This window comes from Paroedura picta, chromosome 6 (genome assembly GCF_049243985.1).
Source record: "Paroedura picta isolate Pp20150507F chromosome 6, Ppicta_v3.0, whole genome shotgun sequence".
Taxonomy (NCBI): domain Eukaryota; kingdom Metazoa; phylum Chordata; class Lepidosauria; order Squamata; family Gekkonidae; genus Paroedura; species Paroedura picta.
This window is the reverse complement of record NC_135374.1, coordinates 104,526,220-104,670,398: the sequence shown is the minus strand read 5'-3', so window position 1 is coordinate 104,670,398 and position 144,179 is coordinate 104,526,220.

The window sequence follows — 144,179 nt, the reverse complement described above, 5'->3', positions numbered from 1 at the left end:
CATATGACTTGACTTAAACTCCTGGGATGCAAATATGGTTCCGTGAATCACACAGGAAAATCAGGAACATCAGTCTAAAATCTATCAGGAAAAACAGGAACAGCATCAGGAAAATCGGGAACACCATCAGAAAAATCAGGGACTTCATCAGTTGTCCCTAAGACCGTTTATGCACTGGGAACTTCAGTGCCCCAGCTCCCATGCAGGGGCACAAATCGGGGATGGATGAGGCGCACTAGGCCAAATGCTCCCCCATGTGGGTGCAGGAAGAGGTGGGGCAACCTGCCACGACTAAAACTCCAGCCTGCAGCCCGCCATGAAACCTCCAGTGCACCAATGGTCTAAGAGATTCAGTCTAGCCTCAAATGGAGGACATCAGAGAGATGAGAAGTGCTCCAAGTTGGGAAAGACAGCGCTTAACACACAAACACAGAGATGAACATGTCTACCTGTGTTAGCCCAGCTCCAGGTCACTTCTTAGAACATCTCTGTCTTCAAAGAGAGGATGCACTGCTGTTGCTGTTTTATTGGCCTGTATTCAATGACTTTAAGGTTTCTTGAGAGGGAACAGAGATTTCTGTTGACAATTCACTCCAACTCACGGAGGCGTTTTCTGTTCTGGTCCCGCCTGATGGGATGAGCTCCAAGAGGAGATCGGGGTCCTAATGGAACTAAAACAGTTCTGTAGGGCTTGCAAAAGGGAGCTCCTACACCAGGCATTTGGTTGAGGGCGACCGAAACTAATTAACAGCTACTAGGCCCCGATCCTACCTCTCTCCCAGAACCTATGTGACATATCAGAACAACCGTGGGCCTGTTAGATTGTTAATTATGCTGAATGTTATATCTCTGTTTATTGTAGCTATTACTGTTACCTTTCATTCATTTAAGCATTGAGTTTGATGTACTCTTCTGTTACATTCTATATGAACCACCCTGAACCTTTAGGAGAGGGTGGTAAATAAATGCAATTAATTAATTAATTAATTAAATAAATAAAATGTAGCAGTCAGGATCCTCACTGGAACACATTGGAGGGCCTACATCAAGCCAGTGTTGAGGCAGCTGCATTGGTTGCCAGTTTCAGCCCAGATCAAGTTTTTGGTTTTGACCTTCAAGGCCCTTTGCGGTCTCGGCTCCATATATCTGAGGGACTGCCACCTCCACTCCAACCTCCAGCTCAACCTCCACAATCAGGTGCATCTTCTGGGTAAAGATATGGAGAAATTAAAACTATTTTCTGTAGATGTCAATGGATTAAATGCACCAGTTAAAACATCAAAATTCTTTAATCAGCTCAGAAAACTGCAGGCTGATATCATCTGTTTACAAGCAACATGTGAAAACTTTAGAGTTTAAAGGGTTAGGGAAAGCCTTCATTGCTTCAGCCTTAGTTTTAAAAAGTGGGGCGTTTTTGTTGTTGATAAGTGTGAAGTCGTGTCCGACCCATCGCGAACCCATGAACAATGATCCTCCAGGCCTTCCTGTCCTCTACCGTTCCCCAGAGTCCATTTAAGTTTGCACTGACTGCTTCAGTAACTCCATCCAGCCACCTCATTCTCTGTCATCCCCATCTTCTTTTGCCCTCAATTGCTCCCAGCATTAGGCTCTTCTCCAGAGAGTCCTTCCTTCTCATGAGGTGGCCAAAGTATTTGAGTTTCATCTTCAGGATCTGGTCTTCTAAGGAGCAGTCAGGGCTGATCTCCTCTAGGACTGACCGGTTTGTTCGCCTTGCAGTCCAAGGGACTCGCAAGAGTCTTCTCCAGCACCAGAGTTCAAAAGCCTCAATTCATTGACACTCGGCCTTCCTTATGGTCCAACTTTCACAGCCATACATTGCAACTGGGAAGACCATAACCTTTACTAGATGCACTTCTGTTGGCTGGGTGATATCTCTGCTTTTTAGGATGCTGTCTAGATTTGCCATAGCTTTCCTCCCCAGGAGCAAGCGTCTTTTAATTTCTTTGCTGCACTCCCCATCTGCAGTGATCTTGGAACCCAGGAAAATAAAATCCGTCACTACCTCCATTTCTTCCCCATCTATTTGCCAGGAATAGAGAGGGCCAGATGCCATGATCTTCCTTTTATTGATGTTGAGTTTCAAGCCAACGTTTGCACTCTCCTGCTTCACCCGCATCAAGAGGCTCTTTAGTTCCTCTTCACTTTCTGCCATTAGAGTGGTATCATCTACATATCTGAGGTTGTTGATATTTCTCCCTGCAATCTTGATCCCAATTTGTGACTCATCTAACCCCACCTTTCTCATGATGTGCTCTGCATACAAGTTAATTTCTTCTGCTTCTATGAGGTCCCTACAATTTTGGTCCTTTATCATACCCATCTTTGCATGAAACATTCTCTTCATATCTCCAATTTTCTTGAAGAAATCTCTGGTCCTCCCTATTCTATTGTTTTCTTCTATTTGTTTGCACTGTTCATTTAGGAAGGCATTCTTATCTCTTCTAGCTATTCTCTGGAATTCTGCATTCAATTGGATGTATCTTTCTCTTTCTCCCTTGCCTTTCACTTCTCCTCTCCTCAGCTATTTGTAAAGCTTCCTCAGATAGCCATTTTGCTTTCTTGCATTTCTTTTTATTTGGGATGGTTTTAGTTGCTACCTCTTGTACAATGTTGCAAACCTCTGTCTATAGTTCTTCAGGCACTCTTTTTCAGATCTAATTCCTTAAATCTGTCACCTCTACTGTATATTTGTCAGGGAAATTATTTAGTTCATACCTGAGTGGCCTAGTGCTTTTCCCTACTTTCTTCAATTTAAGCCTAAATTTTGCAACAAGAAGCTGATGGTCGGAACTACAATCGGCTCCTAGTCTTGTTTTTACTGACTGGATAAAACGTCTCCCTCTTTGGCTGCAGAGTACATAGTCAATATGATTTCGGTGTTGACCATCTGGTGATGTCCATGTGTAGAGTCGTCTCTTGGGTTGTTGGAAAAAAGTGTTTGTTATGACCATTGTATTCTCTTGACAAAATTCTACCAGCTTGTGCCCTGCTTCATTTTGTACTCCAAGGCCAAACTTGCCTGTTATCCCGGTTATCTTTTGGCTTCCTACTTTAGCATTCCAATCCCCCATGATGATAAGCACATCATTTTTTGGCGTTGCTTCTAGAAGTTGTTGTAGGGCATCATAGAACTGGTCAACTTCATCCTCTTCAGCAGCAGTGGTTGGGGCATAGACCTGGATTACTGTGATGTTGAATGGTTTGCCTTGGATTTGAACTGAGATCATTCTCACATTTTGGGGATTGTATCCCAATACTGCTTTTCCTACTCTTTTATTGATTATGAAGGCTACTCCATTTCTTCTGCGAGATTCTTGTCCACAGTAGTATACCTGATGGTCATCTGAATTAAATTCACCCATTCCTGTCCATTTGAGTTCACTGATTCCTAAAATGTCGATGTTCAGTCTTGTCATCTCTTGTTTGACCACATCCAGCTTGCCTTGATTCATAGATCTGACGTTCCACATTCCTATGGGAAAAAAGTCTTTACAGCATCAGACTGTCTTTTCGCCACCAGTTCCCTCCACAACTGAGCATCCTTTCACCTTTGGCCCAGTTGCTTCATTCATTCTGGTGCTACATGTACTAGCTGTCTACTCATCCCCAGTAGCATATTGAACACTAGATGAGTCAACAGAATCCCACAAGAACCCAACAAAAATTATGGTAGCAGTGTTAGCTCAGCATGGGGGAAGTGTTTTCAATATCTTTTTGATCCAGCACACTATCCTATTTATAATAGGAAACTATTGATCTGCAACTCCAATTAATATGACAAAAATATTCTACAGGGTTGTCTCAAGAGGGCAATAAATCCTGTTGAAATTGCAAGAAAGAATGATTAGACCTCATGCTCATACCTTAGTTATTTAAAAATATTTACATATCTGCTTTCTTCACAAACTTGGGGCAGCTGCCAAGGCCTAAAACAATATCAAGGCTGTATTTTTAATTAGTTATTAAATCAAATAAAGCTTTAATTGGTCAGGGGAAATTTTAATCATTAGGCTGAAAATTGAGGGCATACGTTTAAAAATACTATTTGGGTTGCTCTGTACTTTCTGGAATAAGAAAAAGAACATATTGAAGGTGTCTTTTCCTTCTGGAAAAAAGATGCTTGTTTTTTTTTTCCTTTTTAAATGGAAAATTATTGCATATTTCCTTCAAAGTCAGACAAATGGTACCAATACTGAGCTTTTGATAATATTTTCAACTAAAGATTCAATCACTGATTGACTGATCTCAGAAAAAGCCGATGATCAATCAATTAAAAATTCTTTAACCTGTGGAATATTTTACCGGGTATAGGGTTGCCAGGCCAAACCTGGCAACTGGTGGGAGGGCTGGGGTAGTGTGGGGTCAGTGTCACAAGCAAGATTATATCATTTCTGGATAGGACCCAGAAGGGACAATAGATGGCTCTAGGAATCAAGAGAAACTCTAGTTTCTGGTAGAGTTTCAGGCAATTCCTAATGTTACTCTTTATCTGTACTGGGTTACACCCAAAAATGGTAACCTCACACTCAGGACACCAGTAAATTATTTTAAATTATTTTTAATTTTATTTTTATATTTAATTAGATTTAATTTTATTTTTCATTGCACTGCAAATCCTAGTGGCGGTGGGCAATGAAAAATCAAGGTGAGGTATCTCCTGCCCCAACCAGAGTTTTTTGGGCAGCCTTAGGAGGGCGCAATCGGCAGGCACAAAGGGCGGCTCTTGAAATTTCCAGTGGCATTCCTACAAGCTTCTTAATATTTGTGCAATATTTCTATGACCTGTTTTTGCTTTCACATAATTGGATAAAGCTTTTCTTCATATAGTATCAAAAGAGTTGGCCAGACAGGGAGAAATCTTGATACAGAACTGGCTGGAGCTCTTTTGGGCAGCCTTGTTTAGACAAGACTGCCCAACAGAGCCCATCAAGGAGCTAATCCTGTGAGGAGAGTTCTGCTGGACAGCTGTTTTTGCCAGTAATTCTCAAATGCATCCTGGCTTTTTTCTTGACTCTCCAAAAAGATCCTGGATAAATTTGGGGAGCCAAAATATACCTGAAAAATACCCAAATATAATTTTGGTTCAGGTAAAACCTAGTTTAGTCTTTGGAGTTAACCAGGAGGTCCCTGTGAATGGAAGAACATGATTATAGAGCATGATTATAACACAAATCTAGAGCTTTGTGATGTTGGGTATGTTAATGTAGTAGGATTCTTTGGCTCCTCCTTGATTTATTACTGAGAGCGCCTGATTAATGATCTGGGGGCTAGATCAAGGGAAAGGCTTGTTTCTCTGTGAGGTTGGCTTTATTCCCAGAGTGTGTGTGAGAGATGAAATTATAGGCATTTGACCTGTTCTTGCTCTGCAGGTTCTAGGCCATTCTACTAGTATGGTGGTGATAGAAAGTTGCAACTTATGGTGTCCTCATAGGGTGGATTTCCTGGGTGGTTTCCCATCCCAGTATTAACCAGGGTTGAGTCTGCTAAGCTTCTGAGATCTGACAAGATCTGGCTCATTTGGACCATTTTGATCAGAGCTCATGATATAGTTGGTGGCCATAAACTTACTTTTGTTCTTAGAACTGGGCAGAGAAGAGTTGACCCTAGTGCCTAGGTGGAAGGAAGAAAAAAGAAAGCAAAAGCATGGAGACCTGATGACAACATAGTCAATGGAGCTGGCTTGCAGGGAAGCTGGAAACAATGATGTCTTTGCTGGTCTCTGAAAGTCCAAAATGAAGGAGCCAAAGAAGCTGTCTGGTGGAGGGACTTCCAAAGTCAGGGGACCACTGCTGGAAAATTCCTTCTCTGCATGTTTACCAGTTCCATTTAAGGTAACAGCACATAGAGAAAGGCAATGGCAGTTGATCATAAGCTGTGGTCAGGTTGTTCTAGGAAAAAGGTGTCTGTCAGATAGGAACCTTGTGAAGTCATAAGAGAACTGAGATTGGGAAAAGAAATCTAGATTCTTCAACAAGCAGGACCAAGCTATTTTCTAAGATATGGGATGCTGTGTCACCTGTGGAATCTTAGTCTAAACCAACCCCACAGATCAAAGGGTCTGAGGTTAAGTATACAAATCTCTGAACAGGCATTCTTAAGCTGTTGTCAATTTATACTAAGAAGTAATTGATTTGACATTTGAATGTGTCTGGATTTTCCATGATTAGATCAGCTCATTTTCTGAAGGTATGAATAAATGTGCATCTTCAAGAACACTTGATCTTGCAAATCTGGTTCTCCTCCCATTCCCCCCCCCTTTTTTTTTGAGATGCAATACGCCCTGATGAGATACAGGACATGCCCTCTTATATTTTATATTCTTTAAATAAAACATGGGAATTTGCCACATTTCACGCTGTGGGGAATGTATCTTATGCATATAATCCCCTCTGGATATGGCACCAAAATGTATAGCACCAGCTAGATAATTCATCGAAATGAAGATGGGGCAAGTTTACACCCCGATGCTGCAGATTCAAGGTATTTAACTGATAAAGAGGTAAGTACAACAATCAATAAAATTAAGACGTAAGATGCAGAAGCCCACCTGTTTGGACTGAAATCAAGATATGCATGCCTCTCTGCTGTCAGCCTGACATGGCTGCAAAAGATTTCAGTGTGCCACTTCACCTCCCTCCTCCCCCATTCCAAAGGGAAGGAAGCCAACTGGCCATCAATTTCACTCCCCCACTTCCCAGAGAGAGGGAGCATAATTGATCACTGAAATGGCTTGCAGCCATTTTGAGCTGACAGCAGGGCATGCATGCTTCTCCCAAGTGGCTGCAAGCTGTTTCACTTCCTACTTTTAAAAGGGAAGACCCAAACTTGCCTGAATTGGACTGGTTTGTTTTGGGGATGTTGGATTGTTTGTGTTGGCTGTTGGGTTTGGGAACACCCTGCCACCGGCAGCACTATACTCAAGAGGGGCAGCCTATAAAAGCAAATATAACAGTTGAACAGTTCTTCTTGTTGTTGTTAATTGGTGCATCTGTCATATGGTTTTCATGTTCTCCGTGAACCACTTTGAACTAGAACGCAAGCAAGGAAGCATCCTCCATACACATGCATGGTCTAGGACAGGGATAGTCAACCTGTGGTCCTCCAGATGTCCATGGACTACAATTCCCATGAGCCCCTGCCAGCAAATGCTGGCAAGGGCTCATGGGAATAGTCCATGGACATCTGGAGGACCACAGGTTGACTACCCCTGGTCTAGAATGTGTTCTCTGATTGCTCTCGAAAGAAATTGTGCTTCCAGCCAGCTTGGTGTCATGATTAAGAATGGCAGCCTCTAATCTGGAGGACAAGGCTGGGTTCCCCACTCTACCTCCACATGCAGCCAGCTGCATGATCTTGGGCCATACACAGCTGTCTCAGAGCTCTCTTAGCCTCACCTATGTTACAAGGTGCCTGTTGTTAGGAGAAGAAAGGGGGGAAATCATAAGCCCATTTGAGATTCCTTCTTGTAGGAAAAAGGGGGATTCAACCTCCCCAGTTCTTCCTAATTCCGACAAAGGATGTTGCTGAGATCTCATGTTACAGGGATACCCTGCAAGGCATTTCCATTCTCTGCTTCTATGGATGGACCTCTGTGTCATGAGCCATGGCTGGCCCATGCCAGCTTCATTGTTTCTTCCATCCTGGAGTTGGACTGGCTTTTCCTAGGCCCTCCCTCTTTGCTTTATACTACAGAGGCACCCCATAGGCTTTTATCTGTGTTCCCCTTTGGTATGCCTAACAATCGTCCAGCAGAGGTGGAACTTGGATGCAAGATTGTTTCCATTTTTGGCAATCTATTAGGTCCAATGTGGTTACTGTGGGAAAGAGGTTTTCCCACCTGAATTTGGGTTTGGGGGGAGTGCAGGCTCCAAGGCTATAACTTGCCAAGCTTTCTTTTGTTCCTCGTCTTCTGTTGATGCTGATTTCCTGTAAATGCTGCCTTGCCTCAATAAAGACTGCATTATGTCATCTCAATGCCTGGGACTCCTGTGTGCTCATCTAGAGGAGCTTTGAGGGCTGCACCCCAGGGTCAGGACACTCTGTTGCTGAGGAAATGCTCTTTATCTGTGGATAGGCATGGACAAAAGCCATCATGGAGGGATATACTAACAAGGATAATTAGTAGACCAAAAAAATCTGTCTATGTTCAATCCAGGACCTATGGAGGGCAGTGTGTGTTCTTCCCTATTTACATTATTGTCACTGAGGTACAATCCTATTAGGTGCCTGAGGATGTTCTGTCCCATTTAAGAGAAAGATGCACATTCCCATTCTTCCCCCCTCCCGTCCTCTCCATATAATCCCCAACTGCTTATTTAAAAGGAGGAAAGCTTTTTTTTTTTTGGGGGGGGGGAGAGAAAACATTTGCATTCCCCCCTATTTGTATTTCTGTCCTTTGTGTTTCTTTATTGCAATTTGAATGTGCGTTATCGCCACTGTGCAGTCAATTTATGTTCCAAGCGTCCGGCGACAATCCTTCCACAAATCAAGCTTAAGCAGCCCTTCCACTTGGCGACGGTTCTCCTCCAATACATTCCAAGTGATTAACACCACCTGTGGCATCCCTAATTCACAGCACCAGACAATTATTTCCCTCGGATACCCATTCCCAGTAATTATTCCCAAGACAGACTATTAGGTATGGGTTGTGAGCATCTCAGCTGTAAACTTTTTTTTTTAAAGCAATTTTATTTTAATTCTGATATTACCACTGAGGAGCATACTGTGGCAAAAGAGAAGAGGGAAATGGCGCTCTAAAGCTATATTTGCACTGGATTTGTTTTAAAAGCCCTGAGTACTGTTTGTTGCTGGAGAGAGACGGGGAGATTCATTATCTAAATGCATGCTCAAAGCAGATTTTTACATATTTGTCGTAACAAGGTTTCTTTTCTTTTTTTTTAAACGAACCGAGGCAAAACAGAAAAGCATGCTATTAACATGACACTGGGGGCTGTTTGGAACTAATTGCCTCTGCTCTTTAAAGGGCCATTTGCTGTCCTTAAAAGAATCTGTTATAGAAAATTCCATGCCTTGCTCTGAATCTATGTGAACATTCTTGGCACTCTAGACTTAATTTAGCTCCCCAAGCTTTATTGATACCCTTCTACTGATCATTAGTCATTTCACTGATAAACAACTTTCTATTTACCCAGAGTTTTACTATTTTTATTTGCATCCTACCCCAGACACAGTAGGCCAAATTCCCTTGGTTTACAGGAGGGATAGATGAATTTCTCCTGTTCTTCCCCTCTGTTTTCGGATTTCATTTTAACCTTCCGGTCCTCTTGAATTCCACACTGCAACTAGTGGACTGTCTAAAATGAATTTCTGAATTGGAGAAGGCAGTTTGCCACAGCTTTGTTTCCTTAGTTCATTTGCATCTGCTTGCTGCATTTCTAACACGGGCATGTTTATAGAGGGCTGTGAAAAGGTGATGGGATTGTTTTGACCCTGGATGCTTTTTGTGCACATTGGTAAAACACCCGACAGAAAGAATCAGGAGACAACCAGGATTTTGGTTATATGTTGGCACCAGCACTGAATACCAGCACCCTTTGCAGGGCTCTCCCGAGTCCTGAACGGGAAATTGGTAGGAAGTGACACCACTTCCTATAACTTTTTGTTTACAAAAAAAAGAAAAAACCTGAACATAACCATGAGAAGGATTGACTGGCAGGAGGGCATTATTGGCTCCAAGAATGACATGCACCACAGTTGTATGGCTTAATCACAGCTTTTATTAACCAAGTGTTGGCACTGCAAAGCAAGGAGCCTGATCCATTGGATAACCATAATTACCCTGGTCCCCAGGGGCTCCGAGGACCCCTTTCTGCTGGGTCCCCCCACGGGGAAGTGTCCACCTGAGACATCTCCCTTAATCCTTCTCAGGCCACCTGGCAGTGCAAGCCTGAAGCCTCCCCAGCTGGGTCAGCCCTTGCTTGCACCCTGTGGCTTCTTTAACAATGCAAACCTAAGAAGAATTAAACCCTTCTAAACCCCATTTGCTTTGGTGCACAGAGACATATAACTGTCTCCTTGTATGCCCCCTAAAGAGTTCTAGGATCCAGTGAGCAAAATTTGCTCACAGTCTCAGGCCCCAAGGAGTTTAGATTGGCTAACCAGGGCCAAGTTGAAATCAGAGTCCTGTGGGACCTTGAATAGTTCTTCAGTGCTTGTAAAATGGAACCATTCCATCAGACCTATGGTTGAGGCCCCAAATGACATTTGAATTACGCTGTCCTCTCTGCCAAGGCTGTAATCTGTATGTTGGCTAGGGCTGGTAAGAGTCTCCCCACCTCCTCTCTCCTCCTTTTCCAGCAAGTAGGAGATCTGGACTGTCAACAACTGCCATTTTTAAAGGTTTTAACTGCATAAATTTAGGAATTTTATATTTTATCTGTACATTTATTGTTATACATGATTTTATTATAATGTCATCCACCCTGAGTCTCAGGAGATGGAGCAGAAAATAAATATTGTTAGAAATTTTTTAAAAAAATTAGTAAGGAACTAATAGTTGGAAGACCTAATAGTTGTGGCAGATTGCAGCATCTGGGCCATTTCCAGAACAATGCAGAGGTCTGTCCCACTTTGAAAACAAGACATTTGAAACTCCATGATCCCCGAAGAAATTTAGGTAATGAGAATTTCTGAAGCATCCAAAGTTTACGGCTGGGGAACAGACATGGAAATGAATTCCCGTTCCAATTGTTAACAGAGGGTAACTTAGCCAAGTTGGTGCTTGCCAAGGTTACTTGTTAGACTTGAGAATTATTTACTTGTGCTGAAAGAATCATACCAGTAGCTACCAGAATGCTAAAGACAATGCTTGCTTATAACTTTTGTACTTCCTACAGATTATTTTAAAGTCATGCCACTCAACCAGAACACTCAACCAGAACAGTGACAGAGATATTACGCAAATACTTTGAAAGCAATAATCTCAGGGACGAAAGGTTGTAACTATATTTTCTGTTTTACTGCTATCTCAATAAACAATGGAGACAATAATCAGGAGGAAGTTCTAGAGTTCAGCAGTTTCACTGACAGATGTCAGAATACTTGTTGACAACACATACTTCTCAGGAAATTTACCCATCTGTTAAGAGCCAGCTTGGTGTAGTGGTAAAGAGCAGTGACCTCTAGTCTGGAGGACTGAGTTTGATTCCCCACTTCTCCACCTGCAGCCAGCTGGGTGACCTTGGGCTAGTCATAGTTCTCTCAGCCTCACTGACCTCACAGAGTGTCTGTTGTGGCCAGAGGAAGGGAAGGTGATTGTAAGCCACTGAGACTCCATTGGGTAGTGAAAAGTGGGGTATAAAAAAATCAGCTCTTGTTTCCAAAAGCATCTGCTTTAATGGGCATGTCAGCAATCTGGTGTGTGTATTAAATCTATTTGAGCTGGTGGATAATCCTAAGTCTTCTTTCTCTTGATCTTTAGAACTAGACTTTCCTATAACTTCAGACGAGCAGCCATGGTGGTCTGAAGCAGCAGAACAAAATTTGGGCACCTTTAAGGCCAACAAAGTTTGATTCAAAGTCTAAGCTTTCATGTGCATGTGTCTGACATGCACATGTAAGCTTGCACATGTAAGCTTAGCCCTTGAATCAAACTTTGTTGGTCTTCAAGGTGCCAATTTATTCAAACTTTGTTCGGCTTTCCTATAGCATAATTGTTGGTTCTTCCATTTGGCTGTAGGATTGACAGGTCCTGCTAGATCAAATCTTGTAGATTTCAGGATGGATCCTGGGGAGGACAGGGACAGGGTATACTGCCACAGATTCTACCTTCAAACGCATTCTTTTTTTCCTAGGGGAATTGATGTCTGCAGTCTGAAGATGAGCTGAAATTCTAGGGAAGCCCAGTTCCCACCTGAAGGCTGGCATCTCTAATGGACTGGGATCTCATGGCTGCATTCCATACATGCTTTCCTTCAGTCACTGCCCAGCTCACTTCCTCTGCTGCTAGTACTTTCTTTTATGCCAAAGGCATTGAAAACCGTTGATCTTGTGCGAATGGGAGGACTGGAAGACAGTGAAAAACGTGTTTGGAACAAGTTTGTAGGGGGCACACCATTGTCTTCACATTTTCAGAGTTCCGCCAGTCCTCCCAATTTCTCCACCATCCGAGGAGAAAGTGCCTTTTCTTAATATAGCCAGATGTGTAGACTTCTTTTGAGTCTTTCTGGCAGCTCGACTCCAGCTACCTGGCAAGTACAATATACCATTCTTCTATAGTGCAAAGTGCCTAGAGCTGGTAATTCATTATTTTCTTCTCCAGAAAAAGGAACAATTTAAAGAAAAAGGTGTGTGTGTGTGTGTGTCTCAGTTAACCCTATTGTGGAGCAGCTGGAGTAATACAAATTCTATTTCACACTCTTCATTCTTTTGCTTACAAAAATTTGAGTTTTTAGTCTTTTAGCTTCATTCCAACTAGCTTTATGGAAAACTGAAATGATATTTATGGCAAGTCATGTCCTTCAAACATTCAAAGGAGTCCCAGTGAAGAGTAGTATGTTTGAACATAAATCTCTGCATTGGAAATAATTCTGGGTTGTTGTTTCTTTTTTAAATGTCAGCTTCTTCTTTTTTTAGAAAAAAAGAAACTAAAGAAAAAAACGACAAAGTAAATTGGAAGTGTCATGTTTGTAATTTCTTTCTGCTAAGGCAGTTTGATCATGGAAGTGCCCCTGGTTTTTTTTTTTTTAAGAATAGTTTAGAACATAAGACTAGCACTGCTGGATCCAACCATCAAGCTGATCTCATGTTTCCAACAATTGATGGCCAAATGCCTCCTGGAAGCTTCTTTGTGGACATAAAGACAACATTCAGAGGTACATTACCTTTGAACACAGAGGTTCCATTTATCTGTCAGGAACTGACGTGTCTATCATTCATGAATTTATTTAATCCCCTTCTAAAGCCATCTGTGATGGTTACTACTGGCAACAATCTTAACAGCCCCCGGCGCCCCTGGCGCCGCAGTCTAAATAAAAGGGTAAGGGCTTGGGAGGCGGGATGTGTCTGGGATGAGGAAGGGTGCCAATTGGCCCCTTCCTCCGGACAGACTGACGGAGGGACCAATTGACAGGCGCTTTGCGCCTGCCGATTGGTCCCTCCGATTCCCCGCCGGAGCAACTGCGCGCGGCTCGAAATTGCTCCTTTGCTGGCGGACTGATGCGTCAGGAGGTGCAAAGCGCTTCCCACCGCATCAGGCCGCCAGCAAGGGAGTCCCTGGCAGCCGGCTGTGCCCGGCTGCTGGGGACTCCCTTGCCTAGCGCAAACAGAGCCCCGCACTGGTCCAGCTGCAGTCCAACATGGCCGCCAACAACAGGAACCCGTTGAGGAGCCGCCGCCCGAAGCCACGGCCTCCCTTCTCCACTCCTTTCCCGGGCCGCCACCGAAACAAGGACGCACCGCCGCTGCTGCCGCCGCCCGCCCTCGACTATGCCTCCACTTTCAGGTGCGCTTCCTTCCCGCACGCTGCTCTCGCCTGTCCATCCCTCTACCCCTGCCTTCTAGCGCCCATTGTATTTTTTATACAATGGGCTTTTCTCCTAGTTCTTTTATAAAAACAAATGCTATCATTTTAATTGTTTAAAATACTATTTTAACAATGAAGAAGAAGAAGAAGAGTTGGTTCTTATATGCCGCTTTTCCCTACCTGAAGGAGGCTCAAAGCGGCTTACAGTCGCCTTCCCATTCCTCTCCCCACAACAGACACCCTGTGGGGTGGGTGAGGCTGAGAGTGCTGATATCACTGCTCGGTCAGAACAGTTTTATCAGTGCCGTGGCGAGCCCAAGGTCATCCAGCTGGTTGCATGTGGGGGAGCGTAGAATCGAACCCGGCATGCCAGATTAGAAGTCCACACTGCTAACCACCACACCAAACTGGCAGTCCTAAGCAGAATTAAACCCTTCTAAAACCACATTTGCTTTGGTGCACCGAGACACATAACCCACCAAATGCAAATCACAAACTAGTCTTCTTACCAAAAACAGAACCAGGGTTCGAGGGAAGCCCTAGAAAAAATAGGAGAAACCAAAATAACTTGAATAGAGCCAACAGGAACACATAGGGAAACAGAACAGTCAAAGCAAAGCCAACAACCAAACATGGATGTCTCACTTACGCCAAGGGGAACTGAGGGAGGAACAACAGGAGACCCAATGGGGTCAGGGATCCCAATAATAAGGGGAAGAGGCAGAGACAGTGATAGGAGGAGATGGGACAAGGTCAATAAACAACAAATCCTCTACCTTGCAAACCTGCTTTTCAGAACATAGCATGGATCTGGCATGTGTGCCAAAAAGTTGACTACTATTTTGGCACCCCTCCTTGAAGGCAGTCAAAGATCAAACTACCCTAAACAATTGGGCCGAACGAGAGCTCTTGGATGTGATGGATGCAGCATAAAACTCACACTTAGCTCCACTAACCAAGCCACACATACAACTAGGAATGGGCATGAACCGCATTTTTGCAATATGGTTCACAAACCACAAACCAGCACCTTGATTTGGAAACCTAACTGGTTTGTAACTCCCTTCTGCTCCCCGCTGCTTTTTTGCCAGATGAAGAACGAAGAAAACTTGTCTGTTTTCAAATAGCAACTGTGAGCAGAAATAGCCCCAAGTCATTGAAACCAAACAGCTGAGAAGTAGGGAGCATTTAACCCCCTGCATTGTGCTCTCCACCACTCAGCTTTCTTTAAATGAAGAGCAGAAAGCAACAGTTTACACAGCTCCAAACCATTTAAACCCCTGCTTTCTGCTCTTCCTGAACTACCACAAAATGCCTTAAAATTCAGGGAATTCATGGCTGTTCTTCAGTTTACAATCACTTTGTGAAAGACAACTAGTCAAAATTTGTGAGGAGCTTTAATTTATGAGCCGGTTTGTGCCCTGCTCAGCATACCACTGGGATGGAACTGTTTCTTAGTTTTCACATAGCCTACTGTGTAGTTCTTTCAAGCTCATAATCCCCTCATAATAGGTTAAGTAAATGCTGAGTGGCAGTCTGAGTCCAGGCATTTACCTCATTGAAGAGTAGCAAGTTAATTAGTGAGGAGTAACAAACAAAGTGGTTCCAAAAGTCGCAGTTAAAATAATAACCATATAAAAATGAGTTTGTAAGGTATGATATTTAAGTCCCTAGTTTCTAGGACTGGAGAAAGGGTATAATGACACCAAGCCATGCAAAAGTTACATATCATCATTAGATGACATATGATTTTCTGGATCCAGGCAAAATATAAGTAATAGGAAGGCTAGGTTGAAGGAATCATCTGGAAGGATCAAGATCTGGAAGAAATGTTGGGGTCAATAATGGATTTGTTCAATTTTTCTGAGTTGGAAGAAAAAAAGCTTGAACAGTATAGATGTTATGAGATAACTTCTACTTAACTGAACACAACTGAAGTAGTAAATGTAAATGGTAAATCCAGATGGTAAATAGTATGTGTGTCCTATGAACAGTATTTTGCACAGCCTCCCCTTATAACGGTGGTGCACTTAAGTGAAACTCCTGCAAGGTCTTTACTTCTCTTCTACCTTTAATATACCTCCAAAGGCCTATATCTGGTTTAATTTGCGTATGGTATACTAAAGCACATGCATACCTTACAATAAGTCTTACAGTATTTGATAGTATACTCTGAAAGGGTTTACAACGTGATTAAAGTAGCTATACTCCCACAGAGCTCAGTTGAATGCAATTCATGTATGCTTACAACTGATGCCTTCATTCATAGCTATAATGTCACAATTTAGACCATAACAGCTAAATAATTGTACCCATTTAACAGGGGACAAAGGGTTCAAAGAGAGAAATTAATGCAGAAAAACTGGAGACAGAAAACATGTCTTATTTTTCTTAAGAATAAGAATGTTTGCCATTTCTTTTCCTGGTGGCTAGTTGCATTTCATTTAGAATACCTGTTGAATATTTTATGGCCCATTATGCACGGCCGCCGAAATGGCGATTTCAGGTCACATGGAAAACGTGGAGGGGGAAGACGTGAAGCAAACCGCTTACACACGGGACGGGACACAACGGCAGCAAAACCCAGAATAACTGATTATGCACGCAGTGACCCCTCCGCCGCTTCCGGTTGCGCCCCGGTCACCCAGAAGCTGCGCTTTCTTCCACATTTCGCTAACGCGGCTTTTTCGGTGGCATGCAGCGAATCTGCGGCCAGTTGCAGCCGCCGCCGTGCATTATCGGTGATTTTAGGTGACGCCATCCCAGCCCGAATGCAGACCTTCCCCTCCGTGCATAATGGGCCTTATGGGATTTTTCTATGAAAAATCATTTGGACTAACATAAGCACAGAATAGCCACCCCTGCTCCCAGTTTTAAATTAAAAGCAGTGCAGGATTATACTACTAAAGGCGAACTTCAAACTCTTTCATTTGTTGCCAGTTTTTGCTAGCGTGCTCTCCAATTCATCCAGGGAAAACCATTTCAGCTTACACTGCTCTTAAGAATCACACAATAGTCAGGTACAGCTTGGATGTGGGGGAAGTGCTTGAAATTACTGCACACGTCAGTTCTCTGACAATGGCCATGTACATCTGTTGTCAATCGCAGGCTTCGTGTTTTGACACCCAGCCCTGCATGCTGTTTTCATTCCCCACTGCAAAGCACAACACTTAAAATAGACTCTCTTGCTTGGTGGTTCAGAGACTCACCTAGAGGAAGGCAAAATGTCGACACACAATGGAATCTTAAACAGCTGCAATGTATTTAAGCCTCCCCTGTACACTGAATAGACATACACTGTGCTAAAATATCTGCCAATTTCTTTTTGAGGCAAAGAAGAAGAAGAAGAAGAAGAAGAAGAAGAAGAAGAAGAAGAAGAAGAAGAAGAAGAAGAAGAGGAGGAGGAGGAGGAGGAGGAGGAGGAGGAGGAAGAGTTGGTTCTTATATGCCGCTTTCCCCTACCTTCCCATTCCTCTCCCCACAACAGACACCCTGTGAGGTGGGTGAGGCTGAGCGCTGATATCACTGTGCTTGAGGCATCTCTGAATCCATGATGTTGCAGGCTAGAGGAATGGAGGAGAAAGAGAAAAAAAAGACTCAGGACACAGGAAGTTACTTTCTAGGGGATAGGTCAATGGGATCAATGTTGAGTGGTCAGTGTTCCTATCTATCTCACTAATTCAATGGTGAAGAACCTGTTTAGAGTCTCAAGACAGGAGACATTGCACAGAGAGCTATTTCCAACAAGAACCTTGAATTAGGTGTTGAAGAAAATAGGGAGCCAGTGTAGATGGAACAACACTGGGATGATATGGTCTGTACAACCTACTCCGGTCAACACTGACTACATCCTTCTGTACCAACTGTAGTTTCCAGACAGTCTTCAAGGGCAGCCCTATGTATAGCACATTGCAGTAATGTAGTCTAGATGCTACAAGGGCATGCAGCACTGGATCCAGAATGATTTTACCCATGAAGGGCTACAGCTGACTCACCAGCCAAAGCAGGTGGAAGTTGCTCCTGTCCATTGGTTCCACTTACTTATCCAACAGGAGTTCCTAGGCCAACTTCTACGACCCAACCAATGACACATATTTTATTTGTCTAGGCTAGGGTCTTATTCCTTCCAATTGCATCACCAAATGGGACTGTGGGATAGCATTCCTCCTGCAGTGAGCTGGAAAGAAAATAGCAAGGCGTAGATGGGTGACCAAGTCCATTCCAGGCTGAAAACTGTAGTCCAGATCCATTCAAAATATGCATGCTTCTGTGTTGCTTCTCATCTTACTTGAAACAGTCTTGCCAAACAAGGGTGACAAAACTCAAGAACTAAAAACTGTGTGCAATGTCTCTGTAGTCTTCAGGACCCATTCGGTGCACAACTGGTATCCCTATCATTTCTGCCCAACAAACAAGCCATTTTGGATTCTGTTCCCATACACTGTTCATGGAGCACATTTGTCCTGATATGAATTATTGATTTTTAACAAGAACAACACTCCAGCTTTGTGTGTAATGGTGTTTTAACATCTTTACATAATGGCAAATGTCTATTATGTTATTAGTTCCCACTCTTCTGAAATAAAGAAAGCTGCCGAAAAGAAATTATCCTTAATATTCCGCAAATCACGAAAGGTATTGAAGTAAATGAAAATGGCATGCCGTCTCTTGTTTACATTTAATAAATTATTCTGAACAGAACAAAATTTGGTTTTAAAGATCAGCCTTTTATTCCCCCATTTCCGAAATACTGTTTCTAATGGTCTGGGTGACAGTCTTTATGTGACTGAGAAATGTGCCCTAAAAGCTATTTTTATGTGCATATATGAACATAAGTATGCAAATTGCCCCCCCCCCCAAAAAAAATTGCAGCCCATGTGACTGGATCTCTTTGAATCCATGATCCCAGGATGCCCTCATGCTGCCGCTGTTTCAACTGCATGATTTCATCTCTGCTCTCTAGAGAGTTTGCAACAGGAAATACTTAGGAAGCACTGCCATAGGGGTTTAATGAATCATCTTAGGTTAAGTCTGCATCACAATTCCATGTCAGGCCACTGGTGAGTCTTACAAAGTGCCTTTTTCATATATCCTCAGGGATGGTTCTTGCATGGGCTGCTCTAGAGAGCCACTTTGGTGTAGTGGTTAGGAGTGTGGCCTTCTAATCTGGCATGCCAGGTTCGATTCTGCGCTCCCCCACATGCAGCCAGCTGGGTGATCTTGGGCTGTTCTGACCGAGCAGTGATATCAGGGCTCTCTCAGCCTCACCCACCGCACAGGGTGTCTGTTGTAGGGAGAGGAATGGGAAGGCAACTGTAAGCCGCTTTGAGCCTCCTTCGAGTAGGGAAAAGCGGCATATAAGAACCAACTCTTCTTCTTCTTCTTCTACTGCACAAACAATGGTTTCCAGCAAATAAAATGCCCCATGGTATGGATTTTTTTTAAAAAGAAGATGATTGTACAGCATATCTAAGCCACGTCAGAAGTTTTAGAATGGCTTTTATTGCTCTGTTTTTCCAGGCTATGCCAACAGCCTCTCTGGAAGGTAGATATGCCCTAATATCCACAGATTGAAGGATATGTGTCCATGAAGAACCAGCTCTATAAGATCTAATTCATTATGTGATTGATTGTCCTCTCTTTCTAGAACCAAGATCCACATTTTGGGGAGAGGTGCTCGGTATGTGTAGCGAGCATACAGAGGATGAAATGTTATCATAGAATCATAGAGTTGGAAGAGGCCATACAGGCCATCTAGTTCAACTTCCGTCTCAGTGCCGGATCAGCCTAAAGCATAATTATGCATGTTGTTCTCAGATGTAGGCCATTATATTACGTACAAAGTAGCCCCATTTGCTTTAGTTGCAAGAAAAATCAGGGGCCGATTTGTCAACCATAGTTTTATTTGACTTGTCCAGGTATAGTTATTCTGTATTAATTATTTCCACACATGTCATTTGTATAGTTTTAAAGTTGCTTAGTGTAAGGCTTGCAAAAGCCATTGGCTTTATGCAATAATCTGAATATGGAGTCGTATTATTTAGACTTGTTAGGCGGCCATTAGAAAATGCAACAAATCGGCTGATATCAGAGTCTTGAAAGCTTCCAGTTTTCTTCAGTCAAATGAACAGTGGCCGTTTCACATGGTCCCTGGCGCAGACCTCTAATCAAGTCAAGACCTCTCATTTAACTCATTCTCTTTTTAACAACCTGCTTTTCCGCCCAACCATTTGATCGGTTAGCACAATCTAAATCGAATGATTAGATTTTAGCTGATCCAGTTCCTTGGAAATAAAGGACATGAAGGGCCAGATTGACTCATGGTCCAGCCTAATAGAAGAACTGGCATGTAGAAGTGTGCAAAAGACTAATCCCTGACTTCATTTGTAACTATTAATGGAAACTAGAGCTCATTGATTAAGTCTATTACTCCAATCCATTCAGTGATAAAAATGGGTAGGTCTGTGGAAGTGGTCCAAGCCAGAGGAGACACTGGAAGATATGTGGTTTGATCTTCCCATACGGGGAGGGGGAGATTTAACCCTTTCCATACCCGGTTCATTCATTCTAGATTAGAAGAAAAGGATATAAAGATGGGGTCTATTTTCCCCTTCCAGGCTTAATAACTCTTTAAACAGGCAATGCTTGATCAAAGAAAGAGATTAAGGCCCTGCAGGAGGCAGCAAGGGGCAATTAGATAAAGTAAAGTCAGCTTCTTCTCTCCAGTTAAGATTCATTCCTTGTCTGTCTCCAGATTGCTACACTTAGGGCAATATCCTACATCTTCTTAAAAATGCCTCAAGTTCCTTTTCTGTTGGTTTGCTAGTGATGTAGCTAGAAATCTATATTTGTCTTTTCTTTTTACTATCAAGTATGTTAGTTCTGGAATACACCTTTTTCTACACTTTAATCAGTTTGTGCACCTCTGTGGTGTTAATTACTCTGACAACAGTAGCTGTTGGGAAAAATCAGGTAAAACCCATTTTCCCCATTGCATTTTGGCCCTGATCCAACTTGGATGAGCCCACAGATGCAATTTACCTTAGAAATGACAACACTCAAAATCTTAAGATTACAGACCTTCTGGTATCTTCTGGACCCATTCACATTTTACCAACTTCTTCTGCCCGGCCTGCTCCCACAGTCCACTGTGTTTCAATCCACTGTGTTTGGGAGTCCCGTGCTTGGAACTCCATTCCCAGGTAAACATGGGCCCAGATTGGATCAAATTGCAGTGTGAGAGGAACGGTGAAGCCTCCCTCTCACACCATTTTCCTGACAACAAATGCCCCCACAGTATGATACTGTTTGTCCCATTGGGGAACGAATGTGAAATCCATCAGAAGACAAGTAGTCTCTGATGGCAATTTCAGGATTAGGGCATGGAAATGGCTTGGGGGGGGGATGTAAATCACTGTTTCATGCACACTGTGGATCTAGTCCAAACTGGTCCACCACAGGCCCAGGAGTTTATAGAGGATAGGCCATCCCAACCACTTCTGATTGCCAGGCCCCAAGATAGACATGAAGGTTTTGACTCTCAGTCTATTTTCATGGCTTCACAAAACCTCTAGAGGGGGAGCATATCTATTGGAAAGTTCACCTAAAGAACAACAGTTAGAGGTCTCTTACAAATAAGAAAACATGTTATGCGATTCAGGAATTTATGTTAACTTTTTAATTATATAACCACATTTGGACATTCCAGCAACCACCGAAATGCCTTGTAATTTTTTAAACATAGTTTATAACAGCAAGTTAACCTGGCAATTAAGCTACAATTATGGAGTGCAAGGGGAACACAAGGTAAATGAGGGCAATAATGACTCCTAATTATAAACAGCTTTTAGTGCTATCAATAAGAGAGAGAGAGAGAGAGAGAGAGAGAGAGAGAGAGAGAGAGAGGGTGATGTGTAATAACCCAACTTCAAAATTTCCAAATGTATAGCGAATTCAGAATGCCTGTATTTTCTGATTGTGCGTTCTTGTGCTTTTTCCCCCCATGAGAAGCCATCAAAATAATAAATTTTGAATGGGGGAAATGATACAGAAAATGTTGACTAATGGAACATGCTGCTAATTATTCAGCAGGTTTCAAGGGCAGTTATTTTTGGGGGATGAGTTTTACTTTTGGTGTGAAGATGATTTACCTGTGAGTGGTCATTTTCTGGCTAGTCTATGGCTGTGGAGGAGAGAGAGAGACCTATGGCTTTAGAATAGGGGTGCCAACTTCCAGGGGGCAGCTGGAGATCTCCTGGAATTACTACTGATATCTAACAGACAGAGATCAGTTCACCTGAACAAAACAGCTTCTTTGGAAGGTGGACTCCATGGCACTATATTCCACAGAAGTCCTCCCTTCTCCAAATCTTGTCCTCCTGAGGCGCCACCTTCCAAATTCTCCAGATATTTCCCAACCTAGAGCTAGCAGTCCCACTTTAGAGCCAAATATGTCTCAGCACAAATCATATATGACTCTTTTAAAAAGGAAATGACAGAGATGCCTGGCTCAAGAGGAGCGGCCTATAAATGTAACGATAAATAAAAATAAATAAATCTTGACATTAAAGTGCAACCTTACTGCTTGTTGATCTCTCTTCCTCTGAATTCTGTCATGGTTTCTTTCATTATAAAAGGTTGTTACTCCCCGCTCTAAAGAGTTTCCTGCATTTACAGACTCATTATGTTCAGCAACACATTGTCTCTCATGGGTGTTCTGGACTGTATGGCCGTGTCTGGTAGTTGTAGTCTGACATTTCAGCGGAACTGTGACTGGCATCTTCAGAGGTTGGGGCCAGCAAGATGAGAATCTCTCCATGCCCAAATGTGCACTTGTTGGCATTTTATTGACTTCTTGGTGGGGTGGGGGAGTTACATCACATTTCTATCTTGTCTGGGAATCTCCCAGGAAATGGACTTAAACTAGGAAGCACTTTTCCTGCCTAGGAATTGTTGACACACCCCACACTTTGGTACAGAGAGATTCTCACCTTGCCATCTTCTGCCTCTGAAGATGTCAGTCAAGGTTCCTGGCAAAAGCCCAGATCAGGACCAGGGCCATCCAAGAGAGGGCTGAAAATGAAGTATCTTGTAGTACAGGTATTCTGATTCATGGCAGCCTGCCCCCTGCCTCACGGGAGCTCCACTTTTCTCCCATATCCTTAGCTTGTATTCTTGTAAAAAAAGCCAATATAACCAAGACCCTCAATATGGCCAGTTGTTCCTCATCCGAAGGAAACCAAACCTAAGAAATGCTACCCTCATCGCTTCTCACTGTTCATAGAAATGTGGAGCACCGGAAATAAATAGCAGAACATGATTTGTTGTGGGAGAGGTGTCCTTGTTTAATTATACAGTATTGAAGGAGATAATTGGCAAAAGAAGATGGCCGGAGGCCAAAATTAAAACAAGAGGAAGGTGAAATAAAAAAGATATATGCTAGCCTGTTGGTTGCTTCTTCTTGGAGATCAATGGAGTAAATTAACAGTGACCCAGCTTTATTATTTTCAGAGTTAGGGGGGATTTGTCATCTGCAGTCCCATTCTGGAAATGAAAGATACCGGCTTGATAGTTTATTATAAAAGGGTACAGTAATGCCTCCGGAGCCAAAGGCCTGTCCGTTATTTACAGTGTTCTCCTGCTATATTTTTAAGGTGTTTATAACTTGTCCATTTCAAATCATACCAAGTTGTCAAGTCGGGAGGTTTATGTTTCCTAAATGTGAAAAACCTGTTTTCTTTCTTCTTGCTTTTTTTAAATCACATTTGCAATCAAGTAGCCTCTTTTTTCTTTTCTTTTTTTTTTGCAGCTTATAAAATAACAAGACGTATCCTTCCCGCTCCCCAAGTAGGCTCTGCCCCCCCCCAGTAAAGTATGTGCAGATGAATTGGTGCTCCCACTATTCAATCATTTGCAGAACCATGTACGATACATCGAAGCTTGGAGCAACACAGCCTTCGTGTTGAACTGTGGGTTGTGGCAAAGTCCTATAAAGCACAGAGGTGATGGCAAAAATGGTATCACATTGCAGTTGACTTGTGCTAACCCCATAGAGTTTTTCAAGAGAAAAGATGAACGGAGATGGCTTGCCATTGCCTACCTCTGCTTTGCAACCCTCAGCTTCCCTGGTCATCTCCCATCCAAGTACTAACTAGGGCTGAACTTGCTTAGCTTTTATAATATGATATTAGGCTAGCCTGGGCCACCCAGGTTAGAGCCTAGCAGAAAAGTTGAGGCATTTAAAGCACAGTATGGGCATGAGCGAAGTTATCCACATGTGTAGTTCTGACCTCCCAACTGATTCTCCGGCCATGGGTTGTTTCTGCACTTGCATCTCACGTAGCTGTTCTGAGGGAGTGTAGACTAGGGAGGAGGACAAACTGTCTCATGAACTAAGTAAAAGGTAAAGGTATCCCCTGTGCAAGCACTGGGTCATGTCTGACCCTTGGGGTGATGCCCTCTAGCGTTTTCATGGCAGACTCAATACGGGGTGGTTTGCCAGTGCCTTCCCCAGTCATTGACGTTTACTTCCCAGCAAGCTGGGTACTCATTTTACCGACCTCGGAAGGATGGAGGGCTGAGTTGATCTTGAGCCGGCTGCTGGGATTGAACTCCCAGCCTCATGGGCAGAGCTTTCAGACTGCATGTCTGCTGCCTTACCACTCTGCGCCACAAGAGGCTCATTCATGAACTAAAGTTTATCACAAATTTTGGCCAGCCAGGGTGCACTGAGGCACAGAAAATGGTCCTAATGTTGGCTGGAACTATACAAATGTTTTGCTTGTTTGTTGACTTCATTACTCTGCTGCATTTCTTCTTATTGGGGACCCAAAGCAGTTTACCTCCTCTCTTCCTTTTCATCCTCACAACAATGATGCGAGGTAAGTTAGCCTAGAGTATAGGGCTGTTCCAAGCTTCCATGATAGAATGGGATTCAGAACTGAGTGTCACAGACCCTAGTTTTCTCCCCACACCCATATAGAGCATGGAGCAGAGTTGTTCTCTCTTGCCCCGGAGGGACGGACCAGAACCAATGGGATGAAATTAATTCAAAAGAAATTCTGTCTAAACATCCAGAAGATGTTCCTGACAGTTAGAGCAGTTTCTCAGTGGAACAGGCTTCCTCGGGAGGTGGTGGGTTCTCCATCTTTGGAAATTTCTAAACAGAGGCTGGATAGCCATCTGACAGAGAGGCTGATTCTGTGAAGGCTTAAGGGGGTGGTAGGTGACAGTGGATGAGCAATAGGGTCCTGCATAGTGCAGGGGGTTGGACTAGATGACCCAGGAGGTACCTTCCAACTCTATTATTCTATGATTCAATGACCTCACAAGGCTAGAGACCAGCGAACTTTCAGACCATTGATCATACTTGTAGGACCACCAGGGAAAAAATAATTGGTCTCTGGGAGTACAAATAGAAGAGGGTTCTTCAGGGAAAAGTTCAGAATCCATACATGGTCCATATCTCGTAACTTCATCCATTCCTCTGCTTTATAGGAAATCAACACAGCCTGTGTCATGGCAGCATAGACCTGCGTGGCTATACCAGTCTGTCCATGAGTCATTTTAGTGTGCAGATTGTTGCTTTCCATCCTCCATATCATTGGCTGTTCTCATCCCCCTCCGTTTTAGTTTGGCCACAGCTCATTTATGCTGCTCGCAAGAGAAATGGAGGGGACGGACGGACATGTAAGCTGTCTGTGTACAACCACTAACAATGGCCTTCAGTAGTCTGCCTAGCCCCAGTCTGTAGTATGTGAGAGGGATCAAGGTTTAGTGAGTACAGTTTATTGAGCCTCTCCCTTTCCAAGAGAAAATCCTCTAGTGATCCTAAGCCTACTATGTTGAAACAAAGTTTGCTGTTAGTTCTTGTTACTTGCCCTTGAAGAAAATGAGTTTATCTTCTGGGTGCCAATGTACTTACTATGCATTGGCCAACTTCAGTGCAAGTAGGGGGGAAATTTATTTTTACTCCCACTGAAATTAATTTGGCATTTGCTATCGATTTCCAAGAGTGTGAGAATGATATGAATTGCTGAAGTCCAGTTCCAACCGGATTTGTTTAATGCCTGTTGTGAACATGCAAACGTTTTAATCAACCAGAGGAAGGGGTGTGCTGAAATTTAGGAGCGCCATAGTGCTTTGCAGGGGTTTAAGCAACTGGATATGCCAACATTGCATGATCTTTTTGTTGGAATAGACAAGATCACCAGTGTGCAGAATTCAGTAGAATATAAAGGGTGTCCTGCAAGGGGCATCAGTGGAGATGTACATTTAGTATAGATAGAATAGGAACTTCCTGATGATTTTCAAACTATCTCCTCCAGAGTCTTGATTGGCACAACAGGAGACTTCCTGTTTATTGAGCACACTTCCTTCCTGCTTGCCTCCAAAACAACTGTTGAACAACAGCAGAATGACTGCAAGACAACAGACTGTAGGTCTCTATCCCTCTATACGTTGCTGTTTCTCTTCTGAATAAAACTATTTTATTCTTTAGTCAGTCTGGTGCTCCACCCTCTCTGCATATTCAAACTCTGCCAACACTGTACCTTTAAAAAAAATAAAAACCTTCAAAGTCAGCAAACTAAGTTGATCCTGGCAGAAAAGCGTGACTTCAGTGAGGCAGCTATTGCCTGTGAAAGCTATGTCTTATTAATAAGCCACTTGAAGGCTAGTTGACATGGACACATTCATCACTCATTGATCAAGGGGTGCTTAGCATGCAGCAGTGATAAATCAGAGATTTGAAAACTCACAGATACAGCTCATATCGCTCAGTGCTGCTTGAAATACAATAGCCAGTATCCTAAATCAGAAATGCTACAGAGCAGTCCTCCAATTTGAAGAGCCACTTCAGTTTGAGGAAGGCTCCTTAGGCTGGAGGAAGGCTTCAGGACCATCACTGTAACCATCAAGTTCTCCTTACCAGTGGTTTAAAGAGTAATGGCCTATATCCAGGTAATGTACTACTGGTCTGAAGGATTTGATGGCCTTCTAACAAAGAGATGGACTTCTACAAAGAGAAGTTTGTGGAGGTGTGATTTGATCCGATTGTTCTATTACCTGATGTGATGCTCAATGAAACTTTCATGGTTTGACCACAGAGTGTGACCTTTGGGCCAGTCACAGCTGTCTTAGAGCTTTTCTAGCAGAGCAGTTATCTTAGCCCTACCTACCTCATAGGGTGTCTGTTGTGGGGAGAGGAAGGGAAAGATGTTTGTAAGCTGCTTTAGGACTACTTTGGGTAGAAGAAGAACTTGAAGAAGAAGAAAAAGAAACATTGGTTTTCATTGCCCGAAGGAGTCTCAAAGTGGCTTACTATCACAGAATCACAGAATCATAGAGTTGGAAGGGGCCATACAGGCCATCTAGTCCAACCCCCTGCTCAATGTAGGATCAGCCCTAAGCATCCTAAAGCGTCCAAGAAAAGTGTGTATCCAACCTTTGCTTGAAGACTGACAGTGAGGGGGAGCTCACCACCTCCTTAGGCAGCCTATTCCACTGCTGAACTATGTTTCCTTTTCTGCCCATTCTCTTCAAAGTTTCCTTCCAAGTCCTCACTCAGTCCTTCATCTGGCCTTCTCTTCCATGATTCCTCCGGATCACTCTCCACTACAAATCTATGTGGCTCACTGGAAAGGGCCCTAGAGACCTGATGCCTCCATGAATCAGTTAGCTCAAAGCATCTTTATATATGATGGTGCTGAGAATGTTTAGATCAAGTTGCCCATTGAACTTAGCTGTGATGGAACTGACTGTTCGCATATGAGATGAGTTCCAGATCAAATCACTTTTAAGTTTTTGTTTGGCGCTCAGATGAAATGCCATGTTCAGCAACTGTGCACCTCCCCAATAGCTGCTAATAACCTTTTCTGTTTAGATTGTTTTGTACAGTACAGGTTCCAGAGCAACATGAACCTTGAAAATAAAACTTGCACCTTATATGTAGCATCAGTTTTTGTTTGTAGGATAGATAGGTCTCTCCCCCCTGCACTGCCTCCCAAAAACAAGTCCTATGAGACACCATAAGAACATGTTCGTTCATTCATTCATTCATTCATTCATTCATTCATTCATTCATTCATTCATTCATTCATTCATTCAACTTCTATGCCTCTCCTCTCAAATGAGTCATCTTGGGGCGGTGTACAGCATTCAGTCTATAGACATCATTGTATCACAATAAAACAGTAAAAAATACATATTCAATAAACTTATTTAAAGAGCACTTTGCTCCACAAGTTCCAGCCAGCTGGTAGTCCCTGGCCCCATGGAAATACATCTGGCCTCAACCTGGTGGAATGAGCTCCCAGAGCAGATCTGGGCTGTAATGGAGCTGGCACAGTTCCACAGGGCCTGCAAGATAGAGCTCTTCCTACAGGCTTATGGTTGGGACCAGTGAAATGCTAATATCTAATGACCTACCCCCGTACTAAAAATACTCCCTGAACATAGTCTAGCTCTGGGAGATCTAATGATGTCCCAAACCGATATCCATGATGTTGGTGCTGTTGTTGATACTAACTTAATTTGACACTTCAATTTAATTTTAAATTTAATTATAATAAAAAAGGTAAAGGTAAAGGTATCCCCTGTGTAAGCACCGAGTCATGTCTTGAAGTGATGCCCTCTAGCGTTTACTTGGCAGACTCAGTAGAGGATGGTTTTGCCATTTCCTTCCCCAGTCATTACCGTTTTACCCCCAGCAAGCTGGGTACTCATTTTTACTGACCTCGGAAGGATGGAAGGCTGAGTCAACCTTGAGCCGGCTGCTGGGATCGAACTCCAAGCTTCATGGTCAGAGCTTCAGACAGCATGTCAGCTGCCTTACCACCTTGCACCACAAGAGGCTCTCTAATAACAATAACCTGTTAATTACTTTATAATATTTATTATGGTACTTTTAACATGATGCACACCACCCAACAGTGGCTTGCTGAGAAGGCAATATGGAAATAAAATAAATACATAAATAAAAAAAATAAAACAACTTAAAAGTATTGCTAATGATGAGCAACTGAACAATGAGAACAAGATGCAATTTAAGGGCAAATGAGAACAAGATGCAATTTAATAAAGATAAGTGTAAAGTTCTGCATCTGGGTCAGAAAAATGAAAAGCATGCCTACTGGATGGGGGATATGCTTCTAGGTAACACTGTGTGTGAACGAGACCTTGGGGTACTTGTGGATTGTAAACTAAACATGAGCAGGCAGTGTGATGCAGCGGTAAAAAAGGCAAATGCCATTTTGGGCTGTATCAACAGGGGCATCACATCAAAATCACAAGATGTCATAGTCCCATTGTATACGGCACTGGTCAGACCACACCTGGAGTACTGTGTGCAGTTCTGGAGGCCTCACTTCAAGAAGGACGTAGATAAAATTGAAAGGGTACAGATGAGAGCGACGAGGATGATCTGGGGCCAAGGGACCAAGCCCTATGAAGATAGGTTGAGGGACTTGGGAATGTTCAGCCTGGAGAAAAGGAGGTCGAGAGGGGACATGATAGCCCTCTTTAAGTATTTGAAAGGTTGTCAGTTGGAGGAGGGCAGGATGCTGTTCCCATTGGCTGCAGAGGAAAGGACACGCAGTAATGGGTTTAAACTTCAAGTACAACAATATAGGCTAGATATCAGGAAAAATTTTTTCGCAGTCAGAGTAGTTCAGCAGTGGAATAGGCTGCCTAAGGAGGTAGTGAGCTCCCCCTCACTGGCAGTCTTCAAGCAAAGGTTGGATACACACTTTTCTTGGATGCTTTAGGATGCCTTGGGCTGATCCTGAGTTGAGCAGGGGCTTGGACTAGATGGCCTGTATGGCCCCTTCCAACTCTATGACTCTATGATTCTGTGTGAGGAAGGAGTTAGTGGTGGAGGTGAGGTGGGCCCAACCAGATGAATTAGGTATATTTCCACTGACCTCACTCATAGGCTTCGCAGAATAGCAGGCCCTGTGGAAGTCAGTGAGCTCTTTCAGAGCCCTGATCTCCTCTGGGAGCTCATTCCACCAAGCAGGAGCCAGGGCTGAGAAAGTGTACTTCCTTGGAGCTGGGGACTGATCACAGTGCTCTCAGGGGACATAATCAAATAGATGATCCCTCAGATATCCCTCAGAGGCCCAGACCTCGTATGGCCTTGAAGGTTAATAACAGGACTTTTAACTGGATCCAGAATTCATCTAGGTGCCAGTGCAGTTGCTGAAAGACTGGCCTTATATGTGAAATATCCTCAATCTGAACAGTTTGGCTTCCTTTTTCATTGACAACTAATCCAGAATCTGGAAGACATTAGGAGCATAAAAATGCCTAACCCATGTACGTTACTGTAAGAGGGTTTTGTGACATTAAGGAATGTACCAATTGCAGAAGGCAGCAGTGATAAGGGGAGAATTTGTAGGAATGCAGACTGCAATTGCATGCACACAACTGGGTTTGGTTGTTTTTAACACCACCCAGAACCTCCAAACTGCTTAAGCCCAAACAAACTGCCTAAGGGAGCTTTGTTGTTCATAACTGGTGACCGGATACAGCACTGACCCAACCAGCAACAGAGCATCCTTGTTGTATGTGTGGCACGCCCGCACACAGAAGGTTTAGTAATTTGCTCTAAACTTTCCCGGGCACTCGGAGAGAGAAACAGTCCCAAGAACTGCTGCCCAATCAAAGAAATAGCATTTTAATCACCATCATCAGGCACCTTCCAAGTTGGCCAAGCATTTCCAGCCAGTGTGTTGGAAAATATGCCTCCCTTTTTATTATTATTAATGCCGCAGCAATCTGTAAAAGGCACAGGAAATAATGGCTGCAAACAGTTGCTGCTGGGGAGGGGGAAGGGGAGCCTCTGCACTGAGCCAAATGCTTATTTTTCTCTGTGGTTGTGTGACTGTTGAGCCAGAGAGACACTGAAGCCACACGGGCACTGTGTATGCATGACGGCGGGTCGGTTCAGAGCACTGCCCTGGTGACTGTCCAAAGGAAAGGCTCCATTTGGCTCCCGTGGTTTGTGGATTCCTGAGGAACACAGGTTACCAACCCAGCAACCCTAATTGCCCCACAGCAAGCAGGAGTATCCTTGTTTCTGTTTGGCCTTTCCACCTCGGCTCTGGCCCGCGACGTTCACAGTGGTGTCTGCTGAAAGCGTCCATGCATTTTATGTTATTGAGGGGGGAGACATCTAATGACTGTTAACCAGAGCGACACACAGCGCTGCATATCTTATCGGTCTCACGTTGTTAACAAACAAATGGGAATGACACTTGGCCCTCGCAACGCGTCCTGCCAACCCAACTGTTCCAACTCACAAATTCACTGTCGTTTTTTAAAAACGTGGACACACAGTGCAATCCTGAGCCAGAATGTGCCCCAGAGGGATTGGCTGATGAAACGATACAGAAGCAACTTGTAAATTCTGCTGCTGCGTACTCGGTTCATGTTCAGGTATTGTGGCTTGTGGTGTACAACCCTGGCAATGACAACAAAAGAGCTTCTTTGTTTAACCAGGGAGTATTTGTTTCCAGACCTCTGTTGTAAGGTCCAGAGGGGAGAAGGGGAAGGGGAAGGGGAAGGGGAAGGGGAAGGGGAAGGGGAAAGGGAAAGGGAAAGGGAAAGGGAAGAAGAAGAAGAAGAAGAAGAAGAAGAAGAAGAAGAAGAAGAAGAAGAAGAAGAAGAAGAGTTGGTTCTTATATGCCACTTTTCTCTACCCGAAGGAGGCTCAAAGCGGCTTATAATCTCCTTCCCATTCCTCTCATCACAACAGACACCCTGTAAGGGAGGTGAGGATGAGAGAGCCCTGATATCACTGCTCGGTCAGAACAGCTTTATCAGTGCCATAGCAAGCCCAAGGTCACCCAGCTGGCTGCATGTGGGGGAGTGCAGAATAGAACCCAGCTCACCAGATTAGAAGTCTGCACTCCTAACCACTACACCAAACTGGCTCTCTCTGGAGAGTTTAGATTGTCACAACAAAATATGCATCGGCGTTAGAGTGGTCAGCTCTGGGTTGAGAAGGGGTGGAGACTGAGGAAGGCAGGATTTGGTCAGCAGAAAGTGGCCCCAGAACACCTAGCCATGGTCATCCATGTGACAATCACTTATAGACTGGATTTCTGTAACTCACTCTATGCAAGCCTGCCCTTAATGTTGCTCCAGAAATTGCAACTGGTTCCACATGCAGTGGCCAGGGTCCTTACAGGAAAACCTAGAGAGCGCACATTTGACCTGTGCTCTGATGGTTACACTGGCTCCCAGGTAAATTCCAAATCAAGTTTAAGGTTATGGAACTTACCCATAAGACCATTTGTGGTTCAGGCCCTGCTTTCCTGAGAGACTGCCTTTCCGTCCATATCCATCAAAGAGCACTTAGCTCTGCTAGCACCAACAAATTAATGGTCCCTGGCCCCAAGAAGGTACATCTGGCCTCAACCAGAGCCAGGACTTTCTGTGTCCTGGCCCTTACCTGGTGGAACGAACTTACAGAACAAATCCGAGCCCTGTCGGAGCTGGGATAGTTCTGCAAGGCCTGCAAGATGGCGCTCTTCTGCCAGGCTTTTGGATGGGGATGGTGATACAAGTGACATCTATTGGGCGCAGCTACCCAGATCGCAGTCTGGAGAATGGGAGAAATCCAGAAATATTGACATTCAATCCAGGTTGTCATCTATCCATTTTAATTTAATTTTAAATCCAAATGTCATGCAGTTTCTTTAACTATCTATGTATCCAAAAGGAAAATTTTAAACAGAGGCTAGATAGCCATCTGACAGAAAGGCTGATTCTGTGAAGGCAAAGGGGTGGCAGGGTACAGTAGATGAGCGACAGGGATGTGAGTGTCCTGCATAGTGTAGGGGGTTGGACTAGATGACCCATGAGGTCCCTTCCAACTCTATTATTCTATGATTCTATGGAATTCCACACACCACCCTGAGCTGGCTAGCTGGGAGGGCAGTAAAAAAATACAACAAAAGAGGCTTCAGTGGTATAATGTCCCAAAGTCCACCCACCAAAGCAGCCCCTTTCTCGAGGGGAATTGACTTCTGTCATTTCTCATTTATACATCAGCACACATGGGGAACAAAGCAACAGCCATGGACAGAATGATGGTTCATAGTTTCCATCTCTGGAGTGAGTGGGCTCCTTGGTAGATGTAAACCTGATCTATAGCTATTCTTTGGAGCTACAGTTTTTTCCCAGTTACTCAGACTCTGCTTGCTTGGCCTGAGAAAGATGGTTTACGTTTTCATGTTTATGTGACTACAATTTAGATCACCGGAGAACGCCCTCTGGACTGAAATGCATTTAGTGCTGTGGTTATTCTATGTGCCTAACCATTATCGGGATCCAGTAGTTACTGTGCTTTAATACAAAGTCCCAGCTAGTCAACACCATTGTCTTCCCCATAACAAGCTATAGATGTGAAAGCTGGACCCTGAAGAAGGAACGCAGGAGGAGAATAGATGCCTTGGAATTATGGTGTTGGAGACAAATGCTGAGAATACCATGGACAGCCAAAGTTACCAACAAGATGTCATTAGAAGGGAAGATATTACAGCTAAGGCTCACTTTGGACACATCATGCGATCAAACTCATTGGAGAAATCATTAATGCTCAGCGTGGTCAGCAGCAAAAGGAAATGTGGTCGCCAAAGGATCCACTGGCTCGACATGATCAAAGCCAATACAGGGATGACAATGAACCAACTAAAAGAAGCAGTCATTGACAGAGATGTCCTATAGAATCACCGAGGGTTAGATATCATCATCAGTTACCGTGCGTGCAACATGCACCCGCCACAGGATACTACGTTCTGAGCTTTTATTTGCATTCTATGTATGTTTGTGCACTAGGGATGTCATACCCCATGGCTGTGTCAGGGGTCCCCCACTTTGGGGCCTTACCTCTCCACCACCAGCCAAGACATTACCCCTCCACCCCAAAAAAACTAGGGAAGACCAGAGACATTAAACGTGTCATGCCTATGTAACCCAGAAGTGATGTAAAACAGGTTTCTACTACAGAGCTTTTGCCCAAATACCAGAGTGTAGCTTGGACTTATGGAGATGACAGCATCACTTCTTATGAGATTTATGAAGAATCACCTTGGCTTTCTGACGATGGGCTCAATGGGAGAGGTGTTTGCTTCCATTGTTATATTAATCAGTTACCACAGCTACCAAAATGGCTAAAGAATAAATAAGAACCAAATTATAACATTAGCACAGATGGTTGCATACTGGGGAGCTTTTCTTACAAGGACCGTTTACGCACTGGGAGCTTCACTGCCCCAGCTCCCATGCAGGAGCACAAATCAGGGATAGATGAGGCACACTGGGCCAAATGCTCCCCCATGTGGGTGCAGGAAGAGGTGGGGCAACCTGCCATGACTAAAACTCCAGCCTGCAGCCCAGCATGAAACCTCCAGTGCGTAAACAGTCATAGTGAAGAAACTCAGGCTCATTTCAGATGAAAAGATCAAGCCTTCCGAAAGGGAGTGTATAATGAAACGAATGAGGTCATTGAGGGAAATTACGTATTTCAATAGATGAGGTTCCTTTAGCAGTGTTAAAGCTATACAAATTAGTCTATTATCAGCTGCATGCTCCATAGTCTCTGCTTGTTTTATTAGACAATAAAACAGAATGTAGGTTTTCTCCTAATGAGTTTGGCTGGACCAACGGACTACAGTGCAGTCCAGTTTCAACATAATCGCGATGCCAAAAAGCCAAAACAAAACCAAGAATCCCTTTTACATTCAGATCATATTAGTCCTTTCAGAAATGTAACTGATATGCAAACAGATTCAAAACTTTCTGAGTTTACTTGTAACTTATTAAAGCAATTGCCTCGTGCACACCGCTGTAGCATGCAGAAACGTCTTGGTCCACGTTTCCACATTAGTCATTTGCCAAATGGTGCCAAGATAATTTAATTATCATTAAAACTTGGAGCGAGGGTATTGGCCAAGCTGAAGGGAAGCGGTAACTTGGTTATTGAGATAATCTGAGTAAGTGGGCATGCCAATGCGCACACAATACATTCTTATCCCCAGCGACCACAAATGGCTAAAGAATAAATAAGAACCAAATCATAACATTAGCACAGATGGTTGCATATTTGGGCTCTATAACTTATCTGTAATATGTATGCTTCCCAGGGAGGAGAGGAAGGATCGTAAGTCTACTTCCATTCATTCCAGAAACAATCAAACTTTGGACCACAAAAGCAGCTACTTAGACTGGCACAATAAATTCATTGTTGTCACAAGAGATTTTTTAAAATTTTATTTTGCAGGGTTGGAGGTCACCAGGCCCTTGTTTAGCAGTCTTATAGAGGGAAAGCACTAAATGGCTTGTGAGTGTGCCATGGGATATACCTTAATGCCTCTGGTGAGAACAAAATGGTTACAAAGGAGGTTGCCTGGTGTTCTCTGCATGATTCACAGATCTGGTTTAGCAATCCTCCTATTCCATTCTGCTGAGGACCGGTTGTTCTGTTCCATCTGTGATCAGACCATCCAACCATTCCTGCTAAAGAGATTTGTTGGAATTACGTGTAATCAGATGAGACAGTGTGATGTATCTCCCCAACCAACTAGATCTCATGTCTCATTTGAATCGAAAAGGGGCCAGGACAACCTCATCCATAGCTTTAAATGCCATTGATGGACGTATTCAGATTTGTCATCCTGTCATGCAGAGAGAGATAAGGATCTGCTTTTTAAATTCTTTGTCTATTAAATGGGGGTGTGAACCTGGCTTGGCTTACCTGAGAAAATAATTGGAAGACCTGGATCTTGAAAAAGAAAAAGTTGGGGCCTGAGAGGCTATAGGTGCTCCTCTCTTACAGAAACTGACCCCAGCTTTGCAATTACATACTAAACAGTAGAAAAGGGAGCATAGCTGAAAGCCAGTCATTCACAGCCTGTATAAAGCTCAAAAGACCTACTTGAAAAAAACTCTGAATAACACCCTGTTTCCCCCCCCCACTCGTTTTATTACAAAAACTTAACTAAAAGTGCTTTCAAATAAACGTTGTTTGAAAAAAAATAAAGCAAATGCATTTGAGAAATCAAAGGAGCAATAGGCTTTTAAGAAATCAAAGCGTGAGGTGTTTCTTTTTTTTAATTTCCTTTTTTATTCTTTAAGAACTCTGCACGTCTGCAAGTATTTTCTAGTGCGCAACAAACCATGGTGTCTTTCTTTTTTTTCTTCTTACTTTGTTAAAAACAACATTAGTGTCACCACTTCACAAATACAGCACTTTATTTCTTCCTGAATTCTGCGAGGGTCAAACCAGTTCCTTTGCTACAGCTTCATTGGCATCAGACAGATCATTTATTGTGATGCTTCTTAAAGGCAGATGAATCGAAGAGACAGAATTCCATTCTCAAGCTCAAATGCCTGGGCCTGCTTTTCAACACACAGTGGTGTGTCTCACATGAGGTGGAGATGAACAGAGCAGTCTGATAACTGGCAGGTTGTTGAAAGCGTGCATAAATTTGCTTCCTTCACTTTTACCTGCACACTGGATGGGAGATACTCTTCTGGGTAGCAGTAGGTGTGAACGTGATCTTGGGGTACTTGTGGACTGTTAGCTATATGTGAGCAGATAGTGTGAGGCAGTGGTAAAGAAGGTGGATGCAGTCTTGGGCTGTTTCAACAGAGGTATCACTCCAAAATCACAAGTAGTCCCACTGTATACTACATTGTTCAGACCACACCTGGAGTACTGTGTGCAGTTCTGGAGGCCTCACTTCAAAAAGGAAATGGACAAAATTGAGAGGGTTCAGAGGAGAGTGACAAGAATGATCTGAAGCCTGGGGACTAAGCCCCTTGAGGAAAGGCTGAGGGACTTGGGAGTGTTCAACCTGGAGAAGAGGTGGTTAAGAGGGGAAATAATTACTGTCTTTAAGGGGCTTTCCGCACCGGGATCCTTGTAGCAAATTGTTTGCTGAACGAAAAATCGCCATTTAAAATAGTGCAATTCGTCATTATGCATACCTGACTTTGTAGTGGAATCCAGTTGCGTTTCTATCGTTTCCCACAAGCTTCCGGTCTCAGCAAAAATCGCTAGACAGGAAGCGCTATTGCCAAGCTCGTCCCGCCCCTGGCCGTCAAGCAGCCAATGTGCAGCTGTTAGCATGCTCCCAAACTGCCCTTTTCCCTTTAAGAAAGGTTTAAAAAAAAAAAAAACACCCATTGCAACGAATATGTGTTGATTCGTTGCAACGGAGAGACCCATCAGCTGGCAGGTGTGTTTGAGCTGTCGTTTCATCGTTGCCACGCTCCCCCCAAGTGAAAAAAAAAATCCCCCCCCCCTCACGGGCCTGATTTTCGGCCGAAAACAGTGTAAAAAATAAAGGGAAAATACATCAGCAAACGGGCTTCTCTGTTGTTTGTGCTTAGTGAATAAACAGCTCTGGGGAGGGACTGAAGCCGGGGAAGCCTCTAAACAGGCTTGCTGGTGGGTTGAACTTCGCTCACTCGGAGAAAAAAAAATGGCGATCGCTTCGCCGGAAGATCAGAGGAGAGAGCCAGGGGGAGGGACTTTGTAGAAACCGCAACAATGGTAACGCACAGAACTTTCTCGCTAGTGTTGCAGATTGGTTGCAAGAGTGTAGCGCTTTCCGGAGGGTGAATCCACTTTTGGGGATTTCCCTGAAAGCGCTACAAGGAAGCGCTTTTTGTGGATCGGTTTCAGGTGTGTGGCAGATTGTCAACGACGTTGTGCATAATGGCAAATCAGTAGCGTTTTCAATTGGCAACCATTGTGCGATTTTGAAGGTGTGCAAAAAGCCCCTAAGTATTTGAAAGGTTGTCACTTAGAGGAGGGCAGGGAAAGGTTCCCATTGGCAGCAGAGGAGAGCATCTGCAGTAATGATGTTCTATACGTAGAACAATAGCAGTTAGATATCGGGGGTGGGGGGGAATTCACAATCAGAGAAGTTCAGCAGCAGAATTGGCTACCTAAGGGGGTGGTGAGCTTCAAGCAGCGGCTGGACAAATATCCTGGATGCTTTGGGCTGATCCTGCATTGAGCAGGGTGTTGGACTAGATGGCCAGTATGGCCCCTTCCAACTCTAGGATTTTACAGTTCCTTGAATGAGCTCAGGGCAAAGCCTGTAGATCTCTTTTCCTTCATTTTATCTTGAAAGTGTTGCCAGCTCTGGGAGAGGAGGATTTGAAGAGGAGGGACTTCAGTGGGGCATAATTCCACCCTTCAAAGCTGCTGTTTTCTCCAGAGGAACTAATTTCTGTCATCTGAAGATAAGTTGTAATTCTGGGAAATCTCCAGGCCCCACCTGGAGGTTGGCAACCCTATGTAGTGAAGGAGTCCGGATGGGCTATGAAGACATTGATAAATCACCATGCTGAGCAGCTGTAATAAAATTGCACAGTGTTGCCCTGAAGCTTTGAGCCATATGTTGGCGGAGGAATGAAGAATCTTAAAGAATAGATAGTTTTGTTGAGAAGAGAAACGACTTTGTAAAGAAGAGAGGTGAGAGATGGTTCTAACTGTCAAGCTGATTAGATGTTCTTCTGGAGGCAATCGAGGAGGAGGAATTGTGCTCAAAGGAACAGGAAGTCTCCAATTGAGCCAATCATGACACAAAAATCCTGCGGAGTTCCTATCTCAATATGCTAGCTACGCATCACATATGCTGCCCCCTGTAGGATATTTTTGATACACAGTTCAATTATGCACACTACGGATCTTGCGTAGGCCAACACCATAAAGCACAACTACCACTGAAAAATGCAGTAAGACTTAACAGTAGCCAGAGTGGGGAAGTGTGTCTGTTATTTATGTTTGCTCTTTATTTACTCTTTATTTAACACCTATTGATGTATACACAGGAGGAGCATCAGAATGACAGCCCACGCTGCATTCTTAAGATTGCTCTTACATGACAAAATAATCCTTCTTACAGAGTTGGTTTTCTTTCCACTGTTCTTGTATCCCCTCCCCCATCTCTCTCTCTCTCTCTCTCTCTCTCTCTCTCTCAATATACCCAGGAGAATATTTTAAATGATGCAGTGATTGACATATTTAAACGCTCTTTCTCTTTTGAGCTAATCTTGCTTCAGATTGTGTATATGAAAATGAGCAATGGCATAGACTGATTTTTGTTTGTTTAAAAAGCATAATTCCATGTGCAGAAAAATGTATGCATAATTTTGTAGTTTATTTTAACTCCTCCATTTAAGAAGCACATACCTGTTTTATAACTTGTGATGGAAGAGCTGCCTGTTAAGCCCTTTTGTATCTCCCCCCCCCGTCCCACAAAATTCCTATCAAAAAACAGATTGACTGGTGTTATAGAACTCAGACGTCTATATTTTATTTGGTTAGGAGCTGGGAGAGGTGATGAAATCCTAACTGTAGGCCACATTTGTCAGACCACCTCTGGAGTCCTGTGTGCAGTTGTGAACACTTCAAAAAGGATGTGGGCAAAATTGAAAGGAGAGCAACGAGGATGATCCAGAGCCTGGGGAAGATACCCTATGAGAAAACACTGTGGGATTTAGGAATATTCAGCCTGGAGAAGAAGCTGAAAGGGATTGTTCTCTTTATGTATTTGAAAGGTTATCACTTGGAGGAGGGCAGGAAATGGTTCCTGTTGTCAGCAGAGGATAAGACCCACAGTAGTGGGCTTAAATAATAGATAGCAGGGAAATTTTTTTTTGTCACAGAGTAGTTCAGCAGTGGAATCAGCTGCCTAAGGAGGTGGTGAGCTCCCCCTCACTGGCTGTCTTCAAGCAGCAGCTAGGCAAATCTTTATCATGGATGCTTTAGGCCAGGGGTAGTCAAACTGCGGCCCTCCTGATGTCCATGGACTACAATTCCCATGAGCCCCTGCCAGCAAATGCAGTTTGACTACCCCTGCTTTAGGCTGATCCTGCATTGAGCATGGGGTTGGACTAGATGGCCTGCATGGTCTCCTCCAACTGTATGATTCTAATATTCCAAACAATTGTCCTTCTAAAATCAACAGGACTTTTTAGGAAACAGAGACTTGGAGGGTGATAGTATTAATCCGTAAATGATCTGGCAAAATTAACCTTTCCCGACTCAGGATTCTGACAGTCATGGAAGAAGAAGAGGAAATACCAGAGTTATGACCTCCCTGATGACAAGGCCAGGAAATGATATCAGACCATGAGAGCTGGAGACTGGGGGGGGGGGGGGAGCACCAAGAAGGAATAAGAAACAACAGGATCTCCTCTGCCACAAGTGACACAAGGCCTATTCATGTGTTACAGAGAACAGCTGGATTTTCAGGTGGAATGATCTCAGCCTTGCCATGGATTCCAAACTGGGCTGTGGCAAATCAATGGAATTAAAAGGCACCACTGTCCGCATGTGACACAACAGGCAATTGTGGATGAAGGCTACAAATGTGCCTTTCATTACCTCATCGGCACACAACTTGACTCTTGTAGTAGATTGGATGCCTGAAAGAAATACAAGCCAATGGTGGCCCATGGAACAACTTCTCTGCTTGAGGAGATGCTTATTTATCACTATCGCCCCAAACAGCCTTGAGATCCCTTTGCTGACTTCCAAGTCCTCCCAGGCCATGTGGTTCTTATAACCTATTGCCAACATAGCGAGGGCTGGCTCCAGGTTTTGAGAGGCCCTGGGGAGACATTGCCCAGGGGCCCTATCTGCCCAGCACTGTGCTCACCTTATGCCTTCGTACCCCCACCTGTGTAACCTCACCTTCTCCCACTCATAAGCCCTCCCACTGTCCATGCTCTGCTGAACACACCTGACCACCTGAACACACTAGCTGGTGTGTGCAATTGTGAATACTACTGCCATGCCCACACTTGTTTTATAATGTTTGAAGAAGGAGCTTGTTATCCATATACTCAAGGATTGACAACAAAAAGTCATTTTCAAAGCTCTTGGTGGCAGCACAAGAGTCAGCGATTTCACACACACTGTCAACATTTCTGGGAAGAAAGGAGGAAAGGATGGCTATTATGGGGTTGCGATAAGGAAGCTAACTGCACACAACGATCCCAGGGGTACCTTTTGAGTGACTGCGAGATAGATTTGTTCGCGGTTTAACAAACACACAGAAGCGAAAAGAATTGACTTCAAAAGCAAAAGCTTACATTGTACAAAACTCACTGTTTAGGAGCTGACGGGTTGAAATTCCATGCCAAATGGAGGTGGGTTAGAATTAAGCAGTGTGGGCCTCAGCATCTCGCTGATTTTTCTTGCCGTGTTTCTTGATGTTTCACCTTAGAAGATGACTCTGTATTGACGAACCTGAATTCGTCTGTGGATTCAAACCCTGACTCTGCTGCAATTTTATTTCATTTCATTTATTGGATTTCTATCCCACCACTCCCAGTGGCTCGTGGCGGGTTACAACAATAACACTTACAATAAAACCCCCAATAAATTACAAAACCTACAATAAAAACCCAATAAAATTACAAACCGAATGCCACACAGTTCCCATGAAGTCCAAGATGGCGGACTAATACCAAACTCACCCACTCTCCACCAGGGGGACAAGGAGTCATTGATCAATATCCCACCTGAGATTGACCCAGGGGGGTCCAGCTCTTCCTAGCACGCTGGCCTCAACCATAAGCCTGGCGGAAGAGCTTGAGATGAGTCTCCATCTATGAGCCACCAATGCTTGAGATGAGTCTATCAACTTTGGAGACCTACCTGTCACAAAAGTTTCTTGCTGGGTTCCCACTAGCCACGGAGGTGGGGGGGGCAGGAGAGTAGGATTGCCAGCTCCTGGTTGGAAAATTCCTGGAGATTTGGAGATAACAGGGACCTCAGTGGGGAACAATACCTAAAGTCCTCCTTCCAATGCATTTGTTTTCTTGATGGAAACTGTGCTCTGTAGTCTGGAGATGAGCTGTAATTCTGGGAGATCTCCAGGATTTGGAGATCTAGCATTTGGAGGCTAGCACCCCTATCAAGTGTGATAATTAATTTTTATGTTCTTAGCTATGAAATACTATCTTTAGTAATATCGGAATGACCAGCTTTCGCTGCCTCTTCAGTATGGCCCCCTAAGGCATTCAGGGACTCTCATGCACCAAGTCTGACCATTGGTTGATCTAGCTCAGTACCTTCTGATTTGAGTGGTGTCAGTGCTCAACATTTACTACTGGAGTTCTTTTAACTGGGGATATCAGGGATTAGAACAAGTGTTTCAGAATGTGAAGCATGTGTTCAATCACCAAGGTTCACAGTTCGATTCAAGCCCCTTAGCATCTTTCAGGCCAACAAGATTTTACAAGAGGTAAAGCTCCCTTTGTCAAATAGTTCGCTCCTCCAAAGGCAGCATGTTAAAGTATGCAATAACTAAAATGTATTATAAACAGAGACCTGTACAGTAGTCTTCTCTGACCATTCTCCTGCTCATGGTTCGCACACCCTGTCCTTGGATTGTTTGGCCACAGTCATCCATGCAGCGGTCACCTCCAGGTTACATTTCTATAACTGGTTGAATGTGGGCCTATCTTTGCCTCTGACCCAGAAACTGCAACTAGTGCAAAATGTGGCTGCTCGGGTCATCATGGGAACATCCTGGAGGGCCCATATCCAGGCAGTGCTGAGGCAGCTACATTGTCTTCTGGTTGTGAAGACTTGTATCCTTGGGTTTTAATGGGGATTTTATGGTTGTAGCCATTTTGTTAGGATTGTTGCTACCAGCCATGAGCCACTATGTGGGAGTGGTAGGATATAAATGTAATTATAAATAAATAAAATCCAGTTTTAGTAATGGAGACTTGGAAGAAGGTTCCCTTCCGTTAGTTTATATTGAGTTTGGAATTATGGGAACCATCAGAATCAACATAAATGGATTCAGGACACGTGTATCTTTCAGAACTGATCACATTGTATCCACTGAAGCATTGGGCACTGCAGACATTTCCATCATCAATCAATGATGCTAACTGCCCCCCCCCCAAAAATTGCATTTTATTGTTTCTGATGATATAAAGTAAATCTTCAAATCCACATGGCTGCATTCTGGACAAACAGCTTATGAAAATTGTTTCACCACAAAAGCTTTATATCTCAGCGAATTAGACTCTGGAAGAAAAAAAAGAATATAATACATGCTAATTTTCAAACCTTAATAGGACTATATGATTATTTTAGCATTGTATTAACCAGTGTCATTTAGTAATGTCATTGAACTGTATGTTTAATAAATTACTTCCAGCAAATAAATTATAGAATCTTGGAATTTGACCCAACATTGATTAGTCATGGGTTGGATCCAGACTAGATTTTCTACTAAAAGTGGTGAGGAGTAATTTCCACCAATCTCCCCTCCCTGCCATAAAGCATAGATATCTCCCTCATGGCATTTGGGGGAGTTGGGTGGGCTGTAGTGTAAGGAGACAAAGCGGGAAAGTTCTGTTCTGCTGATGGAAGTGCCTTTCATTTGTGGATAACTTGGACTGGATCCAGTGCTATGCATTTTTTTTTCTATCTGTGCTGTCAAATCACAGCTGACTTATGGTGACCCCATAGGGTTTTCAAGACAAGAGACACATGCAGCCTCACCATTACCGCTGGCCACTAGATTGCAGTCAAGAAAGTGCGGGAGGCCGGAAGAGGTCATTGAGCTGGCCAGCTGCGGAAGGCCCTTAGTGGGCACCATGCATCCAGCATAGCTGACCCACAAGGGGAGGAACCTGGGAGGGCCGAGCTCATCCCTTCCTCTTTAAGAGTCTGAGCCTGTGTGCTTGCCCTTGTGGCAGCTTGGCAGCACAACTGACTACTGTTCTTGTCAGCACCTACATTCTGGATCACCTGCAGTATCCAAAGCATTTTCAAGGGTAGCCCTATGTAGACTGAGTTACAGTAGTCTAACCTGGAGGTGACTGTTGCAGGGATCAAGGAGGACAAGTCTGACAAATAAGGAGTCAGCTGGCAGGCCTGGTATATGTGAGAAAATGACTGTGCTACCATGGAAACTTGTTTGTCCAATAGTAGCACAGAACTCAACTGCACCCAAGGCTCATTACAGAATCAGCAGCTGTCAGCTCAGGAGTGACCCTCCAACTAGCATCTCAGTCTTTCCCAGCAGCTTGCTCTCCTCCTTGGATGGATTCTGCTTCAGCCAGCTCCCACTTAACCAGTGGACTGCTGCGTCCATTTCTGTGTACATTGTCTCCAAACTCAAATCCCTAGTGCTGCATGTTGCCTTTTGCTGCATAGACTTGTGCTTGCTTCCCCATCTGGGTATCAGAAGCTCAGCCACTTCCCCAGAGACAGGCAGACTCAACAGTTTCCGTATGTGCTAAAGCAAGCAGATTTCTATGAAAAATAAAGTGTAATTAACCTAACACTAAAACAGCCAGTAAATCCCATTGATTTAGAAGTTCCTTAAAGCTCAGGGGAGGCAGGAGCAAAAGTAATTTTCAATTAAGCATTGGCAAATGATAAATTTACTCCAACCATGAAGTCCTGCAGTTTATTACAGCTGGGTTGCTTGTACTTCTACGACGTAATGGATTCACTATTCCCATTTCTGACACGGAACAATTAATTATCAGAATTCACACAACCTTATGCCAATTAGGGCAGTAAATTAATTGATGTAATATTTCAGAAAATGTTTTCTTATAATTGTTGGGGCGGAGGGAGGATGTTTGTCCTGAAATCTCAGTTGGTGACAAGTGGGCATGCAAAATCCTGGAGGCAATGAGTGGATTAATTCTTGGGAAGAAGTTACTATCAAAGAACCAGGCCAGGGATGAAAAGTTGTCATTGTTTTTATCCTAAATCACCTGTTGTATAAGAGGAGGCAGTGATGGCCAAGGATATCCTCCGTCGGTTTCATTTGGTGTGCCCCTCGCAGTCTTTCCTGGGCAAAATCATCATGAACATCATAGTCAACATCATCATCCTCTTACTGCACTGCTGAATGCCCTGCTAACATCGAACTTAGACTACTGCAATGGGCTCTACACAGAGCTGCCCTTGAAGAGTGTTCAGATGCTACATTTGGTGCAGTGTCCTGTGGCCGGGATTCTGGTTGGAGTGCATCATAGGAACCTCTGCACTACAGTTTTGTTCTACTACATTAACTTCCTGTTGGCTTCTTGGATCAGTGCAATGGACCTTTATATGTGTATACTTTAAGGACTACTCACTCTCATAGGGCTGCCAGGTAGAATCAGGCAGGCAGTGGGGAGACTTGGGTCTGTGGTCCAGGAGGTCCCTGGTGTGCTGACATCACACAAAAATTATGCCAGTACATTGGAGACAGTATTCTGACTTTCGGGCAAAATTCTATAAAAGAGTTTAATTGTTCTCGCTTTAAGGTTCCTAACTGGACCAAAAGTTGGCATACATTTTAATTAACTAAGATAACTAACTAAAGAAGACAGCTATGATCTATAGCAGGGGTGGCCAAACTGTGATTCTCCAGATGTCCACAAACTACAATTACCACGAGCCCCTGCCAGCACGACCAATTGCAGGGGCTCATGGCAACTGTAGTCCATGGATATCCAGAGAGTTGCAGATAGGCCCACCTCTGCTCTATAGCTCTCTTTGCTAATTGGCCAAAGCAGCTGAAAATGCCCTGAAGCAGTTCTGAATCTGGCCTGTCGTGGTCCTGATTCTTAAGACCTGGCCTGCTTGTCAGAACTGGCTTTCCTTCTGAAGTTCAACATTCTATTTCGAAAGCCTGCCAAACTTCCAAAGCAGCCCATCTCGAAGAGGTATGTAAATGACGACGAGGATGCGGTAACATAAATAATTTCCTTTGTTTAATCCAGTCTTCCATACACAGTCAGTGTCTTGTCACACTTCCCGCCCTCTGGCTATGTTATTCTAGGAAGCATATTTTTTCCGTGTGTATCTCTCTCTGGAGCACACTGTCTGTGGCTGAGCATGCTGATGTATCCCAGATACTAAGTCTCTTTAAGAAAGCAATTAAGCAGCCCTGTCAGCCTTGTTATCGTTGCCACTTCAAACAGCTTTGTTTTGATATCACACTGTTCTTATTCTGCCCAAGAATAAGGACTTGTGTTAACAGGATGGTGTGTTTGCTCTGATTAGCAGCTTTTAAGTGGGTCCTGGAGTTCTTCCAGAATCACAGCTGATCTCCAGGCCACCAATATGTGTTCCTTTGGAGGAAATATCCCCTTTGGAAGGTAGGCTGCATGGTATCATTTGCCCTCAGATCTCAGGAATCTCCCTAGCTAAATTGATCTGTTTCACCAGAAGGAGAAGGGGGAAAAGGAGGAAAAGGGCCATTCCGCACCGGGATCCATGTTGCAAATTGTTTGCAGGATGAAAAATCGCCATTTTAAATAGTGGAATTCGTCGTTATGCATACCTGCCTTTGTAGTGGAATCCAGTTGCGTTTCTATCGTTTCCCACAGGGTTCCGGTCTCGGCAAAAATCGCTAGCCAGGAAGCGCTATTGCCGAGCTCGTCCCGCCCCTGGCCGTCAAGCAGCCAATGGGCGGCTGTTATCATGCTCCCAAACAGCCCCTTTCCCTTTAAGGAATGTTTAAAAAACACACACACACACACACACAAACGTTGCAACGAATCTGCGTTGATTCGTTGCAACAGAGACTCATCCAGCTAGCAGGTGGTGTTTGAGCTGCCATTTCATCGTTGCCACGCTCCTCCCGAGTGAGAAAAAAAAATCCCCCCCCCCTCAGGGGCGCGATTTTCGGCCGAAAACAGTGTGAAAAATAAAGGGAAAATAAACCAGCAAACGGGCTTCTGTGTTGTTTGTGCTTAGTGACTTTAAACAGAGGGGAAGCCTTGCTGGGTAAACGAAGGCTTGCCGGTGCGTTGATCTCCGCTCGCTCAGAGAAAAAAAAATGACGATCTCTTCACCGGAAGATCAGAGGAGAGAGCCAGGGGGAGGGACTTTGCAGAAACCGCAACAATGGTAACTCACAGAACTTTCCCGCTAGTGTTGCAGATTGGTTGCAGGAGTGTAGCGCTTTCCGGAGGGTGAATCCACTTTTTGGGATTTCCCTGAAAGCGCTACAACGAAGCGCTTTTTGCGGATCGGTTTCAGGAGTGTTGCAGATTGTCAACGACGTTGTGCATAACGGCAAAACTGTAGTGATTTCAATTACTAACCATTGTGCTATTTTGGACGAATGTGGAACGGCCCAGAGTTGGTCTTTATACCTCTCTTTTTCATTACCTGAAGAAGTCTCAAATGGTTTACTATCACCTTCCCTTCATCTCTCCACAACTGACACCCTTTGAGTTATGTGAGGCTGAGAGAGCTCTGAGATGGCCTGGCCCAAGGTCACCAAGCAGACCTGGTGTATCTCAAGGGAGCTTACAATGGGCTTCCTTTCTTCTCCCGACAACAGAAACCCTGGGAGGTGGTTGGGGCTGAGAGAGTCCTGAGAGGACTGTCACTGGCCCAAGATCACTCAGCTGACTGGATGGAGAGGAAGAGTGGGGAATCAAACTCAGTTCTCCTTTTCTTTTAACCACTGCACCAATCTGGAATTACAGCTCATCTCCAGAGATCAGTTCCCCTGGAGAAAACAGAGGCTTTACTCATGATGTTGCTTGGGATAGGAAAAACCACACGGAGTCCATTGCTGTTAAAAAACAAACAAAAAAAAAACCCTGGGTTGCGCAAACAGGGATTGCCATTCAGAATACAATGAACTTCATTTCACTCAAGAGTCTTGCATGAAGGAAAGGACTCCCCGATCACACCAAGTACTTCAGGGATAGTTTCAGTTCGCAAAATTAGCTGTTTCATTTTCTGGGTCCTGTGGACTTAGAAGCACGCATGTGAGCATTTTATTAAAACATTCTCTAAAGAAAAATAAGTGACCAGTGAAAGATATGTAATCTAAATTCCATATCTGAGAAAAACAGCTCTATTGTTCTGGATGACTAATGGTCCTCCAGGACAGAAGCCCACTTGAACTTCCCCTGTGAATGAAAGGGTCAGTCCAGTCTTGTTTATTCTGTCCACGAGTGATGCAAAGTGAGTATTAGGGATGCCAGCTTCTATGTGAGACCTGGAGGTCACCTGGAATTACATCTCCAGACAAGAGAGATCAGTTTCACTGGAGAAAAGGAATGTTTTGGAGGCTGGATTGTATGGCATTTTACCTCACCAAGATCCCGATCCTCTGCAGTCATCATCTCCAAATCTCCAGAAGTTTTCCAAACTGGATCCAGCAGCTGTACCCCCCACCCAATCCTCTGCTGGCAGCTGGGAGAGGGGAGCTACCTGGCAATTTGTGAATGATGGAAATCTTTGTATGTTTTTCTTTCACTTTTGTTCCTCCCGTATATGAAGAAGCGTGTGTGCATACAAACGCTCACACCTTGAATAATCCTTTGTTGATCTTAAAGATGCCCATGGACTCAAGCTTTGTTCTGCTGCTTCAGACCAACATGGCTACCCATCTGAATCTATCTTTTTGTTCATAAGTTGTTCTAGCAAGGACCTGTGGGCTTGCACATTATGACTACTGCTGCAGTGAGATGGGAAGAGTCATTTGGGGTTGCTAGAAAAGAATTGATTGGGCCTTTCCTCCTTAAGTCTTCTCTCTTCCTCTAAATAGTGTTTCTTCAAACCATTTCCCTCTTCTGTCATCATTATTTCATTTATTTGCCTTCACAGTTCTCAGTGGTCTCCAACACTCAGTGAAGATGCTGGGTCCTCATCATAATGTTGACCCAGTCAACATTCTTCAGTCTTGTCCCTCCCTCCTGTCTCAGTTGAGGTTTCACTGATTTTTACCTGGAGACAAGTTCACACATGGACCTGTGAGGGATGAACAGGTGAAAGTCAAGGTTAAACATTCCGTGACTGCCACAGATGTCAGTTGGTTCTAAGAAACAGAAAAAGAAGTGGTCTTGGCCAAGATTGTAGGCACAGCTGGAGAAGGACAGTTTGGCACTTCCACAATCTATTTTCTCTGTGTTTCTTTCCTCCTGTGAAAACATCCCAAGTAACGGCATTTAGAAGGAAGGTCACACCTTCCTCTTTTCCATGGCTGTTGACCTTTCAAGATTTCCTTAAGTTTTGTAGCCATAAGAGACCCTTGGATCATTGCCAGCATCATGGATGGCTTCGACTAAATATGGGAATCAGATTCAAGGCTGCTTACCCTTAAGGACAGGAAACATATTGCCCTCAAGGGCCTTCATCTTGCGTCTTGGTGGGTTGGATTCAACCAGCTTTTGCCAAAGCAATAAGGAAGGAGGTATCATTGTGTGTGTGTTTTGTATTCCATATATTCATCTTAGTAGTAGCCCATTCATTGAGATTTACTTTTTTCTTTACTTTCAGCTTTGGTGAGGGCCAGGAAATGCTGTGAAAACCTACTTCCCATCCCGCTTTTTAAAGGATTAAGTCTCTTGACATTGGATCTGTAACCCAGTCTGTAAGCATTGCAGCAGGTAAATAAAGTTTTACATTAGGCACACCGTGTCTGCCTCTCTTCTTCTCGTCCTGTAAGATTTTGAATGCAGTCCTGGGTCTTTTATGAGCCCAGATAAATTTGTTTACCTCAGACTGCCATTTGTGAATTGCCCCATCTTTAATTGACAAGGGTAATACCTGAAATACAAAAATAAACTTTGGTAAAATGTTTGTTTTAAACATAGCTATATGTGCAAACCAGGAGAGTTTCAGTCTTGTCTTCCTCAACAAATTGTGTTGAATTTTTTTCCAGAGTTTGCCATGAGGTATCATTCTTGACCATTCCCCCCAAACAAAGAAAATGCTATGCTGAGGGCCATGAGTTCAACAGTGTGCCAGTGTGGTGTAGAAATTAAGAATGCTGAATTCTAATCTGGATAACTGGGTTTGATCCTCCTTTCCTCAATATGCACACAACTGGTTGGACTTAGGCTAGTCACAGTTCCCTTAGGGCTGTTCTCACGGCAGATCTAGAAGAAGAAGGAGGAGGTGGTGGTGGTGGTGGTGGAGGAGGAGGAGTTGGGTCTTATATGACTCTTTTTTTCTACCTGAAGGAGTCTCAAAGCAGCTTACATTTGCCTTGCCTTTCCTTTCCCCACAACAGACACCCTGTGAGGTAAGTGTAGCTGAGAGAGCCCTGATATCACTGCTTGGTCAGAACAGCTTTATCTGTGCTGTGGCGAGCCCAACGTCACCCAGCTGGTTGCATGTGGGGGAGTGCAGAATCTAACCCGGCTCGCCAGATTAGAAGTCCGCACTCCTAACCACTACATCAAACTGGCTCTTTCAACCCCACCTACCTCACAGGGTGTCTGTTGTGGGGAGAAGAGAAAGGTGTTTTTAAGTCACTTTGGGACTGTTTTGGGTAGTGAAAAGCAGGGTATAAAAGCCCAGCTCATCTTCTTCAATAGTGGCAAAAATCAGGGCAATTGAATGAGGCTGAGCAAACAACGTCATTGGATGCAACCCTCTATTGTTTCCAATCGAACCCCTGGAAATGGAAAGAAATAGGATCTGGAGGCTCTTTGGGACTATTTTGGGTAGTGAAAAGTGGGGTATAAAAACCCAGATCATCTTCTTCAACAGTGGCAAAAATCAGGAGGTGAATTGAATGAGATTGAGCCAACAAGGTCATTGGATGCAACCCTCTGTTGTTTCCAATCTAACCCCTGGAAATGGAAAGAAACAGGATCTGGTGGTTCATTGCTCCCTGCACATCTTTCTAGACCTCCACCCTCGAAAAGCACACGTGCCCAGCTCTTTAGAGCAGCAAGACACTATTAAACCTCATTGTTCACCTTTAGAATTCGGCTGCCTTCGGTTGACACTGGAACAATATGACCGTAATTGTTTTGCAGTAATACAGCTGTAATTGTTGTTTGTTTGGTATCTGTGATCACGATTGCTCTCTGTAATTGCACCCACTTTCACATGTAAATGAGACTGTCTTTTTAATTCCCCCCCCCTCCCTCGCCCTTCCGTAGCACTCACTCTTATTAAAAATGACTAGTCCCCAACAGGGCTGATCCAGCAGGGTGCTGACACAGGCCTCCTCCTGGGGTGCTCCATTTGAATGCAAGACAAACTTCTGCTTCGGGAAAAATAAATGCTCCTTTGTAGCTAAAGTGTAACTAAGTGAATTTCATTTTTATCTCATTTCCAAGAAGTGCCTTGAAGGACTCTCATGAACAGAATTTAAGGATGTCGAATTAATCCTGTGGCAATAACAGGCGGGTTGCTAGCTCATCTCCCTCGTACCCCAGGTGTCCCACTCCAGGGTTAACACTCTTTTAGTAGAAGAGAAATAGCATGGAAGAACTTGGAGCAAAAGCAAGAGTTCTCGTCTTCTTCTTAGACGTCAACCAAATGCCGGCATCACAGTGAGGATCATGCGTGTCCACAGACAGAGGAGATGCTTTGGCCTTTCTCTGGGTGCATCCAACATTAAATCTATTGCAGATAGGTGTGGTAGGCTTTGGACAGGCTCCATCATCACAAGGTGATATGACAGGCAATAGGCTATAGCAGGGGTGGCCACGTTGTGGCTCTCCAGGTGTTCATGGACTACAGTTCCCATGAGGCCCACAGTTCTGATGCATTCCAGAAGTGTCATTGCAGTATCATCAACGACACAGGCCTAGGCCTAGTTTTCCTGCCAGTATGTCTTCCCAACATCTACCCCCCCCCACACACACACTGCTCATTGCCTTATCCTGTTGGTATAATTGTATCATAAGCTTTATTTTGTTCCCCTTGGGGAGCAAAGCAGCGTTTCTATATACCTAAAATCAAGTCTGTACACCCTGACAAAAAGCTGAAGGTTCTGAAGCCTCCTATTGGTGGGATCTCCTCCCCTCAGGGCCAATAGCTGCTTTTACTTGGGATTCCGCACACTCTCCCTTCCCTTCAGGTCTGCTGTGAAGGGAGCCTCTAACAGCCCCTGACTGAGGGGAGGGAGACATTTCCAAAAGCAACATAGGGGAGTCTGTGGACATGCAAAAGCATTCCTTTTGAGGGGGAAAAGCTTTCCCCTTCTGCCTAACCGCTGGCTGACAGGGAGGCCACAGAAAAGCCCCCTCTCACTTAAACTACTGCTGTGGCCAGCCACACTGCTGGAGGGAAGATGCAGCCAAGCCATACGTGCCTCTTCTCCCCCACTCTCTGAATGTTTGTTGTACAGATGAAACTGAATGCTGTTGTGAGGGTTCTTTTGCCTCCTGTTTCATCTGCACAACAACCCTATGCAGTAGGCCTCAAGTGTTTCTTTTCCACAACCACCTCTCTGGGAGGCCTCAAATGTTTCTTTCACACAACAGCCCTGTCCACTCCCTAAAGTAGCCAATTTTGTCTTTATAGTCTGGAGATGAGCGGTAATTCCAGAAATCTCCAAGTTCCACCTGGACTAGTTCCCTAGCCTGTCAATGAGTCCATTAAGGCACAAGGGGAAGGCTACATTGCCCCTCTGATGCTCATACAAATCCCCAGGTATCTCCAGAGCCCTGGTTGGGAATCCCTGCAATAACATACTAAGATTTTTTGTTGTTGTTGCAACTTCCTTTGGAAAGTTAATATTCCTATTCTCAGTAAAAGGTAACTAATACTATAGGGGGAAAAGGCTGCTATGTAAGACATAATCTGAACATTCTTAATATGGAGAGATGGAGAGGAATGTTGCATTCAATCACTTACAGAACAGGAAATGTTTAAAAGGGAATATATGTGAGGAAAGGACAGCTAAGCTCACTACATCTCTAAATATCCAGCTGCCACCCCCCATCTATTTCAAAGGAGCTTTGCAACCTAATTTTCCTTAACCAGGAAACAATCAAATTAAACCAGAATGGCCAATCTCTATTTGATAGTAAACATCTCCCTCCTCTGGCCACTTTGCGAAATGCACCCTGCGGATCCTACCGCTGCACCGTTTTGTTTGCTGAGCACATAACTTTACCAGATAATTAATTGTTTCGCATCCAGTGTGCCACCTATTTTAGTAATCTCTGAACACTCCCCTGCCACGCTTTCCCCTTAACCTTATTCATCGCTGAGGAAACCGGTTTTCATTGGCAGAGGGTGGGTTATAAATAACCCGGTTCCACAATGCACACACCGTTTTCCGAGGATTTATTTCTTATTACCGAATTATGAATGCTGCACTGCAAATTCCTTGCCCGTGCACCTTTCTAAATAATTAAGCATCCTGTCACTCGGCGAAAACCTGCTTTCCTCTTTTATCAGCCAGCCCCACATAGTTCTAAAACACTTGGTCAAATTTTTTTTTTGTACTTTATTAATACATGGTAAATTAGGCGGAAGAAATTCAGTTAGTAGCTCAAGAATTATTAATTACAAGCTGGCTTTCCATGCTTCTTCTTTTATCCGAGGGAAGGAAGGGGGAAAATACAGCAAATAACTGGCATCTTGGCGGCACACTGCTACGGCACAAAGCAAATAAGAGAATTTGATGAGAGAGGCAAGTGCTGGAAATTTGACTGCATTTCTTTAAGTAAACTTCTATACATTGTCTCCCGGTTGTTGTTGTTTATCCCATTTTTCTCCCCCAAAGGGGACCCAAAGCTACTTAATATACAAAGAGGAAAAAAGAACAACAGAGAATAATACTGCAGAAACAGAGGGGGAGCTTCTGGGTAAAGAAGAGAGAGTTTTTTTCTCTGCTGTCTGGCTCCAGGTGACGACAAAGAGCTAAAAGCCAACTGACCTTTAACACACACCTCTGGGCACACACAGGCCACTGGACCAAGCTGTTCATTAACAGTTTTTAAGCAGCGGGGTCTTGGATCTCTGCACCCAGCTTGGTGTAGTGGTTAGGAGGGTGAACTTCTAACTTGGGGAGCCCGGTTAGATTCCGTACTCCCCCACATCCAACCAGCTGGGTGACCTTGGGCTTGCCACAGCACTGAGAAAGCTGTTCTGACCAAGCAGTAATATCAGGACTCTCTCATCCCCACCTACCTCAAAGGGTGTCTGTTATGGGGAGAGGAAGGGGATTGTAAGCCGCTTTGAGACTCTTTCAGGTAGAGGAAAGTGGCATATAAAAAACAACTCTTCTTCTTCAACTCATGTCCTCCACAGCCAGCTTCTTCAAAATAGGAGGGCCCAAATGGGCTTGGGACAGCCCCACATGAAAACCACCCAGGTGCAGTTTTTTGCTGATTGGCTAAAGAATACCTCCAGATCCAACTCTATAAAAGGGTGATGTGTAGCTCAGCCTTCAAAGACTTGTGAGAGGCTGAGGAGAAACAGAATCGGCCAGATATTATTCCAATGTTGATGCTAACCTTCTCCGATAGTCTTTCTCCCTGAAGAAACAGGGCCCCGCTTTGCAAATTCATCCAAGAGACAAAGGACCATCTCTGGCAAAAACAGGGGTACCCCGTCACCTTACTGGGCAGATAGTCCTGATCAGATCACAGCACCTCTTGACACTGGAAAATTAATATTCATTTCTTTTCAGATCTTTGAAATTGCTTGGGAAATGCAGTGTGGGTGTTAGTGCTCACATACTGCTTTCCCTGCCTGCCTGTCGCTCTTTTCTTTGCTACCTAGTTTGCAGCATTACATTTAAAAGATGGCGAGCTTGTGCTAGCCATACTTCAGTTTACCTGCCTGACTGCATGTTTGTTCGTGGGAGCCCTAATGCATGCATATTTCCAGTATATGAATTTTCCCCCATTGCTTTGCCATGATTGTTCTCCATCCCTTCCTGTCTTCTTGACGCAATCAAGGCAAACAAACAAAAACACACATATGGGGGTTTCAGGCTGCCTTTGTATTACTTTTTATTACTTGTATTACTATTCCTGACTTGTTAAAAAATTTACTTGTTCAGACAAACACGCCTGTGTTGGGTCAGCAAAGTAGGGTTATACCGCAATGGACAAAAACTTCCTTTTTCTGATTTTCACCTTTTCATTGCATTTTGGAATTGCTGTGGCTTGCTGTGTCATATGCCTGAAGCACTTCCTTCAGGGCTGCTCCCCCCTGCCTTTTTCATTCTGCACAATCTTCCTCTGAGGCCAAAGCTTGTGGCAACATCCCAGAAGTCACATGTCAGCAGAAGGGACATCATCCAGACAATCCCGCAAAATGTGACATCACCAGGGCACTCCCACAGCACAGGAAGTGGCAGCACAGAAATATTTTCAGATGATTTGAACAGAAGCATACCTAGCCTCTGGGCTAGCTACCAGTTTGCCCTTCTTCACCAAAAGGAGTCTGCAGTAGGAGCCTGCAGAAACAGGGCTCGGGCAGGCCTATGCCACCCCCATCTCACAATTAAGTTAAAATTACCCCTGTGAACTCCAGTTGCTACTGAATGTGACAAGCCTCAGCCAGCAAAAATTTGTATACCTGGAGCCCTTTCCCTTTCCACCCCCTCCATGCCCATCTTAGGCCATTGGTGGTGGTAGTGGTGGGGGAGGTTGACAACTCCCACCCAAGCCACAAAACCCTTCAGGGAACATTGTGACACCTAAAGGTTTCCATGAACTCAAGGCATCTCAATGGTACTGCTATAGCCAGCTTGGTGAAGTGGTTAGGAGCGTGGATCTCCAATCTGGCGAGCCGGGTTTGATTCCATGCTCCTCCGCATGCAACCAGCTGGGTGACCGTGGGCTCACCACAGCACTCATAAAGCTGTTCTGACAGAGCAGCAATATCCGGGCTCTTTCAGCCTCACCCACCTCACAGGGTGTCTGTTGTGGGGAGAGGAAAGGGAAGGCGAATGATATGCCTTCCTTGAGGCATATAAGAACCAACTCTTCTTCTTCTATAGCGCTAGTTCAGACCAGCGTACTTGTGTCATGCTGTAGTGATTTAGTGCTATAGCACTCAGATCAGAACATAAAAAAAAAATCCAAAGAAGATTGCATGATGAAAAAGGGTGGGATGGAAGCAACACTGTCTGAATTGCTATAACTCTTCACAGACAGCTCATTCACAGAAGGGAACTCACAATTTACTAGAAATTGGGCCAACAATGGATAACATCCAATGTAGTAGTGTGAAAATCTCCCTATGAAGATTTGTTGTCGGCCCTGTTGTCGGCCCTGCTGGCCAGCAGGCGGAGAAGTTACTTGGCATGTCTCTAACTCCCCAGCCTTGCTTCTGTTGCCTGCCTGAAATATTTACACTTCCTCTGTCTCTCTTTGCCCCCTGGGAACTGTAGTTCAGTCCTGTACATTCCGAGCAGGCATCCTCACGATGAATGCCAGCAGCTGATGAATCGCCAGCTGTGCAGACACAAAAATAGCACATTGACCAAGACAACTGATTAGAAATGATGCTGTCAAGTTCGTGGCGACCCAGAGGCGTAGGTCACCCTGGAAGCAATTCACCTGGGCAAATCCCCATGGAAGGGCAAGTGCTCATTCTGGCCAATTGTCATTCTACTTTTTCAGCTCTGATTCCACTCCGGTTGGGATTCTAGGCCCGGGATACTAGGTTTTTAAACAAAAGTCTGAAATGCCAGTGGAGGATGTTACAAGGGGGAGAGGAGGGGGGAATGTTTTATTATTGCATCTTACCATGCTCTGTGCTTTTAGTATTTTAAGCTGCCCCAAACTTTCTGCAAGGAGGCACGGTGTAGAAAATAATTAATAATAATTGGGTCAGCACATGCAGCATCAACAAAAGGTTGTGGGTAAAAACAGAAGACAAATCAGAATGTTAGAGGTAGAAATCTCTGGTTGGGAGAACAGGAGAGCTTGAAATGCATAGGGGTACTTTTCACATGTGAGATGCCAGGAGGCTAGGAAAATGATCATTGGGTATCTTTTGAGATTCCTCCACCCTTTTCAGTTCTCTGTCTTTGTGTGGGCAGAATCTCCCATTGATACTAATGTCTCTGGATTGCACAGTTTGCAGGCTTTGTGATGGAGCCGAGTCTGTTGTGAGCTTTCCTTGCGGCGTGGGGATACATTTAAGTGTTTCCACCTCTTTTGAATCCTGTGAAGGTATCTGCGGGGTGCATTGTATGCAGCCCTTTTATCTCCTTCCTACAGAGTTCAGATATGCCTGCTCATAGAAAATACTCAGCTGTATCTATGGGAAGCTCATTGCAAAAGTTGGCTCTCTGGAGATTCTTGGGTTCAGCTGGCTCGGTAAACATTCAGTGGCACCTTTGACAAGTTTATCTTAGAAGCAGGATCATAGGAGATTCTTGGTCTCCACTGGCAGCTTCAATAATCCTTTTCCGAAAGGAGTGACTTTTAAGTGCTTTTGAGAAAAGTTCTCTGCTGAAATGAGATGGTATCCAGCATTCTCCTCAACTGTTGTGTGTTTTCTTTGCTCTTTGGAGATATAAAGCATCGTTCTTGGCAGGGTTGCGGATCTCCATCTGGGTTCTAGAGATCTCCCAGGATGACAACTCCATACTCCAGAGATGTGCCTCAGGGGAAAATGGCAGACTGTATGACATTGGGAGGGTGGACGGAGTGGCATCAAGGAGACCCCTCCTTTCCCCAAACCTAACAGTCAACAAATCCCTAAATCTCCCAAACACAGCTGGCCAACATCATTACTGGGCCCATTTGAGATTCTTCTTCATTGGAAGTCATTGCATGTGTTAGTCCTATTGATGTTACTATGATCTGCGTTTCTGTAGTTATGCAACTTCAACGCCATTTTGAGGTCCCGTGGTGGGGTTTTGGAGGGAGAGGGGACTAGATTGTGAATCTTTTAAAGCATTTTTACTTAAAACATTTATACATTCACCCATGGGCATCTCAGGACCCAAGGTGGATCTGTGAACATCCTGTACTGAATCAAACAACTGGTCCTACATTATTTACTGGATCAGACCAATGGTCCTTCTTGCTCACTATGGTATACTCTGACATACAGCAGCCCTCTGGATACTATGTTACCATAGAACCTTCAACTGAATATACCAGGGACTCAAAGTGGGATGTGGGATGATCCCCTGAGCCCTGGCTGAGAATCCCTGGTATAAGCTTTGTGTGGAGTCATATACATGCACACCAAGGCTTACACCTTGAAAAAACTCTGTTGGCCTTAAAGGTGCCACTAGACTTGAACATTGTTCTATCTTCCTGAAGTTTGTGTCATCATTTACAAGATGGCTTTCCCACCAAGGGACCATTTACTGAAGGCTTCCTTCCTTACTTTCTCACGTCGGTCTGAGGTGCACAGAGGACATTCAGTGATATTTATTATAGCTGTTAACATTTTGTCACATCTTAAGGACATGAATGTTTCCTATATCAGGAAAACATCTCTGATGGTAGCCCCAAACTTATTTTCGCTTAATCCATGGTTGGGATTATAAATTTTAGGGAGAGGGGGAGGTAAAAAAAAAAAAAAAGCAATAACTCAAAGACATTTTGGTCCGAAGAAAGAGAAGTAGCTTTCCTTTCTGCAGAGAAGCAGAAACCATTTTTCAGCAAGTACCCCTTTATAAACTGTAAAGTAGGAGTCCCTAAAATTGTTGAGCTTGGGGGCTTCGAGGACAGAAAGTGACTACAAAACGGCTTTCTCCAGGGGAATCACAAAATGGCTGCCATGGGGCAGTAGGGCCAATTGCAAAGTTCTCTGGCAGCAAACCAAACATTCTCCTGTGACTGATGCTTTTGAATGGATGCATCTTGCTGACACAAGATTGAGGCCTTTGGCATTATTCTGAAGCACTTCTGCTACCCAAAGTTGCAGGAAATACCAGATTTGTTTTGAATGGGTTTTTTGTTTTTAGAGAAAGATACAAACAAGCACTGGGACACTCACTGGCAAGCATCATAGATCATAGCACACATGGACACTATCGTAGAGTTCCCTGCTCTAAAACAACATAACGTTACCAATCTATCTCAAATTTAGAGCAATACAGTACAATCCTATACTAACGGATTTGGAAGGGAATAACTATGTTTAGGATTACTCTGCTGGAATATGAAAATCCACACCTGTATCATTTATGATGACTCTTTCTGCCTTCTGAGAGCCAGCAAGTTGTAAAGGTTAAGAGTGGTGGACTCTGACCCAGAGAACTGGGATAGATTCCACACTCTTCCACATGCAGCCAGCTGGGTTACCTTGGGCTAGTCACAGTTCTCTTAGGAATGTTCTCTCTGAGCAGTTTGTTACAAGAAATGTATACATACACGTATCCCAAGATACGTTTAGATCTAGCAGTGGGGAACTGGTTGCAAGAGGTTTGGGAACATAGCAAAATGGATCATTTGCCAATGTTTATGAGGTTATTACACCACTTAGAAAAGGCAGACAACAGATAGTTATAGTAAAATAATAACAACCTTTATTGGAAGGAACACAATAAAGGAAATAGGCAAAAATATAGCTAGCACATTAGCAATCGATTGGATAAGCAAATAAAGGGAGAAGAAAGATTGCAATCAGTATATTTACCGGTCCTGTAGAGCAGAGAGCTTAGAGAATGAGTCAACACGGCCAGTGCGTAGGGTGATCTGAATAGATCCTTAATCAGAAGCATCCTTTGGCTTGGCAAAGCCAGGGCTTTTATAGGTTTTTGGGGGAAAGGGGTCATGTTGAGCTTGCGATGGGGGGCGTGATAAGGGCATGGTGGACGCATGATGGAATTTTCCATAGGTTGGAAGTTGGGAAATGGCCTAGCCAGGTCTGGAGATGGATGTTAATGGGTCTATACAAAGGGAGCCATGTAATGGGTTTATTTATGGATGTGGGGGAAGAGGTTTTCCCTGGCAGATTGGCCTAGGGTGAGTCATAGGTATAAGAGAAAGGAGATTACCTAGGAGCCCCTAGGCAAACAGGACATTACCAGCCACTGGATCAGCAATACAGTGGTGGTGGGGGGGGGGGAGATGGAAAAACGTGGATGAATCTGTCATTCCGAACCTGTAGTGAAGGACAGGCTAGAAAGGGGGGATTGCCAAGATAGAGTCTGACCCTTCTGGGTCTTGGCAGACTTTAACAGTGTCTGGCTTTGGCACAAGCCTAGACTATGGGGGAGTGTCACTGGTCGTGGAAGACAGTGAGCCAGTCTGTAGGGCAGCATCCTGCCATACGTAACAAGTACTGTTAGAGTTCTCTCAGCCCCATTCAGTACCTCACAGGGTGTCAATTTGGGGGGAGGAAGGGAGAGATGCTTGTAAGCCATTTTGTGATTCTTTCAGGTAGTGTAACGCAGTAAATAAAAACCCAGATCTCCTGCGTTAAGATGGAATAGTAGGGCATCCTATGAGAAGAATATCATGATCCCATGCATTGGTGTGCTCGTAAATATCGAATAAAGGTATCTCTGCGAAAGTTTACTAATACGATGCGTAGCAACCAATTTAAAAATAATAAATAATAAAATAATATTCTGTATTGTAAATTCCATATAGCCAATTTGTTCTCATGCTGTTCAACCATGATTCATACAAGCTACTAACACTTTTCCCAATAAATTGTCACTAAATCGGATGCATAATCCCCTGTTAAACTATTTGTCACCCTCCTGCAAAGTTTATTAATTAAACTGAAACCTCTTTTCACCTCAGCACTACTGATTGCAATAGGGAGACACCTCAGAGCTCCTGACATGTTTTCAAGTGGCTGGCAAAATTCCTGAAAATTTAACCCTCAGCTCTCACAAGCCGATGAGAGCTGGCTCCAGCACATCACTGCATAAGGGAAAGGGAAAGGGAAATTAATAAGGGTGAATTAATCCTTCTGTTCAATCCTATTTTTTACCCTCACCCTAAAAGACTAAATTACACGAGAAAAGTTAGATAATAGAAAAGAGTTGTTTTTATACCTCAGTTTTCATTGCCTGAAGGAGTCTCAAACTGGATTACAATCATCTTCCCTTCCTCTCCCCACAACAGACGCCCTGTGAGGGAACCCTGACAGAACTGCTCTAAGAGAGCGGAGACTAATACAAGGTCACCCAGCTGGGGAATCAAACCTGGCTTTCCAGATTAGAGGCTGCTGCTCCTAACCTCTATGCCAAGCTGGCTCCCCCAAATTATATAACCAAATAAATAATAATGGAATAAAAAAATAAAACCCTAACCAAATCATAAAGTTTAAAGCATAAAACAAACAATTCAAATAAGTGTATACAAAACATATACCAAGAGCCTCTTGTGGCGCAGAGTGGTAAGGCAGCAGTCATGCAGTCTGAAAGCTCTGCCCATGAGGCTGGGAGTTGGATCCCAGCAGCCGGCTCAGGGTTGACTCAGCCTTCCATCCTTCCGAGGTCGGTAAAGTGAGTACCCAGCTTGCTGGGGGGTAAATGGTAATGACTGGGGAAGGCAATGGCAAACCACCCCATATTGAGTCTGCCATGAAAACACTAGAGGGTGTCACCCCAAGGGTCAGACATGACTCGGTGCTTGCACAGGGGATACCTTTACCTTTAAAGCGTATACCAAAGCCATATACCAAAGCCCAAACTTTTCCTTCCACACCATTTGCTAAGTCAAACATGACCTAAAAAGATCATAAAGAAAATGAGGAATTAGCAGGTACCTCCAGGGTCATCTAGTCCAATCCCCTGCACTATGCAGGAACTCACAACTACCTGCCTACCCACAGTGACCCCCATTTTATGTCCAAGTGATCCCCCCCACCAAAAATCTCCAGAATCTAGCCTGGCCTGGAAGAAACTATCCTACCATCCCACAGTGGCAATCAGCCATTCGCTGGGTATGCAAGGAAGTGCCACAAGAGACAAACACTGGCACATCCCTTCCTGCCCATCCACTCACAATCTGCCTTAGTTCATAAAATCAGCCTTTCTGTCTAATGACTATCTAGCCTCTGATTTAAAACTTTCAAAGGAGAACCCACCACCTCCCAACGAAGCTTGTTCCACTGAAGAACTGCTCTAACTATCAGGAATTTCTTCCAGATGTTTAGCTGAAAATTCTTTTGAATTAATTTCAACCCATTGGTTCTGGTCCAACCCCATGGGGCAACACTAAACAACTCTGCTCCATCTTCTAAATGACAGCCCTTCAAGTATTTGAAGATGATTATTATATCACCTCTTAGTTGTCTTCTCTCCAGGCTAAACAGACCAAGCTCTTTCAACCTTTCCTCATACGACTTGGTCTCCAAACCCCTCACCATCTTTGTAGCCCTCCTCTGGACATGCTCCAGTTTCTCTACATCTTTCTTCAATTGTGGTGCCCAAAACTGAAACAGTACTCCAAGTGAGGTCTTACCATAGTGGAGTAAAGTGGTAACATCACCACATGTGACCTGGATGCTATCCTTCTTTTAATACAGCCCAAAATCCCGTTTGCCTTTTTATCCATGAATTTTGAACCACCTCTCAAAATCCCAGAAAATGTAACTATCAACTCTTGCAAATTGGTATGAGCCAGCTCCAACACATCACCAATCGCATGGTACCTTCTGCTATGCTATGATTTATTTATCTATCGCATGATATGTGTCGTATCCAAGGATTGTCTGGCAGATAGGCAAAGGGCATTCAGATGTGACTTGCCATTTCCTGCCTCTGTGTCATGACCTCTACTGTTCCTTAGAGGAACTCCCACCCAAATCCTTGGAGGTCTCCCATCCAAATACTAGCCAGCGTCAGAGCTTTTTTATGTTATTACTAATTAACTTGGCTACCTGCCCTGGAATTTCCCATTGCATTAATTCTGGCCACTCTGAATTCACATTATAAGCCAGCCTTTCTCAACTTTTTACCATTGAGTTAAAAAGGGTATGAAGGTCTCTTACCTTGAAGACCCGATGCAGCCTTTCTCAACATTTTGACCATTGAGAAACCCCCTGAAACATTCTTCAGGCTTCAAAAAACCCCAGAAGTGGTGGGATTGTACAGAATATGGTTGGGAAGCATAGCTGTGTACATGCCCACCTGAGGCCCCTCCCCTGCTCACCCCCTGCCCATCATTGCCCTTTTTGGTAGTATTGAGTAGGTTGACGCTACCCTATATAGTTATTTAACCTGATAAATGTTGAACAATTTTTAGAAATATTTTCAATTGATTCACTCCCACCCATTTGGGAAACCCTTCCAGGACTGTCAAGAAACTCTAGTTTAAAAAGCCTGTTATAAACTGTTTAAAATATCAAGGGTCAATACAGCCATAGGTCTGGAACCTCCATTTGGTGCAGTAATTTGCCCTTTACAGTGGCTATTTCCATGTGAATGATCTTCTCATATCATTAGGATGCCAGTTTGGGTTTGGGAAGGTGCCTGGTATGAGATGAGACAACAGTTTCAACCAGCAGCCTACAATGTCTAATTTAATCAGTGCTGTGAAGCTGCTGACTTCCTTCTCTGAAGCTTTGTCCCAGAGAGACATTTTCATAAAGTCCGAAAGTAGCCATGGAACTTATTGTTATTACTGGGGTTCTGGCAGTAAGAAATTGCAAGTTCAGGAGTGGCTATGCTCTTGGGATGATCGGTTTCTCCTAACTTCTTGTGCCAGCAGCATAAGCTCACTAACAAGCCAGTATTCTCCAATTAGAGCTCCAAGAACAGTGCAACAATGGACAATTTTTAGTCCTGGGAATACAATATTTATTGAGCTGAAGCAACTATCTATGAGATGCAGACCGAGGTTAGACTGTGTAAATTAAAACAAACATTGATTGATGTCCAGAGTGATTTAGAACCTAGTGTTTCCCCTAAAGCCATCCTTTTCAGCCTTTTGACCATGGAGGTATCACTGAAATACTTTTCAGGCTTTGCGGTACCAGGAAGTGATGTCAGTTGGCCATACATCCCTGCTGCACACACTTCTGAAGTGAGAGGAGCCTCGACCAGCAAAGGTTTAAACCCCCTTCAGGTCGAACCCCTCCAGGCCCATCTTTGACCACTTTGGGAGGGGACAGGTCAACATGCCCAAATATGGATACATTAAAAAAATTAAAGCAGTGTGGGAGGGCTCTTCCCAGCTGCCATTTTGAAAAAGAACCCACAATTCTGTGGTACCATTGTGTGGTCTTCACAGTACTGTATGATACTACAGTACTATGGTTGGCAAGCCCTGCTCTAAAATTTCACAGGCAAAATAGGGCAGACTTGTAGGGCTCCTTGCTCTATATCTAGAACCATTTTCCAAGGGCCCATCCTGTTTCTCAAAGGCCCTTTCAAGGCCCCAAGGGCTTATGTCAAATGCTAAGCATGTTTGGTTCTGGTTAATATTTGATTGGGAGACCACCAAGGAAGGCTAGCATTCCTACCCAGAGCTCAGCAATAGCAAACCAACTCTGAGGTCTCTTGCCTTGAAGACCCAATGCAGTCACCATAGGTCAACTGGGACTTGATGGCAAAAATGTTATGTTTTAGGCCTCAACTATAGGCCTGGAATAATAGCTCTGACTCTGGTTGAGGCCAATCTGATCTCTTGGGAGCTGGGAAAACTGCATGTGGCCCAGTACACTCTTTAGTGATGCAGAGCATTGTAACATACTGGCTGAAATGGAAAGTCAACAGTTTCTGGTCACAGAAGCTTGGTTCAGACATGACAAGAGACTGTGGTTTATTTTTACTATACTTAGTTTTTGAAACCTGGATTCCACTCACAAGTGATCACTATTTTTATTGTCCTCTCTACTGCTGGGATTATTGTTCTCTCTTGCTCTAGCTTGTGAAGACATTGGTGGGAAAAGGCCAGGACTTCTGAACTGCCAATTTTCAAAATAAATAAATCTTCAGGCATCATGGAAAATCATAGTTAACATCAACTGTTAATGCTAACCAGCTTCCAATCCCAGTTTTACAGACTCTAACTAATAATTGAGTGATCTTCATTCAGACCATCACACCACAGTGAGGTAGATTCCATAAATGTGTTTACTAGAGTTGCCAGCCTGGAGTATTAGAGGATTGGAGTCTGGGGATGGTGAAGTTTGAGGAGGAGATGGACCTCAGTGGTGTATAATACCATGGAGTCCACCCTCCAAAGCAGCCATTTTCTCCAGGGGAACCGATTTTGATCATCTAGAGATGAGTTATAATAGGAGAAGATCTCCGGGTGCTACTACTGCCTTGTTTCCCAAACTGTAGGGCAAAGACTGCAGTAGACAAAAAAGGGGAACTGAGAAAGACACAGTAGGAAAGTAGGCTAGATACAACCCATGATTGTGTCTTCATAAATCTTCATGTTTTTACCTGTCTCACGTATCCCTCCCCGCAACAAAGAATCCTACTTTGATAATCCTTCTTGGAACGAGGCATGTACAAAGGGGAATCATCTGTGTCTGGAAGGAGCCTTAAATTTAATTAAACTATTGTGTCACACAATGTGCGAACAGAGCCTACAGAGTTGCAAAGCTTTCATAAAGCCACTGCTGTAAGACAACAATAATAATAATAGTCCAATTTGGGAACCATTGCCCCGGGGAGCGAGAGTCCATTAACTGTGGAACAGCTATTGATAAAGCTCCTCAGTGTGCCTTCATTTTATGGAATAGCAAACAACAGTCACATTCATGCTGAAAGGTCACTCTTGATAGCATTATGGTTTGAGGAGGAAGGCAGCGTTATTGCAAGGATAAAGAACTGCAAGTTGCTCTGCAAAATTAAATGGCCACGGTGGTAATTTGGTTTGAATGAGATAGTGACTCGACTGTGTTTTACAAACACTGGCTGGGCTCCAAAGAAAGGACATAGATGCACATGGAAAGAACTGTGTGCCAGCCAGAACTTTGCTTGTTTGTTTTTCTTCTGGGCGTGCTATATCAGCATTGATGCTAATAAGGCATGAGTGGTTGCCTGGGGATAGAACCTGACCACACGCAGGAGGCCATATTGAAATTCATGAAGTTGACCACTCAAGTCTATCTAGACTTGACCACTCAAGTCTATCTACTGAATGAGTGTGCTAAGTGCTGGAAACAGCACACTAGTCCCTCCAGTTCAGGGGTGGTCAAACTATGGCTCTCCAGATGTCCATGGACTACAATTCCCATAAACCCCTGCCAGCACATGGGAATTGTAGCCCATGGAATCTGGAGCGCCAGTTTGACCACCCTTCAACAGTTTAAAAACTGGACAATCTGTTATCCTTGCAATAACACTGTTGTAAGAGAACAGATACAACCTGTAAGTGGAGTGAGGCTATTGCCTTCCAAATCTACAGGAAAGGATCAATCCAGTGGAAACCACACCTAACCAAGGGCTTGATTGCAATTATTATGGTACAATCAGGCTCCCTGTGGGATCTAATTAGTTAAACACTAAATAGAATAGGCGAGCATATATGCAAGATGAGAAAACACAACTGTGAAAGCTGTTTTCCGCTGCCATAGCCTCACTCTATTCCAAAGTAGTGTTCTTATGAGAAGGTCTCTTAATTTCCATTTACCCATCCCCCACACCAAATATGGAATCAGTTGCTAATCTTGTTTTAATCTTGATCCCGGCCCCAGGGAGGCATGGCTGGCCTCAAAGAGGGCCAGGGCTTTTTTGGCCTGGCTCCCACCTGGTGGAATGAGCTCCCAGAAGAGCTGTGGGCCCTGTGGTAGTTCTTGGCATTCTGCAGGACCTGCAAAATGGAGCTCTTTCACCAGGTTTATGGCTGAAGCCAGCAAGGTGAAGAAGATCTGATGGGCCCCCCCTGTGCAAAGAGGGTAAGGATTAGCTATATCATCTTTTCTCCCTCTTCCCACTCCTCTCCTCTATACAGATTTTTTTTGGGGGGGGGAGGGGAGTTAGTGAGGTTGAAGGCCGCCATGGTTTATTAGGAGTCTGTTTTTACTGTAAATATATGTGTGTCCTCAATTGTTTGAATGGGGTTTTATTGGGTTTTTATATGGACCGATTGTGACCCGCCAGAAGCTGGTTCAGGAGTGGCAGGTAATAAGTTTAAATAATAAATAAAATAAATAAATTCAAAGCAAGGAGGGTTAAGAAAGGAAGTTCTATGAAATTTCAGAACTTTATCGGGTGGTCCTCGGAGGCAGGCAGTCTCTGCCCAAACCTCCCTCCCTTCAGCTAGAGCTCCACCTTGCGGTGTGTAACACAAAACAGCGGCAAGGCCTGAAGTTACAGCTGGATGCATTGATGTCTCTTCAGGAAGAATTCCTGTTTGAAAGAGAATGGCGATCTCTAAACAAGGGAATTCTGGAAAATGGAATTTTCCTCCCTATCAGAACATTGTTCCAAAGTCCAGAGAGATCATGATAGTGTCGCTAGTGCATTTAGGAGAGTGAATCCAACAAAAGATGGATTGTGGTGTCATATTAAACAGGGTTACACCCTTCGAAACCCTTTGATTTCAGCAAACGTAGAGGAATGTACCTCTGCTTAGCATTTACTTATTTTATTTACTTCATTTCTTGCCCACACATCATTTTGAAACTCCAGGAGTGTTTTAGAGTTATAAAAGACAATGAAAAAAGACTGTAAATGTATAAAATGAACACAACAATAAAACTGAATTATAAAAAGTCTCAGATGTAGTACCAAAACTCTTGAATTGCCTCCCCGAGGAGATTTGACTATCCAGTGTTGGTCTGAAGCAGCAGAACAAAGTTTGTGTCCAATAGCTGCAACTTGATTTATATAGGGTTGCCTTGCCTTGGAAGACAGTTCAAAAGCTGCAATTGGTACAGAATCTTGTGTCTAATGTGTTGACTGGTGTTGATCATAGGGACTAGAACTCTTCATTCTTGGTCCCTCAACACTGGCTTCAAATTTGCTTCCATGATCAATTCAAGAAACTGGTACTGAACTTTAAAACAGTGTATAGCCTGACAACGCTGTATTTAAGGACCACCTTCCCTCTATGAACCTGCCAGCTCCCTCCAGTCATTTTCAAAGGTCCTGCTTCACCTCCCCACCAACACCATCTGAGGGTAGACAGGTAGCAAACTAGAAACAGACTTTCTTGGTTGTGGTGTCAATACTTTGGAACTCCCTCCTCCGAGAGATTGGTCTGTCACACTACCTATTCCTTTTGCCAGAAGGAATTTTTTGTGTTTCATTTGTTTCACTAATAATTATTGGCCTTCCTTCTAGCGTTGTTGACGTGTTTTTTTAATTTAATTGTATGTTTGCAACTATTTTTTTTTCATGGATGCTTTAAGTTGATCCTACACTGAGGAGAGAGTTGGACTAAGATAGCCTGGCTGACCCCTTCCAACTCTATGATTTGCTGATTTTAATATTTTTAATGTGTCGATCCTTTTATTTGTGGACCCTGATTGGTTGGAAAGAGGGCATAAAAATATTTTAAATAATAGAATAAACACTGGCTTGGACTGTGCAGTTTGCAACTTGTAACATTTATCTTTCCTACTATTCTGTTTGTGATGTAAATTTTGGAAAAGGAACAACAAAAAGAACTGTCCCCACGAGTGCCAGGATAGTCTCGCTGGACCGCCCACTGTCTCACATCTCAGCTCCCGGAGCCTCATTTCTCAGCTATCATGATTCCAATAAGTGGAATAATTTCCTGGGTCTCCCTGCAGAGCAAATCAGTGATTCTTCGGAAATTGGCTGGCATATTCCCTTTATTAAGTCATATTTCAATGCCTCTGTTTGCAGCAGTGTGAGAGCAAGCTCCCCCCCCCCCACACACTTTTTTAATGCAGGAAGACAGACATTTTGGTCAATCAAAAATGGAGACATCAGCCCTGCCCTTATGCATCCAATATATCTCATTACAGGGTTATGGGTTCCCCCTCCAGCATTTGGGAGGCAGGTGTTTGGCTTTAAGGAGGAACCAAAACTACATGTTGAAAATTGCTAAGTGATGGGGAAAGATGTCAAGTTCAAAAGCTCTCTTGTCTGTCTTCTGTTGCATTTGAGACCTGCACTTGAGTCGTATTGCTGCTCCTGTTAGAGCTGCTCCTATTAAAGCAGGGGCTTGCCTGTGGATCTTTGTGATTGATGTGCAGGCAATATTCTGAATAGGGCAATTCAAAACAAAAGCCCCTGAGCAACCATTGACTTGCTGAGGGTCCAGTGAAGAGAATGTAGGCACATTATTGATGCTAAATGAGGGTGGCCTTCAAAAGTGTTGGAAAGGTAGGCCACAAAGGACTCCATGTAACCCACTCTGATTTTTCTGAGAATACAATTGATAGAATTGTTTTCTGTTTATTTCACTAACATAATGACTTTTGTCTATCATGGAACTCAAAATGGTAGACATAGGGTTCAATCCAGACTAAATTGGCAATTTCCACCATCTTGTCCTTCAGGCAACCATCTTTTCCCAAATATTCCTGTGTTCCAGCTATGATCTCCAGGCTGTTGGTTATCACACCATTTAAAGTAGGATATCTGGCTCTTTTCCTTGTGGTTCCTGTTCTGTAAAATGGATTCCCTGAAGAGGGGAGGCCCCTCCCTGGAGATCTTCAGAAGTCGCTGTGAGGCCTTTCTGTTTCCAGGGTTTTTGTGGGGGTTTGAAAAGCTGGCATCCTTTAATGAAGCAAAGAGGGAGAGATTTGGAAGCTGTTATTTTAATCTAATTTTAACTGGAAAAAGCCCTTTTTTAACTATTATTGTAAGCTGCCTTGAACCATCAAGAAAGATAATATAAATGTTTTCATTAATAATAAAGAAATAATATCATCCTCCAGGAACAGCATCATGTAGAGAATGAGTTGTAAGAGGAGAGAAAAGTTCTATTTTGCCACTGAAAAATTTAGTCTGAATCCTACCCATGGTATTCTCTCATCCAGATACTGTATAGCCCAGGCCCCATTCTGCACACACTAGATAATGCACTTTCAATGCACTTTTGAAGTAGATTTTCCTGTTCTGCACAGGAAAATCCAGCTACAAAAGGACATTGAAATTGCATTATCCAATGTGTGCAGAATGGGCCCAGGATTTCATGAAAATCTGGGCTTTCTTAAAGTTCTTCAAAAGGTTTTCTAAACAGTTAATTTCTTTTAGATATATTTTTTTAAATTTGTTAAATATTTATCAGGTGACATGACTAAATATGATCATGTCGACCCACCCTTTCCTCCTAAAATTGCCAATGATAGGCCTGGAAGCGGTGGGAAGGAGAGGGGCCCAGCATATACACAGCTATGCTTCCCAACCATATTCTACATCATCTTGCCACTTCTGGGGTTTCTCAAACCCTGCAGAATGTTTCAGGGATTTCTCAATGGTAAGAAAAGATGGAAAAGGTTGTAATAAACAAAGACTTTCTTAGATTTAGTGAGGTCATGATATAGTGTGTCATAAGAAGAGCCTTCCTGGATCTGACCAATGGTTCATCTAGCCCAGCATTCTGGCTCACACAGTGATCAACCAGTTCCAGCTAATTATTGTAGTGGTTAAGAGCAGCAGTTTCTAATCTGGAGAACCAGTTTAGATTCCTCACTCCTCCACCTGCAGCCAGCTGGGCTAGTCACAATTCTCAGGGCTCTCTCAGCCTCACCTACCTCACAGGGTGTCCATTGTTTGGAGAGGAAGGGTAGGTGATTGGAAGCTGCTTTGAGACTCCTTCTGACAGAGAAAAGTGGGATATAAAAACCAACTCTTCTTCTCTTCCTCTGTATGCCCAACAATAGGCTTTCTTAAGCAGGGTTTCATGAAACCCTTGGGTTTTTATGGTCCTGGAAGGAGTTTCCAAATGAGTAGGAATTAATTTTTTCCTGAGACATGCTGTGACTGATCTAAATGTTTGTATTCTCTTTCAGAAGGACTTCAAAGGGAAGGTCCAATGTGAAAGTGATTGATTAAGATTATTTGACAGATTCAACACTATCTTTCCCCCAGGCTTGAATAGGGATTTAGGTTTTCTTATTTACTGTGGACACTAATAACTCAGCATAACTGCTTTACAGAAATGTGTTAGTTCTCACCCTATATCTGCTGTGATTAAACAATTTTCTTATGTTCGTTCTGTTGTGCTTGTCTGTTTACAAGTGGTCCTCGTCCCCTTTGAATGGACTGAAATCTCTTCAGTTATTGTTTCTAATTGGCCTTTTTTTTTTGTAAACATCTCTCCCCTGACATCGTTCTGTGGCTTGAAAAGTTAAGTATAGACATGTCTCTGATGATTTGCTCTCTGACTCACAAAAGCTCACACTGTTGTTTTCCCTTATTTACAGTATGTAATATGCCCCTGGATTTCTATTTAATTTTGCTGTTAACAGACTAACACAGCTATCTTTCTGGATTCATTCATACACATATGATGATGTCTGGAATGTGTATGCACACCAGAGAATGGATAAGTGGTCAAGACTTCATGTTGTATGTACATATCTCTTCATGCATGATGATTCTCCTATGGACAAACAAAGCATATACGATGTGTCACGCTGTTAAGAAAATATGCCACTCCCAGATCATTGACAGTCTGCACAATTTTGCTATGCAATATGGACAGGACTCGCTGCAAATAAAATCTGCTTCTTGCTTGGCAATATATTTAACCAAGAGAACATGCCTGGATTTCCATTACAATGCAAAAGAAATCTTCTTTATGTCTACAATCAGTAATTACCATCTGTAGATCATGGTGACATTTTCTGCAATAAGCTCTGATTCGATATACTGACAAATGTGTTAGAATATGATCTCCCTCTCCCCGACATTTTCTAAAGTACATGTCGATATGGATGCAAATGGTAGCAAATTTACATTTTTTGGCATTCCTGAGATATATGGGGAGATGTTTAATTTAGACAAAAAAGAATTTGATTATTTGTTCAACCTGATTCCCGATAATAAAGTCATACCTCTGTTTAGATACAAATGTCCACCTTGAATCGTTGTGATTATATGCTTTAGCTAGAGGAAAAGCCCATTTCACTCAGGGAAACAACGGGCGCTAGGATGCACTGTGGACTTCCTGGGGGCTGGCTGCATGGCGAAAGCATAAATTAAGGAAGGAAGGAAGGAAGGAAGGAAGGAAGGAAGGAAGGAAGGAAGGAAGGAAGGAGATGGATAGAATGTAGAGGCCAACCTGGGCCCCATGGGGCTGGTGGGCAGCCTTTATTCCTTTTTCTGCCCCCCACAGACCATCAAGGCCCCGCCTCCAAACCTCAAGGAACATTCCTAACACAGGGGTCACCAACCTCAATGTGTGGCCTGGAAATCTCCTGGAATTGGAGGTCATCTGCAGACTATAGAAATAAGATTTCAAGGAAAAAATATCAAATTTGGAGGGAAGGGACCCTTGAGTGAAAAAGGGCTGCTTGGGAGGTGGGAACTGTGTGGCAGTGTGCCCAAGGCATGCAGAGGCTGCTCCAGCTCCCCCCATGTCCTTCGAGTTGAAAGAGGACAGGTCAACTTATTTTCAGCAAGGCATGCACTGAAGCTGGCTCCTCTTCCACCCATCAAACTTCTGAAAATGACAGGAAATTGGAGGTGGTGAGCCCTTTGTCATGCCCCCCCCCTGCCACCTCCTGTCTCCCAGGAGTTCCCACAGCAACCAGGGCCTGCAGGTGAGCCAGCTCTGGCAGAAGAGAGAGGGGCCTCTGAATGTGCAGCAGCACAAGTCAGCCAGGCTTTGTTGAATATATGCTTCTCTGGACTCTGATCTTGGCTTTCCCTTGACTACTCTTTGCCTCACCCTTAACTCTGCTTGCTTTGATTTCTAACAACTTGGACTGGACTTTGACTTTGCTCTGGAGGTGCAGCCCAGGCACCTCCTGCACAGATGCCACTTGGGCAGCATACCCTTTCTGGCTGAGGGATGCTTCCTGATTGGGTCTAAATACTAGGGCAGGACATTCCTGTATGAGGGCCAATCAGGTAGTGGGCAAGCAGTCACTTTGGATTTTATAAGGGTTATTGATGATGCATCAGTCTTGTTAGAAAGATATGTCCATGCAGGCAAATTTATGTACAGGCATGATTTGCTGGATTGGAGCCCATGAGTATAAATTTTTATCTGAATGTGGATAATAATAATCTGTTCTTCCTGCATAGCTTTGAATGGGTTGCACATTGGTGGTATCAGAGCCAATTAATTATGTAAACCTTTCGCAGTAAGGGTTTTGTGGAACTGTAGGGTTTTCACAAAAGCCCTGGAAGGGTTTCCTCAATGAGTGGGAATTAATTTTTTGTATATTTTTGAAATTTATCAGGTGATGTGACCATATATGACCATGTCAGCCAGCCCCCCCCCCCAATGATGGATGTGGAGGGGGTAAAAAGGACCAGGGGCCCTGGTGGTCTTGTATACTTCCCAACCATATTATGCATGATTACGCCACTTCCTGGATTTCTTGAAGCCCAATCAACATTTCAGAAATTTCTCAGTGGTAAAAATATTGAGAAAAGCAGGGCTATGTTATTATTTCACTTATGAAAACATTCCTATCAATGCTCTCAGCACCACAAGCCTCTGAGGTGAGTTCCAATTAGTAATGCAATTAACAATCTCATTCAATTAATAAGTAGCATAAGAATCACAGCATGCAATCAGTATTTAAACAGTCAGTGTTTGTCTTAAAATCAGTCTAAATTCCGTAATGGAGCCTTAAAATAATCTAGAACTCAGTAAAACTAGATTTTAAAAAATCCAAGCTGTTTCAGGGAGTGGGAGATAAGATTTCTTTTTTTTCCCTATCAACTTGTTATCCCACTATTTTCTCTGAGTTCAGAACATCATCAATGATTCTTCCTTTATTTTATACTCACGATAACCCTGTGAGGTAGGCTAGGCTGAGAGAAAATGATTACACTAAGTTCACTTGGCAATCATTGTGGCTGAATGAGAATTCAGCCATAGGTCTCGCAGGTCCTAGTTTGTCAAGTGCTATGACACTCAAGCTCCAGGATTACTAAAACTTTGGTTTAATTTAGTAGATACTATTTATACTCTGTCCTGATTTGATTGGCCCAGACGGGCCTGGTCTCATAAGATTTTGGAAGCTAAGCAGAGTCTGCTCTGGTTAAGACTTGGATGAGAGACTACCAAAGAAGTCCAGGATTCTATATAGAGGCAAGCAATGGCAAACCACCTTTGTTTGTCTTTTGCCTTGAAAACCTCATGGCGTAACCATATGTTGGCTGTGACTTCATGGCAATTTCCACCACCATGCATATTATTTATTAAATTTATAAACCACCCCTCTCTGTGAACAGGCTTGGGGCAGTTGACAACATATTGAAATTCAGTTTACAATACAATGCATGCAATGAAATAATTACTACACCATACTGTTCCATTTTACCACTACTTTTCCACATGTTCAGTGGTAGAATTTTGTTCTGGACAGGGAAGGAAGGAGGCCCATGTGATTTTACTTACTTGTTCTGGCATCAGCCATAAGCCTGGTGAAATAGTGACATTTTGCAGGCCTTATGGAACTTGAGTGGTTCTGACAGGGCCAAGATAACAGCTGCCAACTGATATTTCCAGGCTGGAGCCAAAGCTGGAAAGACATTGGCTCCGGTTGGGGTGAGACATACTTCTTTCAGGCCAGGGGCCACCAATATATTGGCAGTCAAGAATCATAGTGTTTTTCTGGGGGCATAAAGGAAAAGGTGGTCCCTCAGATATATAGGGCCCAGACCACATACAGCTTTAAATGTTAGAACCAAGACCTAAACCTGATCCAGAATTCCACTGGCAACCAATTTAACTGCTGGAGGACAGGTCGAATATGGTCCCTCCATGCCAGTGTATTTTGTACCAGCTGTAGTTTCCGAGTCAACGTTAAGGGCAGACTTGTGTAGAGTGAATTACAGTAATCTAACCTAGAGGTGACCATCGCATGGATCAGTATTCTGGGAATTCCTGAAAGAGGTTATATTGCTTGGGTTATATTGCTTGAGAAACCAGTATGCCAGCCCAGGTTCCATCTCCTTTATTACAAAGAGCCGTTGCAGTAACAGATTGAGGTTCAATTAACCCCTTAGAATCATAGAATCATGGAGTTGGAAGGGATCACGAGGTTCATCTAGTCCAACCTCCTGTAGAATGCAAGAAATGCACAATTACCTGCTCACCCTTAGCACCCCCAATTTCATGCCCAGATGAAGCCCCCCACAAGAGCCAGGCACTGACACAACCCTTCCTTGCCCACCCACTCACAATCTGCCTAAGTTTACAGAATCAGCATTTTTGGCAGATGACTATCTAGTCTCTGTTTAAAAACTTCAAAAGAAGGAAAACCCACCACCTCCTGAGGAAGCCTGTTCCAATGAGGAAATGCTCTATCAGGAACTCCTCTGTCAGGAATTTTTTACAGATGTTTAGCAAAAAATTCTTTTGAATTAATTTCAACACATTGGTTTGGGTCTGACCCTCTGGGGCAACAAAAACCAACTCTACTCCATCGTCTAGATCAGTGGTCCCCAACCTTTTTATCACCAGGGACCGGTCAACACTTGACAATTTTACTGAGGCCCGGGGGGGGGGTGTCTTTTGCCAATGGACGTCACTGCCGCCACTTGAACCCCTGCTCCACTTGCTTTCCTGCTGGCACCCCTGACTTCCTGCTGCCCGTTGGGGGGTGCTGCCAGCAGCAGCTGTGCAGTGCCACGCTGAGGGGGATCCCCAGCCATGGCGGCTACTGGAGAGCATCAAAGATGAGTGGGCGACAGAGTGACAGGGCAGCCCCCAAGGCAGCAGCTGGGGAAGGAGGATGAGGAGGAGCTGCGGCCTGGTACCGACTTATCCACAAACCGGTCCCGATCCCCAGACCGGGGGTTGGGGACCACTGCTCTAGATCAGTGGTCCCCAACCTTTTTATCACTGGGGACCGGTCAATGCTTGACAATTTTACTGAGGCCCAGAGGGAGGGGGTAGTCTTTTGCCAATGGACGCCACTGCTGCCTGAGCCCCTGCTCCACTTGCTTTCCTGCTGGCACCCCTGACTTCCTGCCACCCACTGGGGGGTGCTACCAGCAGCAGCTGTGCAGTGCCACGCCGAGGGGGAGCCCCAGCCATGGCAGTCACCAGAGAGCATCAAAGGTGAGCAGAGTGGCAGGGCAGTCCCTGAGGCAGCAGCCGGGGAGGAGGACAAGGAGGAGCTGCGGCCCGGTATCAACTGATTCTGGACCGGGACCAGTCCCCAAACCTGGGGTTGGGGATAGCTGCACTAGAGGACAGCCTTTCAAGTTTTTGAAGATGGTTATCTTATCACCTCTTGGTCGTGTTCTCTCCAGGCTAAACAGACCAAACTCCCTCAATTTTTCCTTATACAATTTGGTCTGGTTATGGTTGTTTCCAATGGGGGATCATTAAAAGACATGAAGAAAGGATCCATCCCAACTATTCACAACATGACCAAACACAGATACGTCAGACATTCAACTACCAAAGCAAGGCAAATGCCTTGGTACATAGCTCCAGCCAATGCCGCCTGGAAGCAGACAACCCAGAGACCCTCGCAAATCAGTTTGCCTCTCTAAACCTGCTCCAAATTTTAAGTAGAGAAGGGTTGCTTAATATTTTTTTTGTCTGAAGTCTTCTGCCCAGCTTATAAGAACTGCAACATGATATGGCTTTCATGTATTTCTGACACGGTCCTCTTTTGATGGAAGATAGCATAGTACCCAGACCGACCTCAAGGCTGAATAAAATCTTACAAAGAAAAGAAGCCGCAGAAATACCGTTGGTGGGAAGGAGCCCTGTGAGCACAGAATGTTCAAGCAGCCGTTGAGGGGGGAAGAACACAACAGCCTCATGATAATTTGAGAAAGAGAACGGGAAACTTTCAGGAGGTTTGATTCCCTTCTAGGGAAAGAAAAGTGCTCAGAATACCTTAATAAGAGATTGATATATTTTAGGAGGAATTGGTATTGGCTCCTTCACACACATACATTCAACCATGGGTTCATAATCGCCAAGGGCTGAACCCGTTCTGAGGGCAAAATATTAATCTCTCATTAAGAATGCGGGAGGGTAGGTTGGGGAGGGGAATGGAATTGGCAATGCATTGTGGGAAATATATGGGACACTACTGCTCCTGACCAATTTAGCAGGCCATTTGGGATTTTGAAATCCCAGGAGTTATTTGCACAACCAGAAACAACGAAGAGTCTCTAATCTCAGATTTCTTTTATTTTTCAACAAGCAAGTTTCTATCCCTTATGGATGGGAAAACAGGACTGAATATTTGTGGGCAATTCTTGGCATTTTAGGGGTGGGAAAGATGAAATAAGTCAGGGATGATGAAGCAACATATAGCCTTATAACTCATATAAGGTGTTATATAACAGGATTTTTTCCTTCTGAGGGCCTTGGCTTTCCTAGTATAGTATACTGGCATAACTGAGGAATGGTTTTGAAGGGTCTATTTTCTATACCAGCTCTCATGAGGGCACATTAATATTTTGCTTCTTTTTTGTATCACCAATTCAATACCTTTGTCTCATCGGTTGTTCCATCACCAGCCTGCACAGGAAAAAAAATTGCATAGGCATTTCATGTATTTTGGATTTCCTCTGAAGCATTAAGGAATGACCACTGCTGGAGGCAAGATATCAGACTTGATGGATTTGTCATTTGATCTTGTATGGCAAATCTGGTGTCAAATCTTTCAAGCTGTCCTGGGTTAAGTTTTAAGAATTCTTCTGCTGCCTAAGACCAAGGAAGCATCTATTGTTAATACAGTCATGGAACAAGAGAAGCAACCTCACTGAACAATGAAAAACCCCTTTCACTTCAACTCTTCCTGCCAGTCTAAAAATGTTAAGAACAAGTGGGGCCAGAAAGACTGTTTCCTGCATTTAAAGCATATAAAGCTAATAAAAAATGGCCATTTTGCTTGTTTGTTTGTTTATTATGGAATTTATATTCTACCCTAACTTTGGGGATTCAGGGCAAATCAACAGCTTAATGGGGGGAAACCTTACCACTTGGAGACCCAGGGTTGGTGTAATGGTTAAAAGTGGCAGAACCCTAATTTGGAGGACCAGGTTTGATTCACTACCCACATGAAGCCTGCCTGGATGGCTTTGGGTCAGTCACACTTCTCTCAGAACTCTCTCAGCCCCACCAGGGGAATATTATGAGGACAGGAAGAGAAGGTGATGATAAGCCACTTCGAAAATCCACAAGGAAGAGAAAAGCAGGATAAAATTCTTCTTCTACTCCTTCTCATTCATAGAATAATAGAATCATGGAGTTGGTACCTCCAGAATCATCTAGTCCAACTCTCTGCACAATGCAGGAACTCACAACTACCTGCCCACCCACAATGACCAGAAATCTCCAGAAACCAGCCTGGCCTGGAGGAAATTCACCTACCTAAAGTGGCAATTAGCAATTCCCTGGGTTTGGAAGAAGAAGAAGAAAGAAGGAAGAAGGAGGAAGGAGGAAGGAGAGTTGGTTCTTATATGCTGCTTTTCCCTACCCGAAGGAGGCTCAAAGCGGCTTACAGTCACCTTCCCATTCCTCTCCCCACAACAGACACCCTGTGGGGTGGGTGAGGCTGAGAGAACGCTGATATCACTGCCCGGTCAGAACAGTTTTATCAGTGCCGTGGCGAGCCCGAGGTCACCCAGCTGGTTGCATGTGGAGGAGTGCAGAATCGAACTCGGCATGCCAGATTAGAAGTCCGCACTCCTAACCACTACACCAAACTGGCTCTCAAGGAAGGGCCACAAGAGACAAACACTGACACATTGCTCCCTGCCCACCTACTCACAATCTGCCTAAGTTCATTAAATCAACATTTCTGTCAGATGATTATCTAGACTCTGCTTTAAAATTTCCAGAGAAGGAGAACTCATCCCCCCCTGAGGAAGCCTGTTCCACTGAGGAACCGCTCTTACTGTCAGAGGAAGAGTGCGGTTTTCTGCCATGGAAGCTTGTTGGGTGACTTTGAGCTGCTCTCAGCCTAACCTCCCTGACAGGGTTGTTGTGAGGAAAAAATGCAGGAGAGAAGAATGATGTGAACGGCTTGGGGGAAAGGCAGGACATGAAGTAAATAAAATTAAACGTTAAGGCTACTTACTGCATACATAAGAAGAGAGAAGAAAACCCCATCTGCAAATTCCCCCCAACTTTCCTAAAAAAGCAGTATAAATACATGGTTTCATCTATTTGAGGCTGAAAAAGGCAAAGCCCTGGAGGAATGCAATCCAGATGTGTCTGATGCACTTTACAAAGCAAGGGCCATGATCTTTTCCTTTGCTGCCTGCCCAAGTTAAGCAGACTGGCCTTCTCGCAATCCTGACACTGTGTGGGATAGCCTGGTATGGTTTTTTCACTCAACCGTGGGTAGATTGGTAAGAGACGAGAAGGTTGTGAGTCTTCTCTTGCCTCGAGGAGAAAAAGAAAGGGGCATTGTGGGAGAATTGCTGAAAGTCCTGAATAATGCATGGAAAGGAGCGAATCCCACCGAGTATTCGGCAAGAACACCAAGCCTGTTGTGTAATTGGTTGCTCTGCACTGCTGTCGACTTTAATATTGCATTGGGTGGCATCTGCAACAAAGCAGTCCAGAACTCTCTGTCAAAACCCAAGCCACCAAGCAGAGAACTATAACGTATTAGGTCCTTGGGCTAAGCTACCACCAGAGCATGTCTACTCTTTGTGCACTTGTACATAAAACACACGGTCTGGGGCAAAACTGAAGAAATGCTTCACTTGCCAGCATAATCATATCAGAGTCTTAAAGCCGGTGCAATCGAAGAACAGTGGAATCAAAACGTACATGTGTTCTCATTACCATCCGTTGACATCATCGGCACTGCAGTTACTTCCTTCTAGACACATTGAAGTCAATGAAATCAGAAGGGGATAACTCTGATTAGGAGGGCTGGGTTCGTAGTACTGCCAGGGATCTGACCAGAAATAAAGGAAGCCATGTTTGGGCTTGATTGAAGAGACAATGGCCACAGGCCTAGACAGCTTTAAAGGGGGATTAGATAGATTCATGAAGAATCGGTCTTTCAGGGTTACTAATCAGGGTGACTAAATGGAAATACTCAACCTCTGAATTCCAGTGGCAGAAGGCAATATCTGAGGAAGGCCTCAGCCTCTATGTCCTGTTGTTGTTCCTGCAGAGGAACTGGATGGCCACTGTATGATACAGGCTTCTGGACTAGATAACTGGACTAGATGGCCCACTGGTTTGGTCCAGCAGGACTCTTCTGATGTTCTTATGGAGGATGCTTTTGCATGCCAGGATCAGGTCTAGCCTGGTTTCTTAACTAAACACCAAGATACATCAGATGGGGTCAAGAAACCAAGAGTAGCACAGCTTTGGAGAGGGACAAAGAATAAAGGGTTGCAATCTAATATGGCCTCTATTAGGTTAGAAATAGTATAATATGTAACAACTGATTGAATACATATTGGGGCTTTGATTGCCAGGTCTACACTCCACAGGAGCTGGTGGACCCATCTCTGAAGGTCCCTCTGCTGTGCCTCTCTCCCCTGCCTTCCTCCATGGCCAGGAGAAGAAGCAAGTTAATCAGCACAGCTGGGGTTGGACAGAGAGCCATTTGGGTGTGGGAGAACGTGCCTCCCCATCTCATGGCACCCAGGGCATCAGTCCTGATTGCCATACCCAAGAGATGCTGTTGGAGTTAATGAATCAAAATTAAACAACTGTATATTTTTATGTATATGTACCCAGTGCTTGATGATTTCCTTCCACAGTCCCTGGTTTTCCATGTTTGTCGCCTTTACTTCCCATGTAGGGAGCTATAAACTGTTATAATGGGAGATAATCTCTGCATTTCAGCAAAATTATATCTCATTACTGTTTAATGTGTTATTTTCTAATCGAGGTAAGTCGACAGTTCTGACAATAAAAGGAGGACTTAATGGAGTGTTTATGATATAGATCTCTATGTAGACTGTTCCTGTCCTCGGTTCCTTGACAGGTATAAAGCAAGCTATTGTGAATCCTCATCCCAGTACTTTGAAAATGGATCTGTCTTGGAGTTGTAGCTGTTATAATTTGGTACACTGAAATCTAAAGCAAAAGGTTCAGCTTTTTCCCCAATAAGAAATCTTTGAGGGGGGAATTGGAGAACTTTCCCCTGCTGATACAGACACACCCACCCCCCAGAAGACTCACAACATGTTGGTATTTCTGCAGGCTGATTTCCCTGTTTCTTGAGCCAGGGTGTGGTTGGAATTGTCTCTTACCTGTCCACTCACTATTTTCTGCCTTAGTCATCAGGAAGTGTGTGAGAGCGAGGGGCAATTATTGAAGAGGACTGCGTAGCCGTGATGGCCTGCCCTGCCAGTAATCCTGAACCAGCTAGAGGTTATGGAAAGTGACAGAAACTTTGCATGAGTGACATTTTTTCAATTATTGTTGTACCACCGATGAGAACTTGTATATTCAGCTGAGATGCCAACAAATGCTTTCTGCCATTCTAGGTGGGCATCCCAGGAACTCTCCAGGACAAACAAGCTTGAGCAGTTCCCTCACACAGCATTTATTACAGCGCTCTACTCATCAAATTTCTCCCTCAGCTGTTTCGTTAGTTCAGTTCATGGCTGAATCCACAAAAAAAGTTGAGCTCTTCCTCGCAAATGGACAGAACGCCCAGAGCAAGAGTCTTTGAGGTACCGTAAGATTCTCGGCTGGATTTGCTGCAACAGGCCACGAGATTTATCGAGAGTAGCATAAGTTTTTGTGGCCTAGGGCCCACTTTGTCAGGCTAATAATACTTCACTCTGCTGTAGGCAGCCCACAAAACTTTATTCAGCCATAATTCTATTAGTCTTTAAGGGGCCTCAAAAGTCTGGAGTGAGAGCCTCAAACATAGTGGCTTTGCTTGCTTTTGAAAATAAAAATAAGACAAGCTCTTTGAAAAGTCCTGTGAGGTAGTGGGGGGTTTGTCATTGGACTTCAATCATATTTGCCTGCTGCCTTCTGTTCTGTAAAGTTATAGCCTAACCTAAACTCTGGTCAGGATCTGTGTTGGCATCTGCATCCTGCCATGGTTTTTCTTGTGTGTGTTCTTATGTTCTTTGTGGGAGGGGGATAGAGTGACTGCCTGGCGAGTTTGGGAATGTTTGAGAGTATGGGGTCATTGATAGTTTCACTTTGATCTAGGTGTTGGCTATGTGTACATTTCTGTTGATAGATGGGTGTTGGGGAAAAAACAAAGTTTTAGGGCTATCTACAACACTGTCCTTGGAGGTGTGAGGGCTGGTGGATGGTGGTCACTCCCGGGTATAACAAACATGCCTGGGGAAATGGTGAGGTTACTTTCCAAAGTGGGGCAGCATAATGCAAGGGGAAAGTGGGGCCACTTGGAAATATATCAATACTAGCAAGAAAGCCCATTGCAACCACGAATTCAATGGGCGCTAAGACACAGGAGACACTGGGAGGTGCAGATCTCTCTCTCTCTGTGTCTCTCTCTCGCTGCATGTCTGTCTGTCGGTGTGCCTCACAGCAGGAGCCATAGCAGGTAATTAGGGCTCATTCTTAGGAGGGAAGCAGGGCTAATCAGCCGCTTGGAGCAGCTGGAGCTGTAGGGGCAAGGCTGGGAGCTGTAGGAGGGCGGGAGCTGTAGGGGCAAGGCCAATCAGGCTGCAGCCAGAAACTCTGGCTGCACCCTGGTTGGCCTTATTCCAACTCGGACAGCTGGACATGTTCCACCCCCAGGCTGTTTCACAAATATATAAAGGAACCATGGATAAGGATGTATGAGTATTGCAAGTTAGTCTTAGCAAAAAGCATCATGAGCTGAGTTCATTTTTTTCAATAAATCACTTTTGCTAAAGATGCCAAGCCTGCTTATTTGAAGTTGACTGGGAGCGTCGACAACAAACAGAACCAAAAGCAAATCCGATAGCTTCTCCATAACACTGGCTGTCTGTAATGAGTTTGCTGCTTATATTACCACCCAGCATCTCTTGCATGTATATGGCAACACTATCTAGTGAAGAATAAAACCTCTAGATTTGAGTGCTTAAAATAGAGTGATGTAAATGGAACAGAAGAAAGTACTTAAGGAGTTAGTTATTTTGAAGTACATTGAATCATATAGGCAGCGGCATTTGATGCAAATGAGCTACAATAAAAGCATATAATGTCCTTGGATAATTGTTGGGGGAAATAGCTCTGAAAGCCCAAATTTAATTTCTGGAGGATGGTTATGTTTATTTATGTAAAGTGATCTTGTTGAGTTTTCTCTTAATAACAGCTGAGAAGCCTATACAATTAGAAGGGGATAACTTCATCCTGTGTTCATAAAGCAGAGCAGTGCAAAACCCCATTGGGAAGATGTCAGGAACTATTTCAAAGAGGAGAAATTGTCTAAGCCCAAAGAGAAGTAATGGCCAGAATCAAAGACTATTTCAGCTTCTGTAGTGGAGTTTTAAACTCATTTACTTTCATCTGCATAAGAACAGTGAAAAAAATATCAAATGTGTCCTGTATTTCCAGTTACAGATCATTCTACCACTGTTTTCAATGGCATGGACTATTCATGCACATAATCTCCCAAACTTGTTTATGCTTTGTTATGTAGAAGCTTAGTGCTTGCAGTTTGGTACATTTCAGTAATGTGGGAAACCAAAAGCTATTCAGTATGCCTTAAAAAAAAAAAAGATGTGGCTTTATATACACAATCTCATGACACATGAAGCTCTTTTGTACTGATTTAAACCATCAAGGACAGTATTAGGGATGGACACAAAGCTGTGAATTTGTCTCGATTTGTTCCTCCCCTGAATATTTCCCAGACTTGTCTGGTTTGGTTTGGGAGGGGTTGTGCTAGTTAAACCTAGCAGCTAAGTAGGGCAGTCCACCCATAAGATGTTACATTTAAATGGCTGCGATCCTATATACCAGTGGTCCCCAACCCCCGGGCCACAACCCGGAAGGCCTTGGTGCTGGGCCACAGCTCCCTCTTCCCACCCACCCCCGCAGCGAGAAGCTCGCCAGGCCGCGAGCAAATCAGCTGCCAAAGCGGCCGATTAGCTTGCGGCCCGGCAAGCTTCTTGCTTCAGGAGGGGGGGGGGAAAGAGAAGCTTGCCAGGATGTAAGATAATCGGCAGCTTCGGCGGCTGATTTGCTGGTGGCCTGGAGGAGCGGGGAGAGGGTAGCCACCGGCATGCCGCCGGCGCAAATGCGCACACGCGGACTGCCAAGCATGCGCGTTTGCATCCGGCGGGACCGCAAACGCGCACGTGCGGCAGTTCTGCACATGTGCAGCGCTGGCACATGTGTGCGTTTGTGCCCCTACCAGATGCAAACGCGCGCACACGGCAAGTCCACGCATGCGCGTTTGCGCTGGGGCTGCCATGCGTGCGCGGGGCCCCGGACTGCCCTCTCCCCTTACTTAGAAGCAGTGGGCCGCGGCAGCCGGAAGGTTGCCGACCGCTGGTATATACCATCCATTTTGCTCCCTCCCTTCCAGGGAGGGGCAAGCAAAATGAACCAATGAAATGACTGCCAGCCATTTCATTGATCAGTTTTGCTTCCTCCCCACTTCAAAGCAGGAGGAAGTGAAAATGATGACTGAAATGGCTGCCAACCATTAAAACCTAACAGCTGATGGGCAGATCTGCCAAGCTGTTGGGATTAAAGGGCTGGCATTGATTTCAGTAGTCCTTTTCACTTCCCCCTGCTTTTAAGCCCAAACTGGTCAGTTTATTTGAGGTTTTTTGTTTTGTTTCAGTTCAGAGGTTCAGTTTGGGAACACCCTGAACCTCAAGTCCTGCGCCAAACCGGAATTTTTTGGTTCATGCTCATTTCTAGTCAGTATTATCTACTCAGACTAGTGGTGGCTTTTCAGGGTCTTTCACATCATCTTCTGCCTGGTCTGTTTAATTGGACATTATGAGAATTGAATCTGGGACCTATTGCCAGCAAGGCAGATGCTATACCAATGAGCCATGGGCCTTCTCAGGTCAAACATGGCACATAATGTCTACTTATTTATTTCTTAAATTTATATCCTTTATATAGTCTTACAAGTTCTGAGAAGCTTATGGTGATTTCCCCACATCTACTTATGTCCCCAAAGTGCTCACAGCCTAAATAATTGAATATCTATAATAATTTCAGCTGGATCCCACCAGCCTTTCTACTGGTGCAAAGAGAAGGAGGGGGTATTCTTTGATCACTGGAAAAGGATATGCTAGAGATCATGGGACCTGGATGGATGAATGCTGTATATGACAGGGGTTGTATCAAGAAGGAGTACTGGGCACGTCTGAACAAGAATTGACTGAATCCAACCCCTTATATAATATAAAGGAGGGAGTAGAATCTGTCAGGAAAAGATGACAAAGAGTTAGATGGACTAGGTGAGAACTAGAATTCAATTCCAGTGTGAGAAACTCTGAACTCACTCAATGACCAGGCTTCATCTGAGGAAAGAAAGTGGTTTGTTGAAGAGAAATGGTTAGCTCATCATGAGGACTTTGCCAAGACTGGGGGTCTCCAACAAGGACCCCCTTATCAACCCAGAGTGCTCAGCCCCTCTCAGTACCAAAAAGGTTAAACTACAAAAACATACCTTGATGAATTAATTCTGTTCAAAGACTCAAAGGCAGATAGTAACCCTAGCAATAGGTCTAGGACTTGGGTTTTTTGTACCAAAGGCTGACCCATGAAGACACCAGTTGCATTCCAGAGACACAACACCCAAAGAGCAGTGGGAACATTGATCTAATAAGGCAGTAATACTAACCGAGGTGTCATAGACAGACTACAAAGCAGAGACATGGCAAACATCTAATATGATTTTGACACCCAGGTGTGATGGACATATGTTTGGAGCTTTGCCTAGGAAATGAATGCCCTGGAATGCCCCTTAAGTGTCTGAGTATAAAACACTTGCACACCTGGTTTGAAACAAGATTTTTCATAGAATCATAGAGTTGGAAGGGGCCACACAAGCCATTTAGTCCAACCTCCTGCTCAACACAGGATCAGCCCAAAGCATCCAAGAAAAGTGTGTATCCAACCTTTGTTTGAAGACTGCCAGTAAGGGGGAGCTCACCACCTCCTTAGGCAGCCTATTCCACTGCTGAACTACTCTGACTGTGAATTTTCCCCCCCTGATATCTAGCCTATATCGTTGTACTTGTAGTTTAAACCCATTACTGCCCGTCCTTTCCTCTGCAGCCAACGGAAACAGAATCCTGCCCTCCATTAAGTGACAACCTTTCAAATACTTAAAGACGGCTATCATATTTTTGTTTTGTTAATTTGCATTCTTGTGGTTGGCATCCTTAGGGGTCCCTCATCCACAAGGGCTTTCTGTATCAGAAAGGAGGTGCTCCAGATGTGTAGAGGGACATGCCTACCTAACAGTTCCCTCCTGTGATGCTAGTGGGGAAAGTGATTATGGACAGACTCAGACAGCAGTGGATCAGGGCACCTTCTACATCATCTAGCACCTATGGGTTAGATCCAGACTAGATGTTCCATCAGCAAAACAGAACTTCCCTGCCCCCTCCCACAGCATTCCACTGATCCCCATGCAATGTGGCTCCTGGTAGGGGTACAGAGAATGCCAAGGAATTACATCAATGATGTCTGCAACAGAAAGGGGGAATCAATAAAAACAGCCAGTTTAAGTGGAGCCAATCCTATATAGTTTTCCATCCACAGGCTTAACAATTGCTTCAGGGGATGATTTAGACTGGCAATTAGCAGAAGGGAATGCTGAAACCTCTTTTCTGCTAGTGAAGTTGTTCCAGTCAAATTTCCATACCACAGCTGAACTGAATTAAAAACAAGCAGCACCAAGAGATCCAGGGTGAGTAAGATGATTCTGGTGGCTTCAATGAGTGTCAGTGTGGTATAATAGGCCTAGTGCTAGATCAGACAGACCCAAGGTGGAATTCCCACTCTGCCATGGAAGCTCATGGGGTAACTTTGGGACAATCACTATCTATCATCCTTCACATTGCTTTTATGAAGGTAAAATGGGGGAGGGGACAATAATGTCATAAGCTGCTTTGGATCCCCATTGTAGAACAAAGTAGAGTATAAATATTTAAATAAAGAAATGAAATTTACAATATGCTGGAGAGCAACCAGTGGTTATAGATCACATAAATGCTCACAAAACCAGGAAATTCAGGGAAGAATAAATTGTCAAAGAGAACCTTTAATTACTCATGTCTCTTCTTCTGATGATGTTGTGTTAAAAAAAACCCATACACATATAACATGGCCTTTCAACAAAGGAGAGCACATCTTACTTCCATTTATTCAGTCCTGCATTCATTATCCTGAAAGTCCAATAAAACATTTCCAAAATGTTTTCAAGCTATTCTTTATTGCTAAGGCTGTCCTACATAAGTTCTTTATAACAAATGTATGGTTTTAGTAAAAGATATAGTCTCTGTCATGACGAAACAACCATGAGTTAAAGCGCTTATCTTCACACTGGAGGTAGAAGTAATAAATAATACCATAGTTAGTCAGAGATCTCTCTGATAGAGTGTAATTTCTGTGCCCAGGGCACAGGAATGCGATAACCTTACCAAAAGTGTTCCTCTGATTATATTTGAGGAAATATCAGATGATGAAGGCATCCACTGAGGCTCTTTTCACCTTTGAGAATACAACTGTCATCTTTAAACCTGATAAATTAAGAAATGTTGAGGAATTCACTGTATTGGTGGTTCAAAACAAGAGGACATGAGTGGTTTTGTTGAGACTCAGTGGATCTAACATTCTTTAAATTCTGTGGAACTCAAAAACACCTTTGAAAGCTTATTGGCCATTATAAGGAAGGGACATCTCTATATCTAGTACTCTGGACTGACACCACGAGAAATCAAGGGGAAAACAGAGGGTCCTCAGAAGTCTCCCCATCCTGGCATTGGCCCCATTTAACACTGCTTAGCTTCATGATGGTTGCAATATTGTGTGTTCAGGTGACAGGAGTTGGGGGCACTTCTCATGCTAGACTTCCTCCTGAGAGAAATACAAGTGAGGGTAGACAATACTGATCTTGCTGGACCAGTGGTCTGGCTCTGTGTAAATCAGGTTCAGCTTAGTCTTCTCAGGGATACTAGGGGCCAAGCTTGTTGGATTCAGAAATTCAACAGGCACTAGATTAGGGAGTCGGAATGGAAGAACTGAATGGATGGCCTCCCCCTCCCCCAGGACCTGGAAAGGCTGCAGGCAGCCGTTAGGGAACTCCCTGCAGGGGCAGCTCTCACACAGCAAGGATCTGCAGCCTCCAAGCCTCAGAGGGAAGTGGAAGGAGGAGGGGCTGGTCAGAGGTGGAAGATGGAAGACAATTGGCTGGCTGCTGAACAGGCAGGCAAGCCAGTTGGAGGAGGAGGCACTCAGGGGCTAGACAGCTGCCCTGAGTGGGTGTTAAGTGCTTAAGCCATGAGACACACTCCTCCTCCAAGGCCTTACCAAAACTCTTAAGTGGAACAGATTTGTAATGAACAAAAAGTATGACTGCCGAGGGAATTTATGGCAAACCCAACAGCAACATGTCAAACCATGATGCTCAGTTGGGACAATTCTCCATCTAAGGAACTGATGTGAGCCTCTTAGGCACTGACAGAAGTATCGAGACTCAATTTATTCTCAGTGCACATGACCCAACACCACTCTCCAATCCATTTTGCCTGCTTGGCAAACCAATAGAGCCACAAGTTTTTGGTTTGGTTGGTTTTTGTCACTTAGACAAAGGGTAGGAAACATGACCTACACTTGTCTTAGAAAAAGGATGAGAAAAAAAAAACAATTAAAACTCTGTAATGGCTTAAATCCTGATGGGAAACTCAACTGATTCAAAAGATTACCATTGGACAAGCAGGATTCCTTTCATCTCTGTTCCCACTGCAGCTTTAAACACCCACTGAAATGCTGCTACAGGAAACAGGGGACTCTGAGAAATAACAAAGTATGCCATGGGAACAGTGAATCAGACAAAAATGCTCCCCCTTCCATTAAAAGAACTTTCCAACCCAATATGTTTTCAAATTGTTACAGAGGAGACTTTCAAAATATTGGCAGAGTTTCCAAATGTTAGATCTCTCAGAGGTTTTCCTTGGGCAAAGGGATTTGTGTTCTGCGGAGTCGAGAATCTAATTCATGAGGGATGGAGGACCGAGCAGTAATATCAGGGCTCTCTCAGCCTCACCTACCTCACAGGGTGTCTGTTGTTGGGAGAGGAAAGGGAAGGCAACTGTAAGCCGCTTTGAGACTCCTTTGGGTAGAGAAAAGCAGCATATAAGAATCAACTCTTCTTCTTCCACAAAACATGAATTGGTGTGTGTGTGTGTGTTGGGTGTGTGTGTTTGAGTCTGAAAGTGAGGAAGGCAAGAATGTTGCACTTCATGAGTGCAAATCACTCCATCTATGAAAAACCTCCAGGAGATCTAATCCAATGTCTCCACATACGATGCATGCCATCTTCTTACAGTGAGCATGCCTGCAGCCAGAAAATAAAATGGCAGTCTCTCTGTCTGTCACTGGAATGGTAGACTGTCACAGGAGAGTTGGCAACATATAAAACCAGACATAAATGGCTAAAAATAATGGGCTTAAAATTAATTTCCATTTTAAATATTAAATAGAATACATTATTTTTGGATGCAAATTAATATAATCATGTTAGAATTGATCCCCTAATCTCAATTCTAGCAGACTGCCCTCACAGGCTGAGGAAACCCAAAGAGCCAAGACTTCCAGATTTCCCTGGCTAACTAATATAATACAAAAGAACTGGGCTAATGCTACATAGTGTTCTTGGTCTACTTCTTCTGGTCTTTTAGAAAATTGTAAAAATTGGGAGACCCTGTAATTTACTCTTTTGAAAGTCTTCAGAATTTTAATGTAGAGGATTGACCTGATTTTAATCCTTTTGCATGTCTTTTTGTAATTATTGGTCAATGACTGTGAATAAATGATTGATTGAATATTAGAATTTAAAAATACTCCGATGAAATCTTCAGCAGAGGACTAAATAGATTCTGACAAGTAATATCTTTTGAGATTTCCCTTTTCGAAAAGGAGTCTTGATGCTTCATGGGCAACACTGAAAATCCAATGAATGACTTTTTATTTATTTGATTTGATTTTTATTTATTTGATTTTGAACACCCCCTCTTGGCAGAGCTGTCTCAGAGCAGTTTATAACATCACAAAAATTAAAACAGTTAATAGTATTTATCAATAATAATATTTAAAACCATGACAATTTCTTGTGCACTATAGCAGCCCATCTATGCCATTGAATTAACTTAGTTCCCATCTTGTTTCCCATCTCTGTTCCTGTCTCAGTTCCAGGGTGGAACTTTTGTGGGGTCCTGTTTCATTGGGGAGAATAATGTGCTAAAGAGATTTAAATAAATACAGGGATAGCATGTTTGGCATAGGCTGTTTCTTCCTACCTTTATGAATCAGGATGTTTCTAATTTGCCATTATTGCATGGCATCTTTTTTGGAAGCCTGAAACCATCCCATTGATGTTGTAGTAGGGTGCATGTTAGTGGTGGACACTTCGAAACAAGCCCAACTGAGATTCAGTCTGTACATTTGCCTTGATGAAACCAAGGCCCATTTCCAATGTAAATTTCCCAGATTTCCATGGGCTCGCCACTTTGAAATGTGTGGCATTATGGCCATTACTTAAATTATGGCACTGCTTTGTTACCAGGAATTAGAAGCTCTTCAGCACATCAATTTTTGAACTCAGAATGTTCTGTTTCATCTTTTAATGAGATTCCGCTGCAGAGCTCTTTGTGCGCCACTTAGCTAATATTTCAGAAATGCTCAACTGTCACTTTGCACCAAGCTGGAAGTACAATTAAGTCTCCAAGATTCTGCAAGTATGGCTAATAATATTTTATTCCTATCCATGATGTCAGTTACATTTCCCTTGCTAGCTTGTGAAGGCCAATGGTAGCATTAATGGACACCAGATGCTAAGGAGTATAGGGGAGTTAATGAGAGGTCTTTGCTTTTCCTCTAACTTTCCAGCCCTTGGTAATGGGACAATTGTAGCTACTCCAAATTAAGATGTGAAACAATTGCCATTCCCTTGTTCTTTCCAACACAACTAGTGCAGAGCAAAAGTCATTTTTATTTGGGTATAACCTGATAAAATAGATTACAACAAATGAATGTCGGTATTTCTTCTTTGTGAGAAAGTAGCTTAATTGGTATGCATTGTGGCACCGGACAGCAATTACACTCCTGTGGACTTTTATCACACCTCCTTGAGGCCAGCTGTGTGCTACTGGTACCGAAGCAAAAGGAAATGGCACAAAGTGGCTATGGCTTGGAACCAAGTTAGAAAATAAATGAACACTGTAATTATCTATTTATGACTCGGTGGAATGGAATATTACCCTGACAATAGATTTCACTAGCATCTTCTCTCCCTTGTTTTTAAGGGGAAAAGTGAACAAGTTTTTAAAGTTGAATAAGTTCTGGTGACTTAAATGGAAACTTATACACACAGAAGAAGAAGACAAACTGGAGCGATGAAAACTTACACCATCCTTCTGCAACAGCTTCTTCTGCCTGTGCTCTAGCTATATCTCGTTCAGCCGATGGCAATTTGTACAGCTTGGTGTGGTGGTTAAGAGCAACAGCTTCTAATGTGGGGAGCTGGATTTGATTCCCTGTTCCTTCACATGCCGGGTGGCCCTGGGCTAGTCCTGTTAGAAACTGTTCTCACAGGGCGACACAGAACTGTTTTTCTCAGAGTCCTCTCAGCCTCACCTACCTCACAGGGTGTCTGTTGTGGGGAGAGGAAGGGAAGGCAATTATAAACCACACTGAAACGCCTTTGGGCAGTGAAAAGCAGGGTATAAAAACCAACTCTTCTACTCGGTAGGTACTACTAGGAAGTTGCTACTAGGAAGAATATGAGATGATAAACACCACTCCCTCTTATTCTGACATTACTAGCTTCAAAGCCCATTCATAAGAACGGGCTTTGAAAGGGTCCTCCCCATCAGCTTCCCGGCTGCTATCCAGGCTGCCGGGAAACACTGAGGGTGAGGAGGGGTGGGGGAGAGGAAGCGCTTCCCGGGGGCCTGGCAAGCACACCCAGGCCTCTTGCGAGGCCCCAGGTGTGCTTGCCAGGCACCCAGGAAGCGCTCCCTCTCCCCCACTCCCCCCACGGCTGGATGGCTTCCTGGGGGCCTGGAAAGCACACCCGGGGCCTCCGTGAGGCCCCTGGTGTGCTTTCCAGGCCTTTGGAAAGTGCTCCCCCACCCTGCGGCCGGATGGCTTCCCAGGGACCTGGAAGCGAGGTCCCGTGTTTGCTTTCCAGTCCGCTGGGAAGCACTCCCTCCTCACCCCACAGCCGGGCCTCTTACCTGGGGCCCTGCAAGTGGAGTGGCGGAGTCACAGACATGTCTGTGAGGCCAGGGGTGAGGGCTTGGTGAGGGAAGGCGGGAGCTGTAGGGGCAGGGCCAATCATGGTACAGCCCTGGAGAGGTCGGACCATTCGTCCCCCAAGTCTGTTTCACAAATGGATAAGATATGCTCAAGCTTTCTTTTGTGTCTGCATGGCTCCATTCAGCTGGGTGATTTCTTCCAGGGATTGAAGCTAGTGTTTCATATGCTAATCCTGTGTGGTTTTACAGAGTTACAACTTCAACTACAGCCCCACAGATCTAATGTACATGGTTAATTCCATGATGAGGATGACTGGATGATTATGGATGCTTCAGAAAGTGTCCTTTTTTATGTTTGCTCCTATGTGCCCTTAGCCATAATCATAGGGATGTGGAATAGAATATGTGAATGAACTGGTAATGGAATTTAGGTATCTTGGGGTCATCCTTCAATCATATTCAAGCTGGAAGGTCTAGCTGACTAGTGCTATGGAAAAAATAGTAATTCACCACCTGAGGAGGCAATTACATATCAGGTACTGTTCAGGTATTCAATTCTAAGATAGTATCCCAATTATTTTATGGAATAGGGGTCTTGATAGAGGCAATGGATGAATCATTCAATCAACCTCTTTAACAGTTTATCTGCAGGGTTTGCTGTGTACCAGGATGTGCTTCAGGTATCGCTTTCAGAGCTGGATTGGCTCAGAATGCATTGAAATATTTTGCGTGGATCTTGGTCTTTATACTACAGCAAAAAATCACCAATGTGAAGAAAGGAATTCTTAATCTTATTGAGAAAGACCCTTAAATGGGGCCAGGGAGGGTGTTCATTAAGAATAGACTCCAATGGTTATAATTTGATGACAGATAGGGACCTCATAAGACAACTAAAGCTCTCTGTATCGAATGTGGATAGAACAAGTATCTTATGGACGGCACAACATCTATGTTCAGTATTGTTCTTTGGTGTTCCCTTCTCTTATGCTATTCCAAATTGTTCCAAATCAGCAAGTAATTTGGTGAAGTGAGCCCTGAAGGACTGTTGTTAAGCTGTTAAAGCAGCTAAATTATACCTATGTGTTCTCTAGTGGCATCAAGTGGTTACTGGTGAGTTTCAGTGGGAAAATCTTGAGTATATGCTCTGGAGCTTCTTTTGTCTAAGGTGGTCTCCCTCCCATTTCCTCTTTCTTCAGGAAGAAAACCCCCATGTGCTTTACTGAAGCAAGGAGCAGCAGCTACCATTAGGTTCTCTGCTCTCTCCATCTGCTGATGTGTGGAATATAGTCCTGCTTGCAGCCTAGCCATAAAGGCTTGCAATGTGTTGCTTTGTAAACCACTAAGCTTCTGAGCTCTGCTTCAATAAGGAGACTGAAGCAGATGAATATGCTATATTTCTAAATAATTATTCCAATAAAGATTTGGAATGCCACAAGCCAGCTAGCCTGGGAGTGGCAGGAAATAAATTCAGTTAATTAATTTAAAAAATCTCTCTCTTTTAAACCTCAAAGCACCGAGAGTCTGGATTTGAGCCTCATCTACAAAGGTGACTAATAATTGCATACTTTCAAATGCTGTTACTCTGCAGCTCTGTTTCTCTGGAGGGACTCAGGATCAACCCAAGTTCAAAAGTCCCAACACAAGCTGCTTAAGAGAGCCAGTTTGGTGAGTGGTTAGGAGTGTGGACTTCTAATCTGGCATGCCAGGTTCGATTCTGTGCTCCCCCACATGCAACCAGCTGGGTGACCTTGGGCTCGCCACGGCACTGATAAAACTGTTCTGACCGGGCAGTGATATCAGCACTCTCTCAGCCTCACCCACCCAACAGAGTGTCTGTTGTGGGGAGAGGAATGGGAAGGCGACTGTAAGCCGCTTTGAGCCTCCTTCGGGTAGGGAAAAGCGGCATATAAGAACCAACTCTTCTTCTTCTTCTTCATTATAGAAGAGTATTTACGCTCACTCAATTAAATTCTTTTCCCTCAGCCATACTGGAAGGCCAAGTTTGTAAATGTGGATCTGGTCAAAGAATTTAGAACATATTTTGTTGGAGTGTGAAATCTGGTCTAAATTGAGAGAAAGGTTGAGGCTAGAGTTAGAATCGAGATGATGCTGGCCTCCCTACTCAAAAATCCACCTGTTGGGCAACACCTTAAGCATTCCATATGGGCCCGAGGCAGAAATTTAACTGAATATTTTTAATAAGAAGATGAACCCATAGGATTTCCAACTGGACTAGTTGAATTTTAAATCTAACATTTTAGATTTTAAACTGTATCATATTTACCTGTATTTAATTTAATTTACAGTCCTCTTGAGGGAATGGCAGGGCAAAAGTGAAATGATAAATAAAATAAATACTTGTCCTCCTTCTAGATAAGTGATGTGGATTCAAAAAAATGTCCAATTTTCCCTTGTAGGTGAATATCAGAAAACTACCTTAGCACAATATTCCCTCTGTATTGCCTCTATGAGCAGCAGCTTGTTAACACAGGAATCTGGAGCCATACAGTGTCTTGTACTGCCTAGTGCCCATTTTAAGATTACAGCAGTTATATTATATTCAGGATATGCTCTGCTCAAAAGAGGGGAAAACTTGCTTAGCGATTACTTGATATTAGCTATGGTGATTGTCTGTAAGGGGGTCGGATCTTGATTTGTTCAAAATCTTTAATTCAAAAGAATGGCATGATAAGAATTATATTATGTATTGCCTCATTTTTTGGTACCACTACAGACATTCAAAAAGTGAGTTGTGTTTTAATTTCTTGCTTTCCCAGTCGTAAGTATTTGAACCTCCACTTTTCCCGTCTTATTGCTTCCCCCTCCTCACTGTTCAATCAAAGAGGTCATGAGGCTGTTTAGGCTTAATGTGCTTCTGATGTTGTATCCCCCTCATTAACAACTCATAGATCTAGCATCTCATGAACACATGATGCCACTTTATACTGAATCCGACCTTTGATCCATCAAGTTCAATATTGTCTACTCAGAGCAGCAGTGGCTCTCCAGATTCTGAAGCAGAGGTCTTTCACATCACCTACTACTTGATCCTTTAAGGCCCATTATGCACGTAGTGGAAGGTCCACATTTGGGGTGGAATGGCGGCGGCTAAAATCACCAATTATGCATGCTGCAGGTGGCAACCGGCCGCAGAGTCAACATATGCTGCCGAAAAAGCCACGTTAGCGAGATGCGGAAGAAAGTGGAGCTTCCCGGGACCAGGGCGCAACCAGAAGCGGCTTCGGAGAAACCGCTTGCATAATCGGATACTCTGAGTTTTGTCGCCGTTGCGTTCTGCCCCGTGCGTAAGCAGTTTGCTTCGCTTCTTCCTCCTCTGCGTTCTCCATGCCGCCGTTTCAGCAGCTGTACATAATAGGCCTAACTAAAGATGTTGGGGATTGAACCTGAAACATTCTGCATACAAAACCACTGAACCATAGCCTCTTCCCATCCAGTGTGGCCTCAAAGATGGGTATCTGGGACTGTTTTCACACTGGGAACTTAGCTGCCCCAGCTCCCATGAGAGAGCACAAATCCGGAGTGGACAAGGTGCTCCCACATGTGGGAGCACGAGGAGGAAGGGCAACCTATCCCAGCCAAACTCCAGCCTGTAGCCCAGTGCAAAGCCTCCAGTGTAGAAACAGTTTGAGTGACTGGAAGAACAGATGGAAGAGTAAGAGGCTGGAGAAGAAAAATTAATCCCCATTTGTGAGCTTGTCCTCTCCCGTCCCCATGAAAATAGGATAGCTATGTATTCTCACTTTCATAAAACCTGCCTCCTTTAGCTGTCTCAAGATGACTGAGTAACATCGCAGTTTGGTTTCGTTTCACTTTTTTATTCCTTCACAAACTTTAGATCTCAGTTGCTGTCACTGAAGCGTTGGTTGAATTGTGTTCAATTTTTTTTAATGACCTTCTTTTTCAGCTCTTACAGAAAGAGTTCCTTTAGTAAGAGACAGAAATCTTACCTGCAATAACAATGTTGATTATCTAAAGTTAGATTCAAGCAGTAGCCGTGTTGGTCTGAAGCAGCAGGACAAATTTAGAGTCCAGGGACAACTTAAGGTACAACGTCTACAACTTCTTCAGATATAACTTTCTCAGGAAGTATGCTTGCCCACTCAAGTTCGTACCCTGAATAAAATGTAATTGGTCTTAAAGGTGTTACTGGGCTCAAAGTTTGTTCTATAAGTACTATAAGTCACCTTAGCCCCTGGTTTTGAACCTTTCCAATTGCAATTTGTAGGAGAGTGCATTGCGGTACCTGAAAACCAATGCCTCCCCTGCTGTGTCTGCAACGATGAAGCCAGAACTGTCTCTTTGCTGCAAGGAAACAAACACATTTCTTCAGTTGTTTGGTTTTGTGGTTTGGTATGGTTTTGTTTTGTTTTTTAAACTAGACTGCCTACACCAGATTCAAAGAATAATATATCCTTTTTTTTCTGAGCAAACAGTGACATTCCCAGCAGGAATTCGGGATGCACCGATAGTACGGTATAGACAAACACGCAGCAGAGTGAAGCTCTGGTTTAAGAGAATGCCATTTAATGGTCCGTTCCCCAGGAAGAGTGTGTGCACTTTCCCCCTTTCTCAGCAGGATAAGCTAATAATTAGGAGGGGGGGAAATATGACAACTTGAAACCAGTGTTACGTACCCCGACGCTTCCTGTCACAAGCAATCTATCTCCAAGCAACTGTCATGGCTAGAGTGTGAATGTTAGAAAGTCGAGGCAGTGGAAGGAAAGAAAAGGTTGAGGAAAGGGGGGGGACTCTTCTCCAACATGCTGAGAGTGCATCTGCTTACGGTTTTTGTCGAAACCTGTTGGCCGCTGCCTTTGAGTCTTAAGGGCAGTTCAAATCCTCGAAGAAGAAAGGGAAGCAGAGTGTTAAAGACATTTCCATGGGTAGCCCCGGGTGTGTGATTTCCTTTTGACAACAAATAAAATGATCTCCGGCAGATTCCTTTCCCGCCCATTGCTCGGTTACCTCCAGAGATTGTTAGCACGAGACGTAAGCCGATATGTCTCAGGTATCGTGGGGTTCAGAGAGAAATTGGACAACAGGGCATGAATGCATCCTTCCAGGATTCTGCATTCCACAGGGATAGCTATGCTGCTGAATGTTTGCCTGTTTGGATAGCTGACCTCCCTGAATCATTGGCCACTTTTTGTGGTGGTGGCTTTTAATTCTCCTGTTAAATGCAGGAGGGAAAACCTTACCATTTTATCACACAAGTGGAACTTGTAGATAAAATTTGCATGAGGAAAATGAAGGTTTGGATAAGCGTGTGCCGGTTTCTGCCACACAGTGTTCCACCTCTTCTGAAAAAAAATTAGTTTGTATTATGGCACAACAAAATCAGTCAGCTCATATACATCAAAGCAGTTGACATGCTTTTCCTCTTAATTTTATCACAACAGCCCTGTGAGGTAGGTTACACTAAGGGTTTGTGATGTCTCCTATGTACGTCCCTGTGTCAGGCCTGTCATTTGCAGAGCACCTGGCATGTGGGTATGAACCTAAAAATGGGATACAAAGACTTGGAAGACTGCCTTCCTAATGGCAGCTCTCTTGCTTAGAGATGAGCTTTCACAGTCTTGGGGTTCATGCTTTGGCAGGGTTTAAATATGTAAAGGAGCAGAGCAGTGACTACTTAAAGAATAACTGGCTTTAATGAGAATAGAATCATAGCATCATAAAGTTAGAAGGGGCCATACTGGCCATCTAGTCCAACTCCCTGCTCAAAGCAGGATCAGCCTAAAGCATCTATAAACAGGAACAATGTTGTAAGGAGAGAGAAGAGAGAGAGTCCTAACTGTATGACTATTCTTCATCTAAACAAGGAACAGGTGGACTCAATGGAGCAGGAGGTCTCCAATTGAGCCATACAGGAAAGCTGGAAGATATTATTCAGGACAAGGAGGGCAGCCAGCTTGGCGTAGTGGTTAGGAGTGTGGACTTCTAATCTGGTGAGCTGGGTTTGATTCCACACTCCTCCACATGACCTTGGGCTTGCCACAGCAATGATAAAGCTGTTCTGACCAAGCAGTAATAACAGGGCCCCACCTACATCACAGGGTGTCTGTTGTGGGGAAAGGAAATGGAAGGCAAATGTTAGTCTCTTTGAGACTCCTTTTGGTAAAGAAAAAGCAACATATAAGAACCAACTCTTCTTCTAAAAGAAAAATGGCCTGATCTACCTATGCTAAATACACATCTTGTCTGATGTCTCCTGTAGAATTTTCCTCATATGCTATTGAATCATGCACACTAAAGATATTCCAACACATTGTTGAATCATGCACACTGTATATTCCAACACATAGTGGCAGGAGGTGTGCCCTTTGTGTGATATTTGTTGGTATCTCAAAACACCTGGCCTGATTTTGCACTTTGTTTTTTCCATTGTATATCCTGCTGAATTTAGATTGATTTGAACTCAGTTCTTCCTCTATGACTCCCCCCCCCAACTGAAACAGAAAGTGTTCTGTCCTTGATTGGGAAAGCTCAGAGTGGGGAGAGGAGTCAAGCGTAGTAGAAGTCTCTTTCTTTTCTTGAATGAGGTGGGTTGGGGGAGGATTGGAGACAGTAGAGGAGGGGGGAATAAATCCAAGAGGGCAATCTCTGCTAAATTAGGGCTTCTGGAGCGCAGTCACTTTAAGACAAGCCTTACAACCGGGAACCAGGAAGTCTTTGAATTGACACCCTGCTTTGCTACCAGGCACAGAGAAGGGAGTTAATTCACAAAAAGCAGAAATCTGCACATTTCAAGAACTGGCGATTCTTCAAATATTGAGGCTTATATCCACTTCTGGATATCGTGGGGGAAAGGTAGGGTCACTCCGGATCAATCATGCATGTTGCAGAGGGGAAATTTAAAGTGCTCAAAATCAAAATGAAAATTAAATTCAGTGTAGACGGGGTGGGGGGGTGGGGATGTATTCGAGCTGGGAATGGGTAAAAAGCCCCGTGCAGACTACACCCTTGTTGGGTCCTATAGAAAATGAAATGCTGGAATAGATGGGTGCCAAGTTCATGGCTTGTCTAGGCCACCAAAAACACTTCTAAATTAAGGTCACCAGATTGTCCTTTTGGAAGGACATCTGGCGGTACCTGGCAAATTGTACTTATGTTGAAATTAAATATATATTTATATAACAATACTATTTTTGAGTTCTATGCATTCTATGAAACTTTTTTGTTGCTCCATATAGACCAAAGTTTTAATCAAGAACCACCCCCCAATGGTGTCCTGCTTTACCAATGTTGAAATCCGGTCACCTTAATCTAAATGTACTTGGACTTATGGGCCATCACACCTAAAGGATTGGGAGCCACTGCTCTAGATATGTAGAACCATACATGATAGCCATTATGCATGGCGGCCGCTACACCAGACATCTGCTGTGATGTTGCAGCGGGGCAGGATGCCCTGCCATTTCCCATGTACGCCCGGGGGCAGGGTTCCCTTGTGTATGCAGATGCCTCAGTGTGGCGTGCACACACACGCTTTGTGCCGGGGCTGGGAAGCCCAGGATGCTGCCCAGCAGTGGCAGTGGCCAGGGGGAGTGGGAAGGGCTGGGCCCCCACCGCACGCTGCCAGAGAGCAGCATGCTGCCCTCCCACCACAGTGGGGGCAGGGGGATGTTCCGGCCACCTCTGTGGCTCCGCAGAGCTCGCAGGGGCATGCGGTGTCTCTGCAGGGACACCATAGATTGGGACAGGGCCAGGCTGAAAGGCTTAGCACTGTCAGTTATGCACGGTGCCAGCCTACTCCAGCACCTGCTGGCACACGTGATATCCCAGGGAGCACAGAAGATCCCGTGTTTCTGTAATGCAGGCATTCTGTGGTCCTGGGTTGGCCCACACCCACGCTGGCATCATCGTTGTGCATAATCAGGAATTTTCCCCGATGCCCTGATGCCACCAGTGCAGATGTTCCAGCCCGTGCATAATGTGTCAATGTCAGTCCACTATATATATCACGTTTTCTCAACCAGGCTTTCATGAAAGCTGTGCTGCGTGAGGCCACTCCTGCGGCCGGGAGAAGCGCCACCCATGGTCCGGCCTCGGGTGGGGGGATTACCAGCTTCTCCTGGCCGCTTCTCCTGGAGAAGCCCCGGCCATTCTCTGGGGTGGGTGGGTGCCTCTCCGGCTTCTCCCGGCCGCTGGAGTGGCCTTGAGAAGCCCCGACCACGCTCCGGGGTGGGAGAGCCCATCCCCCCCCCGGGAAGCCTTCGCCCTGTGAAGGCTTTCCTGGGGGCGGGGGCCCATTTTATTGTCATATAAAATGGGCTTTATTTCTAGTTCAGTAATAAAGGGCTGAGAATCAAATAATACCTGTAGTAGCCTTTGTCCCCTTATCAAGATGCAGAACTAAAATATGAAACAGCAAGAAAAAGCAAGTTTGTACATTCAGAAAAATCTTCTGGTCCTGAAGCATATTTGGGGATGCCTGCAGGGGAAGCTAGAAGGGGGAAGGTGAGAAAGATAATTGTACATTGCCTGTCCTGAAGAGAAGAGCATGATGCAGTGAAGTTACTGTGGGAGCAGAGCCAGAAGCCCGGATGGGGTTCCTATGATCTTTGCAGTGGCACTAATCCTATTATTTCAGCTTCAGTAGTGCAAAGCCAGGTACAAAGGCTTGCGGTGCCTCTTTTGTGTACCTAGATTTTCTTTGGTGAGGGAGCAAAGCTGTTGATCAAGTTCTGCACAAAATTAGGATCCATGGTGGGATTGAGGCAGTAAGGCAGGGCAAAGTAGCTTATTGGTAGGTCTGAGTTTTTTAAAAAGATGCTCATGAAAAACAGGAAGATATGAACTTTACAGAAGGTAGCAGTCCAAAGAAGGGCATGTTGATCTAGGCAAGCCAGTAATTCTCCTTTTGAATGGAAACTTCCCCCCTCCCCATGTGTAAAAGGGAAATGATTCTACCTCTCCTTTACTCCCAAGTGGCAGGGAAAACTGAAAGTACACGTCATGTTAGGAAAATAATTCAGAAAGTCTTTGGAAACTGGAATAACTTGTTAAAATGTACTGCATATACACACAAATGGACTAATGGGACAAAAATCTACTGAGTTAAGAAAAAGAAAGGAAACTACAATTTCTTGCTACCTAATACAGTCACTGGACTTCTGGCACTTCACTCCCCATGGAGGTGGATCACAATTTCCCAATGTGCTCTGAGGTTCCACATCAGGCTCCACATCTAAGCCAGTGGTTCTCAACCTTCCTAATGGTGTGAACCTTTAATACAGTTCTTCATGTTGTGGTGACCCCCAACCATAACATTATGCAAGTGTTCTTTCACAGAAATTAAACCGAAATTGACCAATGGTGTGAAGATCCATTGTTCATGATTGTATATAATTTTTTCCCCTGGGGCTTCTCAGTTCAGTTCTGCCTTTTGTCCCACCATGCCGATCTTTTCCACGGCTCTTTTCCATGGCTCCAGACAGACAAACGCTCTATCTCCATCTACCCTGCAAGGCTGTTGTGTGGATGATGCCCCCCCCCAGCCAAGCTGCTTTCCCTGCCATGACCCCTGTGCAAGGGTTGTCCGACCCCCAAAGGGGTCCCAACCCCCAGGTTGAGAACCACTGGTTTAAGCAATGAGTAATTATAGCATGGATCTCCTGTATTTACTCCGGATTGGAAAGGTTGGTTTTCCTAAATCTTAACATTAGGTGATCTTTAGTACTCTTCATATCTGTGGAAACAAACAATTCTTGTTCAAGGATAGCCTGCTATCCTTCCACTCACATAACAATAACAACAGTTGGACATTGACATAACAAACAACAGCAAATAAATCCTAATTATCATAAACATTCTATAAAAAGTCTTTCAGCAATTCTTAAACTCTTGAATCAGGACTTTAGATCTTGCATAGGCCCACTGGAGGGAATGGAACAGTTCAGCAGGTTGGCAGCAAGCATTTCCCTTATAACATGCATCCATGGCCCCAGTCCTGTCCATTTCAAGACTCTCTCCACTTGTTCTTTCAAGTACGCATTCTTTTAGTCAGTCCACTGGAATAGGTTGATCAGGGTATATCCCGATAAAACAGAAAACAACTGACAAAATGTTTCAAATAACTCACCTCCCCCCCCCCATTACATCATTACACCACATCCTCTTTTGTTATTAAATAAGGACACTTGTACAAATAGGCTAGACCTTAAAAGCTGATAGGGAGTGCTTTGGGCCAGGGTATATTGGTCTTTGGTGTTTTTGTTTCTTTTAATTTACCACTCTATTATACAATTTGGTCATAGAAACATAGAATAATAGAGTTGGAAGGGACCTCATGGGTCATCTAGTCCAACCCCCTGCACTATGCAGGACATTCACAACCCTATCGCTCATCTACTGTAACCTGCCCTTGAACCTTCACAGAATCAGCCTTTCCATCAGATGGCTATCCAGCCTCTGTTTAAAAATTTCCAAAGACGGAAAACCCACCACCTCCTGAGGAAGGCTGTTCCACTGAGAAACTACTGTCAGGAACTTCTTCCTGATGTTTAGACGGATTTTCTTTTGAATTAATTTCATCCCATTGGTTCTGGTCCGTCCCTCCAGGGCGAGACAGAGAACAATTCTGCTCCATCCTCCATATGGCACCCTTTTAAATACTTGAAAATGGTTATCAAATCCCCTTTCAGTCGTCTCCTTTCCAGGCTAAACAGACCAAGCTCCCCCATCCTTTCTTCATACATCTTGGTCTCCAAACCCCTCACCATCTTTGTTGCCCCCCTCTGGACACGCTCCAGTTTGTCTACATCCCTCTTCAACTGGGATGCCCAAAACTGAACACAGTCAATATTACATTTTAATATTGTTACAATCATTACAATTACTAACAAAAACCACTTAGGGAATTGCATTTTGCAATATCAGGACTCTCCTTCAATGAAGCTCTGAGTCCTGGCCAATAATATTGTGCAATTCTTGATGACACCACTTTCTTTACATAGTTGAAAGGAGCATAGGAAATGCTCTTCTGGTATTCAGTAGCTACAAAATCCATATAAATTACTGCGTAGTTTCTCCCCCTTTCAACAGCTTTTTAACCTTCAACACAACTCTACATACTTATTTCACATATAATGTCTTACACGTACAAAAAGAACAGGCCTTTACTTTTAGTATTTAAAAACTTATTTCATTATCACCACTCTAGGTGGAAAGGCATTTGGTCTTATCTCTTTTTAAGCTGGCAAACTAATGAATCTATAAGTTTTGTTTTGCAGAGCCCATTTCTCTGCAAAAGAAGTAGCTATTTTTTTTCCAGAGAAAGTTTATCTCTATGGCTTCACGTCCCCTTTTGCTTCTGGGATGGCCGCCAAAATCCTGAAAGGGGGGGATGGTTTCTTATCTCTTTAAACTGTAAAAGGCAACTGCAGAATCATTTTCCCCACTTTCTATTCAGTGTACGCTTTTCCTTTTAAATTCCTTTTGTAAATTTAGAGATTTCCAATGATCAGGAACTGCCTTAAAGGTGGTTCCAGTTTCCCATTTCTGGCTGGATTTGTTTCCCATGGCAGAACACCACTGGTCAACAATGTGAATTATTGGCAGGTGCTTTCTAGTGATCAAACTTGCTAGAAAAATCATTAATGCGATCAAACTCGCTAGAAAAATCATTAATACTCGGCATGGTCAGCAGCAAAAGGAAACGTGGTCGCCAAAGGATCCGCTGTCTCAACATGATCAAAGCCGATACAGAGATGACCATAAACCAACTAAAAGAAGCAGTCAAAGACAGGGACACGTGGCGAAGACTTTTCTATAGATTTGCTGAGGGTCGGACATGACTGAACAGATAACATCATCATCACTTCTTAAAACCCTTAAGTCATTCAACAACTTTTTCTCACACTCCAAGGCTTTATTTCACACTCACACAATTAAGGATTCCCTGGCCTCAGAGTTTCGTCTTATGCTACTAAGGATAGAAAAATCATACAGACACCATATGTCTTGACATCTTGGCACCTTATTGTGCTTGTCCCTTATATCTGATATTTGATGAAGCTATTGGCCATCCTTGATGTCAGATTGATACCTCATGATCTAATAGTGAACTTTTCTTAATATCTGAAATTTATAAAAACTAACCTGATAGCAAGTAACTCATAAACTAAAGGTAAAGGTAAAGGTATCCCCTGTGCAAGCACCGAGTCATGTCTGACCCTTGGGGTGACGCCCTCTAGTGTTTTCATGACAGACTCAATACGGGGTGGTTTGCCAGTGCCTCCCCCAGTCATTACCGTTTAAGCTAGGTGATGTAAAAGACACCATATGGATCTATGGGTATGGACAGGGGTCCGTTCCCACAAACAGCATAGTAACCATGGCTTATAGACTATGTTATTGCCAAGGTACCTTATGAGCGAAAAATCTCACTCACACCATAAAAGACAAAAACACTTTCTCTCAAAAGGCACTCTGACATTCACTCACACAAACATTTACTTCAGACATACATTCATTTCAAATGTCTTACCCTGCTCTCTTAATTCTGAACACATCTCTCTGTGATCATTTCTGAGGGACGTGGATTCTGCTAGCCTCCAAGCCCCATAAATCAAGGAAATACCGATTTCCAAGAAAATAATTAAGTGCTTATGTAGGAATTCAGTATTTGATGTATTATCCTCCATTGGACAACCTCTCTCCAGCCCTGTCAAAATGCATTAAGACGTTGTAATTAAGACATCACATGTGCAAGGTGGGGGGGGGGGAGAGAGAGAGAACCTCCAGAATGAAATCTGGAGAACCTCCAGAATGAAATCTCCTCTTCAGACTGCATAGATTAGTTCCCCTGGAGGAAAGGGCTGCTTGGGTGGGTAAGTCTCTGTAGTACTGTGACCCAGGGAGGTTCAGTGATGCCAGCCTCCAACTGAGACTTGGGGATCACCTGGAATGACAGCTCTTCTCTATATTGCAGAGATCGGTTCCCCTGGAGAAAAGAGCTGCTTTGGGACAGGGACAGGGGGCTGTGTAGCACTCCCCTCTACACAAACAACAGAGAGAGAGAGAACACAGAAGACAAAATCATTCTTCCCTTCTGAAATTGTAAACATTATTAAACACCCAATATTCTCTCCATGTAGGAAATACCTCAGTGTCTCCCTCCTTGGATTGCTCTGAGAAGCCATTGGCCAGAACATCCAAATTTAAAGGAAAAGAATCCCATAACAGTCAGTGAGCAAGTAAAAAAAAGACTTATACTATCCTCCTGCAACCGGTTTTTCTGCCTGTGTTCTAGTTACATTTCTTTCGGGCAATGGCTATTTATACAGCTTGGTGTAATGGTTAAAGGTAACAGTTTCTAATGTGGTGAGCTGGATTTGATTCCCTGCTCCTCCACATGCTTGGTGACCTTGGCCCAGTCATAGTCCTCACAGAACAATTTATCTCAGAGCTCTCTCAGCTTTACCTACCGTACATGGTGTCTGTTGTGGTAAGAGGAAGTTATTATAAGCTGCTCTGAGATTCCTTAAGCAGTGAAATACAGGGTATTAAAACCAAAACTTCTATTGCAAAGGTGCTGCTGGGAAGTTGCCACTAGTAAACAGTGTCTCCCCCCTTCACATGTCCCCATGGCTTCACGGTGCTTCTGTGCCCCATCTACAGTTTCTTTCAATGTTAGCATGGAATCAGGTTACCGCATGTGTCTATTCAGCTGGACTGAATGTTGATCATCTCATCTCAACAGTAATAAAAGCATTGTTGTTGTTATTGTTGTTATGTGCGAAGTCGTGTCCGACCAATCGCGACCCCATGGACAATGATCATCCAGGCCTTCCTGTCCTCTACCATTCCCTGGAGTCCATTTAAGTTTGCACCTACTGCTTCAGTGACTCCATCCAGCCACCTCATTCTCTGTCGTCCCCTTCTTCTTTTGCCCTCGATCGCTCCCAGCATTAGGCTCTTCTCCAGGGAGTCCTTCCTTCTCATGAGGTGGCCAAAATATTTGAGTTTCATCTTCAGGATCTGGCCTTCTAAAGAGCAGTCAGGGCTGATCTCCTCTAGGACTGACCGGTTTGTTCGCCTTGCAGTCCAAGGGACTCGCAAGAGTCTTCTCCAGCACCAGAGTTCAAAAGCCTCAATTCTTTGACGCTCGGCCTTCCTTATGGTCCAACTTTCGCAGCCATACATTGCAACTGGGAAGACCATAGCCTTGACTAAACGCACTTTGGTTGGCAGGGTGATGTCTCTGCTTTTTAGGATGCTGTCTAGATTTGCCATAGCTTTCCTCCCCAGGAGCAAGCGTCTTTTAATTTCTTTGCTGCAGTCCCCATCTGCAGTGATCTTGGAGCCCAGGAAAATAAAATCTGTCACTATCTCCATTTCTTCCCCTTCTATTTGCCAGGAATTGAGAGGGCCGGATGCCATGATCTTTGTTTTCTTGATGTTGAGTTTCAAGCCAACTTTTGCACTCTCCTCCTTCACCCGCATCAACAGGCTCTTTAGTTCCTCTTCACTTTCTGCCATTAGAGTGGTATCATCTGCATATCTGAGGTTGTTGATATTTCTTCCTGCAATCTTGATCCCAATTTGTGACTCCTCTAATCCCGCATTTCTCATGATGTGCTCTGCATACAAGTTAAATAGGCAAGGCGACAGTATACAGCCTTGCCGAACTCCTTTCTCAATTTTGAACCAGTCAGTGATTCCATGTTCAGTTCTCACTGTTGCTTCTTGACCTGCATATAAATTTCTCAAGAGACAAATAAGATGCTCTGGTATTCCCATCTCTTTAAGAACTTGCCACAATTTGTTGTGTTCCACACAATCAAAGGTTTTAGCATAGTCAATGAAGCAGAAGTAGACGTTCTTCTGGTACTCCCTAGCTTTCTCCATGATCCAGCGTATGTTGGCAATTTGATCTCTAGTTCCTCTGCCTCTTCGAAATCCTGCCTGTACTTCTGGAAGTTCTCGGTCCACATATTGCTGGAGCCTAGCTTGTAGGATTTTGAGCATAACTTTGCTAGCATGAGAAATTAGTGCAATGGTGCGGTAGTTTGAACATTCTTTGGCATTGCCCTTCTTTGGAATTGGAATGTAAACTGACCTTTTCCAATCCTGTGGCCATTGTTGAGTTTTCCAAATTTGCTGGCATAAAAGCATACAACTTAATTAACAACCCAACATTTTCTGAGTAGAGGCTGCCTTTACAGCACTGAATACGAACTGAATAAACTTTGATTTCACAACAGACTGAACTGCACTAATCAGATTAATGATCCCAGAATTGCTCTCCATTAAGCACAAAATCAATCAAAGTTTTAAAAAGACATGCTTTCTCAGAATATTGGAAACGAATTATGCTGAATCCAGAGATTTATTAATAGCAATAAACTAAATTCACAAATTTAAGAGTTTGCTGTGTTCCTGAAATCTATACCATTCTCATCAGGATGAAATGAGCATTTGACCATGCAGAGTTCAAGGCATTCCAATGCCAGTTCTTCTGATGTAAAGAAAGATGTTGAGGGTGTTCCAACCTTCAGGCATGGCCAGGAGGTCTCCAAGAATTACAAGTGACCTCCAGATGACAGAGATCTGTTCCTCTTGGAAAAATGGCTGCATTACAGGGTCAACTCTATAGCATTTTACCCTACCAAGACCCTTTCCTCTCCAGGGCCTGCCCTCCAAATCTCCAGGAATTTTCCAACCAGAAGTGATTAACCCTAAGACGCTTTTAGGGGAATACAATGAGTTGTTTTATGAAGTGATCCCTGCTGAAACCTCCAAGAACATGTGTTTTTCTTGTTTCCATATTGAACAAGACTGGTGTGTTCAGCACTGTGGTCTAAGTGGCCATGACCTGAGTGACTCAGGCTAGGCTAATATCATCAGAATTCAGAAGCTAAGCAGGGTCAGCCCTGGTTAGTATTTGGATGGGTGACCATCAAAGAAGCTTGGGGTCACTAGGAAGAGGCATACAATGGCTAAACCATCCCTGTTCATCTCTTGCCATGGAAACTATGAGTTGCCATAAGTTAGCTTTGACTTGATAGCACTTTCCAACCACCACCATGGTCTGAGTGAGACAGATAACACTATCTTTTTAGGCTGTACAGTTGTTAACACCATTTATTATGGTGCTTCATTTCCTGATTGTGGGCCAATGCCAACCTGGTAGCCAAAATGACAGGCTGGTGAGCTGAAAGACCCATGGTTGTTGGCATGTTGTAAAAGGAGAAAACAAAACACTGAACAGGCAGGCCAATCAGTTAAAAAGCAACTGAGCCACATATTCTTTCATAAAGACATGGCGAAGAGGTGGGCCAAGGAGAACCTGAGAGTTGAGTGAGTCCATGGGCTGCAATATTTCCTGACCTTCTGCAATAGACAAGTTCAAGCACATTCATAACAGATCAACAACTCCATGTCCTCCATGCTGCCATAGCAAATAAGTATCTCTAGTTGAAGGGCTTTATACAACATGCCCTGAGGATTTTCCCACAGAGTTCTTCCCCACTTTACTTCTGTTGCACTCAAACACCCATCTCCCCAAAATAACAATATTGATTTTTTAAAATTATTTAAACTATATCTTGCTTTTCTCCTCCTGGGAGGACCAAAAACAACTTACATTGTTCTCTTATGCTATTTTCTCCTTACAATAACCCTGTGTGGCAAGTCTGGCTGAGAGAACTTGACTGGCCCAAGCAAGCTTCCATGGAGGTGTGGGGAATCAAACCTGGAATCTTCCAGCTCCTAGCTTAACATCAGGGGAGGTATGGCAACCTCATCTGCCTGGCATGCAGAAGGTCGCAGATGCAATGTCTGGCATCTACAGTTAAAAGGATCAGGTAATGGGTGACGTGAAAGACCTCTACCTGAAACCTTGGAGAGTTGCTGCCTGCCTGAATAGACAATATGAATGTCAATGGACCAATGTTCTGATACAGTATAAAGCAACATGCTATGTTCATATTTTTATAAATATGTATGTTCTGACCTGTATGTCCCAGACTAGCCTGATCTAATCAGATCTCAGAATCTAAGCAGGGTCAGTCCTAGTTAGTACATAAATGGGAGGCCAAAAAAAAGTCCAATAATGCAGAAAACCACCTCTGAATGTCTCTTGCCTTACAAATGCCATGGGGAGTCACCATGAGTCAGCTGTGGCTTGTCACTTGATGTACACAAATATGTACACTATATGTGTACACTTTCCCATTAGGTCCCCCAAAGAGGATTTAGATCTCATGATCAGAACTTGCTCAGGATCCCTGGCCCCAAAGAAATCAAACTGGCCTTGGCCAGAGCCAGAGCCTTTTTTGTCCTGGCCCCTGCTGGAACACTCTACCTGGTGAGATCAGGAATCTCAAGCAGTTCTGCAGGACCTGTAAAACAGAGTTGTTCTACTAGGCCTATGCTTGATGGCTGGGAAAGATCTGAGTTCAGCTGGCCTCCCTGCCTGATTCCCATCTGGACTCCATTCAAAAGATGTATGTTTGGCCTCAACCACAGCAAGGACCTTCTCAGCCTTGGCTCCTACCTCATGGAATCAGCTGCCAGCCGAGATCCAGGCCCTGATGGCAAGTCCGCACCTGTGGCAGTGCTGTATCAGTTGTGCTAGGTGGGTTTTTGCCACTGATCCAGCATGGATGGTATCTGCTACCCTTCTTCTGGAATGTTCATTATCTCTGGCAGATGGTCTTTGCTTTAGACCTGGAAGGTTTTTCAAAGCAGAATTAGGAGAGCATGTTAATATGTGGAGTGAAACAACTGGCCCTGGCCACATAGAAGCAGCTGCTACGGAAGGGTTCTATTAATCTTTGAGATGGATGGATTTTGTAAAACCTGCCCACAAAGCAAACACACTTACTGGCCTATCGAGGAAGAGGAGGGAGGGGGAGAATTTTCCTGGCGGTTGCAAGCTCAGCAGGGCGATCCTAATGTATTTCCTTCAATACAAGAGGGCATGAAAAATAGTGTTTATCTCCAAGCAGCTCATGGTACCGCATACTATTTGCTAAAGCAGTATTCATGCTCTCCTGTGCCTACATAAATAATGAGTGAGGAGAGGGGAAGGAAGTTTCTTTTGTATGCTGCACAAATAGTTTGGCTTTTCCTTTCTTCTGTTGCACTTGCTAGGGTCCCTGTATGCTCATACTTTTTCCTGCATTATGGATCTGAATTCTTCTTTGACCTTCATTTGTTTAAATATTCTGGCTTTTCTCCCTTCTAATTGACAATAAATTATTTGGGCCCTCTTACTCTGCACCTGGAGACTATTTCACCCAACCACCCATTCTAGCCGCCCTGAACAGCCCTATTAGGTCAAGACTGTGATCCATATACTGCAGGATTCTGTCTTAGGGTCTGACAGTCAGCAGCAGATTTAGAAGATAACGGTGTCAACCCAATCCTGAAGATTTTTGCTAGGTCTGCATCTTATTTGAAACATCAGGGTTGATCAGCCATTCATTTTGTTGAAATTAATTTTGTTTCAATCTTGCTTGGCCCTGCTATTCAAAGCAGCTCTCAGATGCCATGAACAGCGATTGTAACACAATAAATATCTCAGAACATTTTTAATTAGCAACGAATAAGATTTAAGAGACAGCAGCTTACATCTTAGAGTGAAAGCAACATGCCAAAAAATTAAAAAAAACAAAGTACAGAAGGAGAAAGGGAACAATGTAGTGCATTTTGACTTGGAAGGTCAACCGGAAGAAGGGGTGGGTTGAATCCTGTAGATGTGTTCCACCCCAGAAGTGGTGTGATCATGCAGAATATGGTTGGGAAGCATAACTGTGTACATGCCCACCCAGGGCCCCACCCCTTCCCACGCTCTCCAAGCCCCTCATTGGCCATTTTGGAAGAAGGGGAAGGTCAACATGACCATGCAAATTAAAAACAAATAATTCCCACCCATTTGGGAAATCCTTCCAGGACTGTCAAGAAACCCCAGGATTTCACAAAAACCCTGGCAAAGCCTGCTGTAGGGGTTTAAAGGTAAAAACCAGCAGTTTAAGTTGCACCCAGAAATAAACTAGGACCCAGTGAAGTTCTTTTAGGATACATGATGGTGGAGGGACTATGACCCAGAAACAAACCAGGAACCAATGAAGTTCTTTTAGGATTTGTGATGCAGGATGGATAACATGCTCATTGCTTCATGCCTCCATTTGTCCCATTTGCTTCAGCAGCTGGAACCAGCTTACGGATTTCTTCCATCGATCTGTTCAACCAACTGCCTGATCCTTTGTTTACCTGGAAGCAAATCTCAATGCATTCGCTGGGGTTTTTATTGACTGTCTTATGCAAAACCGAAGAATTCGGTGCATTAATATGGTGCTTTATTTGCCTCCATGCAACACAGCGAGTTCCCTAAAGATTATTCAAAGCTGGCTTTGACTTGGAAGGCATACATATAGATTAGTGTAGCACTTTAAACAACTGAAGCACTTCACAGAGAATTAATGAAAAGACAAGTCTCTGCCCAAAGGCTCACAATTTGAGTACCAATGAGACATCGGGGAAGAGTGGTAGATTGAAAGGAGGATTAGAACATGCAAAGATGATGTATTAGTTATAAAGCACTGAAACTTTCATCAAAGCGTACGTATAGACAGAGGGAAGTTTGCTTGTTCTTTTGCAAAAAAAAAAAAAAAAAGACAGCAGAAGGGGGAAAAGTTAAAAAGTCACAGTAGGTTGGGTTCAGCAAAAAAAATTAATAGAAAGAGTTGGTGGGATGGCTCTTTCTGAAGTATTACCAGCTTCAAGGTGGAGCTTACTGAATTCCTGGAGTTATAACAGATGTGCCAAGTACAGTAGTCAGTTGCCTTTGAAGAAGTGATGAGTTCAGAGGATGGGCTGTATGGAATCATGCCATGGATGATTTCCCTCCCCTCAACAGAGTCTACTGTCCACAGGTACTGTCCCCCAAATCTCCAGGACTTTCCCATGTCAGAATGGAGCAGAGCAAAGAGCTGGGACCTCATACCCCACTGACATCCTTCCTCTCCCCAAACACCATCCTTCTCAGGCTCAACCCCCCAAATGTTCAGGATATTCCCAACTTGGAGATGGCAACCCTACTAAATGATAGGTGCCAGCTTGTTTACTGCAGCTTTTGAGGCAAGGGGTTCCATTTAAATATTAGAAAGCATTTTCTGTTCATAGATGGAATATGCTGCTTCAGAGGGTGGCAGACTCTTCGTTGGATGTTTTCAGGAGACTGAAAGAGCACCTATCAGAATTGTTTTATTTTTAAGGCCCCAAGAAGGTTGAGGGCTGGACAGGATGGTCCTTTTCGGTCTTTTCCAGCTCTGTGTGATTTTGATTCTGATGATCTCACTTAGGACCTCTTCTGAGGTGGATTGACTGGCTATTGCATTATTAAGGTCCCATCCCTATGAACAGTGGTCCCCAACCTTTATTAGGCTGGGGACCGGCAGGGCATCGGGCCGCGCCCGCACGGGCCACGCCCACTCATCGGGCCGCGCCCGCGTGCCACGCCCGCGGATCGAGTCACGCCCGCGAGCCGCGCCTGCGGATCGGGCCACACCCGCGGGCCGTGCCTGCAGATCGGGCCACACCCGCGGGCCATGCCCGCGGATCGGGCCGCTCGGGCGCGGCCCGGCCCTGATTCCCTCTCCCCGCCCTCCCCGCAGTAAGAAGCTTCCTGGGCCGCAAGCTTGCGGCCTGGGAAGTTTTTTACTGCGGTGGGGGGGGCGGAGAGAGGGAGGCGCGGCCCGGCACCGGGCCACAGCCCGCAGGTTGGGGACCACTGCCTATGAAGATTCTGATTATGAAGATTCTGAAGATTCAGCCTTTGTAGCTACAAGTGGATTCAGTTCCCCCCCTAAGATTTTTTTGGGGGGGTAGTGGTACTTTGGGGTCATCCCATGAACCCTGTCGATGCCTTAACTGCCCAATAAAATCCTGTTTCTTTCACTGACCATACTCATCTTCCACGATCAGCTGAGACCATAGTAGAATCTTGGAGTTGGAAGGGGAAAAATACATCCTTTCTGTACTATAAATCCAGACTTTCCAAACTGAATGTGTACTAAGCCATTAAAAAACAGTTAATCAGAGGAAGTTCTTTCACTCTGTTTTAATTAGCTTAACCTGTCAAAACAACACATTTGCCACTGATGCTCTCAAAAGGGCATAAGAGATTGAATCACTGTCTATTTTCTTATTTCCATAGCTGCCAGTCTTCCCGTATTCTTATTCATACCATTAGGATTCATGCCTTCTGCAGGTTGGATAGCTTCAACATTCTTCACTAGCCAAACAGACTGCCAAGTTTTGTGGATAAAGAGATGGAGGCATGTAAAATTCCAATCCTTTTCTGAACTTCTCTCACTACACTAAGTAGTGTAGTGGTTAAGAGTGGCAGCCTTTAATCTGGAAGAATTGGTTTGATTCCCCACTCCTCCACATGCAGCCAGTTGGGTGACCTTGGGCCAGTCACTGTTCATTTAGTGATCTCTCAGCCTCATCTACCTCAAAGGGTGTCTCTTGTGAGGAGAAGTATTAAAAAGTGGATTCAGTGACACAGAGTCGCTTGGAGAGTGAAGCATCTTCTATTTATTAAGACTGCACCACAGAACTGAACTCAACAGCCCACTACCCGAACTTATATACAGAACAGAGTTCCTGCCAATGCCTGTGATTGGTTCCTTTGGTTCAAACTGATTGGATTATTTAAATGATGATCCAGTAGCAGGATGGATCACTCAGATATTCAAGGCAGAAGGCAACCTTTTGCAAATGTTGTCCATATCATGACCTTGGATCCAACTATTTTGTTCCCTCCTCAAAAAGGGAGGAATGGACCTCCTTGACAACCCCAGAAGGTTTTTCTGGGACTTAGGAGACATGCATGGAAACAATCCATATGAGATGGGGGCTGTTGAATGGAGGTAATTAAGCAAGATTTAGCCAACCCCTATGTCTCTAAACCTTGAGAAAGAAGTGAAAAATTATTTCTCCCCCAAGCCAGAAGCTACATTTTCTCCCATTTGGAACCTATTGTATGTGGGGGGAGATACATCAAGGCCACATCACACCACCCTTACAAACAAGGAGGGATATTGCTCCTTCCCATAAGGGTCATTTTGCTCATGGAATAGCTACCCAGACTCAAAGATAATGGATGGATTTGCAGCTGCTGTAGCTGTTAGGGTTTGCAGTTGCTACAGATGCAGCTGGAACACCTTGGAGGGCCTATATCCAACCAGTGCTGAGGCAGTTTCATTGGTTGCCAGTTGCATCCCGGATCAAGTTCAAAGTTTGGGTTTTAACTTTCAAGGTTCTTCATGGTCTGGGATTCACAAATCTGAGGGACCACCTATTGTTTTATGCCACCCACAGGACTTTGCACTCTGTGAGTACTAACTTGCTGGTGATTCCCAGCCCAAGAAGGGTTTGCCTGGAATTTGCTCCCAGAAGAGCTGAGAGCCCTGCAGGAATTGTCTAGGTTCGCAGGGCCTGCAAGACGGAGCTCTTCCATCAAGTCTTTGGCTGAGGTCAGAGCAAGGAAGATTTCGCTACATTCATACAGCAGGCACCCAGACACCTAAGGTGTTGGGTGGGAGGATGGGGTGGAAGGTCAGGGTTCTTAGCCTGGTGCCAGTTATTGTGAGTTTTTATATTGTTTTACTTTTATGCAGGGTTTTTATGACTGTAACCCACCACAAGACAGTTTCCAATAGCAGCGGGAAACAAATCCAAATAATAAACAAATAAATAGCCTATGGCAGCATTGCCCTCAAGATCACTAAGTTTCTTGTGGTAATGCACAGCAAGGGTATGAAAGCAGCATGTTGTAGGTGAATCCCATTTGATTTTGGAAGCTAAGCAGGACCAGGACTTGGAAGGGAGACCATGAAATAAGACTCTGCAGAGGAAGGAAAGGCCAAAGCACAGAGTGTCACAATCCTAGGGTTCTGCCATGATTTATGTTTGGAGTTGTGCTGCCTTATTTCTGCTGTGTTCACATTGGCATCTCTGTAACCATTTTGTGTAACCATTTGCTTATAACCATTTTCTTGCTTGCTTCTAGAAGATAGGTGCTGTGGGAAACTGCAAGGTCAGTCCCAGCCTGGGACTGTTATCTACATTCCATGTTGGCCGAATTCCCGGACTTGCACCTGGGATGTCTCTTGTTATGTCTTAGCCTTTATGCCCTGTTACCAAACACTCCAGGGGGGGGGGGGGTCATGGGGTCTTATAATGTACTGCTTGATCTGGCAAAGCCAGAACTGTCTTTGAGCTTCAGAGTATCCAGCTTGAATAAAGAACCTATCTTTTAAAGTAGTTTTCTTGTTTACAAGTCTGGGAGTCTGACACAGAGAATGAGAAGTTTGTTTTGCTTGTGACTGCTACGTGGGCACAACCAAAGGACCTAAGACGATTTAAGGGTATTTTGTTGAAATTGAGGCAGGGAAGTGCCATTGTGTCCCCCTTCATATCATTCAAAACCTTGGTGGTCGTGGCAATATTAAACATCACCAGAACCTGAAGGGGTATCAAGGGGAGGTTAAAGGTGTAGTGGGCCACACTGTACATCCTCCCAGTTTCTAGACATCTGATTTGAGTCTCTTTTGTAACAGCCTTCCCAGACTCAGTCTTAAAGCAATAATACACATTATTGGACTATTCTACGGGCAGTTGAGATCGTTTTCCATGCCACCCCAGGAGCTATTTTTTAGGGGGGTATTTTAGGTGCGTTATGTTGCTGCACATGTCTTGGATGTTGTTTTTTGTCAGGATATTGTTGTATTTTTAGGGGTATTTTAATGGGATTTTTATTGAATGTAACCTGCCACGAGCCTTCTGGGAGTGGTAGGCTATAATAATAATAATAATAATAATAATAATAATAATAATAATAATAATAATAATAATAATAATAATAATAATAATAATAATACCAACAACAACAACAACAACAACAACAACAATAATAATAATAATAATATAGCTGTAAGACAAGGGTTCCCCAAATGGAAAGTGAACCTTATCTCACCCTTCACAATACTGCCTGGACTCCCACATAGTGAGATTCATGCGGCATTAACTTTTGCAGGAAACAACAGAGCACATTTGGTTCATTTTGATACAACAGAGCATTGCTTTGATGTCATGACACACTTCTCATTTTTGAACTGTTTGGCATCACTTCAAAGTGTTGCTGATTTATGAATCATAAATACACGAACAATTAATTTGCCATTTCTCCAGTCTGCCTGTTAACTATTTTGCACTGACTATTCTGTTTTTGTTTTCTTGAGTTATCTAGGATAATACACTTGCTGTAATGGAGACTCTCAGCTGACTGTAATACGTATTCCTGCATTCAACAGCTATAGGCTCCATTATCTTTGCAATGATTTTTTTAAAGTTATGTTTCTTAATTACTTTTTCCTTTCAATGATGGCGGTTTGCATTCAGTCTTTTAGTGCGGACACCGCAATGCCCCTCTGATTAGGATCCTGTGACACCCACCATTCATTTTGCTTTTGTTATCTTGAAGGACACGTACCACACACCAACAGTCCCACAGTGCATCACGCTAGTTTTTGAGAAAAGAATCTTTCCTTATTGTCACATTTATGGTATCTATGATGACACTCAATAAAAGGAAAGCAAACCATTCTAATTGGTTGTGGCATTATACTCTGCAGTGACACCAAGAAATTTATTTATTTATTTTTCAATTGATTACCCACTATTCCCAGTTACCCAAGCACTCAAGGCCAGTTACAATATTTAAAATCCCACAATAAAATCCAGATCCCATTCCCTTAAAAATCCAAGTAGCATTCAATCCAAGCCCACCACTGCCCACTTCCCATAGCTCAAGCACCCTTTCTATGCATCTTTATATTGTTTCCTCAGATACTCAGATTTCAATAGGGCTTTCAGTTCTTCTGGGAGCTCATTCCCCTAAGTAGAGGCCAGGACCCAAAAGACCCTAGTCCTGGTTGGACCAGGGATCAATAGCTTCTTAGAATTATTAGAGCTTATGGGGGCACTAGGGGCCAAGCTGATTGCAGGGGCAGCTCTCACACGACAGGGATCTGCAGACTCTGAGCCTCAGAGGGAAGTGGAAGGAGTAGTTGGTGGTCAGGGGTGGGGGATGGAAGGCGATTGGCTGGCCGCTTGACAGACAGGCAAGCCAGTTGGAGGAGGAAGCACTTAGGAGCGGGACAGCCACCCTGAGTGGGTGTTAAGCGCTGAGTGGCACTTAAGCCATGAGACCAGCTCCTCCTCCAAGCCCTTACAAGAAATATTAAGTGGAACAGATAATCAACCAAGCAATCCCTCAGACACCCCAGACCCAGACTGTGTATGGCCTTAAAGGTTAAAACGAGCATGTTAAAATGGATCTGGCATTTAACAGGATGCCAGTGCAGTTGCTTCCAGACTGGCTGAATAGGAGCTCACCAAGATATTCTCATGAGGTCTCATGCAGCTGCATTCTGGACTCATTGCAATTTCCAGTCTGTATGGAGTGAGTTACAGATTTCTAGCCTGGAGGTGGCTGTCTTATGGATCAGTGGTCCCCAACCTTTTTCAGGCTGGGGGCCGGTGGCAGCAAGGAGGGCGATTGCCCGACCACGCATGCCATGCATGCGTGGCCGAAAACACGCAATGCGCATGCACGGCCAAAAACACACTGCACATGTTGGGGACCACTAATATGGATAACTGTGGCCAGGTGATCCAGGGCCAGGTAGAGCACTATTAGCTTTGCCTGGCAATGGTGGAAGAATGCCAGTTGAACTACCCTTGTGACCCGCACCTCTCTCAAAAGGGAGGTGTCAAAGATCACACTCAAAATCCTAGCAGATAGCACAGCTATCAGCTGCAAACCATCTAGGTAGGGCAGTCTCACTTCCATGCCTGGTTCCTTCCTAACTATCCACAGGACCTCTATCTTGGATGGACTGAATTACAGATAGCTCTGCTGGAGCCAAAGTACCATCTTACAGGCCCTGTGGAACTCTGATAGCTTCATCGTGGCCCTGATCTTGGTCAGCAGCTCATTCCACCAGGCTTGGGGCAACATGCAGTCCTCCAATTGGAACTCTGAAAACATATCATCCTGCAACATACATATCAGAGGTCAATTCTGCATTTTGTCTCTGGTACTACTAGGATTTCCAGTCTTCAGGTATAGTCTCATGATCTCCCAGTGTTACTACTGATCCCCCTAAAGATAATAGCAGCTTTGGAAGGGAGACTCCTTGGCAATTTACCCCACTGAGGTCTCTCCTCTCTGCAAATACCACCCTCCCTAGTCTCCACATCCCAGTATTCCCAACCAGGAGATAGAAACTGTAAGTTCTATTCTGTGCTATTTTTTCAATGCACATTTGTAATTCTCTTGAAATGTTGATGAAAAAGATATCATCTGTGAATCGGGGGGGGGGGGGACCCTATGTCTCGAATGAAGGAGAACACGAGAGCAAGGGAAGCATTTCTTTACCACCTGATGCTACGCAATGGCCTCTTACCTAAAATGATCATTGTACTCCAGAGAGCTTAACACTCAGCTTTCCCCAAATCGGATAGCAATTTGACTCACAAAAGATGGCAATCACTTTTTTAAAGAGCTTCGGCTCCCTACACCTGCCAATTTTGGTGATAAAATGGCAATAACGCCAAGAAATAGATGGAATTAAATGCAAGATAAAGGAACTCTTATCTCCATCTGTTGAAGGTTGGTTTCTCTCTCTCTTTTTTCCTCCTTTTGGCAATGTTGTATTATTATCTGATTCTTGGGGATTCTGAAGTTGCACAATTGCAGAGGTTTGCATTAAATAGGGTCTACCTGATATGGTTTTTGAAGAAGGCAAGCAACATTGACAGAACATGCCTGTATGTTATTTATGAAGCTAAGCAGAGCTCACCAGCTAGACCATCTAACCCAGGGGTAGTCAACCTGTGGTCCTCCAGATGTTCATGAACTATAATTCCCATGAGCCCCTGCCAGCATTTGCTAGCAGGGGCTCATGGGAATTGTAGTCCATGAACATCTGGAGGACCACAGGTTGACTACCCCTGATAACCTATAATGTGCTTAATGATACCACCAACACACACCCCTATTTTTTTGTAATCACAGACTGGTAAGCCAACATAGTGTAGTGGTTAGAGTGTCAGTTTAGGATATGAGAGACACAAGTTTCATTCTCCCCTCTAACATGGACATACCTGTAGCCAGAACATTTTTATTGCAGGGTGGGAAATTAATACAGTGTGGTGAATGTTCTGTTCAGTTGAAACCTCCACAGAGAAATGCATTTCTCCACACATACCACCAAATATTTAGTTGTGCAGGTGCCCAAATCTTTCTGATGTTGATTTTTCTCCATGGCATGCAGAAATGATTCACCCTGATTTTCTTTCAGCATATTTGCTGCTTGCCATGAGGATTCGTGTTGAATGTGCCCTTTTTTCACCACGTTGGCTGCAATATGCCCATCATTTATAGCCAGCTGTGAGTCAGCATGGCATAGTGGTTAAGATCAGTGGCTTCTAATCTATAGACCCAGGTTGGATTCCCCACTCCTTCACATGCAGTCAGCTGGGTGACTATTGGGACTTTTGGGCTTGGCTTGGTCCTAAGTCCATTCAGAGAAATAGAACTGCAGAGTAATAGGGCATTTCTGAAGAAGTAAGAAGTGGTTGGGAGCCCAGCTTAAACAGAGGGAATCCCAGCCATGTGCTTGGAATTTTTCCACTGCAATCTCAGAGTGACCACTGCAATCTCAGAGTGACCACTGCAATCTCAGAGTGACCACTAGTGAGCTTAACAGCAGCCCTTCAAGGCTACAAGCTGTCTGCAATTCCAGCAATGACCTTGGGCCAGTCACATTCCTAATAGAGCTATTCTCATTGGCTGAGTATCTCCACAGGTTGTACAGAGGACATACACAGGAACAAGCCAAAGGCACAGAGGTCGTTTGGGAGCCAACATGTTGCCTGGCCTTCAACTTGCAACTAGATATGTTGACCCTCCACCTGTATATATGTTCATTAGAACATGGCATGTACATGTGTACAAACTGTACATGGATGAATCAATCACTTGAATGAAGCTGAAGTAGATATATATTCTATGGGTTTAGGTGCTATGTCCACAAGAAGCTGCCCTATAGTGAGCCAGACCACTGGTCTATCAAGCTCATTGTTGTGTCTTCAGACTAGCAACAGGTCTTCAGGGTCTCAGGTAAGGAGCTTTCACATCCTCTGCTAATTGGTTCTTTTTAACTGGAAATGCTGAAAATTAAGCCTAAGATCTGCACTGAAAGCAGATGCTCTGCCTCTGAACCACAACCCATATTGGGTAATTAGATCTGAAGGTCCAACATGCGTAGTTGTCTATAGGGGGAAATCTAACATGTAATACTTCACTCTCAGCTCCTTAGAGTTTACCTCATCTTCCGTGTTTCTGCAACAGCCAGCAAGTTGCCAAGGATGGGTTTGTCCAGAGGTGAGATGGGGTTACAAAAGAAGCCCTGTATTCCCTGTGTGATGTCTTCTTAAGAGCACTGGTACCCCTCAGGTTATCGCAGTCACCATCCCTTTATTTACTTTTCTCAAACACCTGTTTGGCATCCTGGGGACACAAAACCAGGAGAAACTGGTAGCAAAGACAGCAATTTGGCTTGGATAGAAAAACTGATGCTGACAGAGACAAAAGTTTTGTTTACTGTTAAAATATCAACACACCTTGCTTGTAAGTAGGCCAGCTACAAAGTTGGAGGACAGTCTCAAGGGGGGGGGAAAGTAAACTGAGATAAGAGTCTTAATCTAAATTTAGCATTGTCACATGACATTTGTATCTTCCCACTCCCCTTGGGCAGATGAAGGCTTTCCACTGACTGAGTGATTCTCTCTCTCTCTCTCTCTCTCTCTGTCACACACACACACACTGTCAGGAACCAAGCAGTTTTGACCCAGCAGATTCATGCAACAGACCTCACTCTTGGGCTTCAGGTTGAAGCTTTAAGCAAAAGTCTATTTGAAGAACCAGGAGAGAGATCAGGATATCGCTTAAGCTCTTAGACAGGAATCTTGTCAAAGATGCCAGGAAGGAGGCTTGCATAGAATATATACCTTGGATTGGGATGGGGGGGGGGACATAGAGGTAGTATTTTGGTGGGGAAAATTTCACGCAGAAAAAGGCAATATTGCTCTCTGATCTAGAAGGTGCCAAAACAGCCCATCCAGACATCTGTTGTTTGGGCTGCACTGCCAGTGAGGCTAGCCTTGAGTGAGGAGATAAGGGAGGGACTGCGGGATGAGCCTTGAAATGCAAGGAAGAGATGGGAGGGGGACTGCTGAGAGAGGACCCAGGGAGGTGGCACAGCTCAGCGGGAGATCCGGAGGCATAAAGAAATCAAAGGGGCTGGAAACCACGGGTCAGGAACTAGGGGCTCATGACACACACACACACACACACACACACATTTACTCACTTTCTCACTCACACAGATACCAGAGCAGGCTGCTTTTAACCCTCTCCAGTTGCTTCAAAGTTGGCAGGTCAGTCTTCTCCCTGGGGCAGGAGCATCTTTCTCTCACATGAATTCCCCTACCCAGTCACTCAGTTCAGTGTACTTTACAGTTTTACCTTCAGCATATGAAGACAATCAATCTGGACTCTGCAGACATCTCCAGACTAGTTGTCTCCAGATGTTGACATTCTCACCGATCCATCCCCATAAACCCTCCCTATATCCTGGCATAACTACCTGGCTTCTTTATGGCTAGAGGTTTCACAGTGTGGGGAGAATTTTGTTATGGTGAAATGGGTCTTATACTCAAATTCACAACACAGCACTCTGCATTCCCATTGTGTGTTAGATTGCCTCTGCATATCTCATGAGTGTATTTTGTGTGTATTTCTGTATACTTTGGTTGAAGGGAATAGACACTAAGGCACACCCTACATAAAACAGGCTCACCCAATAAGAGCCAACTGGTTATTTTAGAGAAGTGCAATCCAAATGATCCTAATCATATGTTTTGAAAGCATCAAAGAGGATCTGGAAAAAGAACAATGGTCACCAAATCTGCATAACATCAGTTCATTAATAATATTTGCAAGGGACTGAAAAAATTGAATAAATTTATATTTCAAGGACCTAACTGAACCACAAACCTGGAATACTAGATGTCCCATGGGCGTGGTGAGTGATGAGCCATGCCCATGGGACATCTAGTGATGAGCCATCAAAAGCTTTTTCATGAGGTTTCGGGGACACCTCTGGTTGCCTTGATCTCTTTTTTACAACCTTTTTAATTTCTAAAATGAGAAAGTAGGACCCCCATCCTGTTTGAGATCTTATCTATTGCCTTTTGTGCATTAACCAATTGATACTATTTGTTCTGCTAACCATAGTACTTTCCTCAGGAACAAGGTGCCTTCCCGTAACACAAGAAACTCCATAAACTCAAAAAGTCTGTAGAGTCCAACCCATCATCTCATCTTCCAGATGAGATGGGTGTTTTAGCTGTTTTTTGACTACTAAGTGGCAAATTAATTCAGTAGTCTCTCAAGGTAAATTATCTTATTTTCCTGAAGCTTCGATGAATTTTGTTTGGCTCCTGGCAGAATTTCATGCAGTAGGAACTAGTTTAAAACATCTATGGGTCGCTTTTTTAAAAACTTGGCTTACACTTGATAATCGGATAGATGCATGAGTTTAAACTATTCAGCTTATCTTTCTTGAATAATAAATGACTAAAGTTGGAAATGTTATTACAATAATTTACTACTTGTCATGAATAATAAAAGAATAGAACCATTTACCACTTTTCACATTGCTACTTGTAACTTGAGCTGAGAGTGAGCTCTGTCTTGATTTCCCAGAAGAAATTATTCTAAAACCTTTATATATCCTAAAATTTATTCTCTTCTAATATTTGCATGCTGATGGAAATGGGGGGATGGAATAAAGAGCAAAATTTTCAGACTATGCCAGCTGAAAGCTATACCAGAGTGTATTCTTGTTTCCTGTATATGTGTGATGTGTTTTTTTCTTCCTGCACAGAAACATTGATCATGTAAAATGTGTCCTCATGGTTTTATTCTAATCTTATGGGGGATTAAAGGGAGTAATGGAGAAGGTGATAGTAATTAAAGACTGGTGTGGAACCTCCACATGCAAAGTTGAGGTGTGTTGGAATGCCACTTTCTTCTAATTCATAGTGGAGGCAGCCAGACCCTTTATGTGATGTCGGCTGGTTTCTCAAAACCATCTGGTTAGATAATGACATGCTGAACTAGAGATGTGCTAAGGTCATAACTTGCCTAGTTTTCTAAGAACCCTTGGGACAGCACTGATTCAGTCTTCATACCAAATAAATTTGGACTTGTGGGTGACGATACTGAAAAGATTTGAACCCGTTGTCCTAAGGTCTCTCAACAAAATTATTAATTGCGGATGAGTTTCTCTGAAAGTCATCTTCCCTTCTCCAAATGACTAATCTTGCCCTGTAGTGTGCAGCTGTAAAAGGGCATTAGGCATATTTTCAGGACTCAGAGTGACAGTTGGGACCAAGGTGCATAATCAGCAGGCGCCGTGAACAGGATGTGCCTGAGGCAGTACCCAGAGTCCTCAGTGGCATACAGTGTCCTGAGCTTGTCGTATCAGTGCCCGTTGTCAGACATCTGAGTAGAAGAGACTCCCCAGGGATGCAAATTTGGAAACGATAGCGCTAAGGTTAGCAGCTGATGATGACTCCATCAAAACATTCCACTTTTGTGGGAAAGTAGCATTGATTTGTCCGTTGATAGAGCCCATTAGAAAACTCCAAAGTTAATGACAAGACAAGCTGTTCAGGATAAGGAACACAATTCAATAACAACTTGACAGGAAGTAAATTGGTTGTGCAGGCAAGAATAAAAGCCATAAAGGTGGTTGTGTTTTATGTACCTTTCCTTCCCTCAACCGCAATTACACTGGAAGCTATTGCATATACCCATCCACATTAGCAATTTCCTTCTTTGGCTTATCCAAGAAGATCTTGCTAAGGTATACCTGAAGGTTACCTTACTGGAATTCAATATTATGATGGCAGGTTCCACATCACAAAATGTAAACTTTACAGCCCAAGTCCCTCCTGTCTACAAATCACTGAAAATGATGTTTTGACAGTTTAAAGGCTTTATCTGCTTTTTTAAAAAATATAATGTTTCCATAAAAATTGGGGTGGCTGCCAAGGCCAAAGCTGCTGCAGCTTTCAAAGAGATAAGGGGGTTTATAAAATTATATTTCACCTGACTGGTTTATTTTTTGCTTTGCCAAAGGCAGAGTTACAGATAACCGTGTCAGCAAACAGCTGAAAAATGTTGTTTCTAAGCACTGACATACTTGTGGCCCTCTGATATTGATCAATGACTATTTAATTTACCGGTTGTCTTCTCACCTTGTGGAGGGGATTCACCAAGCTTATTGTTGATCTCAAAGAGTCCACCAAGTCAGTTTTGGACACTAGATTAAGAGTGCTTCACCATACATGGATTCAGAACATGGTAAAGGCATGTCCCGTTAGCATCTTCCAAATGTTTCTTATTGGTGGTGGCAGAACACATGCTGGATTGATGTTTGTGTTGTTTGGCAAGGCCAATAGTTCTCTAAGAATGAACAAATGTGATACAGACTGGAATTACGAAGGAGAGAAGGGCTTGAGTAGAATGGGCAATTCATTCTTCCTAGTGGTCTGTAGAATTCTGTTTTAGTATGAGCACACACTTATTCTTAGGGTTTACTTGTAAAGTTGAGAGCTGCATTGGGTGAAAATGGAATGGTGTGTCATTGAGAAAAACAGGGCTATTGTTTTATCCCTCTATTGCAATTCACTAGTTTTTTAAAACCTGGACATCCTTATCCATGGTTCCTCTATATATTTGTGAAACAGCCTGGGGGGGGGGGTGTTTCAGGGTGAAGCTTCAGCATCTTCAGCAAAGCTGGCTGCACCCTGATTAGCCCTGCCCCTGCAGCTACCACCCTCCGTCCCTGGACTCTAGCCTCTTTGCTCTCAGACGCACCTCAGTCCATGGAGCCAGCAGCAGGTAAGGGAAGAGGGCCCTGAGCAAATGGCCTGCTTTGGAGGGCCTGCTAACGAGGACCTCCCAACCTGCTCGGCTGGGCCTGATAACGAGGGCCTCCCGGCCTGCTGACTGCCTGCTAAGGAGCTCTGTCATTGGCCTGCTAAGAAGCTGGCCAGCCCCCAACTGCCCCACTTGCTCTAGCTGCGAGCTGCAGCCCCAAAGCCATCTTAAGCTGCCTGGCCAGGAGTCAGGGGAGGGGACCCTTTCAAGGCCCATTCTTAGGAATGGACTTTGAAGCTAGTCTAAAATAATAAATTACTTTTGTCCTGAGTGCTGCTTCCAGGCCTGGTCAACATCTGTCCCATAACTTTACTTCTCATGTTACAAGTATGCCCACACACATGGACCACCTTATACCATATTGCCCAGTCCACCACCTAAGATCTTTGTCATAAGCTCTGCCCTCTCAGCCCCTATCTTCAGAGGTTAAGCAGGTTGCAATCAGAGAGGTCTTTTTCAGAGTAGCATCTTGCCTGTCAAATGCCTTCCACCTTGAGGCTCAACCAGCTCTTGCTCTTTCAGGCACTGGGTCTAAACAGTCCTTTTTACCTGGGGTTTTGATGTTTTGACTTAATTTTTATAGTGTTCTGAAAAACTATTTTACAAGACTTGATTTACTCTGCTCAATATTGGTTCTGTTTTTATGCTCTTGAAAGGTGTCTAATGTTTTGTTAAATATAGTTTATTGTTAACTTTTATAGTGTGTTATATTTTTATTATGCATTACTTCAAAAGGTGTTTCTTTCTACCCACACATTTCCCTACAATATATGAAATCTGGGTTTATCTGAGTCAGAAAGGAGATTGATATCCTACATCTTTCAAGAGAGATTAAAGATATGTTATCAAAAAAAATAGGGTTGAATCCAGCCAACTTTATTAACCAAATCTCACCCAATGATCCTCCTTATTCCATCTCATACCTTTTGTCTATACAAGTCCTGCATTGCCCAGCATAGCCTTTTTTGGGTGGTCAAGAGAGACACCTCTACTCTTTCTAAAGAATGTAAGAACAACCCTGCTAGATCAGTCCATCTAATTCAGTAGCTTGCTTCACCCGATAACCAATAATTCACCTTGGAGGGCCAACAACAGAAGGCCTTCCCTGAAGTTGCCTCCTAGCATAGGTATTCAGATGTTTGCTGCCTGTGAAAGTGAAGATTCCCTTTAGTCATCAGGTCTAGCAGCCACTGATAGACTTAGCCTCCATGAATTTCTCAATTTTTTTAAAAATGGTTTCAGATAGCACCAGTTAACATATCCTATGGCAGTGAATTCTAGAATTCAGTCACTTGTAGACTACAAAAGTTTTTCCTTTTGTCCATCTGGAATTTATTGTCCATCAGTTTCAATGGGTGGTTCCAAATTTTGGGAGTGGGAGAAAACATTTGGTCTTTCCATTCTCTCTTCCTCATGTATACTTTTATGAACCATTTTTAACTTCCTTTTTCTTTCCTTGTAGTTAAAGTGCTTCAGAGAAAAAGCTTATTAGATCCAACACATATAAAGAAGAAGAAGAAGAGTTGGTTGTTATATGCCGCTTTTCCCTACCCGAAGGAGGCTCAAAGCGGCTTACAGTCGCCTTCCCTTTCCTCTCCCTACAACAGACACCCTGTGGGGTGGGTGAGGCTGAGAGAGCCCTGATATCACTGCCCAGTCAGAACAGTTTTATCAGTGCCGTGGCGAGCCCAAGGTCACCCAGCTGGTTGCATGTGGGGGAGCGCAGAATCGAACCCAGCATGCCAGATTAGAAGTCCGCACTCCTAACCACTACACTAAAGAATATCACAGAGTCCAAAACTGAAGTCTAATTAGGTCTGAGGTAGAGTTTTCAGCCTCAGTTTGGATAGGTTTAGAAAGTATTACAGTTAGGTATGTCTGTATAGATGTATAATGTTTGTAATAGTTGTACAGTTAGGTGTCTATCTCAAAAGGGAAATGTGTAGAAGCTGGAAATATTGGATAGAATCTTTAAGGAAGTTGGGAAACAGAGCTGAGGGAGAAACTTGGAAGGCTGAACATACAGTATCAATTTTATTTACCTTTAAATTTTGAAGAGTCATAGCCAGAATATTTTCTCTGATTGGGATCTAACACCAATGAGGCTGAATAGAATCTACAGGATTAACCAATAAGCCTATTGGCTTAAGGCAGGTCTTTGCTGTATAAGGTAGCTAGGTCCTGATATTATGGTGCATTAGTATGAAGTTTCTTAAATCTTTATTTTTACTCAATAAAGTATGAACTAAAGGTTGATATACTAGTTGTGTATGCATCCAAGGCTCTATCAAGAGTAAAAAATATGGAACTGATGGTGAATCTTCATGGGACTACTAAAATTGCTATCAGAACATGCTCAAAATGCCATCAATTAAGGACTAGCTGATAAAAGTCTCAGTGATAATGGAATTAGACCTATTAAATGCAATGACTTGGCTGAAGGACAAGAAAGTCAATACTCTTATGTCATTAGAACATTTGTACCTGTTTAATAAATACTAGAATGCCTATTATAGAAGTTTTGTTTAGTCAGACCCATGAATCCCATGGGCCATTGAAAGCCCATGTTTAGTGTAAACTATTTTTCTTGTTGCAGGTATTATTGTTGCTAGCATGCATATCTAACAACATTTTATATTTCTGTGTAACAATTTATTAGTCCAACTTGTTCAGAGAGACTGAATGCCATTTGCAAAAAAAATAAAAACCCACAATATAGCAAAATCAACAAAAAGTGGAACAATTCCAACCTATGCAGCTCTTTCTCAAATTGTTGAGTGAAAGTGGGATGCCACCCAATAAATGCAAGAAAACTATCAAAAGATGTCCACGTACATTGAAACTCTATACAAACGGCATGCCATGTTTTCATTCTACCATTTAGTATTTTTGTACATTCCTGAAACTAAAAGTAAAACCTATTTTCCAGCTGAATATAGGTGATTGGTCATATATGTGAAGACTACCATCTGAGTCATGAACCCCTTTTTTTCTCCGCAGAGGGTACTATGGCAGACTTCTGAGGAGGCTAGCTGCCATCCTACAGAATTTTTCCATCACAACTACTCTCCGACCCAACTGCAAGTCAGTTTCCAGCAGGAACTTTAAAAAGGGTTCAAGGAGATGGAATTGGGGCCTGCCAGAAATCCTCCTGAGGTTGGCTTGGTAACTGGGGCATAGTGACAGAAACAAGATGGTTTGTTTTCTAAAGTGAACCAGGACATAGTTTATTCAGCTAGAAACATGCAACTGAGATAAATATTAATTCTTTATCAGGAGTTTGGGGATGTTTGTGGCTTTTTAAAAGTAATAACGTACTCAAGGACAAACTGTCTCACAGGCAGGTTTATAGCATTTAACTTCTGTATTCTCCCACAATTCTGTTATGTGCTAGACCCAGCAAACCTTACTGCTGCACCTTTGTGTACCTCAAAGAGGAACATTGAACCAAAACTACTTCTCCAGACCTTTAATTCACACTCTTGTAAACCATCCCTCTCTCCCATTTCCCAATTTCTTCGAAACCTAATTCCCTAACTCTACTTTACAATTGTTACATTTTAACTTTTCCCCAACACCCAGATCCTATTGGCTGGTTAAGAGCATGGTGGATTTGGCTGTTACGTTGTTGAGGAACATATCTATGTACACTATCTATCACAGGCACACAGCACAAACAAATTGTTATTGAGCCTTGTGGGGACAAATCTAGGGTTCTCAACCTCCAGGTAGTACCTGGAATTCGCTTGATCGGCTCTCCAGAACACAACACATCAGTTCCCCTGGAGGCTAGACTCCATGACATCACATCTCTGCTGAGTTCCCTTTCCACTCTAAATTCTGACCTCCCAAGGCTCCGCCCCCAAATCTCCAGGAATTTCCCATACAACAGCTGGCAATCCTAGGCATAGTACATGCTGAAGAGCCAGCTTGGGGTAGTGTTCTAATCTGGCAAGCCGGGTTTAATTCCATGCTCCCCCACATGCAGCCAGCTGGATGACCTTGGGCTTGCCACAACACTGATAAAGCTGTTCTGACCGAGCAGTGATATCAGGGCTCTCTCAGCCTCACCCACCTCACAGGGTGTCTGTTGTGGGGAGAGGAATGGGAAGGCGACTGTAAGCCGCTTTGAGCCTCCTTCTGGTAGGGAAAAGTGGCATATAAGAACCAACTCTTCTTCTTCAGATTCAGCTTGTTGGGTCATACAAATTATGCAGGTGTAATCAAATCTTAATTTAAAATAAATTCTGACTAGGAAACAGATTAATGTATTTATGAGCACTGGCACTTTGAGAGGTCATACATTTATTACTGCCTATCATTGTTCCATTTCTTTAAAAACAAACAAAACCACTTCTACACATTTTCACAAATGCATGCTAAATATAGTACAAATGCTTACAAAGGAGGGGAGACTTGCCATATACAAACATTCTCGCAGAAACAGGATGCTTAGCAATTTCTATATATTTCCAATACTTTTCTGGAGATCTGCTGCCCTCTAAGGTTGTTGAGACATCATTTCCAGTCTACAAGGAAAGGGAAGGGTTTGAAAATCTTTGGCGAACATTATGGAAGGCAGGATTAAAGTTCAGTGTTACTTAAGCAAACAGGAGCATTGTGTGGAAATCAATAAAGTGAAATGCAAGGGGAGAAAGCCAGTGGGAAAGAAAATCCAGATGTCACGAAAGGGTCTAGGATTATACCAGAAATATATATTTGTTTTGTAATATACCTAACTATGATATCACAGGGCAGCAGTGGAAAGATTTTTTTTTAATGTCAGGATGGTCTAAATGGTTAACTTAAACCAGTAAAAGTTGAACCTGTGAACCAGCAGGGAGGGCATTTCTGAGCTCCCACTCCCCATAAAAAGATCTCCCTTCTGCTGAAATGAACGTGATCCACAGATTTAAGAATCTGAAGATGGGACTAAGTTGCCTATTTAATATTTAATTAAATTACATATATTGACAAGTCCACAAGAACTTGCAGGGGTATCTAATTTTCCTTTCCCCAGCTATTTCCTCTTTCCATTTATCTGCCCCCATTGTCTTCACTTTTCCCTCCTCTTCCTGCCTAGGTAGCCTCTACCTAAGTTAACTATGGCCAAATTCTGCAGTGCTGGGCCAGGGCCAGGTGCATAGGCAGAACATGAAAGGACTTATGGAGGGTACTGGTCTTTCCCCTATCTTCCCCTCCCAGCACTATTACCACTTTCTTTCCTCCTGGCAAACCACATTTCCTCTTCTTTTTGTGCCTCCTCCTCCTCTCCCTCCTGCTACCATTACCCAAATAGATGATCTCCTAATTAGTTGGGGAAAAATAGCTTTCAAGAAGACAAGATTCTCCACCTATGTATAAGGGGATTGTTCTCTCAAGAAAACTCTCAAAATAAACCAGGCTAGGTTTACTGGGAAGGGTTTTTTTTTTATTGAAAAGGAAAAATAAAAGTGGCAAAGATACATAAAGTTACACTGAAAACAGATTCAAGGCAAGCTAAGAGGAAATCGGGAGGGGGGTGGAGGGGCGATAGGGAAGACTACCAGTCTTGAAGAAAAAGGTCCATGGAGGCAGCAACAAAATGGCCAGCATTTCATGGGAAGAAGACAAGGAAGTCCTCGTGCAAGTGGGGGTGTATGGAAAATCAAGGAAAACACACACATACGTATGCAGCAGAAATGCCATATTTTATAGGATGAAATGCTCCCTGGGGCAACCTGACAATTAGCCCCCCAAACAATATCTTGATGGGTTGTCCAGAGTTGGACAATAATCATGATGGGTTTATCTGAGGTGAACTATAGATGGATTTTGATCACACAGACACAAGCACACATATCCATGTAAATCTAATTTTATTTATTTATTTTTAAAAAATCATGTTAGGATGACCACCAGATATTGGTTAGAAGTTGCAGTGAGGACTTGAAGTCACGGATTTACTTCCAGAAATAGAAATCAGTCTGTCACGGAAACCAGCTATTGCTTTTCATCATGTGCTTAAAGAACCTCAGTTTTCTTTCTTTTCTTTTCCTTGTGGAATAGGATTCCAATAAGAAAACCTCATTGTATCTCACCACTATATCCATTTGAGCAATGCCAGCCTTCAGGTGGAACCTGCAGAACTCTCAGAAACACACCTGAGCTCCTCTGAAGTAAATGGCTGTTTTGGAGAGTGACATTGTACCCCGTGACATTATACCCTGCTAAGGTCCTTTCCCTTCCCAAACCCCAGCATCTCCAGGCTCCACCCCCCAAATAATCCAGGAATTTTTCAAACTAGATTTGGCAATCTTAAAAATATCACACTCCGTCATGTGCCCATGGCAAACACTATTCAAGAAAATATTAGAAGCAAGAAGTTTTCTATTTAAAGGGCGAAGAGAAAGAAGCTGCAGAATTAGTGATAGGAACCAACTGCAAAGAGGAACTGCAGAAAGGATATTAGTAAGAGATGGTGAGCAATGGCAATTGGAACAGTATGAATATCTGAACAGTTAACATTGTACACCGCGCTGTAAGTCTGAATTGATCATAATGGAACTGAGTAGCTAAGCACAGAATGATGGTGTGAGTGAAGCCAAATTTGTTACACATAATATATTTCTGGTAAGGGCTGGGAGGAGGAGTGTGTCTCATGGTTTAAGTGCGACTCAGCGCTTAACACCCACTCAGGGCACCTGTCCTGCCCCCGAGTGCCTCCTCCTCCAACTGGCTTGCCTGTCTGTCCAGCAGCCAGCCAATCGCCTTCCATCCCCCACCCCTGACCACCCCCCCTCCCTCTACTTCCTTCTGAGGCTTGGAGGTTGCAGATCCCTGCTGTGAGAGCAGGGAGAGCTGCCCCTGCCAGTGAGTTCCCTAACAGCTGCCTGAAGCCTTTCCAGGTCCTGGAGGGAGGGAGAGGCCATCCTCAGAGTTCTTCTACCCCACACCCCAATCTAGCACCCATTGTGTTCCTGAATGCAATGGGCTTGGCCCCTTTGTAGCAAGATAAAAAAGCAAATGATGCTCTTGGAATCATGCCAGAAATACTATGCTGCCACACGCCGTAACCTCCAGACCTGCCACATGACAACATTAAGACGAATGGTTTGATATTTACTGGCTCATTCCCCTTTACTGGGCATGTGCTTTTCCTTGAGCAACTGCTTTAGTCTAAGGTTAATTGTGTTTTGTTGTTGTAGAAATCAAATTTGTTGGCTACTCACCAGTGTAATAAATGCATATTCCAGAGGGGAAAGAATCTCTGTGGTACTGTGCCCTTGACCAAAAAACAACTCCAGTCAAACATTTGAAGCAGCAGAATTTGTTTGTGTTTTGTTTAAGGGAGAAGAAAAGACCTTCTGTGACTGATTATGCATGGAGCAAAAAGGCCAGTCTGGTAATAGCAGGGCAACAGAGTTAATCCCCTCATGCACACAATGTCGCTGCCATCCTGGCCCCCTTCTGGCCATGATGTGAATCAGGGCCTCGGATGGCCCACGGCAGGGGAATGCGGAAGAATCCACATTCCCTTTGTTGCCATGGCCGCCATTGGAGTCTAGGCCGGGACAGGCCTGTGTGCACAGGAAGAGCAGGGCATTTAAGGCCCAGATCCTCCCTGTGTTATGGTGGCCAGGGGTGGACTAGATCAGCCCCACCTGGCTTCATGGCATTGCACAGCACCTCGGGGTTGACTGGGGCTTTGTGCTCTCTTTTGCAGGAAGGTGGGATTGTGGTCTCCCACAATCCTGCCTTCCTGTAAAATGAGCCCCCACCACCACCACCCCAGAACCATTCTGCTGCAGTGGCATTCCCCAGAGGGATGCATTTTGACACAGAGCTAAAATGTACACCCTGCAGGGACGCAGAAAACGTTGCGCCAGCTTGTGCAGCTTTACTGCGTACCCCCGTGCATCCCCTGTAAACGACGGAGCATGCTGCTCTGCCACAATGCTCCAGCAGCGGCTGCTCCAGCAGTGGCTGCTACCGTGCATAATCAGTCTATGCAATCTACCATGCTCCTAATATGGAATTGTTAACAATGAGCTTCTAAAGTATGGACACATCCACAGAAAAGCTATGAAGAAAGGCAGTCACCACACAATTCCCTTGAGACTGAGACCAAACATGTTGATAAAGTACACACAAGCTCCCCCATTCCCATTTTGCATTATGGTATGCATGACATGAATGGCTCCTTTGCTGCCCCTGAGGTTAATCTAAAACCTTTGGCAGCTAAATGAAGAAACTCTTAATGATTTTAATGGGATTTTACATCAAGCCTTGTCTGAGGTAATTAGGAAGCCTGGTAGATTTTCAGAGGTTCTAATGGGTATTAGGAGCCCGACTGTCATTGATAATCAATGAACAAAATATGGCTAACTGCTTCGTTGGGTGGTCCCTATATGGTTTGTTTGTATCTGCTTTGTTTTATCACCAGCTAAACAGGTAATTGCAAATTGCTGCAGGAATTTAACATAGGATACTCCTCTGTGTTTTGTTATAGAAGTGATCTAAATGATGCTGGGGGTAACAATCTTCTGAAATTTTTCCCCTCTGGGATCATTTGAGATGTGAGAGGCTTTGCCACGGCTATTCTCCCTTTCTTTTCTTTTAACTGACAGCAGCTCTCAGTATTCCATCCCTTCTGAGGTATATTTAGTCTTGATTTTTAAAATGCATACTTGCCTCAAGAGTCTCCTGAGGTATCCCCTGTCTTGCTTTTGATGGGCCCCGTTGCGCAGTTGTTGTTATCCACGCAGAGGCCAACCAGTCTATTATTAAATATAGTGATTTATTTAAGGGATTTTGTGCTGCCTCATATAACCATCGATTTCGAGTGAGTTCCTCAAAACAGGAACAAACTAACAAAATCAATAAGCACACAACAATTATGCAATTTGCGCTAATTCATCCAAATAGTCATAACAATAATAAGTGACTGGGAATATAATCATAACAGCAGTCATTAAAAGGAAAAGAAGCAGCAGTTAAAAGTGCTTAAGAGCGAGAATGAATAGAGCCAGCTAAAACACTCATTATCATCAAAAGCCTGGAGATATAAAATATGTCCACTTTGTGCTTAAAATACAAACATTACACTGGGATATGAATGGTTCCATACTACTCATAAGGATATGTACATTTATAATGTACAGATGGCTACACTAGTGTCTGTTTGTAGAAACATGATGGCTCCTAAGCCAGGAGGAAAACTACATATTTAAAACTATCTCACAGAGGTTTGAGAACCTGGAACTGCAAATTTTACATTCAGTTCCTTGTAGCCCCTGTTCACTCAAATTTTGGGGAATCCCTTTATCTTATAAGCCATTTCTACCTCCACTCTTAGGAACCTTTTCAAGCAAGGACGGTATTCCTTTTGGTGAGGTTGAGCATTTTTTCCTTTGAGCATGACCCATGGCAGGTAACATCAAATTCCAGTAGAGGAAAGACTTTGGTTCCATGGTTATGATGCTCCTGATACCCCTCCTCACATTATTCTGGCTTGTCCTGCTTTCTCTAACCAATGTAGTTTGATTCAGGATTCAAGGGAGGTTCCTTTCCCATCCTTTGTATGATCTGGACTCCCATCCTTTGTATGATCTGGATCTGGCTTACAATCACCCCCACTTTACATCTAGTTGTCACAGCCGGGGATGGATGACTGAAGATTAGGGGCCTATGTGAAGATTAGGGGCTTATGTGATTGTCATCTTTGTTGTTTTGTCTGTTTTATATTGTATTTTATGGGTTTTTATATTTTGTACATTGCGAGCCACCACGAGCCAGCTCATCTGGGAGTGGCGAGATAAAAGTCTAATAAATAAACAAATAAATAAATAAACTTAAGATAAAATCAAATTGTAGCAATGAACAACAAATTATCAAGGCCATGCTTAGTGAAAAGGATTATGCTCTGCTGTTCAATGTTGCCAATGTAGTCTGCTTGATATTAAGATTTAATACTCTCTTCCTGTTCAAAATTGAGCATTGGTACTTTGAGCATTCATTTGAGCTGTGTTTATCTGTATTTGAGTTTTCTTTCATGCCATTAAAGGTCATCTGTATATGAGTGGGTGAAGGCTACAAATATGTCATTCATATATTGATGCACACATGCATTACAGTAAAAATATATAATTACCTCCATTTTATGTTATAAAATGCACATTGTGCCTGTGTACCTTTATGAAAGATCATGATGGATGAAGCAGGATATCCCAGTATTAGATCATGGCTGGCCCTGAGACCACCATGGAATTCCAAGGTTTCTACACAGAGGAAGGCAATAGCAAATCACCTCTCAATGTCCCTTGCCTTGTAAACCCAATGTGGTCACCATAAGTTGGCTGAGGTTGACTGCACACAAGATCTACCCATTTACTTTAATGAATAGAGAAGTTCTTCAGATTTGCTATCTGGCCCCTCCAATCATGTAAAGCATGTACGGTTGCCATGTTGTGTGAACAGAGGAATGCAGCAAAGAATCCCGGAATATTTTAGGGCCTTGAGCTAAACCAGTGGTTGGGCTCTCAGGACATCAGCCAAAAGAAGGAGTCAAGAGTTGCCATAAAGGTTCCAGGACAGCCATTTTGGATCCTGCACTGGACTCTGGATGAAACCTTTCCGAAGGGGAACGGCTCGTTGCAGAGGTCAGAAAGGGTCTTTGCAGCTCTCCTGTGTGAAAAAAAAGGAAGCAGGGATATTGCTTTTAGGTGTTGGGGGCCGACTTGGCTGGGCCAGGATACCACCCAAAGCATCTTCCACTGGCTTTATTTTAAAAGGTTTTTAAAAGTATTATTATTATTGTGCTGTAAACTAAATAAACACCTGGGTTTTCTCCACCCCCCCACCCCCACAAAAAATATATATTTGCCTGGAAACAACCTGGTGGAATCAGTTGCCAGTTGAAATCTGGGCCCTGACGGAGCCTCCCCCACTCCCAGCCTTTTGTACCATCTCCAGCCCAGATAGCCAGTGGAGTTTGTTTAGGCAGATGGAGGGGAGACTGAGTACTTTTTAAGCTGTATATTTTAGGATCGTTTTATTACTGTAAGCCACCTCAAGTCCACTTGCAGGGAGGGGCAATATAGAAATAATAATAATAAAAAAAAACACCCAGAAAATAAACACCCATTTCAGCCAGGAGGAGTTGGTTGGGAGTTTCGTACCACCACATAAGGTAATAACACATCAACATTTCCGTATGTGGCCTGAAGCACTACAGCCACACTAGGGTGCCTGGCAGTGGTAAGTTGGGAGTGCCCACACACAGCTATGCATCAACAGAGGACCCATTAGCAACCTGGCTGCCTACTGGAACTCTGAAGATATCCATGTTCACTTGCCCCACAGCTTCTGGGTGCCTGGGTTGGGCCAGTGCCCCTGGCCAGTGTTGTGGTCATGTGGGATTTTTCTCCACCTCTGGATAAGCAGTATGTTGGGGCATCTTCCCCATGCAGAATTGGCTGATGATGTACTGGAAAGACTCCTGAGCTCATCTAGTAGGGTTCTTCTTATGTTCTTCAGCATCTGCAACATGGGTGTCAGGGAAGAGGTTCCATTAGCACCACTCTCCCCAAAGTCTAGTTTTCGGTGAGAAGATTGAGATGGATGTAGCCATGTTTTTTTTCTCCATCTCACCCAGTTGTCTTGCTTGTTTCTGTCTTCATCCCACATGACTTTTGTCTCTGCAGGTCCCATGATCCCTAGCACAGCCATATGAAACGAGACAAAAGGGGTTGAATGGACTGAGTGCTCCTCTTCCCCTATCGCCAGCAGCTCACACTACTATATAATGGATACTTATTTGTTATTTCTTTTACATTGTGCAATGTTATTCACCCCGAGTTGAGTTTTTCATTCCGGTATCAACTTAATAAACACACAAACACAAATGTCTAAAATGATTTCCATACAAAGCAGAGATATTTTGTCTGCGGCTGGGAATAAACGGATCACTATTCATTACTGCCGTATAATACAATCTGTACGTTCATCCTTGCCAGGGTTGGAAAGCAAAATGTGGTTATAAATTAATTTTGATTGCACCGATAGCTCCTGTTGTTCTTTAGCTCATTTCACCCCCAGAACTGTATTGAAATCAATCGTGGTGCTCTGTTTGTTTGTTTTTTCCCCTTCCTTTGTTGTCTCCATTGGTACTAAACCAATCTATTATCAGATGTCGGAAGTTCTTTTCTGAATCTCAAGACAATCTCATCTCTAATGGTTTTATACAGTAGCTATTTAATCTTTCCCCCCCCCCCCTCTACAGAGAGAGGACAACGTAACCGTATTTTCTACACAAAGCTTTCTTTCCATAATAAATCTCATGGTGAAGAATTTCAATTAGGAGTGGAGGGGGAAAAACCAGAGGGAGGGTCATTAAACCGTGCAGATATAGAGAAAAATTATTCCTTAATGTAAGCAACTTTTAATTTTTTTTTTTTGAATTGGGGGGTTTTCCAACCAGAGCACTTACACCTATGAAGTTAGAAAAATCCTACAGAATTATTCCTAGGGAGAGAATAATCAGAAACTGTATGATCAAAAGAAGCAGTCACTCTTGTGGAATTGTCAGAGAATTGATCCTAGAAACATTATTGTTATGGCCGGAAAGACACATATTGTCCAAAAGAGTTTGTTACAATAAAGAACATGTCAAAGTGGCCTGTTATATCCCCCCCCCCCCCCCGCATTGTCTTGCTGCCATAAAGAAGCAAAGGCATTGCTTTTGCAATATGAAAACAGCAGTGATACTGCTGTATACCTGCCTCTGGACAGAGCTTCCTCTTCCAAAGCTTTGCTCTCTGCCTGCAACCTTGCCTGAAGAGGTAAGGTGAATAGTGACCATCCATTGATGAACCTCTCCTCCATGAATTTGTCTTTTAATGCTACTTATGCTTCGGGCCAGCATTACCTCCCCTGGTAGTGATCCCCACAGTTTAATTGGGTAAAGAACTATTTCCTTTTATCTGTTCTTTCCTGTCCTCTCTTTTCTTTTCTGTTTCTTTTTTCTTTTCTTTTTTTAACTCAGTTGCTAGCCTCATGGGTCTGGAGCCAACTGAAAAACTGGAACACTGGAAATAGGTTTTAGATGTTTTATTATTTTAATAATTAGTTCTAGTATTATTGGAGAGGGAGAAAATTCTCCCAGTATTCACTTTCTCCATCTCATGCATCATTCTATAAACCTTTATCATGCCTCTCCTTGAGTGTCTATTTTCTAGACTGAAAAGTCCCAGGCTCTTGATCCCTTCATCATGGGAAAGGTGCTCCAACTCCTTAATCACACGGGTTGTCCTCCTTTGCACTCTTCCCCATTCTGCAACGTCCTAACATTAGAAAAGGGTATTTCAATATTGGTTGTTTTATGTTCTATCTCTTTCAAAAAAAAAATCTTAGCATGGAGTTTGCCTTTTTAAAACTTCTGCGGCACTCTTGGATGACATTTTCATTGTGGCTTTCCACACAATGCCAGGATTTCTTTCAATCTATGCCAGTTCATACCCCCATCAGGACATGCTTGGGTTAGTCATAATTCTCTTAGAGCTGTTCTCACAGAGTGATTCTCTAAGAGCTCTCTCACCCCCACCTAACACAGGATGTCTGTTGTGGGGAGAGGAAGGGAAAGATGTTTGTAAGCCACTTTCGGACTCCTTCAGGTAGTTAAAAGTGGGTAGGACTGTTGTCCTGAAAGAACTCATCCCTCCAGGTTACTCAGTCCTCCATCAGTCACAGACCTTGGGTCAGGAGGGAGAGGTTGCTATGTTGATCTGGGAGTCTTTCTCCTACAGGGCACTCCCAATGCCAGTGATCCCAGGTATTGAATGTGTGAGCCTAGTCTAGGACTCAATCAAGAATTTGGCCATCTGGCAGATTTACTAGAAGTAGCTGTTGCTTGGGCACTGTGGTACCTTAGGGTGCTTATCCTGGATGACTTTAATGTTCATGCATATGAGCCTGTGTGCAGCCAGAACCTGGACTTGATGTTTTCCATGGCAGTACTGGGATTCTTAAAGTTTGTTACTGATCCCACCCATCAAGCAGGGCACACCTCGGAATGGATCCTTGGTGATGAGTTAGACATGGATCTGATAGCTATAAATAGTGTACCATGGTCAGATCATTTTGCACTAAAGACCTGGCTCCACCACCACCCACAGAGACTCATGAAGCCAATTGCTTTACTGAAACTTCTGCAAGACCCAAAGTCTTTCTGTGACTTAGTCAATGATGGCTATCAGTAAGATTGCACCTCAATATCTTCTTTACCCCCATCTTAAGCTAGCACCTTGATTTATCAGGGAGCTATGCAAAAAGAAATGGGAGCTATCTGTGGCACCAACATGGGGATATGGGAGTCAGCCGTACAGTGACTGATCTCCTTTCTCCAAAGTTAGGGACTTTGAGGTGGCCATTGGGAAAAAACAGTTGCACTGCTGAGGATGGCCATGTGGAATGCCACAGGGCGTGATTCTTTCTCAGATGCTATTCAACATCTGTATGCACCACTCTTGGAAAGCTGATGACATACAGCTCTATCTGTTGATACACAGCCAACCAGATACACCTCTAGTTTCATTGGCCAGGTGCCTGAAGGCCATGACTAGATGGCTCCAACAGAGTAATCTGAAATTTAACATCTCAAAGATGGAGGTCCTGTGACTGGGGAAGAAGGGACCAGCAGAAGAAGTATGCCTAGCCTGCCTTGATGGTGTACAACTGGCAACCTCATGCCTCATCAGGAATTTGGGGGTGAACTTTGATATCTCCATTTCCATGGAGGTTCAGAGCTACTAGTATCCTACCTGACCTCAGAAGTCCTCATTACAGTGATCTATGGAATGTCTCCTCCAGACTGGAATAGTGTAAATCATTCCATGCAGGACTACCCTTAGCCCTCACCCAGAAATTGCAACTGGTACAAAATGCAACTGCTCAGGCCCCCTTTTCCATACAGCATTGAGGGCTAATTTAAACAATTTTTGAGTGATATACGCTCAAAGGGGAGCAGTAGAATTTAACAGGGTTGCATAAAAACCTGCAGATGCAAACAGCCAATTGTACTGCATTGCATGGTTAGTAAGGAACACAGTAGAAAAAACCCTGTCAATGAACTACCAAAACTGTTATTTAAAAAATCAGGGTTCAAGCTGAACCAGGGGATGCTCAAACATCCTGATTCATATTAGGCATTCAGTCCTAAATATGTTGTACAAGATGTAATTGTATTTTTCCGATGTCAGCATGCTGCAAAGCTATGCAAGACTGCTTTATTATTTCAAGACTGGCATGGTTATTTGTCAGTCTCCTAGAAAAGAAGACAGAGGGAGGTTGGCTAGTAAAAACATAAAAGGGAGAAATATGAACAGCTTGGGACTAGGCAATTCAAAGGAGATCCTCTTCTCATATGAGCTTGCCTGAGAAGATATTCTTCAGAGGGCCTGAGTAGAGCAAATGAGTAGTACCAAAGGAACATACAGGATATGCAGCTAATATCCTCTATGACTGGGGTAGTCAACTGGTGGTCCTCCAGATGTTCATGGACTACAATTCACATGAGTCCCTGCCAGCATTCGCTGGCAGGGGCTCATGGGAATTGTAGTCCATGAACATCTGGAGGACCACCGGTTGACTACTCCTGCTCTATGAAATGGAACACCAAAATGCTTGGGAGGATATTTGTTGATGTGAAAGAGCTACAGTGGGAAACAGGTTTCCCCCCCGTAAACCTTTTGGATTTCCAAGCAGAAACCATTCTGTGTAGGGTTAATCCTTCAGAGAAAGAGAAGGGTACTGATTTGTCGATAAAAGCAGGAGGATTTACAGAAATTGGGAGAGGAGCAATTAACTTAAATCTCACCAACAAAAAGAAAGAGAAAAGGCATTTTCTTTTAAAGGAAGACATTTATATCAGCCCCAGTCCCTCCTTCCCTCACAAAACTAAAGGTGTCTCAGGCATAGGGACTGGGTTGGGTGCCTGGCCCTCTCCTGCCTGTGACAGTGGAGTTTTCTTAGTAGCAAGAGGTTCTGATTTCATTTTCCATCAAGAAAGGCCTGATACGAAATCCTGGAAGCTTCCTTTGATAGTTTTTTATTATTATTTATTTAAAGCAAGAGCATGGGTCTGGGGCATGGGATTAAGAAAGCTCGCAAGGAGCTGATATGGAATACCAGCAAGAAAGAGGCCAAAACAGTACATCCTGATTTCCGCTTTGAGATCCCCTGAGAGAAACAGTACCAGCCAGAAATGGACGTTACCTTCTTTCTTGCTCAGCAGCTGCCTGCCACTGGGATTTTATTGGGAAGGCAAGAAAAAGGATGCTGGCCTGGGATGGATATGAACATCCTTGAAGAAAGCCTTCTTCCAGTGCACAGCTTAAGTGGCTCTTCTTCAAAAAGCCAGTTTGGCAGGAGAGAAATCTCCCTTGATTTGCAGGAAGGGTTGGAACATTCCTCAGTGGAGTGGGAAGACAGGAGTAGGATAACACCCCGACAAACCCGGGATTTGCTGAGACAAGCAGGATTCGACGAACATCTGTGAGCTGAATCTTGGATTCGCAAACGAAAGAGCTAAAATAATGCTTCGTTTCACAATGAATCTGAACTGATGTGGGATGCGACCTTGTTGCATTAGAAGATCCTGGACCTATGCTCCTTTTTATAGGCTACTGCTTCAGGGCACAAGGAAAATAACAACATGAGACATTATGCCCCACTTTTACTGATCAATACGAGAAGTGACAGAATCGATTTGGAGGCAAACCGGAGCTGCCTTGGTAGAGATAAATTGGCTGTAGTGCAGTTATGGCTACAGGGGCCCCAGAACTAACCGATTTATATATGTGGGTCATGATGGTGAGAATATTTGTTTGAGTTTCATATAATGAAAAAGGCTTTTCAAGTGGGGTGGGAGAGAACAATAGTTAAATTGCAGTATGGGCATTTGAAGAAGAAGAAGAAGAGTTGGTTCTTATACGCCACTTTTCTCAACCTGAAGGAGTCTCAAAGCGGCTTACAATCTCCTTCCCAGTTCTCTCCCCACGACAGACGCCCTGTGAGGTGGGTGAGGCTAAGAAAGCCCTGATATCACTGCTCAACCAGAGAAATTTTCTCAATGCTGTGGCGAGCCCAAGGTCACCCAGCTGGTTGCATGTGGGAGAGCCAGATTAGAAGTCCGCACCCCTAACCACTACACCAAGCTGGTTTTCCATTTGCCCTGGAAAACCTCTGTGAGTTACAGAAAGTTCTCCATTTCAGAGCCATCTTATATTTAATTAGTCTAAATAATCTTTTTTTAATCCAGTGCATTAATGATTTTTAGATTAGTTGTTGGGCTGGATTTTATAATGATAAAGGAGCTAGTCCCTCGCTTCCTTTGTTTATCTCTGCACGTTTGGTCTCCCAGTACTTTCTTTGCCGTTTGGAATTTATCAAAATCAATTAAGTATACCAATGCTCGCTGATAATTAGATTTCAGAGACAGTTAAGAGGCTGCATGAAGATGGAATCAGGGGAACTTATCCCTGGACACAAATTAACTTTACCGAAAATGTGGAGTCAAGTATCAAGTAGAAAACCTTATCTCTTTAATTGTTGTAATTAGACAGTGACATTTAATATTACATGAAATGGAGATAGTGGGGAAGGCAATTAATTAGAGTCACATTGTAAATATGCTTGTTAATCCAGACCACCACTCTGTTTCTTTGTATATTTTTAAGTCCTCACTTGGAGGCTAAAATGTCCTTTCAAAGACATTTGTTGCTGTTCCTTTTTGTCTCTGGATGTTGTTCTCAGCCTGTATGCATATCCATTCATATAAAATATTTTGTGTGCTCTGCAACTTTCAGTTACCCATCATCAAAGCTGTGGTGAGATTAGCACATGCATGTATTTATACATTTTAAAAAAATGTATATCCCACTGTTATTATTATTATTTGTTAAATGTTATGCTACCTTCCCAGTATGGCTCAGGGTAGTGTACAAAGTGGGTTAAAAACAGTAAATTAATAACAGTGTAAATTAACAGTATGAAACAAAATAAAAACATAATAACTTATCAGCAATAAGCAATAGCAGCCTCTAGATATTCACTGCCCATAAGTCTCCATACTACGTGTCACTCATGTAGTGTTTCTTGGGGAGGGCCACCTATGTTATTAAATCATTGTCCCCAACCAAAAGCTTGGCGAACAAGCTCAGTCTTGCAGGCCCTGCAAAACTGTGCCAGCTACGACAGAGTCCAGATCTTCCCTTGGGAGTTCATTGATTACCAGTTGGGTTCTGAATCAGGTTCAAGGTTTTGGTTCTTATCTTTAAGGCCATTTGTGGCCTGGGTCCTGCATATCTGAGAGACCGCTTGTTTCCTTATGTTCCTTGCAGGGCTCTTCTCTCTGCAGGTATGAATCTGCAGGTATGAATCTCCAGGAGGCATACCTGGCCTTAACCAGGGCCAGGCCTTTTCAGGCCTGGCCCTGACCTCATGGAACGAGCTATTTGAAGAGCTGAGGGCCCTGATGGAGCTGTCAGTGTTCCACAGGGCCTGCAAGATGGAGCTCTTCCACCAGGCATTTGGTTGAGGCCAAGCTAGGAAGATCAGGTCCCTCCCCCTATAGACCCATAGGTCAGACATTGCCAATAGATAGTAGGCAGGACCAGCTAAAGCTTTTTCCTAGTAAGGCTTCTGATTAGCTATTGGAGATTTGGTTATGAGGGCAGATTTCTTGAAACATTGCTTCGGCAGAAGCTGCCACCACAGAAGGATCTTCACTGGGGGAATGAAGGTAAGCTGTGACAGCCAATTTGTGGCTGGCTCTGCCTCCTGCAGCAGCAACTTTCTGATAACCATTTAGTGGTCACACCTTATAGGGTTTCTATTCTCCAGGTGGGACCTGGGGGTCCCTTGGGAATACAGGTCATCTCCCGACTAAAGAGATCACTTCCCCTGGAGAAAATGGCTGCTTTGGAGAATGTCTTCTATGCCATTGTACCCCACTGAGGTCACTACCAATTCTTGGCTCCACCCCCAAAGTCTCCAGGCTATTTGCCCTATGCAACTAGCATGCTGTACCAGAATTCCAAAAGTGCTCATGGGCTGAAAAAGTGTGAGAGCCCTACACTAGAGCACAAGGGCATTGGAAAACTGGGTCAAAACATGGTTGTTACAGATCTAAGAGATGGATTTAAACCTATGAGGCTATATTGTTCCCATACTGGTGCTACCTTGGCATTTCCTACACAGGATGGATACAAGCCTGAAAGTAGAAGTTAGTCAAGGTATACTTCAATCCATTGCACCTTCTTCCCCAGACCATGTCTTGTGCATTCCTAGTTGGGTGCCCAGAACTGTATCCCTTCCTATCCCAACTAGAAGGATTTTTATTTATTTATTTTATTTATTTATCATACTTCTATACCGCCCTCCCCGGAGGCTCAGGGCGGTTTACATTATAACAGAGAACCATACATAAAACAGTCTG